The 103,749-nt window shown below is 34.2% G+C and overlaps 6 protein-coding genes across 9 annotated transcripts; 4 read left to right on the plus strand and 2 right to left on the minus strand.

The window, feature by feature from the left end:
- The first annotated feature begins 7,491 nt into the window (after positions 1-7,491).
- On the plus strand, positions 7,492-17,149 carry LOC123548986 (uncharacterized). The gene is made up of 10 exons (XM_053545776.1): positions 7,492-9,488; positions 10,060-10,207; positions 10,700-10,894; positions 11,160-11,265; positions 12,172-12,242; positions 12,988-13,181; positions 14,132-14,215; positions 14,716-14,800; positions 15,545-15,660; positions 16,564-17,149. The coding sequence occupies exons 1-10, from the start codon at positions 7,504-7,506 to the stop codon at positions 16,700-16,702; spliced, it is 3,123 nt and encodes a 1,040-aa protein (XP_053401751.1). The 5' UTR covers positions 7,492-7,503; the 3' UTR covers positions 16,703-17,149.
- Positions 17,150-19,243: 2,094 nt separating this feature from the next.
- On the plus strand, positions 19,244-20,983 carry LOC123550512 (tripartite motif-containing protein 66-like). The gene has a single exon (XM_045338945.2). The coding sequence runs from the start codon at positions 19,244-19,246 to the stop codon at positions 20,981-20,983; it is 1,740 nt and encodes a 579-aa protein (XP_045194880.2).
- Positions 20,984-32,370: 11,387 nt separating this feature from the next.
- Positions 32,371-77,273, minus strand: LOC123548981 (uncharacterized). 3 transcript variants are annotated; one of them, XM_045336703.2, is made up of 8 exons: positions 76,833-77,271; positions 72,034-72,292; positions 64,338-64,407; positions 63,712-63,737; positions 60,243-60,323; positions 59,079-59,114; positions 40,388-40,551; positions 32,371-35,160 (listed from the first exon to the last, which is right to left on the minus strand). In XM_045336703.2, exons 1-8 carry the CDS (start codon positions 76,964-76,966, stop codon positions 33,819-33,821), a joined length of 2,112 nt encoding a protein of 703 aa, XP_045192638.2. In that variant the 5' UTR covers positions 76,967-77,271; the 3' UTR covers positions 32,371-33,818. The 3 variants fall into 3 exon arrangements, with proteins under 3 accessions (XP_045192638.2, XP_045192641.2, XP_045192644.2); XM_045336706.2 differs by lacking the exon at positions 59,079-59,114 and having other exon boundaries at positions 76,833-77,273; XM_045336709.2 differs by lacking the exons at positions 59,079-59,114; positions 60,243-60,323; positions 63,712-63,737; ... (1 more) ...; positions 72,034-72,292; positions 76,833-77,271 and adding an exon at positions 43,548-44,415.
- Positions 47,243-49,828, plus strand: LOC123548983 (sodium/calcium exchanger regulatory protein 1-like). Its single transcript, XM_045336712.2, has 4 exons — positions 47,243-47,388; positions 47,981-48,156; positions 48,549-48,665; positions 48,927-49,828. The coding sequence occupies exons 1-4, from the start codon at positions 47,313-47,315 to the stop codon at positions 48,987-48,989; spliced, it is 432 nt and encodes a 143-aa protein (XP_045192647.1). The 5' UTR covers positions 47,243-47,312; the 3' UTR covers positions 48,990-49,828.
- On the plus strand, positions 50,503-54,967 carry LOC123548982 (fatty acid-binding protein, liver-like). The gene is made up of 5 exons (XM_053545777.1): positions 50,503-50,639; positions 51,002-51,089; positions 51,823-51,995; positions 53,759-53,872; positions 54,746-54,967. The coding sequence occupies exons 2-5, from the start codon at positions 51,017-51,019 to the stop codon at positions 54,815-54,817; spliced, it is 432 nt and encodes a 143-aa protein (XP_053401752.1). The 5' UTR covers positions 50,503-50,639; positions 51,002-51,016; the 3' UTR covers positions 54,818-54,967.
- Positions 77,274-85,573: 8,300 nt separating the features above from the next.
- LOC123548980 (uncharacterized) lies at positions 85,574-90,108 on the minus strand. Of its 2 annotated transcripts, none has more exons than XM_045336701.2 (5): positions 89,954-90,108; positions 88,887-89,116; positions 87,764-87,893; positions 86,588-86,780; positions 85,574-85,867 (listed from the first exon to the last, which is right to left on the minus strand). In XM_045336701.2, exons 2-5 carry the CDS (start codon positions 89,074-89,076, stop codon positions 85,685-85,687), a joined length of 696 nt encoding a protein of 231 aa, XP_045192636.1. In that variant the 5' UTR covers positions 89,077-89,116; positions 89,954-90,108; the 3' UTR covers positions 85,574-85,684. The 2 variants fall into 2 exon arrangements, with proteins under 2 accessions (XP_045192636.1, XP_045192637.1); XM_045336702.2 differs by lacking the exon at positions 89,954-90,108 and adding an exon at positions 89,492-89,603.
- Positions 90,109-103,749: the final 13,641 nt, after the last annotated feature.

A 103,749-nucleotide genomic window follows, 5' to 3' on the forward strand; every position in this document is an offset into this window, starting at 1 on the left:
ACATTTTTAATGACAGGAAGGTGTAACGCCTTTGATGATAGCGGCTGGCAAGGGTGACTTGAAAATCGTGGACATTCTTATAAAAGCAGGAGCCGACGTATGCCTTGAAGACCAGGTAATGTTTCTGCCAATGGTAGATAAAAAAATATACTATAGTAGGCGTAGTCTTCCCATATTGAATTTATCAAATGAGCTGAACAATGATGAAATACGAGGCTCTGTCGAGAATTTTATCACTTATACTCAACACGTTTGTTAAAGTCAATATAAAAAGACACATCTGGAGTGTTCTTTAGCTAAAATATCAAAATGTCTTCTTTATTGAACTTTAAGAGGGGCCTCCGTGGCCGAGTGGTTAAGGTCGCTGACTTCGAATCACTTGTCCCTCACCGATGTAGGTTGGAGCCTCACTCGGGGCGTTGAATTCTTCATGTGAGAAGCCGGGCTTACGGAAGGTCGGTGGTTCTACCCAGGTGCCCGTCCGTGATAAAATAATGCAACGAGGGGCACCTAGGGTGTTCCTTCACCATAAAAGCTGGAAATTCGCAGTATGACCTTTAATTGCGTCGGTGCGATGTTAAACCCAACAGAAACAAACAAACAAACCTATTACAGACAATGTCATTACGATCAACGTCTTTTTAAAACTACTTGAAACGACGCCAACGGCCAAACTGCGCTTGTGTAATATAATAGGGTTATTATAATAGTAGCTCGATCTGGGATGCTGTGTTCATACGAAGATATAATAAGAAAGATATTAGTTTTTTGTTAGGTGGTTTTATGAATAGTTTTTCTTTTTATACGCCCGTTTGAAAAACGGGACGTATTATGGGAATGCCCCTGGCGGGCAGGCGGCGTCCACAGATTTTGTCCGGAGCATATCTTCTTCAGGCATGGAGGGATTTTGATGAAACTTGGCACAATTGTTCACCATTATGAGACGGAGTGTCATGCGTAAGAACCAGGTCCCTTGGTCTAAGGTCAAGGTCACACTTAGGGGTCAAAGTTCAAATTCAAGAATGACTTTGTCCACAGCATATCTTCTTCATGCATGGATGGATTTTTATGTAACTTGGCACAATTGTACACCATCATAAGACGAAGTGTCATGTCCCTTCTTTAGAATTATTTCCCTTAGTTGTTACTATAAAGAGCTTATATTGTAACTTTTTCATTATTATTCGTAGGGATAAATTGAGACCACTTTTCTGTAGTACAACATGCATGTTACATCCAATTTTGAGGTGTATTTTGACCTATCTCTACATGATAAGGATTTTTGTGTGGACTTACATTTTTTTTAAGATTAACTTCCCTTAGTTGTTTCTATAAATAACTTATATTGCAACATTTTTACAAATGACCGCAGGAAAAAACCAAGACCACTTCTCTGTGGTACAACATAGATGTTATTTTCAATTTTTAGGTTATCTTAAAGGTGTTTTTCACAATTATTTCTAGCGGACAGAATTTTTTGTAACTTTGCATATTTATAGATTAATGTATGACAAGTTAAAATAAAAAATAAAACTAATAGGTACCCGTGCTTCTTTTTTCAATATTCAAAGTTTATTAAGAACACCAAATCGGTATTTTTGTCTGAAGAAACAGTACATACATGTTATAATAAAACTACTGCAAACAATTATTTATTCGAAGTTTCATTCTGATGTTACTTTTTATGCATCCGAATTAATAACACCACTATAACTATGCATAAAATGTCAACATATAGATATATTAACTCAGAAAAATTACTCTTGACAGATGTCGAAAGTATCTGAAACTGAGAAGAACACGAAGTATTTCTTAATGATATGAAAAATCTAGCGGACAGATTTTTTCCAAATTTTATATTATGTAAGCTAGAACTAAGACAAAAAATCTAAACCAAAAAAATTAATATCAACCGTGCTTGTTTTCAATGAAAAATTAAAAAATATTCACTCCACCCACAAAAGTATTTTTTCATTACCCCACCCACTAAAAATTATGAAACATTTTTTTTTCTTACAAAACAAATTGCACCATGTTATTACCAGTTCCTTAACAATATTCTTACTCACATGCGGTATAATGCTCCTTTAAGTTGCAAGCCTCTAGATCAAATACTTTTTGAGATACGTGCTTAACAAGCTTTCAACATCCCATTTACGTATATATTTGACCACACGTCAAGGGCATAAATCTGTTTTTATTGAGTGAAACCTCAAATAAAAGCACTGGTGCACAATTTCGCATTATGAATTTAATTCTTGTGTGGTTTCTGACTCTTGGCGCATATAATTTTGAGGTAAATGCGACACAAATGTTTAGACCCTTTATGTACAATTTGACTATCAGGGGCCATAACTTGGTCTTCTACAGTGAAATTCGGGATGGGGCACAAAAAGTATAACAACATTTTTAGGAAGTCACATTGGAACTTGAAGGAGATATATCTACTTTAAGATTTTCTGGAATTTTATTTGACTTGGAGTCGGCTGCATCATTACTGGACGAAATAGTTTACTTTCAATTGGCTGTCCACAATGTATTCGTTCGAGCACTTCCTACAATACTCTCAATAAAACACCATCACTTTTAAAGGATAAAATGTGGATGCACGACCTTATATTGTCAGTACATACGATATAGTTTGCGCGGTGCCCTCATATCGACAATATGCACTTTCGGCGGCGAATTCTGAACTTTACAGTGGATATCGCTTGCTGCGCGATTGAGCTGCGCACAAAATATTGTGATGAACTCCTTTAAGGTTTCTCTACCTGGTAAGGAGTTTTTTTGTGGACTTAGAAAAACAAAAGCATTACAATAATTACTAAACAACCACAAAATTAAAATTCCATTTGCAAATACAGGTGCTAGTGTAAAGAAATATGCTGTGACGGGCGTATATTGTGACATTCTGGCACTCTTGTTTGAATATATGAATATATTTTTATTGTCTAAATTTTATATATGACTACATGGCCCTTATATTATTGCCAGGACTATGACTCGGGCATATGCAAGGCACTTTTCAATGACCATCATCAGGTAGTAGATCACATGATAAACTCGATCAATGCAGGCCGTCGAGAGGACTTTGTAAAGGTAATTTCATAAGTATGCAGCTATTTAAGAGGTTATTTGAGGTGAAGTATATTCCATATTCACGAAAACAAACACATTTTCTTTTTATTTTATGCTTAATTGTGTTGAGATATGCATTTTGCAACCAATTTTAATCTTAGCTCGGGAAACAGACGCGCGTAAACGAACGTCAGACGTGTTGTGACGTTAAAGACGCGCACGACATAAAGATCTATTTTATTTTACTTCTTGCTGCGTAACGTTCTGAAATGCACATTAATAAAAACGAAGTGCTGCTACAATTTTCATTTTTAGGCCACACCAAATTAAAAAGTTGTTCATCGGATTTGCCGCTCGTATATTTTCAGAAACACATTTTTTTTTTTTTTTGACTTGCGCTCGCCCCATTGAAAAAATTCAAGGCAATATTTTTTGGTGCTCTACTTTTTACGGACGTAACAGTGTACAAATGCTTATAATTCCAGTCCCAGATTGTTCTTAAATGTAATTTAATAACAAATAATACATTTCGTCTATAATATATGAGGACACTTCGATTTAGTTGCATTAAAGTTATTTCCCCTTATGCAGTTACGCCATTTTCTTCCAATGTTTACCAAATTGAATTGGTTATGAAATCGGACTTATTTCATTGAAAATTGTCTGAAAACACACACTAATTTATTTGATAACATCAATGTACATTATTTTGATAAGGGTACATACATATTGATGCATGTCACTTTTCTGTTTTCTGTTTTTCTTGTCAAAATGATCAGCATTTTTATACAAAAGTGGGTGGGGTATGTAATTTACATTATGAGTCGTGTTCAGACCAATTTAAAGCTTCGAACTTTTCAGTCCTCGAGTAGAATAATGTTAAAGCACGTTAATCACCATTTCAGACCTTAATTGAAGCTTTGTTTCAACAAATTTAATCTGTTAAGAAAATTTCAAGTTAGAACAAGAGTAGAGGTCAAGAGGGAGCTGGCCGTAAGACAGCATGCTCGACTTTTCTCAATGCTTGACTCTGAATAAGAGCTTTGCCAGTAAAAGTGACATAGCAGTCAATAGCTTTGAAAGTAACAGAGTAACAGATATTGGATGTTATATGAATATTAACCAAAAAATCTAAGTTAAAAAGTGGCATAACTCTGTCTTAATTCAAATCAGAGTTATCAGGATTTTTTTCTTCTGGTGTAGACTTATGCATTGTTGTATATTACATATTTTCTAACAGCATTTTCAAACGCATACATTATTTGATTACACTGTACTGCATGCCCATGTTACTTTTCCCATGAATTCGCTTTGTTTTGCGTCTGCAGGTCAAAATGTATACCCAAACCAAAATGTACCCATGGTTTCTCAAATCCCTGGTGAATTGTTTCTAATGTAAAAGGGCTATACATTCTAATTTAAAGTTTTTATTAGTTAATCGAGAGCCAAAACAAGAGAAATATATTTCTTCGCTCGCTCCTGATTTTCTCTTAAACAAAAACAAATATTTAAATTATTTTTTCACTTGCCGCCTCAATTTTTTCAGAAAAAAAATCCGATGGGCAACTCTTCAATTTGATGTGGCCTTATTTAAGGAAATAATTATAGGTTATTAGATTTGTAACGAGAAATATGCACAAGTTCTGCGGCGGAAATATTGCGCGACTTTAGGAGCGCAATATTATTCCGCGAAAGAACGAGTGCAATTTCTCGATGCAAATCTAATAATCTTTTTATCACATACATATACTACACCTGTAGTTATTATATGAATAATATTAATTTCTTCTTTAGCCTGAGTAAAACTTAAAAATAACGGTGTAAAAGAACTTTTAAACATGACGACATGCATGAAACTGACGTCATAAATGACGTCACGCACCCGATATGGACTGGAACGTCAATATTGAAAAATATTGACGTTTCAGGTTCCACTGTAACTTAACGGCATGTACAAATGAATATGTAATAATTTAAAATTCATTCATAATGTACAAGTAGATCTAGAATGGCAAAGCTAGATCTATATCTACAGTGAGTGATATGCAGTGAGTGATATAGATTATATCTCACTGATAAAACACAGTATTTCATCGGTTAGCATAAAATAAAAATAATTATTCAACGCGCTATCGTCAGACATGGAGCTGATTTAGGTCTGCCTTAAAATATTAGATTTCACACCTAAAGAATGAAACTAATTGGAATGAAGTTGTGAAATCTTTAGTAAAAAGGAAAATACATCAACTCAATCACAAAACATGCTGTGTATGTTAAGTCCACGAGTACATGTATTCTATCAGTGCCATTTATAGTTTATACATGTATTATCAATATTTTGAAACAATTTGCACATACCATATCTATTGACATAAATGAAAGACGTAATTTTTAATATTTTGATAAGAGTATATACTATTTTGATTAGATCTAAGTGCTTTTTCCGAAATTCAGTTAAAGAGAAATGAAGTTATATGTTCAACCAAATTGTGTAATTATGCAAAGGTTACACTGTGAATGTTTCGTAAACAGGGCTTGATTTACAACGTGATAAATCCACCGTTGCCTGATGGGGAGTATTTGATGTCCGAGACACAGTTTATACCTATTCTAGAAGAGTGCACTAAACACAACGCCTTTCGTGATAGTTTCTACAACCAGAAAGTCGTTCAGCTAATAATGATGAAAATGGCGAAAAAAATGAAGCAACCAGATTCTGTCATGCAAATATGCTGTCTTTTGATGTGCATTTTCTTCCGCTTTGGAAAAGAAATGGACAAACCGTTTGTGAAACAGTTCGTCCAGTGCAAGGGGACAGATTTGGTGATAACTTTAGTACAGTCGTACATATTGGAGTGGAGTTTCACGGCCAAAGAAGCACTGCAGGTATTTCTTCCAATGATAGGTCTGGCTGAGATTCCAGAAGGCCGAGTCTGGCTACATAAGAATGTCTTAGACGTCTCAGAGTTTTTCAACCACTTTGAAAAGGATTTACTTAACGTTTTCTTCGCCCGCTGTGAGAAATTTGAATGGTGTTTAGAAAAGAAACATGTCAAAGAAATTAACAGAGTATGGATTCATTTTTACAATGAAGTACATAAAATGCAGACGGAGCAGAGAGAGAAACACATGATCGAACTTTTGGAACAAGAAGAACGTGAAAAAGACAAGAAGGAAAAAAGACTTGAAAAGATTAAACAAAAGAGAGAAGATAAAATAAGGAAGCTTCAAAGCAGTGCCACATCCGATTTGTTGGAATCCTGGTCAGCAAAAACAATTACTGAAGAAGAGAACCGCGAGGAAGAGGAGAATCAAAGCACATGTAGAAATGCAAATGCAATTGAAGGCTTATCTAACGATCACCAAAAAGATCCAATGCATGCAACAACAGAAAACATGCAAAATCCTATAGACATTTTATCTCTGCCACAAGGCAATTCACAATCTAATGCTAGTAAGTTTAAATGGGCAAATCCAAATGGCGGAATAATGTTTGAACAGTTTCAAAAGGCAAACGATGAGAATTGGACAATGGTACAAACAAAGAAAAATAAAGAAAAAGACAGACAGATAAGTGAGAAACAGAGCACAGTAAGGCGTATACCATTGCAGAATTCGAAAGGTATGAACCCAGCAGCTCAGAAACAGAAGAAGAAGAAAGACACGAAAGTAAAACCAGTGTCATTGAATGCTTTCACAAAACAGTGTACCACATCTTCGACTGTTAGATGGGCTGATATTGCTAAAGGTGCAACTAAACTCACGCCACATATCAAAGCCAACGACGAAAGTTTTCCGAAACCGAAGGCTGACGTTCATTTGGACGAAACGTTTGGTTGCAAGAGACAGAAAAACGAAACGGTCGAAGCAGATTTTCCTTGCTTATACTCGCACACAAAGCAAACAAGTAAAAAAGAAAAGCCAAGTAAAATGACATTCCATTTTCACTCTGATCAACCAGCACCTTGTAATTCCGACACGCAGCTTCACGAATCAGAAGAAGATTCTATTGACATTGAGGAAGCAGAAAAAGAGTTACAAGAACTTGAAGAACGTACCAGTTGTAGCACGGTTACCAACACAGGAGATATAACTGAGCAAAATGCTCGTATGTCACAGTCTAGTGAGTGTTTTATGTATGACCCGGAATACACAGATGATACGAAACCTAATTTGTTTGATCCAACTAATCTGACCGATGATGAAATAAATACATTGAATATTCGAGGGAAAACACAAGTTGGAGAAACAAGTCCAATTAAGTCTGATATTTTGCAGTTTGAAATGAGCATTAAGAATATTCCAGTGGATTCTCAAGAAGACAATCGAAATAATATTCCAAAGGAAAATATAACAACTAAGGAAGATTGGATGAAAAATGTTTTGTTTTCCAAAGAGGATCAAGAGGACAAACAACTTGTCGATATGACGAACTATATTCAAGGTAGAAGTGATCGGTATTATGTTAACCGTCAGCATGATAGTAGCAAAGATATAGCTGGACTAACGCAGCAGAAGACTGAAGATGGAGGCTACATCAAGGGACAACTTGAGAAAACAAAACAAAATAACCAAACCCTAAATAAAAGAAATGAAATATCTAAAATACTCGCAAAGAAAAAGGAAGAAAAGAAAATTTCTGCTGTTGTTAGTGTACCTAATATGCACTGTCAAAACATGGACGAACCGAATGATCAGCATAAAGGACCTTCTACCATTTGGACACCAGATAGAACATCACCAGTTAAAGTTATTCTTACAGAAACTGAAGCCCAGTTGTTAAGAAATCAGACAGAAACATTTGATAAGTTCGAGGAACAATTGAAACTGCATGAAAGTGAGCATTTTATGGAACAGGTTGTTGCTATTTCACCAATTTTTGAACGGAAACCAAATGTAATTGATGATTTGTTCAATACTCCTGGAGAGATACCTGAGTGGTTAGAAGATGATGAAGAAATTCCAAAGGAAGAAGAAGTTTGGAAAAACATGACTGAACATTCCACACCTATAAAGCAGTCTAATACAGCAGAAAATGAACAAACATCAAACAATAACTACGTTTCAGTGGAAAAGTGCAACAATATGGATCAGCATATGTCTTCATACGATCCCATTTCCGCAGATCCAGCAATAATACATTGTAGTAAGAGGCCTGACTATGTTGAGACAACAAATGTTAATATTGCTAGTACAATGAAGAAAGAATATGAAACTTCAGTCTATACTATTAATCAACAGAGAAACGTAATGCAACCACCGATGAGTCAGAACCAAATTTCTTCTGACTATCTGCGCAACCCGACAGAGCCTATGATACAAGAAAGTGATATGGACAGGGAAAGCAAGGATCCTTCCATGAATCCAATCTGTGCAGAAAAACAAACAGCTGTTATAAAACCGCTTGGTCTGTTATCAGGTTCTCCTATACCAGCGACTAATTGTGTCTTTGGTCAGAAACTGCTGGAAAATGCATGTCGCTTGGAGGACGCAATCGACAGCGACGACAGTTTCCTGTATCCCGGAGATTTGGCAGGGGAAGCTTACGAGGCAGACGATGAACACCAAACCAGACATGAATCTGAGGATGAAGCGTTTTATTTTCCGAGCTTTCACGAAGACACAATGCTATCTGCTCACTATAATAAGGAGGATGTTTCAATATCTCATCGTATTCAGCAGCTACAACTAGAACAGATAAACAACTACTATAGTCAATGTAAAGATCGTATTACAGATGCTGCATCCATGGACCAGTCAAAGTTCTTGTATTATGCGCAGTCCGCAGGAATGGATAGAGACCGCATCCAGCAACATTTACAAGGAACAGTTGAAACAGAACAAAGACAAGTACATAAAGAACGAACTAATCGCCCAGTCTTGCCAGTAAAACAAGAACCTACAATTAGTAAGGTCGAGAAGAACCAGATCCAAGAGAGCATTGAGCAGAGTAATGCCAGACATATGAATCAGGCAAACATGCAAGACCAGGGAGAGTGTCAAAAGAATGAATTGCCACTCCCTAATGTTCACCAAATGCCTGCCATGGTCCAAAATGGCCATCCACAAGGGAATGCGCCGCCGCATAGCAATGTTCCACAAGGCGTGATTCAACAACCAGTTCCACAGTTGCCGCTCTTGCAGTTTGGAGTGATTGTACCATTTCCTCCGCCGCCATTACACCCAGCAAATATCCGGAACATTCAGTCACAGCAGGCTGCAATGTCGTCCACGGTAAGGAACAAAATTCAGGAAATCTTACAGTCGATGTTCAAGTCGAAAGTGAAGAGTGTGCGATGGAGGAACGAATTATCAAGAATCAGGAACCTCCCTCCAGAGAAACTGAAGGTCATCGGAAAGATTATGATACCACGAGATGATAGTGATGTAGTTTATATAGGATATCACTGGTGAGAAAATTTGTATTTTTATACAATTTGATTAATAGATAGTGCATATTATTATACACGAGTTTCTTTTCGTTTTGAATTTATTTAATGAGTGAGTTGAGGCAGTCTCGAGCATTTGATCAGTTTTATTCAACTCGTTTAGAGTTGCATATAAAGTATACATTTAGATAAACCATTTGCGAAACGAGATGACATTGTGAATGCTCAAACTTATAGTGTATATCAGATATCAATGATCAGAAAACTTAAATATATTTATGTAACAATAATTAATTATATACATCATTATATACTTATATTAATTATGTGATTTTAAAGTGTACTAAAGAAAATGATATTGGAACACGGAACAAAATTGTATTCCAGTCTGATATGCTATTAATCTAAATCGTTAAATATGTCTAAATAAAGTATATATAGATGTATAAATAAAGCAACCTTAACTTTGAAAGTTGTTTGATCTAGCTGGTTTAAGAGTTTTAGTACTTTATTAAATTGAAGAACCAAAATGTACTGTTGGTTATTTACTTACAAATAAATAAATGCTATTTTGTATAATTTGGTCATGCAGTAGCGGTGTGACTGTCCTTGGTTACCTGTCTGACGGAAGTGAGGTTGCGGTGAAGATAATGGACAGTAGGTTCCGACCTCTCAAACAAGATGAAACTGACAAGTTACTGAGTGTAGACAGTTCCCAGCTATTTATCAACAGATATAGGGTTCGTATATTTTTATCATATACAATCGACTGTCAAAACACATTATTTTAGCATTTTACAAATATCACATGCATTGACAAAGATAAACGTTTTTCATACATTGACATTGCCTTTCTTAAAGATTTGGTAAAGCTCGTATTGTTATTGTAATTCCCGGAGATTGGCGGTTTCCAAAATGAGACATTAAAGGTAGTGTAATGACATTCAGAAAATTACAAAATATCCATATGCGATTTCCATTCTACGCTCTATACAGAAAATCATGTTCATGCTATATTTAAATCCGTAGTGCCGAATGGCTTGGCAATACGTAACTACACGGAAATTGCCGAGAGTCATTACGGGTCCACTTCCTTAACCGCGTTTTTTTTCCCAAAAAAGTTATTCTGATAATCTATTTTTTTCATTTTTACGATAATGCTGAACTCCTTTAGTTTAAATTTAGGGATATTAGAGCGTTTCACATGTGCACAAGGAATCAATATTTTGCAGGCGATAGAAGAGAATAATGGGTACTGTTACATTGCAATGGACCTGTACGAATATTCCTTGCCAGAATATCTACAGATTATCTCACAAAACAAGAACATAGATAAGAAAATTGCCATAGAGAAACTTATCTTCCAGCTGCTGAGGGGGATACTGACTTTGCACCAACATTATCTCATTGTCCATGGTGAACTAAGGGTAAGGGAGTGAAGTGTATTTTAACCTTTGGTTTGTTCAAGAAAACGTCAAAAAGTAGTTCGTGTGTAATGATATCAGTTTTTGAAAAATGCAGACAACAATGCCAATGTTTGCTTTATATACGTGTAGTCAAGCTTTATTGTGTGTTTTTCACTGTTTATGACACGAGATGTCTTCTTTAACAGACACCAGTATAAAGTAAACTAAAGTCTTTACTATCTTTTTTAATTTACTATTTTACTAGTCGAAATTGTTATTTTTAAAGCCCGGGAACATAGTGATAGACATCGATGGGAACTTGAAAGTGACAGGTTATGGAATAGGTAGAAACACAGCCAGGGATTCCCAAAGATACGCGGAGTACAACGACGGTAAGTCAGAGAAAAGAAAGCAGTACTTTACATGCTTTTTCATCCAGTTGATGTCTCTTAAAACATTAGAAACATACACCCACAAGTAAGAGTTATACTTTAAGGAAGAATACCATAGAATTTGAATGTGCGCATGCCCAACCGGAAGCAGAAAGTGATAATTTACAGCACTTACGACAAACTAAATACTTTTGTATATTTTTAAACAAATATACACAATATTGTGTCTTGAAACTAATAAAAATTCCACTGGAAATGACATTTTCAGAAATCTTTCTAAACCGGAAGACTCTTTTTAACAAATCATGTTTTATATAATTAATCTCAATAAAACGATTCAAAGTATTGTATATAATTATGCTTTTTGCGCAAAGGTCAAAAGTCAGCCCGATATGGATTTAGACAAAAATACCTCGACGTATGCTGCTCTGAAATACAAAAACAAATAATAGAACTCAGTGGATAGATTTAAATAAAGGCTCAGCAGTTGAAAATTTCATTACATGTGTAAAGTGCACAAACTGCAAGTATTCATCGTAACTTTTATACAACCAAAACGAATTTGTGTAAAGATTTCATGCGTCAATGCCTTATTCATTTCAGTCGCAATAGAATAGGGAACTACTTATACAATGTTTTTTTGGCGATTCAATGTACTAGTACTAGTAATTAATAAATTGTTTCTTTAGATTTCAAGTTTCAAATATTTTGACTTTCATCACTTAATAGTGAGTTAATGGTTTTGGTCTTTGAAAAGTAACAAAAACCTGGTCATAAGAAAGGCAAACACTTTTGATGCACACATTTGCATATGTATATGCATACTGAAACGCACATGTATACATTTACTTGCAATTTCACATTAGATTGTGCGCTACCTCTTCCACTTGCTAAATCTGTTTTCAGAGGATAAATGTTGGCTTGCACCGGAAGTACTGCTTCATAGACAGACGATCGTGTTTAAAACGGATATCTGGGTAAGCCAGTTGTTACCACAGTTATTCGTCTATCTTAGGTGCATGTGTTTGATTATGAAGCAATAAAAATTTTGTAAAATATATTTTTAAAAAAAAACAGCAATGTTTTGCCATTGACTGTTCTTATAGGGCAATGTCTTTATATGTTTTGCTCATGCCTACTTCATGTTGTTGGTTAGCAATGTAATAAGAAATTAAAAAGAGAAGAACTGTTTTGGCGGTAACGAGGCTGTGCCGAGTTACCACGTAAACAGTTACCCGAGAGCTGGATATTTCCATCTGCACTTACCACCAGTGATTGAATCTTTTTCTTGCATGAATATTCAACAAATTATAGCAAACATAAATTCAAACAAATGACTTTGTTATAGCACTTTTTTCTTACAATAGCGCATTAACAAAGCGCGGGAACTTTTCGTCCGTAAACGACGTCACACAGACAAACGCAACGTAATAGTTCCGGAATGTTTTATCATCTGCAGTGAAACGTTAGGTTTCTTCCCGTAACATAACGTGTTTTTTTTTTTAAATCGGGAAATATATTGTAAGGAACAAAAGGGAACTTTTTTTCCCTGTTTTACGTGAAATCGTTACAATTACTACATGAATCTCTACAAAGACGTGGTTCGTTATACGTAATTTAGAGCAAGAGAGACATCTTATACCCCGGGTGTAAGATAGAGTCATCCAGCACCGGTGAAATCCCAGTCTGGAAAATGTTGTTTTCATTATTTTTTCATATTAGTCGATTGGAATGCTAATTTACTACATCTACAAGGATGGCAAGAATCCTTTTGGCAGCGAAACAAGGGAGATAATCCAGAACATTGCGGAGCAGAGGTACATGATGGAATACATCAGCGAGGAGGCAGGACATCTACTGAGCATGATGCTGTCGGTAAACAAGATAGACAGACCTGCAATTGCTGATGCTCTAAAGTAAGTGTTTCCTCTGTCGGTATAATGCATGCTTTTTTCGTATAATCCGTTGTGGGGCCGAAATGCATTTACGCTTTGCCAGGGAACGCACAATATAAAAAAGCGTTATAACAACACGCAAGCGCGAGAATCTCTCTGTTAAAACACGTTTTGTCTTCTGTAAAAACAGCCCCGAAAAGTAATAAGAACAGCAGTTTTACGCTAGAATGTAGGGATAACGCATGTTTTTTTTTACGTGTTATAACGTCTGCAGAATTCCGAGGTTTGGTTGGTACCCGAGTGATTCTGAAGATGCTATAACACGAAATGAACATGCGCTAACGCTATTCTAGCATAAAATTCGAAAAAATCTAATATATGAATACATTCTTCCTCAACGTCATTAAGTTTCCATAAAATGCGCGGGAGTTGTTTTTTCACGTAGACGTCATTTCTATTCGGGGCCGTAATACGTTAACGCTTTGCCACGGAACGCGCATATATAAAAAAGTCTTATAACAGCACGTGAGCATGAGAATCACGTTTTCTCTCTTGTTAAAACACCCACGAAAGGCGACAAGAAGGATACGTTAATGTCCTAGTTAGATGTTTGTTTTATCCTGATATAACGAAACGAATTACTACCGTTCGGATTTGTCCAGAAGCTGGACTCTTAGAATTATTGAATGTGATGAACAACACTCCAATTTAAATAAAAAGATGCATGTGCGGTGTTTTGAATACGTATAATCAATGTAATATTCAAGCCTTTTGGCTGTTGGAAATAAATCTATATTGAAGTACAACTAATATTGAGGCTTTTTTGTTTTAGTGTCAGATCAAATATTATTCACCGAGTAAACAAACACTAAATGCAATGTTTTCATATTTTCACGAAAGGCGAAGCCACTTGCGAAAATGTGACATTATCAGATGTGCGTAATATTGTTGTATTCTATGCTTTGTTTCAGACATCCTATGTTCTGGGCAGAGGAACAGAAAATACGATTCATATCAATAGTTGGATCTGACATTGTCCGGGAGATGAAACATAAGTAAAGTGTATTTTGTTATTGTTAAAAACATGGTTGAACTTTGTTTATCTAAATATTACTGAGCCAAGTTCATATGATATAAAGCAAGAGTTATTTCGGATGAAACTATTTATTAAAAATACTATATACTATCTTTAGTCTCAAATCATGAGGTACATAGGAAATCGTGTTTATACACAATGTCATAGCACAAACAACATCTGGAATTCAAATCCAATAAAGCACTAATAGTTAGTAAACGATCAACTTAAACAGTCAAATTAATTTTATTTCGTTCTACATGAGCTAATTGAGCTATCCAGATTCCATCTTTGAGCCGACCATACAGACTTGACAAAACTCTGAGAAGATCATATATTCAGATGCTTACCTCTGTTTTAATGTGTTAAAGTTATGTTAATTTTTAATCTACTTTTGATGTTTTTTATGACTGTACAATATATTTCACATTTTGTATATATTTATAGTGTATTTCATATTTTTTTTAAATTTATTTACAGCTATATGACCGATAAAAAACAACGCGAAAATTCCATGACAGCAATTGTTTCTATGGCGCCATGCAACATTACACTAATCAGATGGGTAAGTCTGTTTACATCACAAGGAATTTTATCGCCTTTTAAAGAAGTGAAATACTAGTAGGTAAAAGAATAGTCCTTTAAGATCTAGATTCTATATGGCTGGTTTCTGGTTGTGAATTCATCAAATAATCAAGGCCTTTAGGTGGTCTGTCGCCTGATTTATCACGGTTCAGAGTTCATATGTGCGGGTATTGACCCACAAGGGCGTCATGTCAGAGTCTTCGATTTCAGAACTTATAGCTTCTTATTTATTGTATATCATCACAAATTTTGGAAATATTAAACTGCAATACTGCCAACAATATGGAAAAAAGCAGGTCAAGCCCGCTTGCGGAAGCCGAGACATAATTATCCAAATGGCTGTTCGGTGAATGTGCGTGCGTTCGTCCGTGCGTACGTGCGTCCGTCTGGATTTGTTTGTCCGGACCATAACTTTGACATGCATGGGGCAATCGTGTTTATATTTGGCACGAATGTTAACCTCAGTGAGACTGAGTGTCATGCGGAAACCAAAGTTGGAGGTCAAAGGTTATATCAGATCTTGTCCGGCCTATAACTTTGACATGCATTGAGGAATCTTGTTTATATTTGGCATGAATGTTTAACTCGATGAGACGGAGTGTCATGTGCAAACACCAGGTTCCTATTCCAAAGGTTAAGGTCACAGTTAGGAGTCAAAGGGCGGGCTCGACATGTTGCTCGTGGCATCTAGTTATTTTCATAATGTAGTTTATTTTTTCTCTAGATCCAAGCCATTGAGCCAACTGTAATGAAAGAAATGAAGACTTTCAGACCATACAAGAACAGCATTGTTGAGCTCGTTGTTTTCGTGTATAACTGCTGCAACCACTTTGAGACACTGTACGTATATCATTCTGTCATTTGCTTTATAGGGAAACAATTAATAGTCTAGCATTGGCAGAACTTTCTTCCGCTATCGTTTGCTTAATTTATTACAGTTTCTTTTTCAGAAAGGAATACAATATCTGATATCAAAATTCGTATTACACTAGGCAGAAATTATATGTGTCGGGACTACTTTCATTAATATTCGTGATCCGTAAAATAAATAGCCCTTGTTTCAGATGATTTGGCTGTTATTTATGTATAGGTTATCTAATCTTCACTCATGATCGAGGGGGTACATGTTTATTAAAAGGTCATTTTAATGTTATTAGTAGTCCCTGTATTTGGCAGTTGTTCCGCCTCCTTGAATATTGTTGATTCAAACTAGGCGTATCTATGAATTCTCATTAATTTTGAATCACTTTTCGTAATTAAGTGACTCATTTTTTCCGTTATGAAATAATATGAAAATAAGTTGGTTACTTTTTTTTTTAATCCTTCGCTTGTCATTGGTTAAAAAGACGTTTATCACATGTTTGACGTCGCGGGAGTGTAATAAAGCCATTAAATAAAAATGATAATACACTAGTGTAATTAAGCTTTGACGTCGAAGTCGTTTATAGTATAGGAGACGTTGGTCAAATTGACTTGTTTATAATAGTTAAAGAAAGTAGAATTTTTTATGTTTCGACAGGAAAAGCTAACATGTGATAAAAAGAATATTACATTTTGTGACTTTCCACATTGAATTTATTGAATTCGTTGAATAAAATTGATAAAATGGTCGACAGAGCCTCGCAATTTATCATTTTATTCAACTCGTTTAATAAATTCAATATGAAAAGACACTCATGTAATATCCTCTGTTTGAACTATAAAACGTTTTATAGAAAATAATTTCACACGTTTTATTTGTAGATCTCCAAAAGTGAAAGAGATCATAGATGAACCATGCACTTATTTCTTGACAAAGTTCCCAACACTATTCATGACGGTGTACCGAGTTATCAAATTTTCCAACAGGAGGGATAAGACGTGCTACAAACCTTTCTTCTAAACAGGCCATCACGAGATTTTCGTGCTTATTTGGACGCTACTTAATTTTGAAATCATATCATTGTGTGACTGCTTTTAATGTTTAGATTTTTGGAGTAATTTTTCAGTTATTAAGTATTTCGTAATTTTGAAAACTACATCCTTTTTAATGAAGTAGATTTTTTATAAGGCCTTATCACTCTTTTGATATTATATTTAGATATGTATATTAAATTAAGTTTTCTTTTTAAACAACCTTATCTTATAACGGTTTTAGATAAAAACTTTGACCATTTTTTAAAAATGTGTTGTTCTTTTTTAAGACGTATTTTTTAACGAAGGATTTGCTACTTTTAGTAGCTGTTACTGTGATATTGTTGCATATTACATAACTTATTTTTATCATCTGCGTAATTGTTGCATTTGATTTCTGATATTTATAGAATAAAGAATCGATAAATCAAACTTATAGTCTGCTAACCAGTCTGTGACTTTCCATATTTTATTTTTTGCAAGGGTACTGAAATTGCTGTTGTATCCAACCAAATGAATATTTGAGATATGTTGGAATCACTTGTCCGTCCTCGAAAAGAGTCCATAGGTCTAATTTGTCCGCCATATTAGGTATCCGGAGCATAACTTAAAATAGTGATGATACGCGTTTTGTGTATTAACGTCTGCAGAAGCCCATGGGCTTTGTTGGTTAACAAGACCGAAGGTCTCAATGGTTATCTCAACAATTCCGAGATCTTCAATAAAACCTAGTCTGATATTACTTCCTTTTGTTGCGTTCTGACCTTTCAAAGGAACTTCTTATAAATTTTATTTTTAGAATGTCATTGAACTGCGCTGTTCTCTTGTCCTCTTCTTACGCTGCCGACTTCAGAGGTATTCACTGACAGTAAGAAAAGATAACTGTCAAAGATATAACACAGTGTTTTAACATGACTAGCAATGCTTAAATCATCACAACGATATTATGTTGACGTCACGTCGACGTGATATTTGCATCTAGATATAGCGCTTTATTTTATGGTCTTCTGTGATATACTGAAATTTATCAGTGAAATAAAATTGATATTTTCACTGTTTCAAACGTAGAGATAAGGAGATTTTGCATAGTCTTACGTCATATATTCTAATATGGCCTGTTGCATAGGTTTTTGTTTATAATTCGGCAATGTAAATTTATTTCACACATCGGCAAGTTACAGTCCTCTTCAAACAGCTTAATATCTGATATTTAAACTACACTGTATTTATCCAATTTCAGATTCAACATCATATTACACACCATACGTAGCTTTCTATAATTTATATACTATGGCGTTATTTATGTAAGATTGGGTTTCAATATTGATCAGGTCAGACAAGTAAATTAGTATTGACTACAGGATCAAAATGCTACATATCGTATACTACAAAATACTAAAGACGATACCGTGATTGAAATTTTAAGTTTCTGGACGGCGGTCGTCAACTGACAAAAACGCAGGCATATGTTTTCTTAAAGCTGTATGCGTACAACGTTGATCGATTGATCAGCGACCTTTAAAATATAATCTGCTGATTACTAAAGGAAATTGAATTATTATAACAAGTTGATATGTCTGCTCAAAATATATGAAGTTTAATCATTTAGATATACGGTGTTCCATTTGGACCGTCGGATTTTTATTTTGCTCCCCAAATCACGATGCTTGAACCCACGCTAACGAAGCCGAAACTACGAGGATGAAGGCACGAACTTACGATAATGAACCTACAATGGTGAAAATACGAAACTATGACGATAAAAACTGGCACGGAAATACGAAACTTCAATGTTGAAAACGATGATTTAAGTTGGCGTTTACACCATCGTGGTTTCGACTTTCATCGTCGTGGTTTCGACTTTCGCCATAATATTTTTAAATATTGACTTTTCATCATCGTAGTTTCAGTATTCTTGTTTTTTTCAAAAGTGGTTTCCATTTTCATCATCGTAGTTTCGACTTTCGTCATCGTGCTTTTAGCTTTCGCCATCGTAGTCTTGACCATGATTTAATATAACAAGAAACTGTACATAAATCTGCCTTTTATTATGTCAAAATTTTCTGCATGAGTGTGGCTTACATTTCAGTTAAGTAATGTCCCCTTTTGATCGGCATCTATTAATTTTTTTACATTTATTTTTTACATTTTCACATTTAAACATGTTTCTCAAAATCTATTGTACTTTCGAAGTTTTCGGCATCATGAAATGACAGTTTAAGTTTACACATTTTGCTGCCTTTTCTACATAGAAAATTTCGGTAAAGCTTTTGTACATGTAAGCTAATATTGTATTACACAGATCTTGTTAAACTTAAAGCCGCCTTTATTGTAAACATATTAATTGATATTCGACCTTTTAACATATAATCACGTGATTACAAGGAGGAAGTGAATTATTATCAGATATTGACTAGTATGTGCGAGGTTTAAACACGTTATCTAATTTAGAGTTCACATGTATATTGGGGTGGATATTATAAAGTTGAAGAAGGTATCTGTTCTAATCAATTAAGGATTTCTTGCTAAAATGGAGGTGTCTGGTCGAAGGACATCAAATGACAGAAACTTAAGTTTATCGAGAGGTTCAGAAGATGACTTTGAGTTATCATGTCAACCATGCGCAGCTGAAGGACACCATGTAGAAGCTGAGGGATTCTGTCAAAATTGTCAGGAGTATTTATGCACAACCTGTTACAAATATCACTGTAAACCAACCCCGACTAGACATCATGTTCTACTGGATAAATATAACATGCCGAAAAATAAGGCACCGTCGTCAGCTAAATATGGATGTACTTTGACCTGTACGAAACATGCCTCGGAAATTGTAAAGTTTTTCTGCAAGCAGCATGATGCAGTTGGATGCGGAGACTGTATGGTTCTGGATCATAAATCGTGTAAGACCGATTACATTCCCGATATTTCTAAGGATTTTATAGATGGCGAGGAATATGTACAACTCGTTACAAGGGCTAAGCAGCTTGAGAACAATGCTAAATCACTGAAGAAAGAGATTGAAGAAGATGGTAAAGAAGTTTATAGACTGTATGCTAAAGCTGTAGGGGATATTCGAGCGTTTCGAAAACAAGTAGATAAGTATTTGGAAGATATGGAACAGAAACTACTGGATCAATGCGAATCACAGAAAACGAAAGCTGACAGAATATTAAAGGCTGTTGAAAATCAGTTACAACCGATGAAACGCGAACTCGAAGACATCCAGTCACAGCTTACTTCACAAGCGAGGCATTCCGGGGATTTGTTTGTGCAAGCGAAACAAATAAGTTTTCGCCTGAAGAAGATAGGAGAGGAACTGAAATTTCTGGACGAAAAAAATGAGCCCAGTATGTATACGTTTGAGAAAAACAATCAAATCCTAGAATATTTTCAAACGAAACAAGGTTCTCTCGGTGATCTTCGACCAAAACAAATAAGAAATCGCCAGGTCATGTCTCCAAGACGTCTCCAAGATTTAACACCAACTGTTACTGGAGAAGTCAGCGCAAAATCTTCTACTGATGAAGATAGTTGGATCACAGGAATGGTAGCTATAGCTCCTGATACACTTGTGTGCACTAATTGTAACAATCACTCGGTGAAGCTGATTAATATCAAATCTGATAAAATTACTTCCGAGCTCAAACTTACAGCTCAACCTTGGGATATAACGTACGTTTCATACGATCAGCTAGCAGTTACTGTGACCGAAGAAAAGAAAATATGTTTCTTGTCCTTTAGAAATGGTCTGTCAAAGATTCGCGATATTGCTGTAAATGGAAAATGTGATGGAATAGCTTACAGCAAATACAGGCTTGTTGTATCTTATATCAGTCCTCCAAAAGTCGAGATACTGAGTCTGGATGGGAAAGTTATACAGAGGATTGATACTGACAGCAGCGGGAAGGCTTTATTTGACTGTCCGTGGTACGTAGCTGTAGATCGTGATGGAAACTGTATTTATGTTTCAGATACACGGACTGGTTCAGTGACTAAGGTTACTACATCAGGAAAGGTACTTGATACATACAAAGATACAAACCTCTCATGTCCGACAGGAATTGCCGTTTACAGCGACGGGTCAGTGCTAGTTTGCAACTATGGAAATGACAATTTACATCTGCTGTCATCAGAAAACAAGAAAATAAAGACTATACTGAACACGACAGAGGGACCACAGGCATTGTGTTTTAATACAGATTTAGACTCACTTTTTCTGAGTTGTCTCGAATCAAAACGTGAGACAGTTTTCAAGTACAAACTTACTTAATCACTGTGCACAGAGATTGATAATTATGAGCTGTTGTCGAAGGTAAATCATGAAAAGTTTTAAATATTTGATATTTCTGTAACAAATTGTGGTACGTATTTCGTTTATTGCACTTGCATAAAAGTGACAGGCTTCATCTCTATCCTATACCGATATTAAAACAATCAATTAAACAAAGTATGTCTCATACACAACGTGTAATAGTTCTGAGTTATTCTACGAAGAATGTTACTTATGAGCCAACCTGAATGTAGAAATACCGATGAAGTTTCATAACCATATACTAGTAGTTATTATGAATACTATCTCTATACGCTTTGCATTTACGGGAGTTGTTACTGTGCAACTTTTTGCACATTTGCCTATGTTTCTGACTGAGTCTCTTTTAGGGTTAAATAATATATTTTAATATTATTTACTATATTTCTGTTGATAGTTGCGGACGAAAGCGGACAGTTCGAGTAAACCGAATATAAATGTTTCAGCAGGCAAACGCCTAAAAAGCCGGTAAATATCTAATTCTAATACGAAAAATATATAAAAACACGGATTTGACGTCAGCTTGACATATATATATATATATTCTTTGGCGTCATACAGGTGGCGAGAAAGAGCGCTTCTACATTTGAATTTGAATGTTATATAAAATACGTTTCAGAATAGAAATGATGTAACAGAATAGTGTTATACTTAATTTTCGCACACATGATTGGTTAATAATTCATTAGACGTCCACGCACTCCTAACTCATTCCGCAGGACGTGTTACTTTCTGCATTTGAAGTCAAATTGACCTACTGCATTTTGGTGCCATACACGCCCCACGAAATAGTGCTTCCATATATATAATCTACTTGTTTACCTAAAATGTATTAGAATCGAAACAACGCCGCGTGTGTAAATTCACTCGAGTTATTATGAGCGTATTACTTCATATGACATTATTTCTTCAATGTAAAATTGAAAATGCAGATTCCATGTTATCTGTAGATTTAAATCTCTCTGTTATAATTGTGCTATAATTATAGTACTTTAACTAAACTATCTGACAAGAGTGACATTGCCGTAGGAGCAATCTCAAATTTAAAAAAAAAGTCATAAAACATTCTTTCTTATATTGATAATACAAATCAAACAAAATCCGGGGGGGGGGGGGCAAAGCATATGCAGCCCCGTCCCCGCTCCTACGCCTATGAGAGAGAGAGAGAGAGAGAGAGAGAGAGAGATGATTTTACCTTTGATTTTGTTAATTTCACTTGCCTTTACTGAATTGTAATACAGTATCCTAAGTGCAACATCGTAAAGGCTTTATATTTCATAGCTTATAGATGTGCCAGAGATTACATGTACTTAACGCAATCTATCTAAAAAAATTATATTTTAAAAGCAGCTTCTTTGGCAACACCATAACTCTGAATTATTAGATTTAATAGATCTAGTACTTCTATGACACGTTTGGCACAACCTCGTTTTTATGGAAATGTAACGTACAAAATTACATAAGATTTTAGACATAGACATTTCCGACTATTCAATATGAAAAGTATCAAACGCCGGCTGTGTTTCTTCTTCAAGTATGTAATAAATATGTTAATTTATGTTTGTTGATTATTCCATTCCTCTTTTATTTGTGTACACGGTATATGCTCACGTGTAAACATTTCCTTGTGGAATGCTGTATGGGTGGTTATGTTCCTTGAATATTACTTATGTGTTTGGTGTCCACAAATCTATTCTATAGAAAGGAGTTATATTCTTTGCCTAAACATTGGAGGAATTTCCGACTTTCGGAGATCAGAAGTGAAAATATGTTGACGATTTTTAAAAAGAGATATGAACAAGATGTTCTGTTATTAGTTTGATTCCCCATTTTGCCATATTAATTAAATTTATGGGTACAAGTGTGATTTTTTCCGTTATATTTATAAATAATTATACGTTTTATAATTTAACTATCATTTTATTTCATTACTAACCTTTTGAAGCGCTAAATAGTTTGCCCCATACTTTGTCTCAGTGTTGTTTTTTCGTTGTTATCCTTTGAGATAGAGTCCTGTCAAATCTAACGATCGAGAGGTGTATAATTCTCAAGGACATACACGATCAGTCAAATCGAATATCATATCAACTCTCGCTTTTTTCATACTTAACGGATTCTACATTGTTGGGCAGTCATCGCAGATTACTTATACAAAGTTATAAGAAAATGCATTCAAAACCAGTACATATCCCTTTCACCATTTCAAAGCAAATTATCATTATTCAAACAAACGCTGTAATGAGTCTGTTCATAAGAGGTAATGAAATGTGTAACACCCCTCACGCCCCCTAGCACTTGCTTAAGTAGAATTCTATTTGTCGTAATGAGGGATGACAGGCCCTGATCCAGGGACGGGCCGATGAGGCCTCGCCCCCACACACCATTTGTCTGAGAAGTGACCTATACTCATAAAATTTTCACCCAACTATTTTGGCAGAAAAATACTATTTTCTCAAATTTAGACCAAAAAAATTACCAGAGGCCACCATTTTATACCTGTATTTCAAAATTTTCCATGCGGAGAGTCCCCTTATCCCATAAAACGAGGCGACACCCACTTCCATTCCTCAAAATTTAGACAAAACAAGAGTCGCTCACCTGAGAAACATACTATAACAATGTAAACATGTTTGACCTAGTGATTTAATGAACACAAATATTCTGGCCAATTTTCATTAAGATTGGACCAAAAATTTGGTCTCTTAAGTGTAAACAAGTATTTTCTTCAATTTGACTAGTTTTTAGCCAAGATGACCTACATTCGAACTTGACCTAGATTTGATCAAGGCAATCATTCTGACCAAATTTCATCAATCTCAATTGAAAAATACAGCCTCTATCGTATACAAAACGTTTTTCTTTGATTTGTCCTAGCGACCTAGTGTTTGACTCCAGATGATCCATATTCAAACTTGACCCTAATTTCATCAAGGCAATCATTCTGACCAAATTTCATGAAGATCAATTGAAAAATACAGTCTCTATTGCATACACAAGGTTTTTCTTAAATCTGACCTAGTGAACTTGTTTTTGACCCCAGATGACCGATATTCTAATTTCGTCTAGATTTTATCAAGGCAATCATTCCGACTAAATTTTATGAATATCCAGTGTAAAATGCAGCCCCTATTGCGTACACAAGGTTTTTCTTTAATTTGACCCAGTGACCTAGTTTTTGACCCTAGATGACCCTTATTCACAATCTTCCTAGATTTTAGGCTGACAAACATTCTGATCCAATTTCATGAAGATCCGGTGTAAAATGCAGCCTCTATTGCATACACAATGTTTTTCTTTGATTTGACTTAGTGGCCTAGTTTTTGACCCAACATAACCCATTTTCAAATTTGTCCTAGATTTCATCAAGGCAATCATTCTGACAAAATTTCATGAAAATCAGTTGAAAAATACAGCCTCTATCGCATACACAAGATTTTTCTTTGATTTGACTTAGTGATCTCGTTTTTGATCCCAGATGACCCATTTTCGAACTTGGCCTAGATTTCATCAAGGTAATCATTCTGATCAAAATTCATGAAGATCAACTGAAAAATACAGCCTCTATTGCATAATCAAGGATTTTCTTTAATTTGACCTAGTGGCCTAGTTTTTAATCTCAGAATACCCATTTTCGGACTTGGCCTAGATTCCATCAAGGTAATTATTCTGACAAAATTTCATGAAGCTCAATTGAAAAATACAGCCTGTATCGCATACACAAGCTAAATGTTGACAGACAGACAGACAGACGACGGACGCCGGACATCGAGCGATCACAAAAAACATTGCTCAGGTGAGCTAAAAATGCACCAGAGCCTGTATTTCAAAAAAATCCTGGGGAAACACTCCTGATCCTCCTAGCACAAGTAGACAGGAACATCTTCCGTACCTACCCCCTCTCGGCGCCAAACGAGTGCCCCCAGTCAAATATTTCTGGATCCGGGCCGCTGCATGAAGAATATTCATCTGTATGTGTATCAATTTTTCGTTTAAAGGAAATCCTAGCGTGAAACGTTCATAGCTCGATCTCTCTGTACTGTAGCTAAAATCGAATTTAGCCGAGGTTTCCGTTAACTCAGTGTTGGTATATTGTCTGGTCCTTCGAGAAAACATTCAATTTTATTATCACAGAATTCCGCTTAAGCCGATACTGTACTGCTATTATGTTTCTTTGTTGCATTCTATGCTTCCAAAGGATCTTTTCACAGACTGAATTGTTGAAATCTACATGTGAAACACAAGTAAAACGTTTCAGCTGTCCACGAAAATTTGAAAACACTTTCACATTTTCAGTTTTCATATATTCTATAAGATGTATATTTCAGCAACAAAAAAAGCCATTACACAGAATTAGATCTCTTTTGAAACTGTATATTTCATTACTTTTTATGAATTTTTATAATTACCTCCCTTTAATATAAAACTATTTAAAAAGTGGACTAATTCTTTTGATTTCAACAAAGTTTCCAGTTTTACATTTGCATTTGATAAACAAAATGCAAGCTTTAAAACAGCGTCTAGATTCATCTATTTTCAACTTATCATGGTTGCGCAACCGAGGTGGACAAGGGATGTAATGATAATTTATAGACTTGTATTCTTAAACAATTTTGGCAAAAAAAAAATACTTGTCAATGCAAATTTTTGACAAATTTTATACAACAGTGCTTATATTCCGTAGGCAAAATATGTTTATTTATATGTTTGCATATACCATATCTGTTGTTTATTGAATGTGATGTACAACACTCCGATTTAGGTGAAAAAACGTGGATGTTTCATAAGAGAGAAAGTAGTTTACAACTTACATTGAGGCTTTTTGGCTTGGCTTTATATTGTTTTCAGTTATTTTGCCTCCCCAAATGTAGTCGTGCCTACTACAAGAAGCCGGGAAGCAGAATATCCAAGCAGCACGATGTAAGGAGTCTACCGATTGGTCACACCTACATGCTTCGGTCCAAAGTTTATTTTGCGTTTTATGACAGTCTATTATTAATTCGAGGGTGTTCTTGAAAAGGATTTCGAAAATCGTTTCATTTCTGACTCTACATATTTCGGTTATTTTAGTTACTTTTGTAAAGAATTTATGGACAATTAAACCTGTCATAATAGGCACACCCCTGAAATAATGTAGGCTGCCAAATGGGTATCTCAGCTAGTTTCAATTAGTGTTTAAAAATGGATATCTGGTTTTAGACTGCTCCTGTGCATGTTTTCACCGCTTAGTCATGTTTGCGGAAAAGACAGAGAAGTCAACTACTTCCGATGTCGTCGGAAAATACCCTCATTTGGACTATAAATAGAACAACTAGACGATACAGATACAAGTTCGTTTTCGTAAACATCGTGTTTGTAAACATTAAAGATACCGTTTTGTAACCTAAACTCCGGCTTCCATAATTTAAAGTTTCTAGTATAAGAAAAACGTGAGCTCAAGCTAAAACAAAACATAATCAGAAAGTAGAAAGATCATTTTGTAAGTAGAGAAAGTTTAGTTTGCAAAAGTGTAAATACGCATGACCTAGTAACGAACTGTACTTTATGCGAACTGTTTTTGTTTTGATTGTAAGCTGCTATACTTGCAGCCTAGATTGCAAAACCAGACAAGCCTTTCCTTTTAAAAGGAAACTTTATTTGTTTTTTTTTTGTATCAAATCAAACATAATATGTGCATAACACTATTTTATAATATAATTTGTTTCAGACATGGGTGGTTTTCAAAATAATGAAGCAAAAGTGTGACATAGGGGTTAAAAATTCAAACTTATTTCTTATGGTGGTCACCTATTTTTTATTATAGCAAATACTTCAAATTTGAAGGAAATATCTTTGGGGAAGTGTTGAGAAATGCCAATCAGAAAATATTTCAGCCTTTAATTCGAAAGTTCAGTGAATTTCCAGTAAGGTGGGTGATAAATGTTGCATGGTTTTATGACGAGGAAATATGTATAACAGTAATTTTTTCAACATAAATGATAAGTAATGGGTGTATGTGTATGGTTTGAAACTTATTTAATCATATGTTTGTGGACATTGGTTTTTAAAATCACCCTTTCTGCACAAATTTGACATGAAAATAAAACTTTACCTAGAAAAGTTGTTGCTGAATGCAAAATAACTATCATATAATTATAAAACCAACTTTTTTCTGACATGTTGCATGTTTATAAACCACATGCCAAATTTCAAGAATGTCCAGTAATTCTAATTTCTAGAATTGTCTACTCAAAATTGAGTTATTTTAAAGATGCACAGGGGACACATACTGAAGATCAGTGTAATATTCACCCATTATTAGTTTTCTATTCATAAAAAGACTACTGGTAATAAACTTTAGACAAATACTATCAAAAAATAGTTTATTCCACAATATAACTACAAAATTGAAAATTTTCACTTCAAAAACATGAAAATTCAACAAAATGTAATGCTTTAAATGAAAAATAAGTGACTTTATACATAACTAACAAATTGAAATCATTTAATTTACATGAACTGCTTATTCATATTAGAAAAATGACAAAATACCATGCATGATAAAATGGAATAGTAAAATTCATACATACTTTATAATGTTACTAAAAAGGGTGCACAGGGGACAAATTGTATCAAAATATTTATTCATAGAATATGTTTATGGTAAGTAAAATTCTTTTAACTACATAATATTTACTAGTGAACATTTACATATTTAGGTAAACTTAAGAAGCAATAAAATTGATATTTCCACTTTTAAACTTGAAAATTGGCAACTTCGGTAAAAAATGCAAACAATGAATTTTTAATTGTCCAGGGTTTCTTATATAATGCTAAATTATCAAGTAATGCCTAAATTTTGCATACACACTGCTAAGAATATAGAAATGCCACCACAAATTACAGTACTGCTATGATAATTGATATATGTCAAAAAAAAGGGTGCACAGGGGACATCACTTTTGGCCTTGTGAATGTTTAACAGTCAGTAATATGTGAAGTTGAAGGCTGCTTTTGTATCTGTTGTAACTCCCTTTCAAGGAAAATAAAGTAAAATCCCATTTTATTTAAAGAATAAAAGAAATCTGACACTTAACAACTGAAAAGGTGCACAGGGGACATTTTTAGGTGTATAGACATTCATCAAGTATCTGAGAAAGTCGATTTATTAAAGAAAAAAATCATACTGTGTCTTCACAGCTGAAAGGATAAAGATCTTAGAAAAACATTAAGACTTTAGAAAAGTAATAGGGTTATGAAATTGTAGTGTTCAACATTTAAATTTAGTATTTTTTTCACTATTTTTCGTGAAAAGGGTGCCATCACAAGATGTGAAATATTGGTAACAATAAGATGTAGGTAATGAAAAGAAGTATTTTATTTAAATGTGCAGAGTTTAAGTTACATTAAAAAGCCAAAGCTGTAACAATAAATCATGGTTTTAAAAAGTAAACCTCAGTTGAAAACTATACTTTATGTAAAATGTCACACTTTTTTGGGTGCACAGGGGACAAAATTAGCTATATAATTTAATATAACTTTAAAACTGCTTGAGCCATCAAGATAAAATTGCACACATTTATTGAGTACATTGATTTGGATATATTTTGCTCCAAAACACATTCTAAAACTGAACTGAATTAAAGTAAGGTGAGAGAGAAGAAAAAGCTTCATTATTTTGAAAACCACCCACATCCTATGTTCTGGGCAGAAGAACAGAAAATAAGATTTATATCCATAGTTGGATCTGACATAAAGTGAGTAAGATTGGCTAAATCCGACACCTTCCAAATACCGACAACTTTGCGTTTTTCCTTTATTACTTATAATTTCTGAGCCAATTCACTTCAAACATGGGTTGCTTTTTCATTTGATTCTTTTGTATTGTAACTATCTGTCAAACAAGAGCTCGTCGAACACGAAATGCCCCCCTTGATGCATTCAGTAATTGCACAAGGAACAGAAATTATATGCTCACTGTAAACAAAAGTTCTACCATTCTGGTTTAATCTGACCTTGACCTTTAACCTATTAACCTAACAAGAGGTTACAGAGTGATCTTGGCGCCATCCACTGAGCTATTTTTGAATGTTCCAAATTTCAAGACTAGCTCAAGGTCAAAATCAATGTCAAATTTCATTTCGGTACAAAACAATGTGTATGTGGTCCAAATTTGAAAGCTGTGGCTTGAGAAATATGAAAGCAGGTCACTAGATCAATTTCAAGGTCAAAGTTCATTTCGGTAGACAGAACTACGCATGTGCTTCAAATTTGAAGGCTGTAGCTTGAGAAATGTGAAAGTAGGTAATAGGTAAAAATCAATGTCAAATTTCAATTCAGAACACAAAAATATGCATGCGGTCCAAATTTGAAGCCTGTAGCTTCAGAAATGTGAAAGTAGGTCACTAGGTCAAAATCAAGGTCAAATTTTATTTTGAAACAAAAAACTATGCATGTGGTCCAAATTTGAAGCCTGTACCTTCAAAAATGTGAAAGTAGGTTACTAGGTCAATAACGTTCAAGGTCAAAGTTTTTTTCGGTACACAAACCTATGCATGTGGTCCAAATTTGAAGGCTGAAATGTGAAAGTAGGTCACTAGGTCAAGATCAAGGTCAACTCATGTCAAGGTTCATCTTGCCACTCAAAACTATACATGTGGTCCAAATTTGAATGATGTAAGTTATGGACATGAAGGTTCTAAGTTTTTCCCTATATAAGTCTATATGAACCATATGACCCCTGGGGCGTGGCCATATTTGACCCTAGAGGGATAATTTGAACAAACTTGGTAGAGAACCACTAAATGATGCTACATTACAAAATATCATAGCCATAGTCTTTGTGGTTTGGACAAGAAGATTTTCAAAGTTTTTCCCTATATAAGTTTATGTAAACCATGTGACCCCCAGGGCGGAGCCATATTTGACCGTAGGGGAATAATTTGAACAATCTTAGTAGAGGACCACTAGATGATGTCATATACAAAATATCAAAGCCCTAGGCCCTGTGGTTTTGGACAAGAGGTTTTTCAAAGTTTTTTCCTATATAAGTCTATATAAACCATGTGACCCCCGGGATGGGGCCATATTTGACTCCAGGGAAATAATCTGAACAATCTTGGTAGAGGACCACTAGATTTTGCTACATACCAAATATCAAAGCCCTAGGCCCTATGGTTTTGGACAAGAAGATCAGAAACCGTTTTAACTGTTCCTGGCCAATGTGACCTTGACCTTTGATCTAATGACCTCAAAATCAATAGGGGTCATCTGCTGGTCATGGCCAACCTAACTATCAATTTTCCTGATACTAAGCCCAAGCGTTCTAGAGTTATTGCATGGAAACTATTTTACTGTTCCTGGTCACTGTGACCTTGACCTTTGACTTACTGACCTCAAAATCAATAGAGGTCATCTTCTGGTCATGATCAACCTCCCTATCAACGTTCGTGACCCTAAGCCTAAGCGTTCTTGAGTTATCATCCGGAAACCGTTTTACTGTTCAGGGTCACTGTGACCTTGACCTTTAACATACTGACCTCAAAATCAATAGGGGTCATCTGCTGGTCATTACCAACCTTCCTATCAAATTTCATGATCCTAGGCCCAAGTGTTCTTGAATTATCATCCGGAAACCGTTTTACTATTCAGGGTCACTGTGACCTTGACCTTTGACATATAGACCTCAAAATCAATAGGAGTCATCTGATGGTAATGACCAACCTCCTTATCAACTTTCGTGACCCTAGGCCTAAGCGTTCTTGAGTTATCATCCGGAAACCGTTTTACTGTTCAGGGTCACTGTGACCTTGACCTTTAACATACTGACCCCAAAATCAATAGCGGTCATCTGCTGGTGATGAACAACCTCCCTATTAAATTTCATGATCCTAGGCCCAAGCGTTCTCGAGTTATCACCCGGAAACGGATTGGTCTACATTCCGACCGTCCGACCGACCTACCGACCGACATCTGCAAAACAATATACCCCTCCATATTCGAAGGGGGGCATAATAAATGCCTTTTTCTGAAATCTACAAAGCTATTTCAGTTTTCTCGAAAAAATCAACTTCTTTATTCTTCCTAATATCGACACTATAATGGCCCGGTAAAATATTTTAAAATTTTACCCTAAGACAGAGTGCAATTATGAATGCTGAGTTTTTAATAACAAAACAAATACTATATGTACCTTTAATGGCATTCAGCTCAGTAATAGTGTTAGAGGAAAATCTGATTCTTTCCAGCTTTGATTATGGTAATGAAATATACTGGAGTGGTTGCAAATGTTACTAAGCTGGGTTTTATAGAGCTTTGCGTGAGTTAATTGTAGCGAAATCAATGTAATTTGAAAAATTTTGACAATAAAGTGTACAAATTGTGCCTTATTTGTGTATCTAGAAACAAAAAACAAGTGTATTTGCTTTATTAATGGACAGCAAATTGAAAATTGCAAAGAAGTTTACTACATTTGTTTAAATACTTCTCACTGGTCAATGTGCAAAGATACTGAAGTTGCACATCAATTTCTTAACCTATGGAATCCGGTTTTATCAAAAGATAAATTTCAGTTGCATAATAGATTGCACTGCACTGTCATCCACTATGTTCGTTCGTGCTTAAGGTGTCGATAATTGGGAAGTTTGGTACGGGAGATGAAACATAAGTATAGTGTATTTTATTATCGTTAGAAACATGGTTGAACTCTGTTTATCTAAATATTACTAAGCCAAGTACATATAATATAAGGCAAGAGGTATTTCAAATTTCAGATTTTTTATCATCTGATATTACTTCCCTTTGTTGCGTTCTGCCATTCCAAAGGAACTTCTTATAAATTTTATTCTTAGAATGTCATTGAACTGCGCTGTTCCCTTGTCCTCTTCTCAGAGGCATTCTCTGACAGTAAGGGAAGATAACTGTCAAAGATATTGCACGGTGTTCACGGACACTTTGCAGTCTTAACGGGGTTTTGCAATAGCAACTGCAATATTTAAAGACTATGGTCACACATTGTATCTATCCTTGACAAATATCCTACGGTAGTACCTCAAATGAAATTATTAAGGTGAGCGGTGGCCTAGTGGTAAAGGTGTCGGCCACTCAATCCTGTAGTCGTGGGTTCGAGCTCTACTGGGGTCACGATCACGACTTCTCATATGACACCAGTACTGGTTTTTCCAGGAAGCGGACTCGTGTTTGGTTCAAAAAAGCTTGAAGCTTTCATCAAAATCGAGCTAAAATAAACTAGTATAAACTAAACTAAATGAAATTATTCCTGTATGCAATTTAGTTTCTACTGAAATTTGCTGATTTGGCGGAACTTGTTTAGAAACAACTCGTGCAAGGAAACATAAACACAAACGCTGGAATATAATTGATATCTCTTCTCATAAATTCGTACTTTCGACGCAAAATTATACAGAAATACATGCATGCTAATGAAGCTGACGGAAGCCTGCTCAATTAAACACCGATTGGCAGTAGCAGTTCTCAGTTTACAGTCAATTTATAAGATACAGATCTGTTCATTGTTAGCACGAGTGCACAAATACATGATACAGCACTGTTCGCTGTTAGTTGGAGTACACATATACAGTCAAGCAAATTGCACTTGAATATAAATAGCACATTTTAAATAAATACATATATAAATATATTTGATTCTGTAATTAAGGTAGTGGACCCGTAATGTGCTCGGCAATTTCCGTGTGATTTCGTACTCTCGTTTGGCAATTCGGCATTCTCCGGATGTAAATATAGTTCAACGCGTACGTTTTTTCGTTTTTCGTAAAAAAACGGAGAATGCCGACGCTGTTGCTCATTGCAGAGCTGGAGCGGTGTTCTGCGCATGTCCGGAAGTGATTATCAGTTTAATACTGACTAAAGGTTAGGGTTAGCATTACCATGGTAACAAAATATATACATTTCAGATACTTTTCGTCCATATTGCTTGAATCTGGTATCAATACCGGAGTCTGTAATTTACACAGGCGCTCCAGGTCTTCGAATGCCGAAATAGCAAACTGAGAATACGGAATTTGTCGGTTGTCATTACGGTCCATTACCTTAAACGGAGCCTGTTGATTGAGCACATGGTACATATAACGTGTTTCACAAGTATATTTATTTTCCAGCTCGAACTTCCAGCTTACGAACCACACGCTTTATTCGAAAGTCTCCTGTTCAACGATACGTACAAAATATTGTAATTCCACAACTCCGGGAAATAAACAAAGTCACCCCATAATTTGCACAAATAAACGCTACGCTATTAAACACTGAAGGTGAACTATCCAGGATTTTGTACGATCCGTACATAGGAAAAATATTGTAAGGAAAACCAAAGGGGCCATATAAACTGCTTGCGCAAGTAAGGTCGCTCGGTCAACGAGCGCTTTTCATCGTATATAGTTACTTGTGAAAGGTAACATTTCATTCATGTCTATCCGTCATGTCCGTAAGTTGAACAAGAAGTTAATGTATACTGAATGTACTTTATTTATTTTGCCAGTCTTAGTATGTTTGAAAACGTGTAGATAGATGTACTTAAAAACTATAGCACTTGCATAGCCCTTCCTTTACAAACAAATCAAGTAAGTAGTTAACAATAGCAATAGTAATGTACGCTTTACTGATCCATACCAATGTGAATGTTTAAAAATATGTGCCCTCTTCATACTCGTCAGCTTAGTTTATATTCCGATTAGAAACTTGGGAAAAAAACTACTTTTAAATAGGCAGCGTATATCAAAATGCAAAATAACGGGTGAAGTTATTAAATGCGCGGCAATGTGAAATTTTTAGGAGATAGATTAAGTCATCCGGCTGTTTTTGGACGTTTTACTTTGACCGCACTCTTAGTTCTTTTCTTTTTCACGGTTCCAACTTTATCTAATTCAGTCAAAGAGTTTTTCCTTTGAGAATTGAAACTTTTCCCCGGAAATGAAGAATTACGACTTCTTGGCCTATTTATTGCCATGGTAGTGTTGGGACGTGGCGGGAGAGATGCTTCTATATTTAGTTTTTCGAATTCTTTCAAAACGTCCTTGGATAAACTGTTCGGAGTTTTTGGTCGTATATCTTTAGGTTTCTGAGAACCCTGCCCGCGATTGAAAGTAGAGTTATTCAAACGTTGTGTTCCTAGAATAAGATTGTTAGCGTTAATAAATTTTGCATTGTGCCTTTTCTGGCACGATACACATGCGCGAGGAAATGGTGGCTTCGGAGTGACCGGCCTCTCTTCTTCCATTCTACTTTGGCGCATGCGCTGATCATATTTAAGTTCTTTACAAGTTCCGGTACAGAAAGCCTGTCTACAATATTCGCACGTAGGTCGTGTAACAAGTTTTTCTGGACAATCCCCAAAACATGTGGCTTGAAGGCAGTCTGTGTCACATCTTTTGTCTTTTATTAGTGACTGCAACGATTTAGAACTGTTATTGCGTCTGGGCAAAGCTTTTTTGATTTGTGCTGCTCTTTTGTTTTCCCATTCTATAGTGTCTGCTTGTAATTTTTCAAATTCTACAAGCCTATCAAGAACACCCTCGAGATCAGAATCACGTGATGTTTTATTCTTAACATGGTTTCTCCAGTTCCACTTGAGTTTTGCCATTTGTCTTAAATCAAGATCTTCAAGGTCTTCCGGAAGTGGACTCTCGAATTCATACGGTGGTATATCAATATTTGACATGTCAAAATCGTATTGTCTCCATCCACGTTTTGGTTCTGGTTTATAAATAGCGTCTAATTTCTCAGGGCGTAAATTTAGCTCCGGTATAACAATTTCTTCATCTATTTCTGGTTCAAAATCACTATCTTCGTCCGAACTCGGACTTTCGTTATCAGATGCACCAGAATCTATCCCAGACGTAGTGCTTGTGTCATCATTCTCGATGAATCTCTTTGTTTCTGCAATTAGTTCGTCAACGAAAGGTGCTTTTTCGTCTGCTGGCCCCTCGTAATCAGAAGGTGGCCGTTCCGTAGGTCCTATAAATTCAGAGGCGATTGATGGCCTCAAAGTATCAAATTTTCCTGGTCGAACATCTGTCGGCGTGTCGGACCGCGTTGAAAGTTTCTGTCTTAGTGAAGATGCTGGTACAGATTTAGGACGCAGAGGCCGGCTCGGCGGACCACCTCGCATGGAACACGAAGTGGATGGCCTGAAAAGAAAGAAAAAAAACAACAATATTATGTAATTACATTTCTTTGTAATCTCTATTAATGAATTAATGACTAATACTATATATGAGGCGGAAATGAAACTTTGTGATAAATTTATCTCAAGAGTAATATCCGCTTAATACGTATATCGATTTAGAAAAGGACAGTAGCTCGTATCCATCGCTAAATGATACAGAAACTCCAAAGCAAAACAAATATATAATACATCAATAGCAGACACCTTTCCACGCGTGCAAACGAATTATACACTGAGTGGAAACAAATGTAATTTAAAATGTATAAAATTAAGCAACCATTGCTTTCACTGAGTTTTCACTGATTTTCGCAATATCCAGGTATTTTTGCAAACGTGTCCTCATGAACACAAGTAAGTTTCTGTTCAAGATATTCATTAAACCTGACAACGTTTACACATCGCACGAGGGAAGCCATTAATGTCCGATAATGGCGAAACGACAATGCACACAAAAGAAATATGTCCTTACAGCGGAGTTATACCGATCATTATTCCATAGTTAGCATCACACTTGTGGCTGATGTCTCAGTAGAAAACTATATGTTGTTGCTAGGTACTTTGCGACATTAATACGTCCGTTTGAAAGTGGATTCATTAATAATAGATTCGTTAAGACTTAATGAACTTAACGTTTACCACAACAGATGACAAATTTGCGATAAAAACAAACATCAGAATCGCTGAAGTGCCATTTATCTGAGGAGCTGCGAAAAACGTACTACCACCCCTCTCTCCTCCCCAACCCCATCCCTTCCCCTTTCCCTAAAAGAAGAAAAATGACGATAAACTATGAAAACGTCAACAAAACTTTAGAAATCCCATATACTATAGATTTTCAGAACATTTAAAATGTATAAACTAATCAAAAGCTTAAGGTAAACGTTACGTCATTTTTTCTTGATCAAAAATAAAATTCCTGCTGAAAATAATTCCCTGTACATTTTGTTTTAACTATTTTCAATACAGTACATATATTAAGCATCGTTACCAAGGAAACTATCAAAGCAAATCCAATAAAATGCTGTTGTCAACACTGCTGTAAGATATAAATAGCTTTTAGTTATTATGGTTTATATATTTAATGGACGAAATTTTAACAAAACTACACTTAAGTATATAATAGATAGATCTAATGTGTACCGCATTTCTTTTTTAAAATCCACTTTAAATATTTTCACGGTGTATCTATACCCATTTAATCTTATTTTTCGATTGAGGTAGAAGTACATTCTATTATGAATGAAAAACGTTGCGATATATTTAGCCGCAAAACTAAGTTAGTCAATACGTGTTCGTTGTAAGGACAAGTTGTAGCGTCTTGATATGAAATATGTATGATAATTGCAAGATAAAAAGCCTTTGTGACACGTACTTTATCACATTTTACTGCATGAGGTAATCCAACTTGAATGCCTTGCTCATAGCAGGAAGTATTGTAAAAACGCCCTTTTTAAAGTTAAATAAAGCAAATACAGCAAAACACATACGAGTTTAGATGTGTATTATTTATTAACTTGAAATTTTCAGTTACTAACTGGCAAAGTATATGTATTTGTGTATACGAACTGACTGTGATAAGGTGCCTTGTGTTCACTCTTAAAAATATCACCATTTTAAGGTGAAATGCGCCTAATTTGAAGTTATTGGGTTTCGTTTCGAAATTTTGATTAATATAAAATTCAGCATATTCCTCATAGACTGCGTATTTTACTTTTTTGATTGTGATTCTTTATCATGTTTATGGTAAAGAAATATAGAGAGCGTATATACTTATCGCCCTTGACTACCTTTTGAGACCACTGTCGGGTACCTGTAGATACTGAGGAGATGTCATAAAAGGTGACCTGCTAGCTAGTGTTCGAATTTAAAATATTTCACTATTTTGACCATATCTGAAAAGTTTTCGACAAGGTTCGAGCCCCGTGCACCGGAATATATACACATACTATACATAGAAATATACCGGTATATAACCTGGCTACGGTTTGAAATTTAGAGAGGCCTAGAGACTAGTTTAAGTCATATATGGATGTATGGTAGTATATGGTCTAGTCACTAATGCTGGGTACCAGATACGTCCCTAATGCTGGGTACCAGATATGGATGTTTTTTTTGTTTTTTGTTTTGTTTTGGGGTTTAACGCCGTTTTTCAACAGTATTTCAGTCATGTAACGGCGGGCAGTTAACCTAACCAGTGTTCCTGGATTCTGTACCAGTACAGACCTGTTCTCCGCAAGTAACTGCCAACTTCCCCACTTGAAGCAGAGGTGGAGGACTAATGATATCAGATACAATGTCGTTTATCAAATAGTCACGGAGAACATACACCATGCCCGAGGATCGAACTCATGACCCCGCGATCCGTAGACCGACGCTCTGTACAGGCAGATATATCAACTTAACTTTTCTGCTAAGGGTCAATAAATTTACTTTTAAACTCAGGTGTTTATGAAAAGTAGCCCGTTAACATTCTGGCCTTTGATAGACTTAGTTTAATCATATTTTTTTGTATATATATATTCACACATGTATAAATCACATTTAATACAAGCATTAAATCAAATACATACAAATGGGTTGGGCAAAAAGTTATTCCAACATTACCTAGGGCCCTCCCCAGTTTGATAGACGGACAGATATTCAAATTTTGCAGATATGGAGGCAACATACAAATGTACTAGATCGAAATCTGGAGTGGATATTTCAAAATTTCGAGTTATGTATGTCGAAATTTCGAATTCATAGGTCGACATTTCGAATTACGTATCTCGAAATTTCGAGTAACTTAAGTCGGTATGGCCATAGAGGAAGTTTCTGTTTAAAGTCCATTTTTGGCGGAAAAAATTAGAATGGGGATTGTATTTGCTAAAGCAGAACCCACTGCCAGTATGAATAATAATACAGTACTAACTTATAGCAGTAAAGGAAACACATGTTAGAAAAAGCAGAACCATATTTTTCTCTAAATGTTTGTCACTGTAAAATAAGGTAAGGATTTGTACACTATACATTGCACGAGTTGTTTATTTACACTTAACAGCTATTATTTTATCGGAGACACGGGCGAATGAAGAAACCGTCGAATGAACAGTCTAGAACAAATTTAATATACTTCGGAGGCTTATAAATATTTTAAATCCGTCACGGCATAAACACGGTATGAATAACAAATTATGCATACAAATTTGTTACAAAATGAATAAAACAAACAAACGCCTCAATATATCAAATATAATGCAATATCGCGCTATGATACCATCCTTACAGAAATCGTATCAATGTTTGTTTGTATGTTGATAAAAAGCAATCAACGTTGAATTTTAATTTCCTGACGAGTGCAAGGTAGGAAACATGCCTGCGATGCGTGAAATCCTTTGATTTCCCGACACTCAATCAATCAAAGAATGTGAGAATCAATAAGCTATATAACAGGAATGTTTTATTCTTCTTTTTTAATTTGAGCTGCACCATGAGAAAACCAACATAGTGCGTTTGCGACCAGCATGGATCCAGACCAGCCTGCGCATCCGTGCAGTCTGTTCAGGATCCATGCTGTTCGCTAATAGTTTCTCTCATTGCAATAGGCTTTGAAAGCGAACAGCATGGATCCTGACCAGACTGCGCGGAAGCGCAGGCTGGTCTGGATCCATGCTGGTCGCAAACGCACTATGCTGGTTTTCTCATGGCACGGCTCATTTGTTTCAAAGGTAAAAACGTACACAATTCTCGATAGCATCTTACCGGAAGTAATAAATTGTCCGAGGTAATTAATGAAGATCAAACCGGAAAAAAGCAATTAAAGAGAACGCCAACTGATATATTACATTGCTTTCTGTTAGAGCACAAACACAAATCAATTGAAAACAACATGGCAAGAGAAGAAAACAGACTAGCCAAAAATCACCATTTTACACAACTAAATAAATAGCATTTTAATTATTTTTTCTACAGGACGACAAGTTCTAAAAAATATTGAAGTTTTTGATAAAATACTTGTAAAAATAAAATTGGGGTTACATGTATCCAGCATATAAAGAGACGGGCGGATAGAGTGATAACTATTGGGCTCCTGCCAAAATGCGGTCCCTAAAATCCGGCTATTTCTCTTTTGAAATGTTTATTCCGCCTTATAACTATTCAATAGAATGATCGTTATTGTCAACTCTTCAACAGCTCCATTATATTTACGCCAGTTTTTCTCTCCTAAATATTAAATCGACCACCTAAATTGTGATACAGCAATTAACATAGATCGCACATTCGCATAGGAAATAAAACCTTTGGAAGAATGGAATGCAACAAAGCAAACTAATAGCAGACTCGGTTTGATCGAGTCTATACACGAGAGGCAGTGGAAAGTGCAACACCCCTCACGCCCCCTTGCACCGGCTTAGGCGGAATTCTGTTACACAGATATTGGATTGACTCCATGATCTCAAAGAACCAGAAAATATAACAACCGTGACTGAATCCAAGTACGGGGTGACTTTTTACGGCCGCCACATGGTACTTAAAGATTGCTATAAAGAATCCTTATATTCTGAACTTAAGCATTTAATACGAAGCAATTATGGAATGTTCCGCCGGTAAGCAATATGCAATGCTGTAGACCAGCAAAAACACGTATTAAACGAATTCATTTACTTATAGTTTTCATAATCAAACCGTTTTAATATCACTCGTTTTCTTCGAAAGCTTAATCGACGGTACCTTTGTTTTTCTGGCTTTTTTTTGTGTAAAAAGGCATTTAAATCTAAAATTCCACAAATGCATGGACGGTTACTGAACGTGAGATCCGATGCTCTGTGTTTATTACGTTTGTTTTTATCGACAGTCAATGGCGACTGTAAAAAAAGAACTCCCCAAAGTTGGGCTAAGTGTTGTTATATTTTCTGGCCCTTTGGAATCATGGTGTCCTTTTAATGTTTATGGATAAAAGAGTTCATCTTAAGCCGGTACTAGTGTGCATGATTGGTGTTGCACATTCTATTACTTCTTAATATGAACAGACTCAATACACCGATGATTTTTGCTTGATTGCGTTCTACGCTGCAAAAGGATCTTCTTATAGTTTTTCTTACATCTATTCAGCTTGTTCTCCCGGACTCGTTATCAAAATATGGTGCATTTGATATGATCTGGAGCAAAATTAAAGAAAAATAAATCATCAGAGTTGGATTAAGTCTCACCTCTCGTAGTTAGCCTGTACAGGTTTACATCGTATATAAGTTGTTTCTAATTCCTGATGACTCAATGGCGGCCATTGCTTTTGCTGGAAAGCTTTGAGACTCGCTGCTAGCTGGCTGCGGTAGATCTGGTTTGGATTCTCAGGATTCGGTCTCTGGTATAATTTCTGAAAATATAGAACATTTGAAAACATCATTTCCATATTCATTCTCACCTGATGACCGCAGGAGACTAAGCTAAAAATAGAAAGTCGCCAAGAAGCCGCTGATTGGAACAAAGTTTTTACATGAAAGTTAGAAGTATTCTCTTTGCCTTACTTCTGGGCGGGAGAAGACAAAGGAATTTCCGCAAGATTTTTCAAAGTGCATGTAACCACTAAAAGATTAAACTATTATTATATGAAGCAAAAGATGATTATTTAGCAATAATTAGAAGAATAAAATGAAAGTGTGCTTTCACATTGTGAAAAAACATATCTAAAACGAAGCTGTGGCATACATAATGTAAGAAATGGTTTTCCAAGCACAGTGTTCTAAATAAATTAACAAGACTATTGTCCAGCAATAACAGTCCCCATTTTCTTATACTTTTAATTTTCTGGCATAGAGAACTAAATAAAAAGGGCATCGTATTCATCAACTTATTCACCATCAATATATACAAGGTTTCCAGAACATTAGCGCAGGATCATTCTTTTGCGACTATAAGACGAACAGACATAAGGTTATATTGACATACAGACGGACAAAAGGAAATAGTGTGCATTTACTTTAGATACGAGGTTGTATCATACTGTTAAAATCTCTCATATATTTAAAGTTACTACATGGTCCATTTTTTACCTAATGCTAGACAGACAGAATGTCGGCGGATGCAAGGATAAAATAAAATAAACAAAATCGTCTATTGATGTACCAAGTTTCATGAAAATATTTTTGTCTTTTGCAAATTTCCTCAGAATCCAGTGTTTTGTCATTTGTTTAACTATTTGTTACCATAGCTACAAACACTTGTTGACAAAGCAACAAAACAAAAGGTCAATCATATTATCCATATTACCCTGTTACCCATATAAGTTCCATTAAAATAAATCCTACACTTTTAAAATTATTTCAAGATCCACTTCGTGCGATCAAAGAGCTATAGACTAGGTATTTTATACTTCTTTGGTGCGACTGATAGACGGACGGACAGACACGGTAGGGGACTAACATATTTATTCCATATCTACCTTCCTGAAATGAATTCTTTTAAATGTCATTTCTGAGATGTTACACATAAAGTATTTATTTAAGACTCAATCAATTTCAGCATGCTTTATTGTGGCAACGCCATAACAGTTTGTATTCCATATATATTAGGAAAGACAATCGCCCTGTCGCGGTTTTATTTATGATTTACTTGATTATATGGCGATATATTCGTATGTTCAGGCGTAGGTCTGAATATGTCGCACTGCAGTCGAGTAAATCATAAATAAACTTTATTCACTTCCGCCTGAACATCTCAGTATGTCGCCATACTGTATAGTCCAGTAAATCATAAATAAAACCGGGTCAGGTCGAGTGTCTTTCCTAGTATGCATGGGGTACATTATAATATCGATAAAGATAAAAAGGTTTATGCTCTGATAAGAAATTATTTATAATTCGTGATGATAAAAGCTCCTTAAATTTAAGTTTTACGACAAACAAACTCCAAATCATTTAATGTCAGTAGAAATACTTGTTACATATCGTTAAAATACGACAAGGTCTTGTCCTCGAGTGTCGCTATAGACCTGTGAATTATTTATAGCATAATAATTCTCAAATAAATTTATCGTCGATCTATGTGTAAACTCTCAACATTGTATCAAATATTGCATAGAAACCGCAGAGGTTTTCGATTTATAACACAATAAGTGTTGATCTGATATAACATGATAACATACAATACGAAAAGCCGTGAAAAATTATCTAAAATCTTTCAGAAACATTCAATTCGAATTGAAAATTACATATATTTGCATATATTTGCGTCTTTTGCCTAAATAAATTTTAAATACATGGTTTAAGCATTCTTTTTCTCTTGAAAGAAATGCCCAAGAAATGAGGCTTTGATTACGTGACTATTATCTGTTTCTAAATTACTTTAAATACTTGTTATTACATATCATGTTGCATTTTGCGGATGATATATTGCATCTTCTCTAAAATCAGTTAAACATTGATTATGCCCTACTTTTATATTTAAAAAAAAAAAGAACTATGAAAACACAATATAGACATGTATGTGTGTATAAACAGTATTATGTGTTACACAGTTAATAAACGTATAACTATTTATAGTATAGATTTGTACACTAAACACAAACCGGGCAAACTGTTTTAACCAATGACTCACTACCAGAATTCTAATTGTAAATGCAGCTCCATACACACGGTTATATTTATTGTTGGAAAAGTTAAATACATTTGATGAATTTAAACAGTAATAATACAGATATGCATGGTATATCTTTAAACCTGAAACATGGTGAATATATGATAGCATTATCCATTAAATTGTATGAATAATAATACAACTTTTACCCACACGAAGTATCTTTGGCACATTAAATTGCATATAAAAGATGATTTATATCTTTACATTATTTCAAATAATTATATAAATTTATGTATTACAACGTTTATTATTCCACATATTCACAATGCTTAGCCCGAGTCTTTTCTCTAAATTTACATATCCGCAATATATTACGTTAATCCCGTGTAATAGGTTTATTCATAATCTTTTTAATTTCAAGTCAAGAAATGATCTATGAGTTCAAAAGACAAGTATATTTGCCCGAACTTGAACACTTTTGCTGGGGGTGAATCTTAATGAAGGTAAATATTTGACACTGACGTTGGCAATAACATTACTTACCTGCCTTATTTCGGAACACATACGGAAATATTCTTTCAAATGCCTTCGAATTTAGATGAGTTTTTATATTTAGACTTGGTATGCGAAGAAGGAACCAAATACAACGCACATAGTTGCAATTTTAAGAATAAACGACCAAAATTAATACACACCAATCATAATGTATTTTGAACATACGATAACTATATGAGCTATATTTAGGAAAAAATATTTTAAAAATCTCAATTTAACAATAACAAGAGCAACATTTACCATTGACAGCCCTGTGATTGGTGGATCCTCCTTTGTGTTAAAAGATGGTTCATATTTAATCTTTAACCTTTTAGTCGGTGGTTTACGTTTTATGTGAATTATGTCTTCGAAATTCGTCAAATATCTTACATGAATTGTCCTAGGTACTAGTTTTCTTGTGATGGCCAAATCAGAAGCCATGGCAATATATCCTTGATCATAATTTGCCATTCTGATTATCCCTCAAACATTTACATGCACACTAACACAATTTTCACACATTAATTACAATAACTTCACTGGTGTTCTGTATTTGTGTCAGAAATTAGCGGGGAAAAAACCTGTCTACATTCAATATTCCATTCACCAAAGGAAACAGTTATCAATATTTAACTGAAGAACAAAATATATCCCAAACACGCTGACATTTTCTGTAAAACGAACTGAAAATCAAGTCAGAAACACTAATCCTTGGTATTTCAAGCAGTACTTGAATACCAGCAGCCTAGCATTTAAATATCGAAGGCCATTTTCCACAAAGGTCAAAATACGCATTCAACGTTATTTTTCCCAAGCCACCTTTGATCCCATACGGTCAAACCTTCTCCAATAATCCTATAAATGTCTAAACCTGCTTAGTAAATCATTGGTATAAACTAATCTACTAGCATGACAAAAGCAGAAAAAATGTTATATATCTTTTACTGTATACTCCGAATATATACATCCAATTCACTTTTTTACCGCCACTTCAAAGAATCATTCGATATTAGTCCGTAACAACCGACTACACTGCATATTATTAATTCAAATGAAATTATGTCAGAGCAGTAAATATGCCAGATCTTTTTTTATGATTTCAAAGTTTCTGTTCCATTTAACAACCTGTTTTCAAGGCTCTTTATTACGATTTTTTACAGTCTAATTTGCCATTACTTTCATTTGAAAAAAAAATGATTATAATTTTTTTACATGTCAGCAATTGCCTCGAAGGAAAAAAGAACTACTTTTACATTGATTTTGAATATCCCAAGATAGACAGTTTTAATGAAATATAATAACATCAATTTCGTTAATACCTTTTCCCTATAGAAAACCCTACTTTCAACAAACCTTCACCTGATTAATAATAAATAATCAAATATCATTTAAATCAATATTTGGTTTTTATGGTACCAAAGCAGAGTTATTATAATATATGACAATCCAAGTTCTTCGGCAAGATACATAATAAACATGTCATACACCCGACTGCTTTGCTCTGTTAAAATATAAAGCAAGCAAACAGCTGTTCTGAGAAGAGAAAAAAGAACGCTACACACCAATGACACATTTAACTCCATACAACCGACAGATTTGCTGGAACTCACACAAAACCCTACAAATGCATCAGTTCCAAACAACCCATTTTAAAGCAACAACCTCAACTTTGCAACGGTCCAGATCTAACAAAAAAAAGAAGATTTTGGAAGTTTAGATGAACATGTTGGGCAGCATTATCTCAGACATATGCAATAACTTTAAATACACCCTGAAGTACCCCACCGCTGTTAAAGAACACCCCACGACTTTGTATATACACTAATCGATCTTTACGAAGTCCTTAACAAAAAAGTGCTTGTCGAAAGTAAAATGCTATTTTTTTGTTCGCAAATGACAGTGTGATTATCGTTTTTGCACATTGATACCAATGATATTGCTTCGACAATATGATATGTATACAATTCATCTTTTCTGAAAGATTAATCCATTAAAATGTTCAATTGGAAAGGAAAATGTAAGGCAAGCCATAGAAATTGTAAATGACATATTCAAAATACATAATACAGAGATAGATTACTACATAATAATTAATCTGATAAATTGAAATATACGTCAAAATAAAGCAATGTATGATTATCAAACGATGTAAAATGTTTAACATTCAAAGACACTTTAGAAGAAAACTTCTCTATTTGACGCAGATAATATCAGATTTCAAACTACATAATCCCAGAATTATTAAATATTCTAAATGACTGATTGAGAATTAAAACACAAACATTTCTCCAAGTTGAACTTGAATTAAAATATGCATTCACAAAATAAAATAAGGAAAACTGAATACATCCAAAAATTGTTGAATTAGAAATTGAATAAATTGCCGCTTTATCCATTGAAAATAGTGATAATGTCCATTAAAGAACACCGCTTTAACATCCATTCCAAAAATTTAAATATGACCCCAATTAGAGGAAATAAAGCTCTATATGTTGTAACAAACTCGTGATAAATTATCCAAAATTCACTTCATGAAATTGAAGAGGTTCTTACTAAGGTTATGATACGTCATATGATTTCCAATCCCGTGACTGATCCTTGTTAGTCAAACACGAGTTTTTATTTGCACTTCATTATTTATTCCCCCTACAAGCCGTACTTAAATATGATTAATAAAAATATAAGTAAAACATAAACATGTCCAATTGTTTGACATTGGTCCGTTTATAACTAGTAAATATTGAAACGGAAACTAAAGGAGTTTGAACCGTTCATATTTAATATCAAAATCAAACATATTTCTTTTCCTCTTGACGTAGCATTGGCACTCGTTAAAACTGGAATGTTTGCAAAAGTGTGCCATTATTTTTCATTCCTTTGTCGATTGTTGCAAGAAATTGAGGTTGACACTTTGTGAATTACAATGTCCGAATGTAGGACACTATAAGTTCATGCGGTCTGCAAAGGTCTGACATGACTGCTGGCAAGGGATCATGTTTTTTTGTCTCATTTTCAAAGTAGTGGTTTAATGATGCAGATTTCTTGAACGTGGTCATTGATAAGACAAGAGATCACTTGCATGAAAGGACCGTATGAAACTAGGCCGAACTTTGTCATATGGTAGCAGTGATATGTATATTACTTGCAAACCCTTATACTCTATGATACAGATGAAAATGTAATTATTTTCGTTTGAAATAGTTTAAAAAAAGGCTAAAATTACTCAATTATTAAAAGGTGGTAAAGAGATCAGTAACATTCCTGTCTGACACTCGTGAATTCAGATGCCTGTTTCATTCTATTTTTACCAATCAAATTCAGATGTATTTAAATCATTGTTAAAACAAGTGCACTTTGTCTTTTTTTTTTTTATTCATGTTGGACATATACTGAAGTAATTTACAACTGCTTACAACCAGTCCATTTGTAATTTAGTGTTTTTGTTTGTTCAGATAAAACTTTTATTTTTATTTTGACTGTCATTTTCTTACCATACTACAGTTTGATTAACTTTTCGCTTTAACTTTGCGCCTTTTGAAAACTAATTTGGACATTTAAGACTATTTAGTTAAATTGTGTAATTGTGCATAAATTAATAGCATAACGCGGTAAGTTGTTCTATTTTAGCAAAGAACACAAAAGCAAAAATGTTTTACAAAGTATCTCTGCTGTCAGACTGAAAATAAAAGAACGCTATATGTACAACAGAAATGTTACAAAAATCATCATATTGGTAAGCTGCATCAACAAATCCATTATTAGACCCTTTAAACTTTATATCAGCAGATGCTGATTATATACATTTCACCTCGGATGATCACACCATACTGGTCAAAACGGAGATACAATGTACTGTCATCAACATATCTCTAGTGCTATACCGATAACCTAGTTATATACCCATATTCTGACCTATCTACCCAGCTATCTCACATAGGGTTGCCAATACACAGTTTAAAATAGGTTCTCTTTATAAATATTGACTAATTACATTGTGTCAAAAAGAACGCCGTTTAAGTACAAAATATGAAAGAATTAGTGGGAAAATGGAAATTACACCATGACAAGAACGACAACTTTGAGGAGTACCTGAAAGCTGTAGGTGAGGCGGTTATCTTTCTTGTTTACATATTGCACGTTATCCAAACAGAAAAAAAACCCCAGCTATGAACGATTAATAGAAGTTCTACGGCTTGAAAAGGCACTGTAAAACATTGGAGTACTTTGTATCAGAATCATATATCGCAATACCACTTTCCTACAATAACAGTTTATCTAAATTTACCTTGTACTGATTAAAAATTGTTCGGTTGAACTACTATTAAACATTCACATATAGTAAGCTTATGACCCAAGCATTGCATTCGAACTTGAGACCTCCTTGTTAGGTAGCTCGCAATTTCGTCCATGGGATCACATTTCCCTTTCATATTATAGTCTGTTCAGATCTAAGTATCAGGGTTTTATTAAAAATTTCTGTATACTGTCAAAAGTTTAACTTCAAATGAACACTATCTATCAACGTTATCATCGGACTAATGTCTAGAATCTGTTTTGCTGGCCTTGAATTCTATAGGTTGGGATGTATTGGTTAAACAATAGAAAGCTTATGTGAGTAACATTTTTAATATTTGACCAGCACACACGTCTTGGTCTGATGAATCAAGAATTGTAACTTAGCACATTTTTGTCAGGGATAAATTTTGCGTTCCGCAAGATGGGAAAGGCGGTTGTACCTGTGGAAGAGTTTAAACAAGAGGACGATGAGAACTGGTCCCTGTGTGTGGCCGTATCCATTGCACATAGTACACTCAAGTTCAAATTTGGTGAAGAATTTCATGAAACTACAATGGATGGCAGAAAATGCAAGGTGTGACAATATTTTATATACAAAAATGTGAAAGGCGCAGTTCCTATAATTTGCTTTGCTACTGGCATCTTTAGAAATATTTTGTCCTTGTTGGTGTTTTTTTTCTTTAAAAATATTTGAGCTTCATTGTTTTAGTTCATTACCGATTACTGATTTAGGGGGAAAAGGAAGACTTAAGCGATATAGTTTATGGTATTAATGGATAGCAAGATGACAAAGCCTCCACAGTCCAAGCTCAGCGTCTGGAAAATATAACTTAATAATAAAAATAACAGGCGAGATAATTATACAGATGTTCTATTCTTTGAAAATGTAAGAAATTTGATCTAAATTATAATATATATAATTTTCCAAAACAGTATGCTACATTAAAAACTATCTTTTGCTTACAGACGACATTTTCTATTAGTGAAGACGGCCATTTAATACAATACCAGAAATCAGTTCACCCGAACATTCCTGACACCAAAATTACAAGAAAGAAAGAGGATGATGAAACATTCATCCAGGTAAATTGTCATGTTACAATATTAAAAAAAAAGAATAAATAGGTATTAAATCTATCATTTACCTTTGAAAAAAAAATCCTATAAGTAGTCAATAAGAAATACACATTGTAAAATATTCATATAATCTCTAATACTCTCAGACTGACAAACTTGAAATTTGCAAAGTAAGTGTCACGTTTGTGCTTGCATGATAAACAGTATGTGCGCAATCAATGTAATTATTTTAGTTTTAATGATGTTGATATTCAGATTTGCTTTCAGATATACGAGGCCATTGGGACCAATGTAAAATCCGTTAGAAGATTTATTCGACAGCAAGCCTAATAGAAACTTCAAACAACTGCAAGGCAGACTCTGATGAGCTACAGCAGTTATTTAATTAACGTTTATTGAAGTTCCATGATGATATTACTATTGAAAAAACAACAGAAAATGCAGCTGTCTGAAATAGAAAATATGCATATGCACATGAACTAATAGTCATAAAGGGTTGTAATGAAAAACAATTAATTGAATAATACTTTCTGCTATGTGAGGTGATGTTGTAAAGACCCTGTAAATTGAATTTCATTTAACTATGAAGATAGGTTCTCAGAAACGTAATTTTTATTTCGGACAATAGCTGTAGCAGCCAGAGGCTCGTATAAGTAATTCAGATAGTTGATGATTTAGTTAATGTAGACCTGAACCTTTAGACGAGGGGTGTCCCAGAAGTTCGTGGAATTATTAAAAATGTCAAGCAGATTGGTGTTTGCATTGGTGAACAAGGCCGTTATTCCGCGAACTTCTGGGACACCCCTCAAAGGTTCTATATTAATATGTTGACAGAATCACGTATTGAACCCTCTAACGAGCCTGTTACAATAAATAGAGATTGTAATACTGACAGAATGACGAGTCTAAGGTTCTGATATGTCTTTAACTAAAATTTAATATTGTTGATATGACAGTATGACGAACTAAAGGTTTTGATATGTCTGTAGCAATGACTCAATATTGCAATGCTGACAGAATGACGAACGTATTGTTTTGATATGACAGTAACATTGAGTAAATATTGTAATGCTTAAAAAATCCCGAACTTATGGTTCTGATATGTCTGTAACATTTAGTCAGTAATTGAGCCGCGCCATGAGAAAACCAACATAGTGGGTTTGCGACCAGCATGGATCCAGACCACCTGTCTGGTCAGGATCCATGCTGTTCGCTGTCAAAGCCTATTGCAATTACAGAAACTGTTAGTGAACAGCATGGATCCTGACCAGACTGCGCGGATGCGCAGGCTGGTCTGGATCCATGCTGGTCGCAAACCCACTATGTTGGTTTTCTCATGGCGCGGCTCATATACTTGTATAGTTGAGTTAATATTTTAAATTCCAAATAAATGTATGAAAGTGATTGAGTATTTAGTTTATTCCAACAGAGATATGGTGATGCAGCAATAGTTTTCACCGGTCAGCCACAAAAGTTACATCGGTCATGAAGTTTATAAAACATTTACTAAACTCTAATCATCTCACTGACAAACTCAGTGAAGCCGAGTCTGCTAGAATTTGCTTGGCTACCTTCTATGCTTCTAAATGGACACTTCAGTTTAAACAGAATCACGTCAACTTGATTCAGTAAAAGCAATGATGTAATTATTTTATTTTTTAGTTTTATATAATTATCTTTATCTTTAGTTGTGAATGTCAACTGAATGTCGTCTTCAACCGTATCACCGGGAGACGATTCGAATAAGTACGTTATATGCATGTCTATGTTTCCAACCCATACAATGCGTTTTCAGATTGGCTATCTTTACTTCGAAGGCCGACATATACTTGTACTTTGAAACATTCAATCAGTTATCTTTGGTCAACAACTTCCCATGATAGTACATTTACTTAAGTGATTTTTAGTCAGACAGTGGTGAATATTCCCAGTGATTTAAGGTGAAACGTTCTTGCAGGATATAAAAAGTAAAATCGTAAGGTATGTTATTTTACATTTTCATTGCTTTTACTTTTATCCGTTATCTTGTATAAAGGGATTGCTTATGATAATACATGTAAGTTTACATATAAAGGCTGAGATAAACCATATGAATAAAAACATGGTATGACAACGTAGAACAAAAGGACGAAAAGATTGTTCCCAGTAGTGCGCTTTTGTATCATGCTCTATTGTTATAACATTGTTTGTCGGCTCATTGCAACAGTGGCTAGAAGCATAATATTTCGTTATATATAGATTTTACTATTATTTAATAAATGAAAAAAAAAAAATGAACCTGAAAAAGTTGAAAAGAAACACGGAATGTTAAACTACTACCATTATCATTATTTGCTGATAAGGTACATGAGGAAACGATGGCGAAGGTGGTAGGATTTTGGAAGTTAGAAACTCAAGACGATAACTGGGACGAATATATGAAAGCTGTTGGTAAGTTCCATACACTATATGACTAATATTTATAATAATATTTGAGCCGCATCGTAAGAAAACCAACATAGTGCATTTGCGACCAGCATGGATCCAGACCATCCGCGCAGTCTGGTCAGGATCCATACTGTTCGCTTTCAAAACCTATTGCAATTAGAGAAACCGTTGGCGAACAGTATGGATCCTGATCAGACTGCGCGGATGCGCAGGCTGGTATGGATCTATGCTGGTCGCAAATGCACTATGTTGGTTTTCTCATGGTGCGGCTCATTTCATATTAAGTTAATAACATTTTCGACAAAAATGCAGATTAAAAGTGAGTTGATGTGGTCTACTCAGTAGAATCAGAACCAAATGTTTGTTCATGAAATAAGTGTCACTGTTTTGAGACCAGCATGGATCCAGATCAGTTGCACATCCATACTGTTCGTTAATTTCAGCACTGGTAAGCAAGCAAGGAGTATGGATCAAGATCAGAATGCATCGTCGGGAAGCCTTAACGTTGGTGCTCATCTCATCAATTTAAAGAATAACTAACTTTGCTGTTGACCTCTGTATCCATTACCAGTGAAAAATAATGTTTCAATAACCTGTTACGCGACTAGAACAGCTGGTCCTTTTGAAAACATCGTATAATATCAAACATTACTGAGTAGACATGCACACAGCGTTTAGAAACAGTCTACAAATATTAAACAGGGCTTAACTGATAAATACCACTATTCATTTTAAGGAGTTGGTTTTGCAACACGGCAGATAGGCAAACGCACGTCGTCGTGGGAAGAGATAAAAGAACAAGATGGCGTATGGACATTAGATATAACATCAACTTTTAAAAATGCTCATCTCAAGTTTAAACTGGGTGAAGAATTTGATGAGAAGACCATGGATGGCAGGGAAGTGAAGGTACGACACCTTTGTTTTAACTAATCAATCAATTAAATAATTGATTCATCAATTAAAGATTGATAAAATCAAAGATATTTGTCATAGTAACGAAAGCACGCTTTGTTGTTCACAGTGATTCACTTGTCTTCAAACTGGCAACATGAATGCGCTTTTAAAAGTCTACTCCTCACCGTAAGAAGGTTGATAAACCCAAAAATATTCATGAAAATGTGAATTCGATAGCTACCCATTACCTATGAAACTGTTACTTACTAAGACATCAGAAATGCAATTGAACTGATTTATTTACACATAATGATATACGTTTGTACTATTTAGAATGTGTGTTGCATTACAAAAAAAATGGTTAAGGTAGATTTCCTGGAAGCACTTGGCAACCCAAACACAGCCAGAAAGTCATGCATCGCACAGTAGGCCTGAAACAAAGCCAAGAATAGACTAGATTCAGGTTTTTATAAAGCCTAGAAATAAATGTATTAGACATGCTCGCTGTACATTTTCAGTCAATCAATGTATTAGACATTCTCGCTGTACATTTTCAGTCAGTAAATGTGTTAGACATTCTCACTGTACATTTTCAGTCAATCAATGTATTAGACATTCTCGCTGTACATGTTCCGTCAATCAATGTATTAGACATTCTCGCTGTACATTTTCAGTCAATCAATGTATTAGACGTTCTCGCTGTACACATTCTCGCTGTACATTTTCAGTCAATCAATGTATTAGACGTTCTCGCTGTACATTTTCAGTCAATCAATGTATTAGACGTTCTCGCTGTACATTTTCAGTCAGTAAATGTTTTAGACGTTATCGCTGTACATTTTCAGTCAATCAATGTATTAGACGTTCTCGCTGTACATTTTCAGTCAGTAAATGTATTAGACATTCTCACTGTACATTTTCAGTCAATCAATGTATTAGACGTTCTCGCTGTACAGTCAATCAATGTATTAGACATTCTCGCTGTACATTTTCAGTCAATCAATGTATTAGACATTCTCGCTGTACATGTTCCGTCAATCAATGTATTAGACATTCTCGCTGTACATTTTCAGTCAATCAATGTATTAGACGTTCTCGCTGTACATTTTCAGTCAATCAATGTATTAGACGTTCTCGCTGTACATTTTCAGTCAGTAAATGTATTAGACATTCTCACTGTACATTTTCAGTCAATCAATGTATTAGACATTCTCGCTGTACATGTTCCGTCAATCAATGTATTAGACATTCTCGCTGTACATTTTCAGTCAATCAATGTATTAGACGTTCTCGCTGTACATTTTCAGTCAATCAATGTATTAGACGTTCTCGCTGTACATTTTCAGTCAGTAAATGTATTAGACGTGCTCCCTGTACATTTTCAGTCAATCAATGTATTAGACGTTCTCGCTGTACATTTTCAGTCAGTAAATGTATTAGACATTCTCACTGTACATTTTCAGTCAATCAATGTATTAGACGTTCTCGCTGTACATGTTCCGTCAATCAATGTATTAGACGTTCTCGCTGTACATTTTCAGTCAGTAAATGTATTAGACGTTCTCGCTGTACATTTTCAGTCAGTAAATGTATTAGACGTTCTCGCTGTACATTTTCAGTCAATCAATGTATTAGACGTTCTCGCTGTACATTTTCAGTCAGTAAATGTATTAGACATTCTCGCTGTACATTTTCAGTCAATCAATGTATTAGACGTTCTCGCTGTACATGTTCCGTCAGTAAATGTATTAGACGTTCTCGCTGTACATTTTCAGTCTGTGTTCAATGTTGAAGACCACAAGTTAGTCCACTATCAGAAATCAACAGCAGTGGGAGTACCCGACTCTGTTGTGATAAGGGAGAGAATCGATGACGACACTATGACAATTGTAAGTGCTAACGAGTTACACAGATCTTTTACATTTTGAAAACTACCTAATATTGTAATCTGAAGCAGCGTTGTACCATTTTATTCATTTCACGATCTCAGACCAATTTTAAATGTACAAAAATACGTATAACTTTTAGAATTTACAAGCTAGCGATGTCTTTTAAGGCGGAGATATCAAGACTAAAGGCTTAGCAATATGACACTTATATCCTGTCATAGAAACAATTTTAAATACGACTTGGCATTCGAGACCAATGTAAGTGAAACTTAAATATCTACACATCTGTGTCCTTATGAATATTGCACGTTTTAATAAAAGCAGAAACAAATAATGCTCATTTTTGTGACTTTCTAATTGTAGGTAGAATCTAGAGGTCATAGAAAGAATAAAACGAAATATTGTATTTCTCTTTCTTGTCATTTTTTTTTTTGAAATTTTGCTATGTTTTTTTCTGAATGTATGCACTGCTTGTAATATGACACGTATTGCTGAAATATCAAGGAGATGTTGCAAGTTTCATTAAGTGCGGACTGTTCGTGTCCTTTTGAGAAATATGAAACGTATTACTCTTTGATTCATAGAAAAAATAACAAATATGTATCTTTACACTAGGGGTTGGTTTTGTGTGTAAATATGCCTTCATAATTCTGTTACAAAGGGGAAGCTTATGACAACATTTGACACAATGCAAAGGAATGCTTTGATAGTCTTTTTACTACTTATATGTATGTAATCTTGTAAACATATAACTATCTCTTAACACAATTATTTGCATTAAATATCATCAATGAAAGCTTAGAAGAGCCATTAATATATGCATGTACTTTTTATTTATTAGTAATGATGAATTGTTAACAATATTTTTTTCAGACATTTGAAGCTATCGGCAAGAATATCAAAGCCATAAGAAGATTCTCAAAGCAAGTTAAAGCTGGGAGTTAACGCTGAAATTGAATGACATTTCATATTTCGCGCAGTTATTTTATCTATCACGTGCACTGTATGTTTTTGCATACATTTTTAAATAAATTGGGCGGACATTATTTTCAATGTCAAACCCTGACATATATTGAAATAAATTATAAAATATCATGCAACTTGTGAGTATATAAGTTGTTTTGTTCAAACAGATGAACTGCATTGCAAACATATTTGTAAAAAAATGTCACTGCATGAGACTTCTTTTGTCCTTTAGTCCACTTAAGCTTTGTCTACGATAATATTTACGATGTTGTCAAGATTGAACAGTATCTTATGTACGATTTAGAAGTACAGAGTACATTTCAAACCATACAGTTAAAAATCAGAATGATACAGTACTGAATTACACCAGTCATAAAAAAAAGGTCTAAGTTTTATTTAACTCTGAAAAGCCGTATCAAGAAGAGAAAAGTTAATTATGATATTTTTGCACGTTACGTATCTTTTAATGACAAAAATTTTATATGTTATCTTCGCTCTTACACTATAATTTGGTAAATATTAAAAAGAGGTAAAGATATTTTTATTGTACTGTTTTTACTACCATTTGGTAAACATTAAAAAGAGGTAAAGATATATTAGTGCATTGTTTATATAATTATTTCAACCGAGTTTACGTCATTCGTGTGAAAAAAAAGTCAATAAGAATTGCGCAAGATAAAGGCAAACAATATTGTATTGTGGTAGCGGGTGTATTGTGTATGGAAGCATAGGGAACTTTATTGTCTTAAGGTATTACCAGGTTCACAAACGATCACTACAAGGCGTTCTGATAAGGTATATTGAATGAAGCTGTATTCAAGCTATTCAAATATGGCACGATAAGTCGGGTCAGGTCGTATCTGAGATAAAAAAAACGTAAACTGTTACATGCTAAGATGACTATGTTAAAATTAATGTACTATAAAAATATTTTGAATTGTAAGGTGAGAAAAGAAACTTTATAAATTATGACAGTATTGGAATCGATAATTTTAGTTGGTTTTGTGACAAATAAGTGATATAAAACTGTAGTACATTTAGCGTGGATCGTTTCTTCTTCTATTTAAAGAAAACTGAATTTGTTGTATATATTTATTCTGAACTGCCACATCATTTTCATTTGAACAAATGTCGCAGTTGGAACGATATCAGTATCTTTGATTTCGAAGACATTTATAAATATTGGTAGAAACATTTACTGAATTCAAGAAATTTAACCTAAAAAAACTTAAACAGTTGAAGAACTACTGAATTCAATCTTAGAAAAAACTAAAACAATTGAAGAATTACTTAATGTCACCCTAAGAAAAAACTAAAACAGTTGAAGAATTACTTAATTTCACCCTTAGAAAAATTACTACTTACTAGTTTCTTACTTCGCCGCCGTCTCTTCCGTCGCTTTCTGGGCGTGGTTGGAGGGCATGGTACAGGGCAAATGAAAGTCGTGGGTACAAGGGGTTCCAGATGCATGTTTGACGTACAGAAAATACTTTGTGTATCAGAATGAATATTAGTTACCAAGCTGTTTTGCTATTACATCCGACTGAATCTTTAGACAGACTGTGTCAAATTACATCTGTCTTTACGTACACGCAGGAACACAAAATGTGACAGAACACTTAAACATGCAATAGAACACTGGGGTATATCCATACTCGTTACATCATCAAACACACCGTTTTGATCCATGTTAACACCAGAAATTTTATGAAGACTGACAATTCTGACCGTGGTCACAAATATAACAAATTATTTAATTTCCTGAATACTTCCTTTATCACACAGCAATTCGCTGACATCTTCTTGAATTTTCCCACCACTCGTTATTATGTGGTGATAATCCATAGTTTCATTAACTTGTCAATAAAGTCATCGACTTCTCTCCCTATCTCCAATAATTGGGTAACATCAAGGCATAATTTATTTCGATCTAATCCACTTTGAAATCAGTTCCATTGCTTAGTTATAACTATGTACAGCACACATAGTGACATTCAAATAAGTATGCAAAACCTTATTTTTAAATCACAGAAATTCGAGAGTCTACGAAACGATTTTTAGTTCTGCTTTTTGCAGTTGCATTTGTTATTTTCAAATATATTACCCTGTAGCGGGATACTTGAACAATAAGCCTAATTGTGACTATGCAATGTTTTAAAGTATTATGCCGAATAATCCAAAACCTGAATAGTGAATTACCTTTAATCCAACAATCCGTATTTACACGTTAAGTCCCTATTTCTTTAATACATGTATATACATGTGTTATCATCGACCTATTGGTTTACCTTAAGCATGTCAAACTGTTTACAATAGGTTAAAGGCTTTAAAGAAACCGGCAATGTTGAATGCAATTAATTTGCAATCAGATTTGGTGTTATCGAATTACTCTTTAATTTCATGGATTATTATATGACCGCGGTTATCCACCATATAAACAAGATCTTGCAACTGTAAATTATTTGGTCACCTATTAGATTACATTGGCTTTAATTTCAGTAAAATCTGACTTTTTACTTTGCCAAATACACATGTACTAAGTTTATATTTCACAACTTCAAGATAGACACATGTTACCTTTGAATATTTTCGAGGTTTTAGACGAAAAGTAGAATTATCCGAAAAACACATCTCACTTATTACCATTCAGAAATTATTTCATTTTGTTTTATATCTTAACACATCTAGATCTTAAGTCCAATGATTTGAATGTAAGAAAGTTTCTACTTAAATGTTATATTTGAAGTTTTGCATTTTATGTATCGCATTATCATACTGAAACGTTACAATTTCCTGTAATGAATGTTTATTTAACTCTATCTGAGCAAACAGCAATTTTTCTCAAGTGGATACTGTTTGTTCAGCTTAGATTCACTATATTAGGCATGTGTAGGTCAGACTATCAGTTGATAAATCCATGCAATAAAATGTGCAACCATTTCTATTCCTGCACTCATAACTAGATGTATACAACCATGTGCTCATGTGGGAACTATAAGATGACTGGTCCAAAACGATGGAACTAATTTCGTGCATACTGTATGTTTAAAGTATTTTCTCAGTGAAACTGTTATCCAAAATATAACTTGTTTATTTCAGTTACAGTAAGGCGCAAGCTAGGGTCTCTGTATATATGAGATGGGCGAACATTTTCCCTTCAAACTTTAGATATTGAAGGACAATCATCTAAGAAACAAAGATATGCAATAAAAGTCATAGGTCACCAGCAAAAAAGAGTTATCTGCCCTTGAAAACGGCATTTTTATAATACAAAAAATTCGCCCATCTCATATACACAGACTCTAGCATACGCCTTTAACATATTTTTTTTAAAAACTTACCGCAGTTCACAGTGAATGACAAATAGGAATTTTTCAAAAACAGAGAAATTGCGAAGATTTCAGTGGTTTAGAAGCAAATAAATCACTGATTGAAAAGAAAGATATATAAATGATGGTAAGTAAATATTGGATATGTGCAAACTGATGATAAAACACACGCAAAAATAACTGTAACCGGTAACAACCAGAAAAGAAAACCCGTCTTCCAACAATGGATTAGTGAGGAATCAGTGTTAATTAATTTGGATCATGACACAGGAAAAGTAAAAATCCAACACAGATAAAAGCCTGCAAAAATTCTAACTACACGACCTAAAAAGCTTCATCCCAGATATATATTACTAAAAGAAAGTACTCAAATAAACAGAAATCGTCACAAATACTTCAAACAACAAATTTCCATTTCTATATGCCTGCATGAGAAAATTGATATACCCCTTAGATACTTATGGGCAACCATCACTCAATGCATTAAAATAGATATATGTTCTTGCAAGTCCTTAAAATAAAGATATAGTACTATATCAGTATGAGATGAAAAAAGAATGCATGTGCAATCCAAAGTGCTGTAAAAGAGACCATCTGGTCGAAAAGGACATTAGGCTACGGTCCTAAACTGAAGTAAGAAGCTTGCAGAATTGAGCATTGACCTAAAAGTGTCATTTTAAGATGATGTTTCTAAAATAGAATTGACACAGATGGCACTCCTAAACCTCAGCGTGACTCGACAAAAATAATAGAAGCGCTTGATACATATCAAAAGCATGTTACAAAATTTATGAAACGATATATATATATATATTGGATGAGATATGGTTATAATAAATGTGTGCGGTATACAAAGAAGCAAAACATATAGGGTGAAATAGACTTTTAACCGAATAATTATATAGGCGTACCTCGCCTTGTCCACCCATTGTGTCGTTCATCGGATGCTGTTAAAAATAAAACAAATGAATAAAAATGATGCATATCAGATAACTAACTAAATGTGTGAATGATTATAACGGTACATATATGGATCAAGGGACGTAAATGCTGATTAAAGCGTGTTCTTTACATCCGAAAGTTATCCCCTCAAAAGTTCTTCACGTTCTTCACTATCTTACTATGTGGTGGATTGGGGTGTACAAAAACATTCCTAGTTCTTCCTGTTAAAGACATAGATGTATTTGGTGGTACGATTTTTTTTTTCATGACCACAAAGCGATACTATAATGTAATTGCATAGCTTGATTGGCTATAATTTTCCCAAGGCCGTTGAGCAATACAAAACCAGTACGTAACCAATACTGCTAGACCTTTTTGACAAAAAGTTGTGCTTGTACTGCGCAATTCTCATGCAAGAAATCTGTGCGTTTCCCAGGCAGTACGGAATATTTAAAAGACAGTTCCATTGTAAGATAACGAAGAACCTAGAACGATTTCATGTTGAGAGTATTGCTTTCGAATCCAAGAACACATCCAGTATTTTAACAAAAAATGAGATGTTAGTTATGATATTTATAGAAAGCCTTCCATATAAATACTAATATTCTAGTCGTAACCTGTGCAAGATCAATACATCTGTTTACAAACGGCCATGTAACCTTGATGATCGATGATAACAATGATCTTTTGTTCAATGATGATTCTTCTAGTGGCCAACAAGCTAAGTACAAATTCATGGTTATTTTATCACGGGATTAATGGGAATACAACCAAATGTATATCATATAAACAGTGAATGTTCCACTAATGAATGGCATCTAAGCCATCATAAATGTCTCTTACAGTAAATACGAACTTCGCCTACATCCCAGCGGGACTTTGTAGATACGTAAGAAAATTTACAACGACTAAACTTAAACAAACTTTATGATTATACAAGTGATGAAATCAATGGCATCTAAGCCATCATAAATGTCTTTTACAGTCAATACGAACTACGTTTTCACCTCAACAGGACTTTGTAGATACGTTAGAAAATTTACACTGACTAAACAAACTTTATGATTATACAAGTGATCAAAATGTGATGATTATTCAGAGAGGTTAAAGAAAAGAACACATGTATAACTAACCTGATAAGCAGAAGTCCTGAACTTGTTCCTCAGATTCATGCTAACGTCCTTGACCTGTTCTTGGAGACGCCGGAACTCAACCTGATCAAAATACCACAACTTTCCCATCATTTCGTTATTCTCACTAGCATAAAATTTGTGAAGAAATAAAACACACACTATTTCTTTCTGTGTTCTTTTGGGCTCCGCATATTATGAGAAAAACATTGTACTTAGACTTTCTGCCTAAACTCCAAATAAATTTTCAATTAAGATACCAAAACGTTCTTCACAATAGTGCTTATCTCCAGGTTTCTTAATAAACAGTGAGGTAAGTGTTCAGTGTATATATCAAATATCGAAGTATCCAAAACATCAGCTTTGAGATAAACGGTATCTTATCATTACAATACACAAATGACCATATTGTTCTGTTATTTCAATATGTATAATTGAAAAACCATTATGTATCGAAATTTATCACCACCATTGTTCATCTTTTATATAAAACTTCTATTGAAATTAAAACTTATATCCAGAGGTTCACAATACGTCAAAACATGTTCACAATTCATTCAAAGCTTTTAAAATCTCCGCATTTTTTAAGTGTCAACTAAAATAGTTTAAAAAGTTCATCTCATGCGGAGAATTTGCGTCATATTATACTGTTAATGACACCTTCAATCGAAAAAGATCTCGGTTAGTTATGAACATCAATATAAAATTGATTGATAATATCCATTTGGCACGTACCATGTTTAATCAGAAAAAAATACGATTGTATTTAATCCGCAAAATCATCACACAACTAAACATAAACTTTAAACGAATCCGCAATATACGGGTTTTTCAAAACGGTTTAATCTGTATTTCAAACGTTGTCATAGCTAAGTCAGCCATTTCTCTTTCGATATTCTTTAAGACCTTTTTTGAAAGAAAAGTCTATATTTAGTCTCGGTTATTTGAAAGTGTAATGAACGTAAGACCGTATCATTTTCACAAGAGATCGTCTATACCTAATTACCACCGAAGCGTGTGAAACCTTAAAGAAAACAAAACTGGCCTTTTCTATTCTTAATTTTTAAATGCTACACTTTAATTATAACTACTTCATAGTATTATAGGAAAGAAAATATTTCAATACTGTGAAAGGTGCGTTTGTGTTTACAAGACCGTATCTCCTTTGAACAGGATCGATCATTTCTGAAGATTTAATCGATATCCTCGTGGTTTAACATGACAGTTAAAAATGCTCTATGATCTCTGATATAATACCGGATAAGCGATTTCACAAATACTGTATAAAAAAGGAAACGCGATCAATCAAACACTTTCCTTATCAAAGACGAAGAAATGAAAGTTTAGGAAAATGCATGTATGGTGCATATCCTTAGGTTCACGGGGCCAATTCAACTGTTATTTGATCCTACATTTTAAACCAACACATGCAGTTTATCTTTTTTTTAATAAATATAGGGGTCAAATCGTACACTATCTGTAAAGAGAGTTATTAAGGCTGGCTTTTTTTTTAATGTAGTGATGGGGGGTTATGAAATGAAATCTTGCGATCGTGGAGACACCACGGTCGGTCGCTACACTCCTTTCCTATTGGTTTCTTAAAGAATAGCCTCCGTTTGATTAATAATTCCGCGAAATCCGGCGCTTGTAGCCAATTCCAAAGGACTCGATATAACCAAGCCTACTATTTTTTTGTGTTTGCGTTCCATGCGCTCAAACGATCTTCGTGTAGATTTAACCACAAGTAATTTTTTCTTGTGCATTTGAATCTAAATAATGATACCAAGTGTAAATAAAATTGGGATGGGAACAAAAGTTATGTGTCAGACATGAAAGTGATATACAATCTTAGGAGTCACCAAAGACAACAGGTTACTCTATATTTTGACCATCTAGTACTTGACATTGAAGACGAGATAATGAGTTCTGCTCTAGTGTTCTTAACATGTTACATGATAATGAGAACTTGTACCAAGTTTAGATTACACCGAAGTTGTAAAATAATGGCCTGGACAAGAAGATGTCCGGAACGAACAGATGGACGGACCTGGTGATTTCTAAAGTAATTTTTTCCAAAAAGCATGTTTTCTGAATGTAGATTAACTGTAAATGAATTACTTGTCTTAATCATCAACAGTATGTGTAAGAGTATATGTATTTTCACATTGCATGTTTTGTTTCTAGTCTTAATTGGTCGCAGTTATTTTTTTATTTTTTTTTTTTTTGCTTTATTTTTTTTTTATTTCATTGCAATTTCTTGCTGAAATTTTGCATAACGTATGATCTTCGTTTTAGTAGGATTGACAGTATTCTGTTAGAATAAGAGGCCGGGATAGGAATATCAACCCTATGATTTTTTTTTTTTCATTTCTACAGGAAAACCAATTGCTAAGGCCAGTTTTTAGTTCCTTGATGGTTTTATTTCTGACACAAGATTTGCTGCAAATAGTTTGAAATATGTTCCTAAGTCGTTCACATGAATTTCACAGCTCGAAAATGTAACAACTTTGCTATATAGTCATGCAAGATGCATTTTTGCCAAATTACTTTGGAAACAGGCCAGTAGAGTTAGAGGAATTTCCCGTAGGGCCAAATAAGGAAGGCAAGCTCTGCCCAAGCAGCCTTATTTTTTTGTTTCAAAATAAGATGGCTTTAGCAACTGTTTTAGTAAGGCTAATTTCGTGAAATAATTTCTTAAAAGAAGAAGTTTAAAAAGATATGAAGTCTGCACGTTTTTCTATTTTTAGCTAAGAATTTGCAATCAAATGATCGACTGTAAAGTAATTTCAAATCAGACCGAACTTAAGGGAGGAGATGTCGTTTTTTTCTGTTTTAAGCTCTTGCGGCCATGCTTTTTGATGAACTCAAATTATAATCTAGAGCAATCATGGAATGACAATTGGTCACCCAAGATTTTTTTGTGTGAACATTTTTTTTCGGCGTAGCTATATAACATGGCTTTTGACCCATATTTAAGAGCAATCGGGGTACGGAAAAGTTGAAAAGTCTTTGATAACACCGAGTAACAAAAAATATATATTAAATAGAGGATATTAATTAGCTTGGGTACAAATTCTGAGATGATTTATTTTAATTTCAATTTTTTAGTTAATCCACAATCGATGGACAACGGACAGCGGACGGCGGACATTGGGCGACGGGAAAAAGCTCACACTGAGCTCTAACCGTATGCACAATGGCGGTGATTTTGCCATACATATAATTTATTGTGCATAACAGTCAGCTATTTTAGCCATTGTGAAATATTGGACAATGCTTTTGACTTGATGATAACTAATGACAGGTATTGTTATATAATTAGAATTTAAAAAAAAAATGTCACAGGTGCAAAATTACATGATCATACTATCCAAGTATAGATATATCATTGGCACTGATCATGTGACAGAATACAGTGAGTGTCCATTACAAACGGAGATAAAAAATACTGTTGTATCATATGTATGATTACCTTTGTCATCGAGTAGAAGTCTTCTGCTGCAAAGAAGAGAAGAATATACTATTATACAACACTGATGTACCTTAAACCAATTACGTTTTCCTACTTTATCAAATATCTGAAATAGCCGACAGTTTTAAAATCTGAAATATAAACACGGTCGTGGTTCCACTAAAAATATTTCTACATTTCGAATTTAATCCACATTTTAATTTTCTCGATTCCACATTCCGACAGTTTCAATTTACTGTCGATGTACTAGTATATTCGAAAAGACTTGTTAGTTTACGCAAACTTTTTTGTATTTTTTAACTTAAATGTGAATCACCAGTTCGGGCAGTACATGATTCGGTGAATACCTTGAGCAATGATCCGACGGGTGAGAAGACTATAAACCCAGGGGGTGCGAGTTCGAGTTTTGGCGAGGTGAATGTTCTTCGTGGCGATTTGACATAAAACGCCTGAAGTCATTCGTCCTTCACCTTTGAATCATGTGAGGGACCTCATTAGTTACTTGCGAAAAATAGATATGTACTGGTACGGAATCCTGGAAGTGCTGGGTAGTTTAAATGACAGCCGTTATACAAATGAAAGATAAAAATATAATAAAGATATGGATATCAATCAAACAAACCAACCTTTAACCAGTGCCTCATGTTTCTTCTCATCATTTGCACCCGACACCCAGCCAATATTTTGCAACGTGCTCTGAAACCGTAAAGGAAACGTATATACCTATTTTGATTCACCACTGTGAAGAGCTTTTGGGTCGTGCTTTAGGCAGGATTCTATAAAATACTACTTACCTTCTTTACTTTGACATCAGAGACGCCAACTATTTCAAACTGAAGTTTAGTTCTTACTGCCAAATGTAATGGTACACCGGTCGACATTGGCCGGATGTTATCTTTCCCACACCATATAAACGACTGTATCCCCCGCTTCCTCTTGCGAGTGATCAAAACAATAAAAATGACACGGAAAGTGTAAGAATCGTTATTAAATTCATTATTTGGCTTTACACGCATGTGTTTTTAAATTTAAACGATAAGTCTAACATAAATATGTGTATATGATGATATAATAGATGAAACTGACAGGAAATGTTTAAAAAATTTTGACTGATCACACTCATTGCATGAAAATTCACTCGACCAAGTCAGGAAATTGATGAATATCACGCCAAATTGTTTTGGTAATCCAATTATCCATGATGTTTCTGTAACAAGATTCTTACTCCATAAATGTATGTAAATAAAATGTTTTGTTTCTGTTGCGTTTTTGAATAAAATTAATTGTTATCTAGTGGGTAAAAAAAACATTTCTTTTATGCCGACTTGCCAATTTTGTATTTGATCTGAATTCGTATTTGCGAGTGTTTACTGTATTCCATCTTGCGGGGTACAAAAGGCGATTTAGGGTCCTTAAAATGCGCAAATGAATAAAATATGCAAACAAAATTGTTTCTTTTGATCAGTCGTAAATGTTTATAAATGTCATTAAATGTCGAACCAAACACCTCCCCCCCCCCCCCTCCCCCGCCCCATGCGATGTTTGCGTGTTTGTACAAACCCATTGGGGGAGGTTGGATTCGAGTGTCTGTGACTCGTATCCTACTTAATTAAAAAATTTAAATTTGAATGCTTCGGGCATCGTTTACATGAAAGTGTTCAGAGTTGGCTTAACACATATACTATCATAAAATACGAATTAGAAACTGAAGTATACACAAGGTCCTACCATGTCTTGCAAGAATTAAACCCGTTGATTCCCTTGGAAATCACACGAAGAAATGTTACCTTACGATTTCAAAATATCGATGAAAAATGAGACAGGAGAGGACTATAGATTGCCCCGTCGTCTGTCTGCCCGTCTACAAGAAAATGATCCTCTGATTTAAAAACAAACAAAACTATTTCACCCTAAGTACCCTGCAAAATGAACGTATAAATAGAAAAGGATAACGAATACATTATCGGAAAAGTCGATTAAGTCCTTATTAATAATTCAGAGTTAACTCATGGTAAATCAGTCAAACAAAATTCAAAAGTAGACAAAATATTTGAATGGCCTAATGGTTTAACTATCCGATTCCCGTTTCTCAATAATAAAATAAACATGTTTATCGTTATAAAGTTTACTGGCTGTAAAAAATCAGATTGGCATGTAAAACCTTACAATCGTAAAGTAACTGATGATGTGGAGGATGAGAACTAACTATTTATCTAAAGGCAGACATAATTTTTTACAGAAAACAGCCATTTTTTAAAAAAGCATTCTTTTTGTAATTGTTCATAAAGTCAGAAAATTTGAGAGTATTTGTATATTTAAAATAAAAATTCATCTATTTATTAGATATATAGCTTGGTCAACAAAATGAGCCTTAGTTCTACCGAACTTGCCATTGAATGAAAATTGAATACCTAGGTATGAGAAGTAGTCAACAATTTCTAAAATTTTACCCTTAAATTGAAATACTGAAGCATTACGCATCCCTCTTTATTTTTCCAAAAATATGACAACTTTAGCCCCTATGGGGTGCAATACTCTGAAAATAGCATTAAGGCTGAATGGAGGTCATTAGGGGTCTCTGTAATGTGACTGTGTCATCAGCATATAATAGCAAAATATAACTTGAAGAAGAAAATTTCAAAATCGTTATCACTTAACATATGACTGCATTATCAGAAATAACTGAAGACATGAAATTTACTAGACATAAAGCTATTAATCATTCCAGAATAAAGAAAATAGAACAGGAGAGAGATTTTCACCTTGTCTAACTCCTGTATCACAAAAATTCAGATAGAGTATTGTTTGTTTTTACAAAGACTTCGCTTTATCATACATGTTGAGATAATTTTAAAACATTCCCATCAATATTGTAATTTAAAATCTTTCGCCCCCAGAGCAATACGATTGACTGAGTTGAGGGAATTTTGGTCATCCACAAAAGCACAGTACAGTTTTTTATTATTGACAAAATAATATCTATTAACAATTGTAAAAAATATATGACCAAGGGCTATTATGTTTTCTAAATCCAGCATGTTCTTCAAACAATATGTTATTGACCTCAAATGTGTTTAACCTAGTGTTTTATAAAGATCTGAACAACTTTCCAAAACAGCTTAATATAGTTATGCCCCTGTAATTGTCAGGGTCATTAATGGTACTCTTGTTCTTGTACAAGGTTAAAAAACACCATTACTCCAGATATCGGGGAAAATACCCGACAACGCGGACGACGGACACAGGGTAATCACAAACCCTTTTAGAGCACTTCTTGCTCAGGTGAGGTAATAAACCCTTACCTCATTTTTTTCCCTCTAATAGCACTTTGCTTTTTAAAATGGGGACCTTTTTCATCCGCAGATGTATTTTCAGTAAAATAAGACAAGGTTTATGTTAAATTTTAATGTGTTTATGGCAAATAGAAAGACAAAAGTAAAATAAAGCTGTTAACTGTGCGACGCTGTCAAGAAAGCGATCCACAAAGGATTAGTGGATTCAATCTGGCGCCGTTTCACCCCATTTACTGTTCATATTTTCAACCTTATTAATTGCAGTTGCGATTATATATTGGTTTAAATGGTTTGAAATTTTAGAAAATATAGTCTTGTATGCGTCACATCGTCGCATTACGGTCTCATGATGGTGAACATTTATGCCAAGTTATTTCAAAATCCCTTAATGCATAAAGTTATAGCACTGACACGAAGAAAACAGACCATGTTTCACCTTTAAGTGTAACTTTAAAAAGAAAAAGGAAGTAATAAGATGGACATTAACTACATATGGCCGGTGTTTGTATGAAAACTTTGAGAGAAGTAGGGGCAAAAAGATTGAAGTAATTGCACGCCCAAAAATATATGAGGACACATATACAAACGATCGAAGGGACGAACCGCATGGTGACGATTGATACCCCCCTCCTTTAAACATTGTTTGCGGGTTCTAAATATGAAGAAATGCTACAGGAGCTGGGAAACGCGATTTTTTTTAAAGGAGTCACTCACAAAAGGCATACAGTCTTTCTACCAAACTCGCAAGCACTTGTACAGAATTAAGCAAGCATGCATACAGTCAGGAAATAACACTGAATCTTCTTTCCTTTACGGTTATAAAAAAATTCGAGAATTTATCATTGGTTTTATTTCATTTTAAAAACCCTAGTATTGTTTCTTTATCCATGAAACAGTGGAATTTACATATAGGTTATTCTCCAAGCAAGAAAATAAGTACTTTTGACGCCGACAATGTATAATTTCTTGACAAAATCAGTGATCAATCGATTTTTTTGCTATAATTCTATCTGTCATCAGACTAGCACATTATATACAGAAACAAGTCATGTTTAGCTTGTAATAAAATATATATATATACCTTTAGAGCAAATCAGTCATTTTAAAATGCTGTTTTTCAACTTTTAGCTGTCAGTTTATTGTTTTGATCACTCGCAAGAGGAAGGGAGTAAATACAGTCGTTTATAGGGGGTGTTTCCTATACTGTCGCATTCTAAACATTTTGGAATATATCTCGTAACTTCCTATACTAATTATGAAATTAAAACTATTCAACACCGCGTAATGATATCCATATCAACCAAAGTTAAAAGATAACTTATTACATATGTGTAAATTTATAAGCAGGTAAGCATACATATTTTCATTCAAAATTTCAAGCAAAGCGGAATTTTGAAGAGCTTTCAAGTAGCTGTAAATTTATAACGCCTCTTGATTGTTCATAGAGTTTGTTAACTTACGACAGTTTTTATTGTTTCATCCTTGATGTGCGTATTTTATTGCTAATACATTGATAAAAACTTCATGACGGGGGTATAAGTAAAGCGAAAGCTTCTTCAAAAGTCTGAAATTAATTCTTATTTATTATTTTATGAGCATTATCTAAACTTTCTCTTGGTGCAAGTACACACAATGATCTACCGAGAAAGTGTTCATAACGATTAAAGTTACCAGAGAAGTCTGAGCTCCAAAACATTAAAAGAGGGTCTATGTCATTATCAAATCCGCTTTTAAAGCTGTTAATACTTTACTTTCCTTTTTGACAGAGAGTCGATGCTAACCCATGAGTATGACAGCGGGTGATGAAGATATATATGAAAATCAAATGAAATACCTTTATTCACAACAGCACATACCGAGACAGTTGTGTGCTTTGAGCACGGACAGTCTTGTTTTATCTTGGATAACATATTTTAACTTTGTTAAGGTATCTTAGCTCTCGTTTGTATCGATATCTGATTAATTCTTATATCTACAAAACCTTGGACTTTTGTGGCTTTGCTGAGATATGCTTTCACAGAAATGCAAACATTCAAACTGGCTGAAATTCGTATTTGGAACATCGAAGTTAGTATATATGTGAAGATGTATTTGTTCTATTTAGTCAGCTGATTATTACGAATTCATTTATTTCATTTGCAAAACTGTCAGTTGTTTCCGCTTACAGTTTCATATTGCAAGCGCCTGGTTATGTCTTTCTGGTACTAATTTCTGTAATCTTTCTACATAATCCTAAGCACCGAAAAACTTTTAAAACATAAATTCAAGACAAAAAAAAATACATGTCATGTTGGCAACTATTAAAAGGAAGATAAAAATTCTTCATATGATTAACGGGAAGAATTTTAACCACTGCTTTTCATTTCATTTCATTCCGCCCGGCACATATCCTCGATGTCTATGCATAAAATTGAACAGTGTTGCTGAAGAAATTCATTTAATTATTTGACCAATGCTTTTTAAAAAAATATATATATATATGCATTGTTAAAAATACTTGATGGAATTCTAGCTTTTTACGCACAATTCAAGGTGTTTATATTCAATTTGAACATGCACGCAATTTTAGTGTTTTTGCTACATATATAATAGATGTTGGTTTTATCTTCTAGTTTCGCATATTTTAAAATAACAGATTGTAATATTCGTTAAAAATCAAAGACAGACATTCTTGACGTCATAGCTGTCCAAAATGATACACACTTGGACTGCCAAAAGCCTCACATGTCTATAAGCAAGAAGCTTGCAGACCGGTGAAATATAAAAAGTACACCCTTGAATTGATTGCAAATCAGTTTACAATGGCAGCTTGTCATCTCGTACCTAGCCCAGTGATTGTTATCAAATATAATAATACTTAAACGAGACTATAAGTTAAATTTGTACAATCATGGGGATGCACTAAATAAATAACCTGCTACTCAAACTAAATAATTTTCTTTTTGACATGTTTTCTATATAATCATTTATGTCATTATATTGTTTATTTTCTTTTTATGGGATACGTCTATGGGACTTAAGAGTTTATTAAGGATGATAATATCTTTATCTATGCAAATCTCTCAGCATGTGGTATCAAATGTTTTAAATTACTAATTAGAAAACGGTCGTCAGTTTCAAATACTCCCCGAACAAATAGTCCGTTGTTTAAAAGTATTGATCAATAAATGAAAATTAATCCATTAAAACTATAATGAAATATAACCAGATTTATTAATTGATTAAACATCAATAAATAAGGAACATGTTAAATTGCAAAAGTTAATAGGATTAGATTTAAGTCATTATGAAGGGTGACCTTATTCTAGTGGTATTTTTATTTAACATTAATGTGACTTTGGCCATGGTTGAATGTACTCTAGTGAACACTTCAGAAATAAATGTCATACAAAATATATGTATTAGTATTCATTTGAAGACAGCTGCTAATAAAGAGAGCATATCATCACAAGACAGTTACATATTCTTTTTTTAACCAACTTACTTCCCATATTTAAAAAAACCCAATACAACTCAAACTTCAAAGTCGTGTGTTATACAGTATTGAATGCATGCATTTATTCTTAGTTTGAATGCATTTGCTTTGATGGGTTGTATTAAAGGGAATTGCTGTTCATGATTTGCAAATTTCTCTTTACATGTACTTTGAAAGCTTGCTCTATTTGACAGTATGGAAGGTATTACCCGCCATAAAACAAACTGCAAATTTACATAGATTGGTAATTCTGAATTCCATGAACCAAGATGACAGCTTTTAACTTCCATGTAGATCAACTGGATGTTACTACTCCAGAATTCGAGTTTACATATACGCAAATCACAATTTCTTACTCCCCTGTATAAAACTTGCTCATTTGCATATTTCAGATTGGTAATTACAATTTCCATCCACCTACATGACAACTTTTAACGTTACTTAATCCTTAGCCTGCTGGCGGCAAATGATTCTGCCTTTGCGACCAGTGCAGACCAAGATCAGCCTGCATATCCGTGCAGTCTGATCATGGTCTGCACTGTTCGCTATGCAGTTAGTAAATTTTCAGTGAACACCCCTTTGAATAATAAATGGTATTGCCCAAACTGAATGATGGATCAGTCCATTTTAGAAATTTAGCAGGCTAAGGGTTAATAGAATTTTGCAACTAGAATACTGCAAATCACGTTCACTCAGATGGAAGAGGTTGTCTGCCAGTACATGCACATTGCTTAACGATATTATCACTTACATTTCTAGCTTCTATTCAACTTCTAAATAACATGTATAATGCTTAGAAAAATTATCTAAATTGCATTCTTGATTACATTCTTGATTAAGAGTATCAAGTCATATTCAGAATGTCATGTCACATTAGGAATAACATGTCATATTAAGAACGTAATTAAGAGTGTAAGTTCTCATTTTGACTGTCTTGTCCCATTATGAATATAAACTGGAATGTAATGTCATATTAAGAATTTAATGTCACATTAAAGTGGCATGTCACATCAACAAAGTCATTAAGAATGTAACTTAGATAGCCTAATGTTTTAAGCATTACAGATATTTCATTTAATTCAGCCACATGGAAGTCTGGGGGTGTCATCTAGGTGCGTGGAATTTGTAAGTACCAATTTGAAATATGTAATTTTGCAATTTGTATTATGGCGGATAATACCTTCCATATTACAGGCTGTGTTTTTTTCATATTAACTTGAAAGCATTTTTGCAACATCATTATTTAAAATCATACGTACTCACATACGCTATTCAAACCCCTTTGAAATTTTCAAACACACTATAATTAATCTAGCTCACTTTAAATAGTCGGCATTTTGCTAATAATGTGATTAATATAAAATAAAAACTTATTCTAATTTTGGTTCTTTATTGCAAATTGAGTAAATGCAGATGAATGCTTGCACAAAACGACACACACGGAGATAACCAGTCGGAAGTCTACATTAGATTTAAATCAGTTTCTATCCTTAATGAAAAGCCGTCACCTTTGTGCTGAAAAATTACAGTAATGACGGAAAATTAAATACTCACCATGTCAAGTCTAGAAAATCCATTTTTGCCCGTGTCATTTTTCCATTTCTGCCTCATCTCCTCTTGATTGTTGTGCATATTCACTGCATAATCACCGTTAGTTTTAATAGTATCGTTTCCATTTGTTGCCCGATCGTTTCGCACCATTGTTTCAACAACTATCACATTGCTATCATTAAATTCCACTTTTCTAGCCGATCTTTTCATTATCTCTTGCGCCATCCCCTGTGTTCGAAACGCTGCACCACATGATCTGGACCTAGTTTTAGACAAACGGTACATTAACAATCTTTGGTCTGTCGGACCCGAAACCTTCGGGGACCTTGGGCTATATGAAATCAAAGCCATTACATATATACCCTTCTTAATCCCGTTATCTAAACCTGAGGCTCAAAGGTAAGAGTGTGGTAAGCAGGGGTTCCTTATTCCATATTGATTAGTAATTGAACATTTTTAATAATCCATGACACTACGATATCTGCCCTAAGATCAAAATATTTGTTTCTCTTTTTCTCTCTCGACGGTTCAATATTTCAGTTTTCTCTTCAAAAGTATACATGCAGTCTTCGACAAAAAAGATACACTTGTTTCATTTTCAATAAAGTCCATTAACAATCTTCCGAACGAAAACGCGGAATAAAGCAGTAAGACCAAGTAAGATTTTACGATATTCCTGTTCATTCATTAGTCTTCTGTAGAAATTTTAGCTCGAGTCTTGTGCGAATTGAGTTTGAATCAACAGATTTCTCTCTGATTTGTTGGTAAAAACATTATTAAGACTTGTAATGTCCGTGTTTAAAGAACATCGCACTGCCATAGATCCAGTCCGCAGTTCGTTATGTCAATAGTTAAAGCAAAATATTGCATTTTAACAAATTTCTGACCGTTATTTTAGCTTTATAACCAAAACTGAAGTTCATTTCTTAAACTAACGCCGATATTCTTTACCAAAATCAAAGTCGTGTAAATCACAAATGTCTATATTAAATGACTTTTACATCAAAGGTTTTCGATTACGACATTATCTAAAATTACTTTAAATAATTCAAAACCAAATAATAACTGTCCTGGGTTTTAAAATGCTTTCATTGTTAATAAACGCTTTACTTATATTGGATCACAAATTGGACTGATATTAAAGAAAGACCTAATTCCGTTTTGAAACGTTTCGCTTATTATTAAAATCTTATATCCAATTTAAACTGTGGAAATAGCCTTGAATTAAATTTTGTCACAACTTAATACATTTTATATTCATTTTTAATTCAACTTTGAAGAAGCACTGATTTCACGCGGGCACGCACATCGGTATTTGATTTTAAAATGTCCATTAGATTTTTAAAAAACACGGAGAATATTTGCATTAATGCTCATCCCTTTTAAAAATTTTAATATATTCTACCATGTTTCTGTATTCTGAAATATATCATTTATATAAACGACAATATTTCATTGGTCCTAGTACAATACAAATGATCAATTCTTTTAAAATATGTTTAGCACATTCCGGTATTGACAATGCCAAATGGAAAAGTTTATTTAATGTTCGTATCAAACCCTTCTCAAAGTTTTATTTGTATTTAACAGAATCAATAATTGATCGGAACTTAAAACATTAACCCCCACTTAGCGGAAACGAAGAAATTATGGTTGCTTTCAAAATGTTTGTTTAATAACGACAAAAACTGCCAGTACACGAGCTATAAATTTACATTGAACATTAAAAATATGAATAAAAGTACCCTTTGAAAAATGTTGTTAACATGTTTTCGTCATTCAATATTGAATTGCCGTTTCAGTTTTCATATTGTGTTTGTTGTTTCTTCAAATCAAACGAAGGAAACTTCGATCATACATTTCTTTGGAAAATTTATGAAATAGTCAATCTGAAAGGTAAACATCTAGGCCATATTGCTTCGACTGTCCAGAACTGTATTCTAACAAGGGTGTCATAGTCTCAAAATACGCTCGTCGAGAGCTTGTTACAAGAAAGGTTTTTGCTGCAGAACTGCACAAATATTCATATTATGACAGTAGCTTCAAAAATACGAAAACAAGGGCTATCGTTAAAAACTGGATGTGCCCAAATTGCATATTTGTTTATGGATTATATATAAAAATTTAGTTTTGTAGTCTCTAGTCCCCGTTTCCCACACAAAAAGTCTTTGGGTCGTATCAAAGCAAAAGCTCCGCAAAAATTGTCACATTTTGTATCTGACATTTAACCTCTAAGTGTGACCTTGACCTCAGACCTAGGGACCTGGATTTTGCGCATAAAACTCCGTCTTATGGTGGTGAACAATTACGCCAAGTTACATCAAAATCACTCCATGCATGAAGAAGAAATGCTCCGGACAAAGTCGTCATTCTTGTATCAAAGTGTGACCTTGACCTTAGACATAGGAACCTGGTTCTTGCGCCTGATACTCCGTATCATAATGGTGAACAATTGTGCCAAGTTACATCAAAATACCTCCATGCTGGAATAAGAAATGCTCCGGACAAAGTCATTCTTGAATTTGACCTTTAACCTCTAAGTGTGATCCTGACCTTAGACATAGGGACCGGCTTTTTGCGCATGACACTCCGTCTCATAACAGTGAACATTTGTGCATAGTTACATCAAAATCCCTTCATGCATGAAGAAGAAATGCTCCTGACAATGTTTGTGGAGACCGCCCGCCTGCCAAGGGCGTTCCCATAATATTTCATTAAAGTCTCATACATATGCATACAGATTTAAAAAAAAACACAACATGTCACATACAACATACAATATGCTATATGGTCATTCTTTTAAAGGCTATGATCACGTTTAATTGTAGATAAAAAAGGTATTATCATTACTTTATTTGCACTGTTTAGAGGGTATAAACGAGACAAAAGAACGACAGGGTATAGTTTATTATAATACAATGCAATGATGTCTCTGGGCTAGAGATATGGAGCATCTAGTTTTGTAACGGATAATGCTGCTGCATTCTTCTACTTTTTGTAACAAAATATTTCACTATTTGGCAAAAACATCTAGAATGCATATGTTTCCTTTGCTAACTTTGTAACTAGATAAATTAAACCTATCCCAAATTACCCAATTTTAAGTAATACAACATACTTTTTAACAGCTAAGCGTATACCTTTACTATTATTAGAGAATAATACCTTGATGAAGACAACCATTCATTCTTATCATTTTTATTCTGTCATAACATAACTTCATAATTATTATGTTGATCAAAATGAGATGCCCTAAGAGTTTAAAGGTCGGAATTACGTATATAGCTGCAGCCGAAACTGTTAAGAAAAGTTAAGCAAACAAATATAACAGTCAATTTAAATACGCGTATCAGCTATGTATACATGTGTAATAAAATGGTAAGTCCCTAGTCATCAAAAGTTAGGACAATCACTCTTTTATGATAAAAAGAAACAGCATCTCATTGCTTTTATTGCCGAAACAAATTCGTTTTTTATTGGCAATTTGTACCATTCTCACTCCATCTTAAGTATATGAGATATTTTGCAACAATTTAAATAACTAATATTCATTTTTTTGTTGGGGGCGAGGAGGGGGGAGGGGGCGGTGAGATGGGAGGGCAGAGTTGGGTTTAAGTAACCTGACAAAGGGAGCAGTAGTCAGGTGTGAATATGATGATGGTCGGCAGCTTAACCATGAGTTGCGGGTTCGAACCCCTGCTGGTGTTACGATCACACCTCATAAGTCACTATTTGCCAATTTTCCAATAAGCAAGCTCGAACGTATAGTGAAAGTCTTCTTTTCATTGGAGCATGAGTTAATAATTATGAATTAAATAACCTCATACACGTGTGAGCCTTTGTGTCTCTATTAAGGCTAAAACATTTGACTATCGAAAAGTTACCATTTACCAGACGTAAAAAAATGGTACTGTTAGTACATTGTCAAATAAATTTTGAATGCCTTTGTTATATATATATGAGGAATGTCCGCAGAGGAGAATAATAACACTAAAACTTACATTTAACTCATTTAAATACAATGACACATGAGTATAAGAAAAAAGATAAGTACAAAAATGCATGAACATTTTGTTAAGAAAGAAAGATATTTACTTGTAAAAAATATGATGAATGTTTAGTTGAAGATATCCCATGTAATCGAACCCTCTAAGGGCTTTTTCTTCAAATTGCAAAAATCTAAGTTTTCATAATTCAGCGTTATTACATAAAAAAATGTTTTATTATAAACATAAATGATGCTTAAACAAATACCTGTTCTTGAACTTGTCAAAGGTATTATTAAAATGACCAAAGAAACAATTTACAGACAAAAATGCTAAGTTAGAAATCTCTTGCTTTAAATGTCTGTTCTCCATAATATAACATTTTCAAGTTTGCTTGAACTATTTTGTTACGTGTTGTTTTTTTTTGCGTGAATTGAAAATGAAAACTAAACACGACTGAAAAAAGAGAAATGATTAACCCTTACACTTGAAACATTGCTATATAATATTTTCGACTTTACATGAACGGCACTCAAAGTATATTTTGTTACGTTTTGTGTTATTGAAAATGAAAACTAAACTCGACTGAAAAAAGGAGAAATGATTAATCCTTACAGTTAAAACATTGCTACTCTCTCATAAAAAATCATACATATATACAAATATAAATATATACAAACTAAAACACGTATTGCATCCGGAGCAACATGTAAAATGTCAACAATATAACTGAAAAAGTATTTTCAGAAAGAGTAAGTTTAAAACCATCCATGCAATTAGACCTTTAAAATTGCTTGAAAATGACAAAATCCTTACCTTTGTCTTGAACATCTGTATTTAACCGGTTCTTCACCCCTCCTCTTTCCATTAGTTACAGGCCAGAACTTCTTATAAGCCGTCGACATCAGGTCTTGCGTTAATAACGTTTCACTCATATACATTGAGCCCATTATTTCTGCAAGCAAGTGCTTAACGTGTTTGTCAATTACAAGAATCCAAATCCGATTTTTAAACGAAGGTCATTCACTATTAAATTTTTTACATCTTATCCTCTGGACAAACAAATTACATTTCTTTTTTCTCACATTGTTACTAAATACATTAGTCCTATATAAACACGCGGCTTTTAAGATCTTTATCCGTTTTGTGAATGTTATATGAACTCTGAGCAATACGGTTTGATCTTCAAACAAAGATATTAATGAAGTACCAGTTCATGGATACTTTAAATTTCAAATTCTTTGTGTTTAACAATCTCTAATGAAATCATTGCGCTAAATCTACAGCAACTTATCAACATACGTCATCAAATATTTGAGCAATTATGTAAGTGACATGGTACATTTTAGCAATTATTTAAATAAGAATGCAATTAAAAATCCGTTTTTTTAAATACCTGACAACAATACAAATGTCTTCAAAATTAGGCCAGAAAACTACAATGAAGGTGGTCAAATCAATTATATATGCTATTTGAATTTTGTTTTTGTCCTTTCTTTCGGAAAATGTGATGTATTCGATAAAAAACGCGAGAAATGCAGCGATTAACTAATGACTAACAATTTCAATGGACAGCCAAAAAAGGTCTAGAAATGTAATCTCCCAAATTTTACATAGCTTAGGCACCGATTAAAACTTTCTTTGTCAATAAAAATTAGTCACCCTGATTCCGCACTGGTACGGTATTTGTCAACCGAAAAAGACTAAATATCTTAAAAGCTTTTTTCCCCTTGTATATTGTTTATATTGGAAATAAACAGTACATCCACTGACAAATAGTAAGCATTCTGATAATTCAAAAATACACTATAAACAAAAGTATTGATAACTCAATACTTTATTGCAGTTGTTTAACTTCCGAGCAATCCAACTTTTATCTGATAAAACACTGTAACTGCAAAACGTAATTAAATGGTCAATCCACAATATGCCAACATAACTGAACAAAACGTAACTTCTGATCTGTTATTGTATCAACTGTATAAAGGTAAACGGTGCCTTCAAATAAATTCACCACCACCTCCACAAGCCCTATCTCCGTTTTCCATTAACCGAGGCGTAAAGGTGATAAGTGTGATTCTTTAATTAATCTTTATTTGCTTTCACATCCTTTGGTAATAACATGTTTTTGAACTACATACTTACTTCTCTTTATTCCCCTTTTCACATTGTTTAAAATCCCGAAATAGACAATAATAACGAGCTATTTTACAGATTGAGAATTATTTTCTGTTTGAGAAAAAATGTCCAACCTCACATATGTAAACCCTTCATACTTTCATCACATTCTTTATGTGAAGAAGAGATTTCTTAAAATAAGTCGGCAGTTTATCGTTTCAGGTTGAACATTTAAATATTTCTTCTTATTGTCATAAAGATAAAGGCGCCACAAATAAAGAGAAATATATACAAATGATCGATAGGACAAATGCACACGTCTGACCCCGATGGTCGATGTTAAACAAGCAAAAACCATTAAATTATGCCCACTAAATATTTTGATTAATAGTCATAATCCACTTTCGATGTAATAAAGGATTATAGAAAAGTTAATTATATTTGATTTTTCTTCAAGTGTTCGATTAAAACCTATGCAGTTTGTAATATTCTAACATTAAAAATACCATTTCCCAGTTTTTAGAATGTTTATGTAAATAATAATACGATTTGATCACTTTGAAAATTAATGCACACTTATAAATGCGAAGAAATGTACTTAGCCCACCAATATGTTAATACAAAATACAAACAACCACTTAGTGATGATGAATATTTAATACCTGTTATATCATTATGAATTTACGAAAATTTACTATGTATGTTTGCTAAAATAAAATGCTCATACAACAAACAATACACGGCACTGTAAGACAAAACTTCATTCAAAAGGTGAATTCTCAGGAAAATTGAGATGTAAAAATAAATCGTTATCTCTAACGAGAATGTTGACGGCATCGTTAATTGAAATTGATTAAACGTGTTTTGGTGTGACACGGCGCATCCTTTCCTTAGGTTTGATATCGTGAGATTCGGTCCATTAACATTGATTGGATTCTAAATAAATCAATAAGCACATGATGATTGAATATTCTGATTGTGCAAGTTTTATCTAAAAGCAGAATTCATTTTACATCACAATCCATTACAATTAGTGTCAATGATGCCTTCTGCAGTGCGAAGTTGGTGCAATCTTATGCAAGGACAGCGGAAGATAACATTAAACAATGTTTGTTTGCAAGCTGATAAGTTAGTTTTGATTATGGCATGTGTCTAAGTTTTGATGACGGGTGAAGACACAAGGCGACTGTCTGGGTATTACACAAGCACGAGTTACATAGATAGAACCAGGCATAAACATGAAATAATTCCGCTCATCAAAAGGGATTCGAATCAAAAGTGGTGAGGCATAAGTCCGCAATCATTCGACCATAAAGACCCATCCATTAAAAACGTTCTCCGATATAGTATGACAAAGGTAAAAAGTGAATGAAGTATTGCCATGAAATACAAAGTCCCCTACTGGAAGGCACCTAATTTTCTCTACTGCAGTATAACATAATGAACTGATATCTGTCAATGATGTATAAACAATATTGTACTATATATACAATATGTTATAACAACACACTTGGATTTAAATGTGCATATATAAAAACCCAGTTGTTTTCATATTGAATTGTTTTGGCCGATTATAAAAAAGTTATCATATAAGTTATTTATAGTAACAACAAAGGGAAATTAATCCTAAAAAAAGTCCACAAGAAACCCTTTATCAGATACAGGCAGGTCAAAATACACCTAAAAATTGGATATAACATGCATGTTGTACCACAGAAAAGTGATCTCGATTTTTCTCTACCGCCAGTAATAAAAAAGTTACAATAAAATCTATTGATAGTAAAACAAAGGGACGCAATTCTAAAAGCAAGGGTGCCTCGTGGTGGTGACGTTTGGTCCAAGTTACATAAAAATCCCTCCATGCATGAAGAAGAAATCCTCCGTACAAAGTTATTCTTGAATTTGACCTTTGACCTCTAAATATGACCTTGACCTTAGACCTAGGGACCTGGTTCTTGCGCATGACAATCCGTTTTATGTTGGTGAACATTTGTGCCAAGTTACATTAAATCCCTCCATGCATGAAGAAAATGCTCCAGACAAAGTCATTCTTGTGTCTGACCTATGGACTCTAAGTGTGACCTTGACATTAGACCTTGGGCCTGGGTTCTGCGCATGACATGTTGTCTCATCCAGGGAAATATTTGTGCCAACTGATATCTAAATCCTGTTTTGCATGACAAAGTTATAGACCGGACAGGAAAAAAAATCCTATTGACCTTTGATCTCAAAATGGGACCTTGACCTTTAAGCTAGGGTACTGGGTGTTGCGCATGACATATCGTCTCATCATGGGGAACATTTATGCCAAGTAATATTGTAATCCCTTGATAGATGACAGAGTTCTGGATCGGACAGGAAAAAAACCTTATTGACCTTTGACCTTCAATTGTGACCTTGACCTTTGAGCTAAGGGTCCGGACTTTACGCAAGACATGTTGTCTCATCATGGGGAACATTTGTGCCAAGTAATATTAAAATCCCTTCATGGATGGCAGAGTTATGGACGGGACAGGAAAAAAACTCTGTTGACCTTTGACCCCCAATTGTGACCTTGACCTTTGAGCTAGGGGTTCGGAATTTGTGCATGACATGTCGTCTCATCATGTGAAACACTTGTGACAAGTGATATTAAAATCCCTTAATGAATGTCAGAGTTATGGACCGGACACGAAACAGACCCTGTTCATGCTTTGTTAACATTTGACTGCTAAGTGTGACCTTGACCTTTGAGCTAGGTGTCTGAAAGTTGCGCATGACACATCGTCTTATCATGAGGTACATTTGTGCCAAGTAATATTAAAATCCCTTCATGGATGGGAGAGTTATGGACAGGAGAGGGAAAAAGCCCTGTTAACCGTTGACCTCCAATTTGACCTTGGCCTTTAAGCTAGGGGTCCAGGTTTTGCGCATGACACGTCTCATCATGGGGAATATTTGTGCCAAGTAATATTGAGATCCCTTCATGGATGGGAGAGTTATGGACCGTACAGGAAAAAAGCCCTGTTGACTTTTGACCTCCAATTGTGACTTTGACCTTTGAGCTAGGGGTCCGGATTTTGCGCATGACACGTCAACTTATCATGGGGAACATTTGTGCCAAGTAATATTAAAATCTCTTCATGGATGACAGAGTTATGGTCCGGACACGAAATTGCGGACGGACGGACGGAATGACGGAAAAGCGCATTCCTATAGTCCCCGAAACTGGTTTTCAACCAGTAGGGGACTAATAATCTATTGGAAAAGAATAATTAAAAGTTTTCGCGCTATTTTCACTGATACCTTATCAATACCTTTTACATGATAACGGCTCATTTAGACATACGAGGCGTTCAACATTGCAGCACCGTAATGCAATCGTTTATTATATCTTTGTCCGTTCCAGATAATGCACAAATCGTTATTTTCAAGATTTCTGGTGCCGTTAAAAATGTTATAATAATTCAAAGAGCTATAAAAATTTATACTTCTTTGAATAATTTAATGATAATATGACTTCTGAATATGCTTTTTATTATGCAAACTAAATCATCCTAATCTCTGAAATAAAACCCCTATCCAATAGAACAATAACAAAAACATTAAAATAGATTAAAATACAAGTGATATATGTATTGATGTACACCTCCATCATGTATAATCTAGATATTTTACAGTTTTAGAGGTAAATAAACATTTTAGCTATGTCAGCAGATACTGAAAATAAATGAGCCAATTCATTTCTTTGACACATCCAACTCGCTTATCTATCCTCCGCACAATAGTATAGTGTTTTTACATTTTGAATAGGCGATCCCTTCCTTTACTTGACCAATATGTCAAATTTCACTGTCCCATTTAATGTTGTCTCAGTTACTTCCAGCCTCATTCTAAATCCTACAAGTACTAAATATAAATATTTAACCAGGGAGACTTTGGAAGTCTGAGACGAGAGGTGGCCTCCAATAACTAGGATACCATAGTCGAATATGATATTGATACATATTTGAGAAATATCATTGATAAAAGTATATCTATATCAAAACGAATTCCCGGTTAAATGATTAACAAGAGACAATCAAAAAGACAGAACAGAAGGAGAAAGACAGCACGATATTGACATGGCTAAAAGAGCACAACATGAATATCACTGGGACACTTACAAACAAATAAGCATCGATACTCATTTGTAAACTTTGACGAACACTGCAAGATATACAAAAAAATGAAAAACTTAATATATTCAACTACTACAAACACTGACAAAAATTAAACAACCAACAGCAAATACAGCATTTCAAACTCTGCATGATGAGTGGTTCTAGTCACACCTGACACTAATAACTTCTGTCAGTACAAGCTATACTAAATGATGATAACAACACACTGCGCCAGGTATGAATCAATCAAACTCATCAAAAACCTGTCAGAAGTCAACATCACAGAGGAACAAGATACAGAAAATCCGCTGTCAATAGATTAAGAGCAGGGATAACATGATCTTGTGAAAATCTAACAGGAACTAGCAATACCTGTCTGTCAGTTTGTCAATAAATTCGCTGACACTGAAAGAGTCCCATACCAAGTTGCTCATGTATATGTGATTTCTATAAAAATGACGACGTTTGTTTCTAGCTACAGACCGATACTATTACTTAAGCATGAAAAGACCATTCAAGTGCTTTTGTTGACCACTCTACAACTGGATTTTGTTCCAGTGCTTCATCATCAAACTACACCTTTTATCAAGTACCAGATGAAGGAAAAGAAGGAAATGAAATAAAAAAGCGGAAAACCACAGGTCGCCCAACACGACATAAACGAATGTTGCAGGTTCGGTTTGATTGAGCCTGTTCGTGGACGGTAGTGGAAGTGCAAGCTACCGTCCACGCCCTCTAGCCCCGGGTAAAGTCACTGTAGTCTTTTTTGTGACACCTCTAAAGTATTTGCCCGTGTTTGGAGCAAACGTTGTCATTTTAATCTAGAATATACCTGTAGATACGAGAGTGCCTTTGATTGGTTTTGTGACCACCTACTTAAGAAATGTCAGAAAGAGTTTCTTCTAATAATATAGGGCCCCATGCTTAAAGCAATTCTTCGTCTTTCTAAATGACATTGTTCTCAATATCCATGTTATGTTCAGCTTAGCTGATATGATTTTCTTTGTATTTATTGTTGATAAGCTGACCACCGCTACTGTAAATTTTGATGTGATGAAGATAGTTTATTGAACTCTAGTCAACCCTACAAAAGAGAATATATATACTTACTAATAAAGCCTCACAATCTACTCTATGCATGCAGTTTTTTCAAATTGACGAAGTCACGTATTATCGCACGCATATCAGACACATTCCCTGTCACGGAAACATGCATATATTTTATTTTATCATTTATTGTAGTGACAGGTACAAAAAAATAAATAGAATTAATACAAATCTAAATAACAATGAGATCAGATCAATACCTATCCTAATAAGGCTTATCAGTCACTCAAGTTCAACAAACATTGCGTTATAGAGAAGTCATGCATTATACGATTGACAGCAAAAAGCAAGTAAGTATAATGTGGTGTATGATAATATATATACAAAATGAGAACATAACATGTGTTGACAAATTAACTAAGTGGTTCTCAGCTTTAAAGTATCTATCATGAATTTACAGACAACATTAAGGAATATACTTGGCAATGTAACAATAAATGGTGAACTTTGAGATTCATCTTTTGTCCGAAAATATCTTGAACATGTCTTGTTCTTTGTACGTACCCTCTTCGAATACATATTTATGTCGTAGGGGATAACATTAACCGACATGATCAATTTTGATAGGGCTAGGGAACCAGCTTATCAATAGGGATTCTGCATATATTATAATAGGTCACAAACATGAGTTTAATGCTATTCTAGCATAAAAAGTGCGTGTTAAAATTAGTAAAAGTAAATTGATATTTTGCGATAAGCGTTTATTCCCTCTTAAACTTAATGATGTGTTGTAGGGCCAAAATAACTTGACGCTTCGCTTTTGATCGTGGTCATAACAGCATGTATTTTTGCTTCTTCACGTTCAATCTCCTGTTGTAAGTTATCATGGATTCAAATTTTCTATTATATATATGCTACAGTATCAAATGCACCTATTTTCTGACAGTAACATCTTAAAACAATTAAAACAAACAAGTGTGTGCTCGTGCGTGCATGTGTGTGTGTGTGTGTGTGTGTGTATTTTTGGTGAGGTTGGAAACACTTTTTACTATTTCTGCAACTATATCATGTATCAGAGAGAACGCGTAGAACTTTTAATAACCGCCATCGCTGTATGATGATTCCTCAATTTACAAGTCATTTCGAAGTTAAATTTTGTGCACGTGCACAAATAAGTAAAACAAAGAGAAAACAAGAGATCTGATCCTTCTTGTTAGTAAAAAGTGTTATTTGTAAATTGAATGTTAAGATACAGAGAAGACTGTTTTGAGAGTTTAGCCAAATAATGCGTTTTTAATAAAGATGTTTCACAAAAGCAACATTATCATAATTAATGAACTCACTGCTTGTGAACTTCAAACATTCAAGACTGTTCTCAAACTAAGCACGCATATCATAACTTACATATTTAAAAGTTTTAAAGGCAAATTATGTAAATATTTTTTAAACAGAATACGAAGTAATTAGAGATAAATAGGCGTCTATAACTAATATTTCAACAGTGCCATACACGGTACTTGTGGTAGGGGCAGCTGATAAAATATTTGTATTATCAATATCATTCCATTGGTTCACAGGACTTCTTATTTCTCCGATTCAAGGTGCATTCTTAGGTTGAGATTATGACTCCTCTTTTCTTTGTTTAACCTTTACCCTGCTAAATTTCTAAAATGTCATGGTCCATCATTTAATCTGGGTAATATCATTTATCATTCTAAGGGGTGTTCACTGAAAAATTACTGACTGAATAGAAAACAGTGCAGACCATTATCAGCCTGCACAGACAGATAAGCAGATTGATCTTGGCCTGCACTGGTAACACAGGCAGAATCACTTGCTGCCAGCAGGCTAATATTAAGGTTAACAACGTGGTGGTAAGGAAAATTAAAAAAGGACGATCATTATCATGTAATATCTTTTAATTATGTCCTTGTTAGGTCAATGTCAGGCTCATAAATATCAAAAAGGCACCTTGTTGTAAAGTATCAAAACCTTTCGTATTGATCCCGTTTTGCATATACTTGTCGACAAAAAGTCGACTCAGAAGTAAATTATTCGAGGGGTGAATTAGAAGCACTTCTTTCGCATTTGCTTCTGATATTTTCAGCAATACGTATTGGTACTAGTACCAAAATTTGAACTAGAAGTATAAGTTTCATTCGTACGTGCAAGTATGCTGTCAGCCAATGAAAATACACATGCCCTCTTTTACAATTTCAAACTAATTCAAAGAAAAGGAACAAAACATAATTGTTGCTGAAAATTCTTTATCAGCGCACTTTTATACACTAAAATGAGCACTTATATACACTAAAATAAAGGAATATCTTTATTTTGAACACATGATTTTCTTTTCAGATTTTACACAGAAGAGAAGAAGTCCACCTCCCCTTGCATGCTACGTGTGTACACCTGCAACGCCTTCTGGCTGTCAATAAGACCCTGCTCAGCCGCGTTGTTAATTACTGCCTCATATTTTTCATAACCACGAGAACCAGGGTTCAAATTTTCGGTCACCCATTTGCTGTAGACACCAAAGTTTCTCTGTGAACGAAACGAAAAGAGTTATAATGGATTCATATTTCTATTATATGTATTCTATGGTATAAAATACACCCATATATTTAGAAACATCGATGCTGCTTAGAATAAGGTTACCAATCTGATAAAGTGAACGAAAGTAGCCTAGCCTACACGTCAAACATTTCTTTCATAAAGAACTACATGCATGTGACAGAATATTCTAAAATACCATAGTTACCATTTTCACAGACAAGTAAGTTTAAGGTAAGGCTAACACGATAGTTTAAATGAAATTTTTCTTATCCTTTGTATCATGAAATATAACTAGTTTTCATGTGTTATGATAGAGTTCTGCTTAATCCGGTTGCAGTGGGACGTGAGTGGTGTTACAAGTTCATTACCTTTCGTGAACAAACTCAATCAAACCAGCTTCAGTCTATAAATTCACTTCGCAGCATTCTATGTTTTAAAAGGGTCGTCATAGACACAAATTCTTAGTATGATAATTCTTATAGATTTGATATATTTATAATTAAGTTGGCAGCCTCCTGTAATTACTACTTATAAATTAGGAAAGGAAATCTAATTGCGTTGTTGTCAGGTTTAGATTTTACACATTTTGATAAAGCGCATTCATCAGAAAAAGATCGGTCTGTATGCCTTGTTAGGCTCAGTGGGACACTTTCTGCTTTAATATTTTGCGATGTGAAAATATGAATAGAAATATTGGTAATTTCATACCGTTTCGGCATCGATCTGACCGCCAAGCCAAGGCCAAAGCCGTGCACGTGGTATTAGGGCAACGACGACGTATATGGGGTCCAGTTTGTATGGTACTATATATAAATGTTTCAAGTATCCTACAATGGCAGTTCCGGCGCTTATTCCAGTTACATTCGATATATGCCATTCTTTCAAAAGAGCTTTGTAATACCTGCAAAAATTATTCAGTTTTCAACGTACATGTATTACAAAGATAAAAATCATTTATACATATAACATTCCAAGAAAATGTAAATGTTGCATTTAATTTGTCTAGTAAGCTCGCTTTAACTATGTTTACAACTGAATGTCCAATTTAAGTGGATTTCGTTAATGCCCATTTATTATCTATCTTGTTTTTCTTTATACATTTCTTTTTCCAGATATGACTAAAACCTCTTCTGAAATTTAGAACTATATTTACCGGGATATATTTAATTGAAAGTAGTCTAAGTACAGGATAAATATAGAATACGATTTCCATGTCTTTATTTCTGGCAATTCGTGTTTATTTGTGAAATAAACAAACACTTTTTTGCAGAATACTTTTAGGTGTGAAGTAGAAAACGTATTTACTTAATACAAAAGTTTATTCATTCACCTTAAGAATAAATGAGCCGTGCCATGAGAAAACCAACATAGTGGCTTTGCGACCAGCATGGATCCAGAACAGCCTGCGCATCCGCGCAGTCTGGTCAGGATCCATGCTGTTCGCTTTCAAAGCCTATTGGAATTAGAGAACTGTTAGCGAACAGCATGGATCCGGACCAGACTGCGCGGATGCGCAGGCTGGTCTGGACCCATGCTGGTCGCAAACCCACTATGTTGATTTTCTCATGGCGGGCACAAATTATTAATCAAACACATTACAAGAATTGAATATCTCTCACGCGCCTCTCGTTATACGAAATATAGCATATCAAAGAGAGACAGCTCATTCCAATTATGTAGAGGAAAAACGCTCCCGTAAGCTACCTTCCTTTTGCAATCGTAATCAAGCTAGTAACGTCAAAACTAATAATACTTCTGTATCTTCATCGCTTATTTAGATATTGCTTATTACTCAGGTTCTTGCCCGAAAAGCGAGATTGTTTTATTCCGTTCATAATGTGCGTTAATGGTGTGAAATACATTTAGACGAACAAACATACTTACATTTCACAGCTGCTGGATCTTGCTTCGAAAAACTCCTTTAACTCGGGATTATTTTTCACTCTGGTGGCGGCAAAGTCAAGCACTTTATTGACAATGTAGCAATAAAGAGGGTCCTGCACCATATATGCTCCTGAGAAAAAGAAAACACGACAAAACAGCATATATAATTTTATATTAAAAAAATCTTAATTATATATCTTTGCAATACGGCAATACATCATTTAATGCGAATTGAAAACAAATGTTTGAATTAAATCATTCTTTTGTTTGTTTTATTGGGTATTAACTACACACACGCAGCTTAGAGTTTCCTTTATTTCATGCAATTTCTTGATTTTTTCTGATTTGTAAACATTATCAACTAATTCATAATTAGCAATAAAAACATAGATTGCCGTGTTCCTTTTTAAACTGTTTGCATGTTCAACGTTTTTGAAGGTGCAAAACCGCTAAAATGAGCAAATGAGCAAAATGCCTTGAAAACTGAATTTATGCTGTTTCAAAATTCTGTACATAAACTACCCCAATATTTCTTGCCATAAATCTTATGAATTGATCCATGTTTAAACTTTCTATATGTAAAAATGGCAAACATTAACAAAGAAATGTTCTTAAAACGATGACTTCCTAGATTAACACCATAATTAAAAGGAAAAACAACGATGTTCTTATGTTAATTCCGACTGATACCATTTCTTAAGTCATTTAAGGAACTGAAAGTCCACACGCAAAATGGATGATGAGCATGTAAAGGATGATGAGCATGTACACCTTGGTTTTCTTAACAAAACTATGTTAGTTGCTTTTGCTTATACAATACTATCTAAGGAATGTATTAGCACAAGGAGAAACAGATTTCATCATGACAAGGTAGGTGTTGCTAAATCAATTCTGATAAAATGCTGAGGTAAGAATAACGTAGTTTTAAAAACTCCATCCTACTAAATGGATTTTAATTCCAAGTTTCCTATTTCGGGACAAATTTCACGGTCCTACACAATTCGAGACAGATCTGTTTTCTTATAAGTGAGTTATTAGTTTCTTACGTAAAACGAGTAAGTCCCTTTTAAAAAACACACAGGAGAGATACAATTGTATTTATTCAAAAAAATTGTTATCATACCGAAACTGGTAGGGTCTAACGAAATATTCACAAGTCCTTGAATGAAGGATGAAGTCAGAGCAGCCTGATGTTGCTGAACTGTTTTTTGCCAGAGGAATTCGGACAAACTCAGTATCGGTGGCAGCACATAAGAGCATTCAACAGAAACGAAAACGAGGCCAAAAGCTATGAGGAGCAACCAGATCTTCATTTTAAAGTTGTGGATACGTTTGTCACGACACAGTTTCTTGCTGGTTGAAAAAATACAAGGAATAAATATATTTCATGGTATACAAAATGATCTGCAATGGTGAAAATCGGTATTTGATAATTTAATTAGTGAGAATGCATGAATTTTGAAACAAAAAACATAAGCTGAAAATAATAGATTGTAGGAAAACTGCTTGTGTAATTGAAGAGGGTTTACACATTAAAATGGAAAGAATTATTCCATTTTATTCTTTCGAATAATGATTATTAGCATAAAGAGACACGCTTTCAATTTTAAGTATATTTTTTGTAGACTGGAGAAAAATAATTAGATTCTATGTTTGTAATTGTAAATAAAATAAAAGATGAGAGCTATTGAGTAAAGTATACAAAATATTTGTTGAAAATGCACATACATCAGGATGCAAATATACAGGAAATGGAATCACAACGTCATTTGAACTGAGAAAGAATGATACCCGTGGTGTGTATCATTAATTAGATTGATTAGATCTTGAAGCGAGTCCCTTTACGTAAAAAAGAAAGATAAGAAAGAAAACAAGTTATTATTAAAGATTATGCTAACGCATTCAAATAATATGAATCAAGCCAGCGAAACGGTCCAAAATATCAAGTACCCTTAACAAGCTTACTGAAAATAAATGAAAGCAGACGAAAGTGTTTTATTGGCTAAAACTAAACTAACTTAATAATTAGCTGTGTTTTTTTTTTTTGTAAAAAGGGATTCAGAACATCGTATTGCAGTTAGTAGATACTCCTTGCATAATACTAATAATATTTATATTGCTTTTGGAAAAATAAAATAAAATGTAACATTATTTAAACATTACTCAAACAATACACAAAGGTACACTTACCTCAGCTTATCGAAGTGAATGTTGGACCTTTATTCCATTTAGCCCTTATATACTTTGATGACAACCGCAAAATTATCAGAATTGTTGCAGTCAGCTTATTTTCTTCTCATATTTGCTTAATGAAACACTAGTCAATTCACTTAATGTTAACGCCCACGTTTTTAAGTGATCCCCTAAAAGTGCATCCACACTTTAAGAAATAGGATGTGAATACGCCTAAATCATACGATATTTCAATGAATCATTTTATTTCATGCGAAGAAAACAACATTTTTATTAAAAATGTAACACCGAAACTGAATCAGGATAATGCCTAAAATGCATGAAAATTCTCAACCTACGTAGGCATATTTTATTGTCGTGTCCTACAGGTTGTGATAGAGATGGTACCTAAAATAATAAAATTCGTCTTTACAGTTTTTTTTTTTCAGAGTGAATTGATAGCTTAGTGCACAAATTTACTAAATATATTTATGTTCTTCATCATGTAAAAATAGAAATATTTGATATTTAAAAATTGAAGCTCTCCAAAAATCTGAAGCAAAATGGACAACACTTGTATTGACCGTTTTTCAATGATTTTAGGATTTCCCCAGTTATAGTCTTTATCAAAAGTTTCCACAGCTAAATAAATAAGAGTATAGCGTAAGTTTAGTCTACTTTCAACACTCTGAAAGAGCCTATACTGAACTTCCTTTTGTCTTTTAATAAAGTCAAAATCCAAGACTAGCCAAGAGTCTAAAACCCATGAAAAAAATATAATGACATGCTCTTTATTATAAGCTTATCAAAATCATACCAAAAATTTACCTGAAAGAAGTTATTAAAGATTTTATAATGTAAACAAAATTTACCTACAAAATTCCATATTTTAGAAGAAAGTATTTCATTTATTTCAAATAATCTTTTAAACTTCACACACTGAATATAATATTCCTGTGACAAAGCAATTTTGCGGGTGTATCAATCTTCAGTTTTCTCACATATGCCATATTTACTATTCAGCTTCGAAATAATCAAACATGCTGTCTTCTCTGACATTTCATGTTGATATGACGGTGGATAACATTTTTGGATTAATGTTGTAACCACCACTAAACTTCAAACTGTTGTTCAGTCTTGTTAATTTGAATTATAGGACAGTTTTTATAATGTGAAACCCTAAAAGCACTGCATAAACTACATGTAGAAAAAGGTTATTCGTGATTCCCCACCTCATGTCAGATCTGTCAATCTACTGTGAAATTTTAAGTTCTGACATTTATTATTTTAAAATCTGAAAATAGTACCTTAAATAAATATTAGAACCTAAAATTTTCAGTATATGTAGCCGACATATCTAGCAATTAGCTTGTCAAATTACAACCTATTGTTTGTTTGTAAAAAAGTTAAGCCTGGTGGCCTAAAACAGAAACAAAAAACCTTTACAGGAATTCTTTTCGTGGATTCACCTAAGGCATAAGTATTCTATGATTTTTTTTATCTCAAATGGTTCCATTTGACTTTACTTAGGAACCGCCCTATGTGTTTGAAAATCTGCTTGTTAGTAACTACTTGCCAGAGTTCAGTTTAAGCTTGCAGGAATATTTCTATGGGAAGCTTGTACCAAATATGGGCTTTTATTAAACCCTATCGTAAGAAATTCATGGCATCAATTTATTTGTAAAATAAATCGTGTTAAAGTACTTTTGATTATCAGGAAACACTTATTTTTAAGAGTATTGCCAAATTCCTATAAAATTTTCATTTCATTCATGTGAAATGCATAGATCGTCTAGACAGGAAAACCTACACATACAGAGTGTTTATATAACAAACATTCATTCAGTCTAAAAACAAGAAGTGAGCAATAAGAATAATTAATACTGCATTACATCCTATTTCACTTCTTTCCCCCGCATTCACTAAAATGAAGATATGCATCAATTATATACATCCTGATTGAAACAAACATGACATTGTCTTGTCAACTTAAATTGTGTTATTTCACTGTAGCTGTTGATTATATTTATTTACAACATCTTAAGTTTACACTGCATTATTTCATTTCATATAATATCAAGTCGCTGTTCATTTCCCCAAAATTAGAGGGACATGATTCTTTTAAGTCTTAAGCACTTTTTTTAGTCCGATGTCAAGTGTTCTCTCTTAAAAATGGAATTTGCATCACCGTTTTTGGTCGGTTATAGTATAAAAAACCTCCCCAGCAGAGGTTTTGCCACTGAGCGCTCCGAAGAAATGCCTTGCTGTGTTCCTTTTCTTCCTTTTGAAGTAAATTGATCACAAAAACTTTTCCATTATACGATCGATGCACATTGGATTAATCAAAACCACCATTAGTAACCTTTAGCCTGATGGCGGCAAGTGATTCTGCCTTTGCGACCAGTGCAGACCAGGATCAGCCAGCACATCCATATGTCTGCACTGGTGGCTATTCAATCAGTAAATTTTCAGTGAACACTCCTTCAAATAATAAATGGTACTGCCCAAATTGAATGATGGACCAGTCAATTTTAAAAATTCAGAAGGAGAAAGGTTAAAACCTGAGTATACTATGACATTGTGGTATTAACACAAGACAACCATTCAAAAAGTTGTACATGTGGCTGATAAATGGAATATCCAGATGAAGCACATTTTTGTTCTGAGAATTGATGTATCATTTCATTTAAGAATATGTAATTATGACTTTATTTCCAATGCCTCTCACCAAAATGATCTATACATTATGTGAAAACTTGAAGAAATCCTACACCTGAGTCACTGCTAAGAAATCTGACTTAGACTTTTTACTACGTTATGTCTTGCTGTAGATTGAAAAATAAATGTTAGTACAACGCTCACTCTTACGTTTAAATGAATTATATATTTTGTTATAACAGTTAATTTAATGATTTAAGTATATAATCATATAGACTTTAAGACTGATAGTATAATCAAGTGTAATAGGAGCGGAAAAATATGCAGCCCGATACAGGACTCGAACCTGAGACCTTCTGCTTGCAAGTCAAATGCTCTACCAACTGACCTAATTGGACAATCGGTATCATAGACAAATTAAATACATTATATACACACTGCTACATTCCTCCCTTCTTTTTTTGAAAGACAAACTCAGATTCTTTTGACTAACCCAGCCATTGCTTCACCCTAGCTCTAGGATTCCAAGGCTAGCCACAACACTAATGGCACCAATGTAATAGGAGCTGAAAAATATGCAGCCCGATACAGGACTCGAACCTGCGACCTTCTGCTTGCAAGTCAAATGCTCTACCAACTGAGCTAATCGAACAATCGATATCATAGACTTATTATATACATTATATACACACTGCTACACAATTTATCTTCAATCGTGCACCAGTCACCTTGTCTCAATATTCCATATTGCAGAGATGCTCCGTATATTTTATGCTTTAGTCAACGTTACAGAAAAAACTTGCGTGAACTTCCCTAATGAACATCCGGTCTAGAGGTCACGACAGTGTGCACATGGTAAGCGAAATGTAAACAAACAAAAACAGAATGCAATATATTCACAGTTTTACGATAAGACTCGAAATGATGAATGAAATTCATCTTGTATATGGTTTTGAATTTGAAATCATACATAGTTATACATCTATTCTGTTTATTTAATTCATTTTGCACATTTATGCTGCATATAAACATTTTAGCGTACACGTGTAGTAAAATGACGACTGACATACATTTTCACATCAGCCAATCAGAGTGTGTCTATAATCTAGAACGGAACTTCACCAGGGAAGTTCAAGCAAGTTTTTTGTGTACCTGTGAAAAAACTGTAAACTACACGTTGTTTTTCTAAGATAAGAACTATTGAAGAAATGTGACCGGTACACAACGGAAGATAAATTACCACTTGTTTAATATCAATAGTACACATTTACTGAACTGCGTGTTTTAGATATGAAATACGCGATTGAAATGGGTTAGTATATTTTCCCGTTCACGACCATGGTTCTTATAGAATACCTAGGGGTAGGGTATAACATGTACAGGGGCATTTCTTTCTGATCTGGCGCCAGTGTGTCTACTTAGTATATTTACTGTTGTAGATGAGTCACGACTCACTTATTGACGTTGAATAATACCAGTGTAAACGTAACCCAAACAAAAATATATACCATGAATAAATGCAAACTTGAAGCTGTTTAAACCATAAGTGCATGTAATGCAGATATCACAGATATTACATAAGTGCATGTAATGCAGATATCAGAGATATTAAATAAGTGCATGCAATGCAGATATCAGAGATATTAAATAAGTGCATGTAATGCAGATATCACAGATATTTCATAGGTGCATTTATTCTATACCTATTTTATCTATCCAATCGCGAACGTTCATTTGCAACACGTGACCGTACAATATATTACGGTATTTGGATGCACGAGCGTACAAAAATCCTGTATTTTCTGTATTTGGACGCACGCGCGTACAAAAAATTCTGTATTTTCTGTATTTGGACGGTTCAGCAGTCCCATGTTAAACATACGATAAAGCCCGAAACGCGTGAAAATGTTCCGAATGTAAATCGTAGGCGCTCTTATGCGTCTAATTTGAGGTTTTTTGTTTACAACACACAAAAACGATTCAAGGGAATAATAACAATGCAATCTGATTTAGATATTAAAACGTTTTTTAATAATCAAAAACTTAAAAATACAGTAAAAAGGATCATCAGATGTTGGAATATTTGAAAAGTCGCTTAAAGAAGACGTTCCGGACGAAACCTAGAAATTGGTATCAGCCCTGACTGTCTGAATAGCTACCTCAGCAGTTTTTATTTAACGGTTAAGAAACAAAATGGAGAAGATTATGAATGGCAACGGACGGGCGGTCAGCATCCAAAACATGTCTGCTCTATAATTCAGTTTTCGTCGGATCTTCACCAAACTTGCTGATAATGTTTGTGGGCATTACATCTCGGCAAGTTTCGATAACCAGCCAAATTGTACCAGCCACTCTTTGATTATAGTCCTTGAATTATTCGAAAAACGGGGAATTTATCCTTGTCCGCTCTTTTAAGTCGAACAGTTTTCATCCGATCTTCACCAAACGTGCTGACAATATTTGTGGGCATAATATCTCGGCCAAGTATTATTATCACCTAAATCGCCAAATGGCTGTTGTAGGGAGGTTGCACCATATACTGTTTTTAATGATGATACGCAGAAAAATCAACATTCAATGAATTGCGTATATTACGTATGAAGTGAAATAAATATAGAATAAAAAGGTAATTTAAGGTCTAACATTGTTCTGTATAATATATATTTGCACTCGTACCAAGCTGGGAGAAACTAGAAAAGGCAATATTCAGTGAAACATTTTTAATTTAAACTATTATTATAGTAAGATAAAATAGATATAGAATAAAAAGGTTATTTAACATTGTACTGTACAATACGAGATATATTAGGACTCGTACCCAGCTGAGAAAACCATATTGAACTCGCCTAGCGGCTCGTCCAATATGGTTTTCTCAGCTGGGTACTCGTCCAAATATATCTCCGTATTGTACAGAACAATGTTAAATAACCTAATAGTAATGCAGATATGCAGATATCAGAGCTATTAAATAAGTGCATGTAATACAGATATCAGAGATATTACATAAGTGCATGTAATACAGATATCAGAGATAATACTAGTCTGGCATAAACATCAGCTTTTGCACTACAGAGCAGGAAATATGCAAACGAAGCGGTCATACTAAAGTTACAAAAGTACCATGTTGATTGCATGTTCTTTACAATGTAAGATATGAGGAGGTTATTAAGACTGTATAATGTGACAATAACATGTTCATGACATTTATCATATTGACAATATAAAACAGAATGCCGAAATTCCTTTAGTTTGAAACAATAAGGTTAACCCAGATACGCGCAGTGTATTTGCTGTCTCTCTCTCTCTCTCTCTCATTTTTTAAAGATATATTACAAACATTTAAGTAATTTAATCTTTGATTCTTAGGCCGAACACTTTCAGCTCATTTTTGATTCAGATATATCGGACGCTTATATTTGAATAATATCATGAAGGCCGTGTTATTTTCACGATGCATATGTAATTCGTATACTAATAAAATAAACAAGCAGAAAATTTAGTTTTGAACACAATACACTATTGTATTCACTCAAGTACAAATATTTATCTTGCCTCCTACAAGATTCTTGCATTTCTATTGGTCAGTAGACGTCAAGTGGAGACAGGAAATATTCCATATCCTGCTAGTACATTTCAGATATTAATTCTTATTAATTTAAAAAACAAAATGGCTGCCGCATCTTTAAAGCACACCATGTACATCTTTTGAAATCTGCTCTAATATACTGTCGCATCTTGTTGTTTGAAAATGATAACATTCATGCAATGATATGAACTCGTGCTGTTTGGATAACGATTTCACTGCCAAGCCAATGCTACTATCTCGCGCATGGAATCAGGGATGTTGCGAATTATATGGAATCAATGGTTGCTATATTATGTAAATGGTTCACGTATCCTGCACTGGCATTTCACAGGCTTATTCCACTTGGCCAAGCCTTGGTGAATTCTACGCCGTACCTACAAAATACATTCGATTTGAAATGTACATGGGTAATGAAATTTATCATGAGACATGTCCAAACTAGTACATCTTTCTAACACTGAAATTATGTTACAAAATTAATATTTTATTTCGTTTAATTTTTAATTGTAATAGTTATAACTCGGTTGCTAGATTTGGATCTGGCACCTTGTGCCATGCAAAATTTAACCATCCACAAAGGTACACTCAACGAAGAAGCAGGAAAAGTATGTCAAACTGTTTCAACAGATGCCCCTCTGTTAGAGATTTGTAGCAACGTGATTTATACGGACTATAAACTGACCTAAAAGTATATACATACAATTTTCAACATTTCCTGAAATATTGATCAACTGGCCGAAAGTTGATAAAATCTGCAGTCAATTCGAGGTCTTTTGTTGAACGTGAAGACATCCTCTAAGTAAAGGAGAAAAGCCGAAAACTGTCCATTATGTGAAAGAATGGACAAATCGAGGCGCAACGCGCCGAGATTGTCCATTCTTTCACATAATGGATAGTTTTCGGCTTTTCTCTGACTTAAAACACGGTCCTCACGAAAAAATCAAGATTATCGTGATATTGTATAATGTCTATAATATTGTCCTCTTTGAGGCAAAGACAATTCATTGATTTGTGTCTCTGTGCTAAGTAAAAATACAAAGTTTAAATAAGATTGCGTAAAAATATTTATTGCAATGAAAAGTTTTTTTTTAAAACACCAATGACATTTAGTGCTGATTCTTAGGAAAGTTTCGAACATATCTCGTTTTGTCATATTTATGTAAAGGAGAAAAGCCGAAAACTGTCCATTATGTGAAAGAATGGACAAATCGAGGCGCAACGCGCCGAGATTGTCCATTCTTTCACATAATGGATAGTTTTCGGCTTTTCTCTGACTTAAAACACGGTCCTCACGAAAAAATCAAGATTATCGTGATATTGTATAATGTCTATAATATTGTCCTCTTTGAGGCAAAGACAATTCATTGATTTGTGTCTCTGTGCTAAGTAAAAATACAAAGTTTAAATAAGATTGCGTAAAAATATTTATTGCAATGAAAAGTTTTTTTTTAAAACACCAATGACATTTAGTGCTGATTCTTAGGAAAGTTTCGAACATATCTCGTTTTGTCATATTTATGAATGATTTGAAGTATCTTTACAAAAAGTAAAATTTTACTTGGCCGTATGATGTATGTATCAATAGTTGTCCACGCTTTGTTCGTGCTGAGTTTGCAGTTTTATATACATTGTAGATGACGGGTCCAGGTGAACACATTCTAAAATGTATGTATATGTATTATATATCATTATTACAAAACAATCGTTCTGATCTCGTAATTACGAGGTATTCTATCAATTTTATTAGAAGAAAATAACACGTATTATATGAGATGTGTACTAGTGATGAAAGTTAAAAAAAATAAATGTATTGTAAATTAAGATCATTACGGCCAAATTGTATGGTATACCGAAATACCGAAACATGCAGTAAAACTTTAGGGAAGGTTTCTTTTTTTTATCTCTGTAGTAGAAATGTAAAATTGCACATTTCTGAATGTCAGTTATGGCAAAAAATTTAACCAGGTGTTTTTTAGCTCGACTATTCAAAGAATAGGTAGAGCTATTGGACTCCAGTTTATTTAAATCTGCCCACTGTTTTCTCGTTTAGGGCCCAACCATTATTTTATCCGTTTTTCATGGAATTGCACTTTGTGCATCGTTGAAGGTACCATGTGCACCGCCGTATGAACACATCTGCTAATGTCTCTAAATTACATTCTGGTACTTATAACATGTGTAAATGTTGAGTACTGCTTAACCCGGGGCTGGAGGACGTGGACGGTTGCTTGCACTTCCACTACCGTTCATGAACAGATTCAATCCAACCGAACCTGAACATTTTCGTTTATGTCGTGTTGGGCGACCTGTGGTTTTCCACTTTTTTATTTCATCTTTGAGTCTGCGTCGGCGTCCCGATTTGGTTAAGGTTCATCAAAAGTGTTTGGGGACCATCCCTCAGGTGAATATCAATTTTGGAAAATTACTTCACATAGACCTTTACCATTTATAATAAATATACTGAAATGTTCAGAGTAAGTAGTAAATACATTTTAAAGGTAAGATTGTTTGGAAATGTGTATTTTGTTAAATATCGCAGGCACTTCGGCTGTCAACATTCTATTATTTAGAAAATATCAAACTTCATTTTCAAACGTATTTTCAAAGTATTTTTTGGTTGTGCGTGCAACATATTTATCTGGGTACTCCCAGTAATGAAAAATGGTAAACTTACATATTTTCTTGAACATAGCAGTATTTTGTCATTTTGACAGCTCTGCTTTCACTTTCGCTTTGCAAGTTTTGCAACATTTTGAAATGTACATGTTTTTAACATTTTCAACACTGGGAGTACCTAGAGAAATATATTTGGCACACAGTAAGTATAGACATAATGTCAAAATATTTTTTAAAGGAATGTTTGATATTTTCTACAAAACAGAATGTGGACGAGCAAAGTACATGTGATATGAGAGAAAATTTATTATTCCAAACATAACACTTCTCTTGAAAGACACTTCTACTTATTCTGAACAGTTTGGTATACATTTTATGACAAAAAAGGCCTATGATGCCATAAAACAAAATAAAATCACCTGTGGGCAGTTTCAAAACACTTTACATGAACCTTATTCACTGTGATAAACTGGCTTACACTGCACAGGTTCATAACTTTATTTTACTTTTGTATAAAACTGCGCCCCTTTTACGACTTAGAAATTTTTGAATAAGCTTTTATATGTAACCTGGTATTTCAGTCCCTACTAACAGAAATGGATTTAAACGCCACATACTTCTCCACTGTTATAATCTGATATAAAGTGCTCAGATGTCATAACTCTATTTTGCATTTTTTTCAAAATTATGCTATTTTTTTCGACTAAGACTTTATTGGTTACATTTTCGTATGTAAGCTGGTATCTCAGTACCCTCTAATGGGAATGGATTGAAACTTGCACAATTGTCCATTGTCATATACTGATATGCATTGCACAGGTTCCATAACTCTTTTTGCAATTTTACAAAATTATGCCCCCTTTTCGGCTTTTTTATTCATTCAATTGACAAGGCAGTTGAATAGTCGAGCGTTGCTGTTTTCCGACAGCTCTTGTTTTTACATTACGTTGCCTACTTTCATCTATTTTCGACTGAAAATGTCATACCAGGTTGTATATCTGCTATACTTTTCTATTGAGATTCAGGAGTACACGAATGGGACTTTACTACTTTCTAATGGTTTAAGATTTTAATTACTTTTGGCACATTGGGTTAAAATCATACGTTCCCCTTCAGGGTGCTTTTTTTATTGCAGCTATAAATTCTGGAAAAACACGTTGCAGTTTTAATATATTTCAAAACTCTCGAATTTCATAGGCTGATGTACTCACACCTCTCAACGTACAAGGTTATTACTATACCTGTCCATTATTAACCTGTACCTGTCCATTCTTAAAGTATCCATTATCTTAAGAATGGACAGTTACAGGTTAATAATGGACAGGTATAGTAAAATAATCGTGTATGTAGAGCGGTATCGGTACAATAACCTATATAATGTACAAAACTAACAAAGGATTACATCACAACCGTGTTTTAAGAATGATTTGAAGTATCTTTACAAAAAGTAAAATTTTACTTGGCCGTATGATGTATGTATCAATAGTTGTCCACGCTTTGTTCGTGCTGAGTTTGCAGTTTTATATACATTGTAGATGACGGGTCCAGGTGAACACATTCTAAAATGTATGTATATGTATTATATATCATTATTACAAAACAATCGTTCTGATCTCGTAATTACGAGGTATTCTATCAATTTTATTAGAAGAAAATAACACGTATTATATGAGATGTGTACTAGTGATGAAAGTTAAAAAAAATAAATGTATTGTAAATTAAGATCATTACGGCCAAATTGTATGGTATACCGAAATACCGAAACATGCAGTAAAACTTTAGGGAAGGTTTCTTTTTTTTATCTCTGTAGTAGAAATGTAAAATTGCACATTTCTGAATGTCAGTTATGGCAAAAAATTTAACCAGGTTTTTTTAGCTCGACTATTCAAAGAATAGGTAGAGCTATTGGACTCCAGTTTATTTAAATCTGCCCACTGTTTTCTCGTTTAGGGCCCAACCATTATTTTATCCGTTTTTCATGGAATTGCACTTTGTGCATCGTTGAAGGTACCATGTGCACCGCCGTATGAACACATCTGCTAATGTCTCTAAATTACATTCTGGTACTTATAACATGTGTAAATGTTGAGTACTGCTTAACCCGGGGCTAGAGGACGTGGACGGTTGCTTGCACTTCCACTACCGTTCATGAACAGATTCAATCCAACCGAACCTGAACATTTTCGTTTATGTCGTGTTGGGCGACCTGTGGTTTTCCACTTTTTTATTTCATCTTTGAGTCTGCGTCGGCGTCCCGATTTGGTTAAGGTTCATCAAAAGTGTTTGGGGACCATCCCTCAGGTGAATATCAATTTTGGAAAATTACTTCACATAGACCTTTACCATTTATAATAAATATACTGAAATGTTCAGAGTAAGTAGTAAATACATTTTAAAGGTAAGATTGTTTGGAAATGTGTATTTTGTTAAATATCGCAGGCACTTCGGCTGTCAACATTCTATTATTTAGAAAATATCAAACTTCATTTTCAAACGTATTTTCAAAGTATTTTTTGGTTGTGCGTGCAACATATTTATCTGGGTACTCCCAGTAATGAAAAATGGTAAACTTACATATTTTCTTGAACATAGCAGTATTTTGTCATTTTGACAGCTCTGCTTTCACTTTCGCTTTGCAAGTTTTGCAACATTTTGAAATGTACATGTTTTTAACATTTTCAACACTGGGAGTACCTAGAGAAATATATTTGGCACACAGTAAGTATAGACATAATGTCAAAATATTTTTTAAAGGAATGTTTGATATTTTCTACAAAACAGAATGTGGACGAGCAAAGTACATGTGATATGAGAGAAAATTTATTATTCCAAACATAACACTTCTTGAAAGACACTTCTACTTATTCTGAACAGTTTGGTATACATTTTATGACAAAAAAGGCCTATGATGCCATAAAACAAAATAAAATCACCTGTGGGCAGTTTCAAAACACTTTACATGAACCTTATTCACTGTGATAAACTGGCTTACACTGCACAGGTTCATAACTTTATTTTACTTTTGTATAAAACTGCGCCCCTTTTACGACTTAGAAATTTTTGAATAAGCTTTTATATGTAACCTGGTATTTCAGTCCCTACTAACAGAAATGGATTTAAACGCCACATACTTCTCCACTGTTATAATCTGATATAAAGTGCTCAGATGTCATAACTCTATTTTGCATTTTTTCAAAATTATGCTATTTTTTCGACTAAGACTTTATTGGTTACATTTTCGTATGTAAGCTGGTATCTCAGTACCCTCTAATGGGAATGGATTGAAACTTGCACAATTGTCCATTGTCATATACTGATATGCATTGCACAGGTTCCATAACTCTTTTTGCAATTTTACAAAATTATGCCCCCTTTTCGGCTTTTTTATTCATTCAATTGACAAGGCAGTTGAATAGTCGAGCGTTGCTGTTTTCCGACAGCTCTTGTTTTTACATTACGTTGCCTACTTTCATCTATTTTCGACTGAAAATGTCATACCAGGTTGTATATCTGCTATACTTTTCTATTGAGATTCAGGAGTACACGAATGGGACTTTACTACTTTCTAATGGTTTAAGATTTTAATTACTTTTGGCACATTGGGTTAAAATCATACGTTCCCCTTCAGGGTGCTTCTTTTATTGCAGCTATAAATTCTGGAAAAACACGTTGCAGTTTTAATATATTTCAAAACTTTCGAATTTCATAGGCTGATGTACTCACACCTCTCAACGTACAAGGTTATTACTATACCTGTCCATTATTAACCTGTACCTGTCCATTCTTAAAGTATCCATTATCTTAAGAATGGACAGTTACAGGTTAATAATGGACAGGTATAGTAAAATAATCGTGTATGTAGAGCGGTATCGGTACAATAACCTATATAATGTACAAAACTAACAAAGGATTACATCACAACCGTGTTTTAATGGTTAAGAACACTCACCAAACCAATAAAAATGAAGGCTAGTCCAGTTGTAGGGCACCCAAATTAAAATGCTGGAGAAGTGGTCTACCTAAAGTTAGCTCGAGCAAAGTATGTAATACAGATTTAGAAGCTCGCATGTTTCATCTGGACAATAGTTACTCACTGATTTGAAAGAACCGTTGCCAAAATAGTAAAATATTCCTGCACCAGCTAATTGGACCATAAAAATGCAGTACTAATACAGCTATGATTAGTCTTCTAGAGTCGCGACTGTAAACTGAAAAATCTCTAAAATGTTTCTATGAAGCTATCTAAATTCAATATGAAGTGGTTTTCCAGCAGAAGTAAATAACTTCACTATTATACGCGTACATACTTCACCACATACGCATGCGCTTTGACAGTCAATATACTATACGGTTATTTTGAACATTTCTCCATGTAAAACCCAACTCACTCACTCACTCACTCACTGATTGCAATTTAACTAAATACACTGAATTATGTACATATTGCTACATTAATTCAATACAATATTAAGACATTAAACACATTGACTTGGCCTAATATATGTCACTGTCAATTTGAAACTAAATTCTTGCATACCTCATATTTTTCATGCAAATCATGTATAATTACCATCATGGAAATATAAAAGAATACAGTTATTTTGTAGCGCGTATCTAAAATGTATTTTTCCACCTTTAGCATCGTTCAACTGTTATTTCAAAACACAATTGGCTTGCTTATTCTTTGTTCTGTTGAATCGTATAAAGTTTTATTGTCATTTCATCATATATGCGTTTTTGATTCATTCTGCTCACAAAATATCTTAAAACTGTATACTGTTGATAGTTTGTCATGGAATCAAATCTAGGGGATTCATTGGTAAGTATACACACAAAAAATGACCCAAACCGATTAGTAAAATCAGATATGAATTCATGTACAAGTAACGCACATAGACAAGAAAAAAGTTTATGTTTAACTGAGAGCAAATATCATATAGATTAACATCTTTAT

Source organism: Mercenaria mercenaria, chromosome 6 (genome assembly GCF_021730395.1).
Source record: "Mercenaria mercenaria strain notata chromosome 6, MADL_Memer_1, whole genome shotgun sequence".
Lineage (NCBI taxonomy): Eukaryota > Metazoa > Mollusca > Bivalvia > Venerida > Veneridae > Mercenaria > Mercenaria mercenaria.

What these genes read in the sequence shown, in the direction of transcription:
- LOC123548986 (XM_053545776.1), top strand. Translation starts at nt 7,504, where the DNA reads ATGACGAACTATATTCAAGGTAGAAGTGATCGGTATTATGTTAACCGT. An exon ending in GTCCGGGAGATGAAACATAA is followed by an intron (nt 14,216 to 14,715) that starts GTAAAGTGTATT and finishes ATTTATTTACAG; the next exon opens with CTATATGACCGATAAAAAAC. An exon ending in ACATTACACTAATCAGATGG is followed by an intron (nt 14,801 to 15,544) that starts GTAAGTCTGTTT and finishes TTTTTTCTCTAG; the next exon opens with ATCCAAGCCATTGAGCCAAC.
- LOC123550512 (XM_045338945.2), top strand. Translation starts at nt 19,244, where the DNA reads ATGGAGGTGTCTGGTCGAAGGACATCAAATGACAGAAACTTAAGTTTA.
- LOC123548983 (XM_045336712.2), top strand. Translation starts at nt 47,313, where the DNA reads ATGAAAGAATTAGTGGGAAAATGGAAATTACACCATGACAAGAACGAC. An exon ending in GGAGTACCTGAAAGCTGTAG is followed by an intron (nt 47,389 to 47,980) that starts GTGAGGCGGTTA and finishes CATTTTTGTCAG; the next exon opens with GGATAAATTTTGCGTTCCGC. An exon ending in TGGATGGCAGAAAATGCAAG is followed by an intron (nt 48,157 to 48,548) that starts GTGTGACAATAT and finishes TTTTGCTTACAG; the next exon opens with ACGACATTTTCTATTAGTGA.
- LOC123548982 (XM_053545777.1), top strand. Translation starts at nt 51,017, where the DNA reads ATGGCGAAGGTGGTAGGATTTTGGAAGTTAGAAACTCAAGACGATAAC. An exon ending in CGAATATATGAAAGCTGTTG is followed by an intron (nt 51,090 to 51,822) that starts GTAAGTTCCATA and finishes ATTCATTTTAAG; the next exon opens with GAGTTGGTTTTGCAACACGG. An exon ending in TGGATGGCAGGGAAGTGAAG is followed by an intron (nt 51,996 to 53,758) that starts GTACGACACCTT and finishes GTACATTTTCAG; the next exon opens with TCTGTGTTCAATGTTGAAGA.
- LOC123548981 (XM_045336703.2), bottom strand. Translation starts at nt 76,966, where the DNA reads ATGGGCTCAATGTATATGAGTGAAACGTTATTAACGCAAGACCTGATG. An exon ending in TACAGATGTTCAAGACAAAG is followed by an intron (nt 72,293 to 76,832) that starts GTAAGGATTTTG and finishes GTCTAAAACTAG; the next exon opens with GTCCAGATCATGTGGTGCAG. An exon ending in GATTTTCTAGACTTGACATG is followed by an intron (nt 64,408 to 72,033) that starts GTGAGTATTTAA and finishes TTACGGTTTCAG; the next exon opens with AGCACGTTGCAAAATATTGG.
- LOC123548980 (XM_045336701.2), bottom strand. Translation starts at nt 89,076, where the DNA reads ATGAAGATCTGGTTGCTCCTCATAGCTTTTGGCCTCGTTTTCGTTTCT. An exon ending in AGATCCAGCAGCTGTGAAAT is followed by an intron (nt 86,781 to 87,763) that starts GTAAGTATGTTT and finishes TAATTTTTGCAG; the next exon opens with GTATTACAAAGCTCTTTTGA. An exon ending in GTCAGATCGATGCCGAAACG is followed by an intron (nt 85,868 to 86,587) that starts GTATGAAATTAC and finishes TTTCGTTCACAG; the next exon opens with AGAAACTTTGGTGTCTACAG.